Source organism: Chanodichthys erythropterus, chromosome 1, assembly GCF_024489055.1.
Source record: "Chanodichthys erythropterus isolate Z2021 chromosome 1, ASM2448905v1, whole genome shotgun sequence".
Classification (NCBI taxonomy): Eukaryota; Metazoa; Chordata; class Actinopteri; order Cypriniformes; family Xenocyprididae; genus Chanodichthys; species Chanodichthys erythropterus.
The window spans coordinates 6,584,520-6,728,698 of NC_090221.1; the positions used below are offsets into that span (position 1 = coordinate 6,584,520).

Consider the following 144,179-nt stretch of genomic DNA (forward strand, 5'->3'; position numbering starts at 1 on the left):
ATATGGGATTTTTATTTCTGTGCCCCTGGGCGTACGGTACCACATATGGGATTTCGAACGTTCAGCGACGTCACATAACTGCCAGATTCAAACTGTGCTTTCGCGCTCTGGCTGCGAGACGGACGCGCGCAGCTCTTGTCATATATCACAGCTATGCAGCGTTTTCAGCCACATAATGTTTCTTTTAAGGTTTCAGACATTTAAATATCCATAAGCACCATTAAAACAATACATTAAGAGTTTTATAAAATACACACTGATGTCAGACATCAGTGGAAGCAGCAATAACAAATATAATTTGCCGACATTTATTCATATCAGACGCACATAATGGGCCTAAGTAACTATAAAGTTTACTCTATTATTCTTCCAGTTCACCAGCCACTTACTTGCATATATTTCGGGAGAAATTGATGAATTCACCTGCTGTAAATCCGACTGACAGGACTCTGTGAACTGCAGCGCAAACTAAGATGGCGGCGCCCATCTCGCATTATAGATCAAGATAAAGATCATTTATAAAGGTTTTAAAACGACAAAGCACACTCACTTACACATATTTGAGAATCGGAATATCATATAGTTGATGACATGGTAAGCAATTTTGCGAATATTTCAAATATAAAAGGAAAAACTAAATAATAGCGATCCATCTGTCATACAGTGTTATTGTTGCTGCGTTCAGCGCTCGTGACACGCAAGACGCGTCGCCATGGAAACATTAAAGGCGAACGTTCTAAAATAACGGTCGCCTTAAAAAAACTCACTCTGGGGGGACAGTTAGAATATTTTAAACTCACGATCGAAAGGGTTAAAATACAAAGTTCTGTCATGATACTCTAGATGGCACAGGCTGATAATTCGTAACTCAATCTGTTTGCAATCACATAATTTTCTATAGGGCACATCTGATTGGTTCCTGCTGTATCAGCAGCCAATGAGCTCACTGCTCAACATTCAAATACTTGGTCAGCATTTGCTGTAGCAGTTGTAGGTCGCTTTCAGAAACACTCCACCTTTCTTAGCTCCATCTAATTCTAATTCAGGTATGTTATATTGTACAGCCGCCACATGTCTTACTTGCTTACAGCAGCGTTCTGTGTGTTTTGGCACTTTGGCAGTAGCAGCAGCAATAACCAACAGCAGAACAACAACAGTAGTGGTAGCAGATCTATTCTGCCAAGACCAAACATATCAACATTGTCATATCCATTACCATGCCAAACACTGCCAGAGTTGACATGACAGAAATAATGATTATCAAAGTACAGAATTATATACTTGTACCATTTAAATTTTATTTTATGTATTTGAATGTGGGACACAATTTTAGCTTCTTAACTTTAGCATTAGTTGAAGTACACTTACTGTATTTTGTTCAACACAGATTTAAAAAAAATTCACAAACATTGAGCATTGCCAGGCCTCCCTGCAGTACAGCTGTGGGCCTCCTGTTGAAGACCCATACATTTTCTGTTTTTAGAGCATTAGATTTTGGAAAAATATTGAAAACAATGTTGGCAACCACATACAAAGAAAGCAATTCAGAAACAAAGATATAAATTGGTTTAGGCTTTTGCGTGGTTCAGAGCTCTCTGATGTACTTTGTCTTTGAATCAAGCTGAGCTTTCATCACAATAGACTGTGGTTTGAAATGTGTCAAATTTGTGTTGTGAAGATATACCATTACTCACAAAGGAGATAACTTTGAGAGACAGATACCAGTCTTGAATTTCTCTTGAAACTATTGTCCTAATTTTTTTCATCAATGATAAATCAATTTATTTTATTTTTCATAGATATGAGAGAATCATTTTCTTCTTCTTGAGGCAAGTATCTCATGAAATCTTTCTTGGCTCCCTCCAACTGCTCCTGAGGAAATGTGTCATGTAGAATGTACCATTATTTGTGTCTGTATGAAATATAAGAAATAGGGCTGAGATTAGAGATGCCTAGTGACCTGGGAATAATCCACATATGATACACTGACTGTTACAAATGTCTAAACAGATTTTATTCTTCTCAATGCATCTTAGGTTGTATGATGAACCTCATGTTGCAAACCTGAGGTTAGAAAATGTTATGTATATTGAACATGGGTTTGTTTATTTATTTATTTTACATACACTAATGTTCAAAAATTTGGGGTCAGTAAGAAAATGGATGCATTAAATTCATCAAAAGTGACAGTAAAGACTTTACATCTATTTCAAGTAAACGCTGTTCTTTTGAATTTTCTATTCATCAATCCTGATGTATCAGAGTTTCCACAAAAAATATTGTGCAGCACAATTATTTTCAACATTGATAATAATCAGAATCAGAAATGTTTCTTGAGCAGCAAATCATCATATTAGAATGATTTCTGAAGGATCATGTGACACTGTGAGTAATGATGCTGAAAATTCAGCTTTGCATCACAGGGATAAATTACATCTTAAAATATATTCAAATAGAGTTCAACAGTTAGGTTTGTCCATGTTTGAGTGTATTTATGTATGTAATTAATTAAAAAACACTATGTAAATGTACATGTTCCTTTTCAAAAACACTTATATCATGCTGTTTGTTTCTGGTCTCAGTTGCCTCAGTTTTTCACTGTGGAATATCAATAGTTCATTAAATTATCAGCACTTAAATCTTAAGTCTGCTCTAATCTCTCTCTCAATTGTATACCCACACTAAATATCTTTACAGAACAAATGCTCCATCACCTAAATTAATGTTTCCATAAAGCATACTACCTTATATTCACACTAAGGTTATACTTTATTACTCAAACAAGTACTAAGCAATATTAATTAACTACATGTACTTACTATCGAGTTACGGTCAGGGTTTGGTTTAGGGTTAGTTACTTGTAATTATGCATAATTTACTGTTATTACTATGGTAAATACGTGTTGTAATGTGTAATTACATCAACTTAAAAAAAAAAAGTGTTAGCCACACTTAAAATTTGTATAATATTGCACCTCCATTAGTGGCAGGTGGCTATACCAAACCATCATTCTTTCTTAACTGCATTCGAAATATCTTTGCCCGTTGTGATTCATCTCCTTCCAGTATCAATGGAAAGATAAAAGAGCGTTTGAAGGAGAAAGAGTGGTGAAAAGAGGATGACCTGACCTCATGCCCTGGAGGTGACTTGTTCTTTCTACCAAACGAGGGCGGCTTATATCCCAGCCTCCTGCTGTCAGCCTCTGCACTCTGTAAAAGGACAAGAACCCTTCACGCATTTACAATTAGCCAAAGCAAACAACTCTCTAATTGACAAGCTTCCACCATAAGGAGCAATACATGCAGACTTCTCGGATCTAAGTAATCAAGATATTTGACTAATTAGATCATTTGCACCACAGATTGCATCACACTGTTGCAGGCTGGGTAAATCACAGACAGCCATACTGAGAGAGCATCTGAGGTCGGCTGAAATGGCTTTTAAAAGATTTTAGATTACGGATGTTGAGATTAAAAAGCATAAAGATGATTGCATGGGTGACAGTGTAAAAGGTTATTTGTTAAAAGTGTCTGTCTGCCTTCCCCTCTAATCATAATTATGCAAGAGAGTTCTGAAAAGGTTATGAACAATCACTCTCTGGCACATGGAAGATGCTTGCCATCATCACCCTCTGTTTTTCGATAATGGACAATTAAACTTGATGTAATGAACTTTTTTTGCCCTATAGACATTTATTTTACATCTTACAGAGGTAGTTGAAAGCACAGCACATTCTTATAGCAATCTTGGAAAGAAAAGCACGGTTGTGCATCAAATTCCTTCTACAGATCTTCCATTTAGACAAGATTTATCTTCAAAATCTCTGCCGTTTCCACACAACATGGGATTCCCCCAGTGAGAATGCTTCCAAAGCCCTTACAAAACCAATACCACCCACTGAGAAAAACATGGGTTTTCATTCCGCTGTAAAATGAGATGAGAAATGGTCCGTGGAGAAATATGGTTTAGGACTTTAGGAATAACCATTGGAAGGGTGTCAGTTCTGCTTGTCTTTGTCCAATATTAAATATGAAAAGCACTTCAGTGTAAGCTTCAGTTGAAACAAAGCTCTTGTATTCTCATAACTTTTAATCTTATTGATTCATAGTGACTGATCATTGTGAGATCCTCTGGCCTTATTGGATATAAATTCAGTTAGGAGGAGTTAGGAACAGTTTATGATTGAAAGTGTCAATATTTGTACTTTTTCCAACACTGACTTCTTTCACAAGTCAGTGTTGGAAAAAGTACAAATATTGACAGTTCCTTTGGCGATTTTGAAGGCAGCGAAGTTACAACCAAAGTCAACACATAATCAACATCACTGGCTGCCGAGTGCATGTGATCGTGAAGTCCACTAAATTGTAGGGTGTACCATTTGTCATTTTAGATTTCAGAAGGGTGCTTGTGGCTCATAGGTCCTATGAATGAAATCCAGACGTTCTACATCCTCATGTTGTCATTGTCATGTGACCTACAGCATCAGTTGTGTCGCTTCACTGCTATAGAGTGGTGCAGGTATGATAGGGTGACCATACGTCCTCTTTTTCCCAGACATGTCCTGGCCAGGATTTATAAATTGCCTAAAATGTCCCAGTTTTGGCTTTGTTTTCATACTTGCTGAAGGTAATAATTGAAAAGTAATTTTACCAATAGCGTACTGGCATTGTACATAATCGACTTTCATGATTAAAGGGGCAGGGGCTCAAGCCATTTTAGGCAATTTAAAAATTATGGCCAGGACATGTCCAGGAAAAAGAGGAAGTATGGTCACTCTAGGTATGATGTAAATTTGTAGGCTAAAAACTCATTTAGAAGCATTTTAGTACTTAGTACCAGCTCAGTCGTCCCAATGTTTTTTGAATGGGTTTTTGGTTAAATGGCTGAAATAAGGTCTGTGGTTAATACAAGCTCAAGATACTTTCACGCTTTATTCTACGACATAAAATACATCAGTATTACACACTCGTGAGCTGTTACGTGTCTTGAGTAAATGGGACTACGGAGGCTATTGGGACATTAAACATCATCACGCCGAAGTCCGCTTTTACAGCCTTGTTATGCTCATAATTGTGCTCTTATAAACTATTCTAATTCAAGCTTTATGAGAAAATGTTTTAGATAAATACTGAAAGAGTTGCCGGTAGCTTAGTGATGGTGACGTTGAAGTACTAGGACCATGTTGTGACAACTTTTATGAATTTTGAAGCCTAAATGCAGTGTTCATGTGTGAAAATTATCTTGATGGACAAAATATTAAAGTGTCATTAACTTGCTGATCACAGAGCTTGTTTGTTTTTGGTTTTTTTGCGACAATCCAAAAGCCTATTGAAAATCCTATTGGTTTTTGTCATGTTATCTCATGACCAATTCACATTGTATTTTACCAGGTGGCTAAATCAAATGAATTCGTAAGACCTCACTTGTACTTGGAATTCATACAATTTGTTTAAACCCCAGTGACGGGTAGGTTTAGGGGCAGGTCATTCATATGAATTCATACAAATTTGGCAACTCTTAAATACGTACGAATTTGCCACAAAACATGCAATTGTATTCGTACATGTGAGGTCATATGAATTTATATGAATTAGCCACCTTGTAAAATATGTATGAATTGCGGTGAGATCGGGTTGGTATTTTCGAGGGTCTGTGATGCGAATCTGTGATGCTAACTGCCGGTTGGCCTACAAAGGGACGTCATTCCTGCACAACTCTATTCACAACTCCTCTCTCATGTTCATCAGTCATCATATGTGCACTTTAAAAGTAGTAAAATAGTAGGCGGAAGTCATCTGGTCATAATACACATAATACATTTCGCCTGCCATATAGGAGGTAAGTATAGAATATATCTGTCACTTGTTTTGTTCCTGAATGAATCAAAGTCTTTAAACAAATAAATTCAGCAAACTCTGAAGTAATTTGTAATGGTGTTACAAAGTTTTTGTTTTTTTTACAGTCATTGATAAGTCTAATCCCGCACACACAACTGCCATCTGCAGTGGAAAAGTGTTACCATGTTCCTCTATGGGCACAAGCTTCTAAGCTTTCAAATGTCAGACCATCAAATGAGAGCTTCACTTTGAATTATAAGTGAATCAAAAACAAACACCAAGAAAATCCTGAAGTTGAAGAGATGCCTGAGGGATCGCAAAACTGCATTAGGCTTATTACTGTTCCAATGCATCAAACACTCCACTTTTGATAGGTCCAAAATGACCTGCACCCTTTATTGTGAGATATGGATCCAGCTCCTGTGAGATACCTTCACAGGAAGATTATGGAGCAGCTGCCACAATAGCAGAATGTGACCAATACCCTTTAATATAACAATATTGTGCTCAGTGTTACTGGACTTCCAATAAACTGGATTAAAGGATCTGAGGTGGAAAATCGATCTTGTTCCCTGTTGCATCCTGTAATCTGACCTAGGGGGTCTTTAAACACTTTCTCCATGAGACAACTGTCATTGGAAGGACAAAATACTAACACTGAACCTGAGAAAAGTCTGTCCATACAGTACATGACTTAAAATATATTTCAATGACAATATCCACGAAATCCCTCATGTGACAGATTTTAGCACATTGTGGCAGGGGTGGCAGAGCCTGAAATCAATTATATAAAGTTGGAAATTACATTCTGCTTGTTTCAACTTACGTCTGAAAGGCATAAAGACCCTTTTCACCTCTCGTCACTGGATAATCCGCTCAGGAGCATACTACAAACTCCATAAAGTGCACTCTGTTGATACTGATCATTTACAAGGACATCTACAATAGCTCTTATTAAACTGCCCCATCGCAACCCTAAGACTAGGCAGAGATCGAACCGAGACTCATACCTCAAGGTCTCCTTCATGTCAGGTAATAAAGTGAAATTATGTGCCATGACATCGCTTTCTAACATGTAATTGCTTTCGACCTGCTCTCATCATTTGTGATTAACGTGTCATGCAGGGTGAGAGGAAACATGAACACTGTTCTCACTCTTTACTGTAGGCCTACTTAGTAAATTTCCACTTTACATGTTCTCCGTTAATGTGAAACAGGGCACGTTGTTTAATGAGTTGCAGATTTCTATGGAAGCCTGTTTATGAGAAACAATGTCATAATTGTGCGATTTTTAAATCATATTGTGGATATCCAAGTCATGTAATGAGACATGTAATGAGAAACAATGCAATAAAGTCATTGTGGGATATTTTGGATTTTGTGAGTTTTAAAGTCGCAATGGACTATATGCACGGGTTACTTCCTGGTTGTCGTTAAGCCAGCTCGAGCACTTCCGGTGAACTGTTAGCTGTTCATTCTGTAGTCGTTGTACATCGACACAAAACCATCTATGGTTGACTTTTTAATGTTGTATTTATATTTTAATGTAGTTATCACATTTACCAATAAACCAGTTTTATTGATTGCAATAAAGACGAAGCTATTGGGCCTGTTTAAAAATGCAGTGTCTGTAATTAGACACGCACACACATTTTTTCCCAGCACTTCAAATGTTATTTTTAATGTGATGACCACAAACATTATTTGTTCATCCTTCTGAGATTGTCCCCATTGTAAAACCGAACGTTTAAAAATATAGGAAATTTAACATTTGATAGAAAACACTTATCTAAAAATAAAAAAGACAGTAATTAGCATTTTAACCACCAGATGGCGGCAAAGTTGCATTTATTTGCGCACATATCAGCCATTTCCTCTAAACGTTTTTCACTTCGTTTTTGACTAAATATTAAACATTATAAAATAACTAGGTTTAAAATACATTTTGTCAATGTGAAGTATGAAATACTCACAAAATCTTATGAAAAACAATAACTTTTATTGTGAATTACACAGAAAGCGAGCACCGTGCTCCCTTTGTAATCACAGCAGCTGTCAGTCAGTGCAGTGCAAGATCAATGATTTCAGCACACTTGTGAAAACACATATTTATTCACTTAATCTAACTAAAGTGCACAATAAATATTTAATTTTTGAAGCTTTTTTTTCCACATAAAAGTGTGAAAACTAATGGTCGAATTGAATTTAGCCGAGGGGGAACATTGAGGTACGTCTTTATTTATTTATTTATTTTTTATGCTGTCTTGCGTTTGAATAACTAAATTAATGCTATGCCACACTATTTAAGTGATTATATTCTGATTATAAACTAAGTATTACACTACTGATGCTCAACACACCAGAAAATGACATCTCACCGGAAGTTTTCGAGCTGGCTTATATTAATGCGGAAGTTCTAAAGAACGCTCCGTGCATATAGTCCATTGTGATATTTAAAATCGTATTGCAAGATATAAAGTCATTGTGAGATATAAAATCACAAATGTACGTTATAAAATGTGCAATTATGAGGAAAAAGTATCATAACTGCAAGATTTACAGTCACATTGTGAGGTAAAATCACTATTGGGAGATATAAAGTCATATTGTGAGTTATAAATTCTCTATGAGAAACAAAGTCCCATTTGCAAGCTTTAAAGCTTTAAGGTCACATTGTCATATTTCAGCATGTAAAATCACATTATAAAACAGTTATGAGAAACAGCATTGCAACTGCAAGATTCAAAGTCAACTTGCAAGATATAAAGTCACATTGTGTGATCATCGCAAATTACTTTTTCATTTCTTATACTATGAGGTGTAAACAGGCTTCCTTATTTTATAAACAACTCAGTAACATTTAATTGGAACATATGGTTATTCAAAGAAATAACACCTATTAACCTATATTTTAACAGCTGAACTGTAGTATAAATCTGTGGCGTACAGATTCATGGTTAGATTCATGTTGTACAGTCCTGATATAAGCCGTTCAGACAGCCGTTGTCATGGTTATTTTTAAACTACGCGTCAGCTCAAGATGGTGAGATCAGGTAAAGTGCCATCAACCTTTCCCGTATAAGTGGCTTTTACTCTTCCACTGAAACAATTTGCTTTCATACACAGTCGTAGCTGAAGAGTTAGGTGTAATTTTCAGCACTGCTTTTAGTCCCTCTGGTTTTAGGTTAAAATAGGGCGGATTTTCACAAGGAGATGTAGTTTGTGGTCTGTGCCGTCTCTGGAGACGCATCCGGAGCAGGTTAGAGTGCAGGCTACTGTCACCATCTTCCACCTCACTTCTCTAATACTCACTGGTCTCCAGTGAGGCTGTTTCACCGGAAACAATGGCACATCAATATTTTAGAGCTGTGACATAAAACAGTCAGCCTGGAGGTTATTATTGTTTGTAGTATTCCTCTTCTTGGAAGAAGGACAAAACTTTTATGCTGTGAGCTTGTTAATGTTTTTCTTAACTTACTTCCTGAGGTTTTGAATGAATCTAGCCAAGTGAGTTAGAAATTTAAAGTACTGCTGGAACCAATGAATTTTCCATAAAAATATTTTCTGATAAGCAAATAAGGAATTTAAACATCCAGCTTTCAATGGAACACATGTGTGAGGAGCAGTATGGTAATCTATATCTAGCAGAGAAATCTCACACCAATGTCGGCCAGACATGTGCTGTCTATTAAAGGTCAAGGGAAACATGTTTGCCTGAGTTTCCTTCCAGTCTCTCTGCAGCACTTCCTTTCTCTTTGGAATATCATGACTGTTAAATAGGACTTTCCTGAATAAGTCTGGCAAACCAATAAACATGAGGCTGTTTGCCAGACAAAGATTATAACCAGTGTTGGGGAAAGTAATGCATTACAATAGTGTGTTACTCCCTAAAAAAGTATCTAGTTGCGTTACTTAGTTACTTTTTATGAAAAGTAATGTGTTACACTACTTTTGCGTTTCTTTTTCTCACCCACCTGGGCTGGGCTTGTGTCAGAGATCGGCCAGGCTCCATCACCACCCAGTCACAGAGATCACAATCACTACTAATAACCCACACCTGATCGTCATCACCTCATCATCGCTGCAGCATATAAGCACACACTTCACGCTGGCACTTTGTCTGGTCTTGCTTTTGAGTGGGACTCACTTACCTGCACTACTTACCTTCATGCATCGTTGCTCCAGCGTCTTCATCTCCAGGAATGCTTCCCAACTCCATCTTCTTCACTGAAGTGTGTGCCTGGCTGTTCACATCCACATTCTCCTCAAACCACCTACATTACAAAGAACTGTCAGTATTACCATTCTTAATTGTATTCCTGCATTCTCTGCTATACTGACCTGCTTGTTTGCTTGCCTTCCACAATCAATAAATTGTGACTGTTCCGTAACAGCTAGCTTGTTTGTTTTTAATAACAACAAAAAAAATCTTTTTTTTTTGGCAAATGTTAAGGGCTTCACACCAAAAGTGAAATGAATATTAATGCCCATTCAGTAGAGGGCGCAGCTCAAACAAACCTTTCAGCTGTGCTTCCATTCTGGATTAAAGAACAGGATACAGAAGGAAGTTCAACACTCTTATTTCTAAATCTAATTTTGCTTTATGGTTGAATTGGATCATTGAAGGTCAGCAGCAAAGACACTGGTTAATAAAGTGAGATTAAATAAAGTGTATTTGTGTAATTAGTTACGGGTTTGCATAAATGAGCTTGCATTTCACTGTTTTTATACATTGAGGAATACTAAATGTTTCCGTGCAAGTGAGCGGAGTAAGGGTGCGTTTACACTTGTCATGTTTGGTTCGCTTAAAACGAACCCTGGTGCGATTGCTCGGTTAGTGCGGTTCATTTGAACATATGTGAACTCTTCCAAACTAACTCTGGTGCGGTTCGAATGCTATATGAACGCAACACGGACCAAAGACATGTAAGTTAATCGAACCAAAAACAGGAAGACGAGACCCTAAAAAGGACAGAATCCTCACGCATGTCGGTTATTCTTGTCATAATCGCGAGTTTGCCCATCACAGGCATCAGACGAGCGTCTCCATGCAGCAGATCATTTGTGTGTGTGACGGATGGATTCCCGCCGGTGTTTTGACTACTTTACACATTTTATAAGCTCTTCACGAGTTCCCAGCTGGCCAAAATACCATCACATGCAGGCTACGCACACACAACGAGCACATTTACCTCAGAAAACAGCACTGTTTTGGATGTTCGGTAAGTTCCGTCTCAAAATAGGCAGTAGGCTACGTCATAAAATCCGACCAATCACGTTGTGAATGTATCCCTATGCCTTAAGGTTCGGTGTCTTTTGATTCGGTGATAAAATTGCCAATGTGAACGCTAACCGGACCAGGACTAAATCTTCTAAATCTTTGGTCCGGACCAAACGAACCGAACTACAAGTGTCAACACACCCTTATGTTCACATTTAGTCCAGAACTACAATAACATCATGTTCACACAGCACACACACCTCTGACCTTTATTTCTCTCAACATGGGGCCAGGAGAGCTGTTAGTCAATAAATGTGAAAAAGTAACTTGCATTATTTGAAAAAGTGACTTGGCTATTTTGTTGTAAATTTAAAAATGTGTTTCTTTACTAGTTACTTGAAAAGGTAATCTGATTACATTACTTCTATTGAGTTAATCCCAACACTGATTATAATAAATGGCCTGCAAGAAAAAATAGATTTTTGAATATCCGCAGTAATCAAAGCTCATTGATGTAGAACAAAGGTTTTCAATCAGTTTGCATGTTAAAACATCTTGAAAGATTCTTGAATGTATAATATAGTAAAAAAAAATGTTTGGTCATAAACTCTATGGGGCATAGGCTGGTCTTTAAAATACTGTCTGCAAGCAATCACATCATTACTGCATGGCACAAGCTGATCCTGCAGACAATGAGTTTGATTGCTCAACATTTAAATAATCTGGTTCCTCTGAAACCCTCCACCTCCCCAGCTCCACCTGCCTAGATTTGCTAGAGGATTTATGTATGTCTATTTATGCAGCAGCAGATCTTACATGCTCACAGCAGTGTGTCTGTGTATCTATTAGCAGCAGCAATAATCAACAGCAGATCTAGTCTGCCTGCATGTGTTCTCGTAGTTTTGTGTGGACTTTTATTTCCTGTTCTGCGCCATGTTTTGTAGTCCTCTGTAGTTGTTCTTGTTTGTTAGTTATTTGACTGTTCCCAGTTTGCCAGTTACCTCAAAATAGCAGTGTTTCTTGTAGTGATGGGAGCAACAAAGCTTTTCAAAGCTTCGACTAAATTGAACCAATTGCTTCGTAAAATGATTCACTGTTTCGAAGCTTTCAAAATGCCACATGCTGGTGACCCCTGCTGGTCAGAACAGTGTAAATGCAGCAAAAACCCAGGCCAAACATGCATAAAAAAAACCTTGTACAGACCCATTTCAAACGTTTTATTGAAGGTAAAATCTATCAAATGCTGTAACTAATTATCTAGTAAGATTAAATATCAAGTGTCTGTATAATGTGTTATCAATTCTCAGGGCTTCTTTTGTTTGTTCCATAGATGGCTCAGCTAAACGGCCCAATAAGAGACTATTAACTACTAAAATTCCTTTTAATTACACTAATGTCTAATTAGAACGTCTACAAATGTATAAAACTGATCAGAGATCAGGTAAAACCCATAGGTACTTGTTCAATGGTTCACCGCTGGGGGGCGAGCTCAGTGAATCTGCATGATTCATGGTTCGCAGAGATCGCCCCCAGCGGTGAACCATTGACATTTCGAAACGTATCGAATCGTTTACTGAAATCACGTGACTTTGGCGGTTTGATACCGAAGCTTCATGAAGAAATCGCCCATCAGTAGCCCAATTTCTTGTGTTCTTAGTTGAGTCATGTTCCTACATGGATGTAATGTTTGGTTCACTCATTTTGTTCCTGCTTCACTGGTGGTCTTGTTTGATTGGTTTGTTTGTTGATTTTTGCATTTGGATCCAGCTCTTTGTTTTCAAGTTCACACTTCTAAAACCAAATACTGTTACATTGCCATATTCAATAACATGCTAAAACTATTCTGAGAGTTGTCATGATGATTGAAAGCAGGTTGTTCAATTCACCAATTCATGAAATAAAATATAATTAGGACACCACAAGGAAAACAACAATACAAGAGAATAAAGAAATTAAAAAAAAATTTATTATTTTTTTTTTTAGAATTTCATGTCAACACTCCAGCTCAAAAACAAATACTCTTAATTAGGATCCTAGCCTCATTTTTGAATAATATGAAAACAAAACAAAAAAATCAAGAAGAAAGTTGAGCTAAAGGGTGGAGCACTCATGCAGAAATCAATCAATAATGCATCAAACTTTGTACAGACCCCTGAAGTCACAAGTGACAAGCTCTCCCGATAGCTAGTTTTACTATGGATGAAATATTGACAGGTTTTAAAGTGACAAGGCATAGAGGTGGTCGCTACTTAAAGTGGTCTCAGACCTGTCTGCATCTATTCTGGTCTCTCATCCAAATGCATAGGCAGATAAATAACGAAACATGCTACATAATCCATCAGACATATGGAAATTTTTAAAACTCTATCCTGAATGACTCCTCAGTCTGTTTTACTCCTTTTCAGAACATTAAAAATAAATGTTTTATGGGAATGACTTTACATTTTTAATGTTCAGAGTTGTTTTTCTTTACAGTGGATAACTTAAGCTTACCAAAGTGCATTTCTCATACCATGATACACAACAAAAACAGCCCTACCTGGCAGGGACTGATGCAGTTTTTAGTAAAATCAAAATAAAATTAATAAATTTTTAGATATATTAAAACAGACAAATACTACCGATCTCATTTTATACTGGCTAAATGTATAATCGATGCAGCTTTCCTATGCTAATGCTGGCTTGACAACACACTTTCCTCTAGGGGCAAATTGTGAACATTCTTAAATGAAAGGGTCATTCATACAGTTACACATGGCAGTTTCTCTATCACACTGACTAAATCCCTCTTGGAATAATCTGGACATGTTTAAGGGAAAACGCCTTAAGTGGAAAACAACTGCAGCTGTGACCCATAAATTTACAGATTCCGCAAATGTCTTCCTTTTACATTTCAATAGTGGAGTGAAAGCACAGCAGGAAATGATATTCTCCACTGCTTTCACGTTACAGGCATTGTTTAATGGATATGTTGATAGATGATTTTTGTAAATAAAAACGTAGAGAAATGGGTGCCACAGATAAAATGCATTTTTGTATCCACTATATAGGTTATTTAGAAAGGCAGTAGTTTTAAACTTCAGTCACTGTGATGTGACTAATAACACCAAGATGGGAAACTATGATGTGTTCATTTTCTGAATTGGTGTGTAACACCAAACTACACATTTTCTTACTATAGAGTGCCACCTACTGGTTATACTAGGTAACACTTTCAAAACTGAATGCTTAGTTAAAGGTTTCTTAATGTTAAATATCTATATGATCAAACTATTTTATAATCAGTTATAATTCATTACATATATTACAAAATGCTGTATTTAATATACACTGAATGCTTCATATAGTTATAGAATAGTTCATCATTACGTCAGCAGCACTGACTTTTAAAACAAGGAACTTGCTTTCTCTAAATTGGACAGGCATGATTCAGCATGTGGTCTCTTGGTCAAGGTTGAAAATGAGGTAGCAGGTCTCCAGATGGTCTGTTCCGATCATGTGCTGGAACTGTGGCTGCAGGTCTTCTGGCGTGAGGCCATTCAGAAAGTGCTCACTGATTTCCTCATAGACTGAGGCTCCAACATCTTCTATAAATCAAGAAAGCAGAACAGCATTACATATGCAGAGACACTGATTTGTTGGCAGTATTCAGTATTCAGAGCTATACTGATATTTCTATGTATATATATTCAAATGCTATGAAACAATAAATGCTTTCCAAATCATTCATTTAGACCACTGCAACCTTGATTTAAACAAAATCTCATTTGACTGTTAACACTAAATTTGAAGTAGGTTGTTAAAGGGTTAGTTCACCCAAAAATGAAAATGCTGTCATTAATTACTCACCCTCCTAATAAAGTTTTTGTTTTGTTTTTGCACACAAGTATTCTTGTCGCTTCGTAACATTAAGGTTGAACCACTGTAGTCACATGGACTATTTTAACGATGTCTTTAGCACCTTTCTGGACCTTGAGTCAGATACCTCGCAGATTTCATCAAAAATATCTTAATTTGTGTTCTGAAGATGAATGAAGGTTTTATGGGTGTGAAACGACAAGAGGGTGAGTACTTAATGATTTTTTTGGGTGAACTAACCCTTTAAATTAATCACTGAAGCAAAATATAATTAAGACAAACCAAGCAAAGAAACAACAAAAATCAAGTGAGTAAAGAAAAAATAATAAACTTTTTAAAATGTTATGGTTACACTTTATGTCGATGGTCCACTTTAGACATTCTACTAACTATAGGCATTTATTTAGAGCAGCGCCATGACAGATATGAAAGCGAGGTAAAAAAAAGCTGTAAAAAGCTCATAGAACACTTATAAATTTCAAAAGCTCACGTTGTCTGGAGTTTTTTGTCTGTTGAAATTTTTATAGAAAGATATTTTTGCAGTGTTTTGTCAGCAACAATTAAAAAACGCATTAAAAAACAGTACAACCTACTGAAGAGATGTATGTCTATACCTCACAGCTTCGCTTTCATTCGTTAAAAATCAAAGATGGCGCTGCTGTGAATAAGGTCTATATGTAACTTTGCAACTACATGTCAACTAACTCTCATTATTAGAGTATTATTCGACTGAATAGGTTAAGGTTAGGTGTTAGGGTTTGTATAATAAGTTGGCATTTGGTTGCAAAGTTATTTATAGTTAGTGGAATGTCTAAAGTGGACCATCGAAATAAAGTGTTACCAATTTTTTATGTGCATGTTTACCCATGTATTTCTCTTTTAACAGTTTCATTGTGACAGAGAAACCGCCTGCATCTTTGAGCTCCAGTTCCACATCAAATGCATCATTTTCTGAAACACAGTTCATGGCATCTCTGGCATAGCTGACCACCTCAGCCAGGTCATCATCCTCAGCTTCTTCAAAGTCATCTGGATATTCAGAGATGTCCTCATCATCAGACACAACTGTCATAAAAAATACATGCAGAGATTACAGCCCATGCCTGTTGCCTTGGATGCTGCCTCATAATAATAATAATAAAACAATGGAAAAGATTATTAATGATTACATTACACCCTTACCGCTAGATTCCTCAAATGCCTCTTCAACCACATTGGCAAGACTGGAGGAGACATCTTCCCTCGAAACATCCTCGGAGGACGCATAGCTATCATGTTCGTCAAAGTCCTCTGAATAATCAGATTCTGTTCCTTCATGGGCGATTTCCTCCTCAGCACAGGTTGATGTCTCTGTTTGCAGTGTCTTGTCAGAGACAGCCGAAGCACTATCTGTTTTGCTTTCCATAGATGCGTTTTCTACATTAAAGTCTTCTTTTGTTTGAGGTCTGGATTCAGCATTCACCTTTATAAGTTCTTTCTCCTGATGCTCGATGAACTTTCCCAGATGTTCTTGCACGTAGGTCATACTAAGTATGCTGCTCGCACTCGGTCTGTTCTCAGGAACCAAGGACAGCGTTTTCCCAATTAATGCATGGATGTCTTCCGAATACCTCTCGGGGACCTTGATGTACTCTCCTTTTATGATCTTGTAAAACAGACTTAGGAGATTTTTTGCTTCAAAAGCTGGTTTGAGGGCACAAAGCTCATATAGTAGGCAGCCAACAGCCCATATGTCAGATTTGGTGCTGTATGGGACATCCTGACAGAGTTCAGGACTTAGATAACTGGGGGTTCCCACACAGGTGGAGGCCATATCCAGCGTGTGGTTCATAATCTTTGATATCCCAAAATCCCCAAGCTTAATCACACCTCTCTTGGTTAGCAGCACATTGGAAGGCTTGATATCTCTGTGAAGGATCTTTTCAGAGTGGATATAACTGACGGCCATGATAACTTGCACAAACCAGTTCATAATTTTGCATTCTGCAAAGTATTCTCCGCTCTTCTGCTCTTTAATGTGGTCATCCAGCGTTCCACCATCACAATAATCCATAACAATGAAAATATTCTCATTATCTGTGTCAAAAAAAGTTTCAATCCATGTTATAATATGAGGATGCTTCAAGCTCCTGAGAATATCTGCTTCTTGCAACACAACATCTTTGGTCTTTGTTTTTCGGGAACTGTCCACATGTATTCTTTTGACTGCACAAAATTTCTTTGTATCAACATGTTTCATCAACATCACAACACCTGCTCCTCCTCTGCCAAGAGTCAGGACTTTCTCATATTTCTCCATGTTTTGATCCTATTCATTCACCAAACATCTTCTTTATGCCCTTACTGGATGGCAGAAACAATTGTTTTGTCTCGGTGAGAGCTGGATATGATTATATTAACACTTATCTGGCGGATATGAAAATGTCTGATATGTTGTCAAACAGTTATTATATGATCCTCCAATTAATAAACTGGTTGAGTCGGCTAACTAGCCAAAGCGACAGCTGAAACAAACTTTTTTGAAAACAAACATCTTTAAAATCTTTATTACCTTTGCGTCATCATGCCATATTGACAGAAAAACAATTAAATTATTTATTTTTATTTTCTTTTTTAAAGTTAAAGCGTCGTTTCTCGTGTCAGCAGCAGAAGGCGGCTGTGTTGTCTTCCTGTTGTTACCATGGCAGCTCATTCTCAACAAAAGAGAATCTGATTCGTTCCGAGCTATATCTGCCTAAAGCCGAATAACTTGATTAAAATGACGAATGCGTAGGCTAATGTAAAATATAACTGCGCAAAATTAATCACATCGAGCATTTTAATGCTTTTTCTCCAATAAAAATAAGTAAAAGTAGGCTATATTAGTTGGACGTCATCATGTGGCTCTGCGGCGTTCACGAGCATCCTCGCGAGGACACATTTGCGCATAAAAATAATCAAAAATCATACTTTTAGAATCTGTTTAAATATAAAATACAAAATACAGTTGTAGTCAAAACATATTAACCCATATACTGGTCATCACCATGAATAATAATAAAATTTAAATTTCATCGTTAAAGTGAAAACACAAAACTGTTCATGTATCTTAAAATGTATTCAAGCGCATCCTTTCTACTCATGTCTGCGCAAAGCTATATATTTGTACTGTATTATATTTTCATATATTCGGGTTCATTTGCATGTGTTGTTTACTGCACATTACAGACTGAAATAACGTATACTGTAAAACTGTGTGCTGAAAAAACCTGACTTGCAATTTTCAGGCTAACCGCGTGGGAATCAGTGAGTTACTCCCTCTTGTGTGCTGCTAGCAAACACATCCGACACGAGGAGACAGAAAATGCCACCAAAAGGAAAGGGTGGCAAAGGTGCTAAAGGTAAACAACAAATATATGATGCTGCCACAACACAGTTTAACAAACACCATATCCAAATGTATAGCATGTGTTTTGACTGTTGCACTAATATTCGCTGATGTGCTAGCTAGCTAGTGTTTGTGGCTAACAGATTGTAAACATTGTTATACTCTTGTTTTAAACAAGGCCAACTAGTGTTAATGAAACATTTCAGGCTATTGTGTACTGTAATGACCATTGTACTAAATGTGCTATATAAGTGTTTTAAAGTAAACAAGTTTGCAAATAAGTGTGAAATACGTGAAGAATGTGGCCTGAATGTGTGATTCGCTTATTGTGGGTAATTTCAAAACATACATATTATAAATGGATAAATATCATAGTTGCCTAGTTGTACTGTTTAGATGCTAACATAGATTTGTATTTCTGCAGGGGCTGCTGCTTCAGGCAGTGGGGACAGTGATAAGAAGGAGAAGGCTCAGAAAGGAGGGACAGCAGTAAAGGTAAACGTCTGTATATATTGCAGGGTTATTATAGTTCACTAAAATCATAAATCGTAAATGTTAACTGAAATAAAATATTATATATATATATATATATATATAATACACTAAAACTGAAATACAAATGAATACAAACTGTATAGACATAGCATAAAAACTATTAAATATGACAACTTTAAAATTAAAATGAAAGTGGAAAATTTAAAGATGAAAATGAATTCAAAATATTAGTGAAAAAAAAAATCAGGGTTTTGCGGGTCTTAAGAAATGCTTAATTCGCCCTTACACTTAATTCAGAGCAGAAAGTCATAAAGTTATGACATTAAAAGTTGCATGCATTGCACAAAAAAATTATATATAATCATCAGAATTTTTGTCCTGTTTTCCAATACAAATTTATAAACATCATTGGTACTTTCTTGAGATTAAAATGTAAAATGAAGTCTTGAAAAATCGAACAGAATGAAGTGAGTTTATGCTTACAACAAGAATAATTGTCTGTCAGCGAGTTATGAAAATTTAATCTGTTTTTTCTCAAACCATTGGCAGATATTTGTTCTTGTTTTAAGCATAAACTCACTTTATTTTGATACATTTTACAGAAAACAAGACTTCATATTTTATATTATTTTGTATATCCATTGAATACATCTTTACATAAAAAAGTTTAGACTATTTTTGCAGTCTGATCAGAAGGAAGTGGTTGAGAGCAGCATACTTTTTTTTTTTTTTTTTTTTGTTAAATTTATGAAAAAGTAATGGATATCTATTGGAAGTTGTATTTTCAAATTCTGAAGTGTTTATAATACAACACATTACATTTAGAACACATAAAAATACACTGATTCTGTGTTCCTAAAAATATACAGTCAAACCAAAAATTATTCAAATGTTTTTGATATTTTTGGTATATTTTTACTAGTGGGTGCAGGACACTATAGTTCATTTATGTAAGTGAGGATAGCAAAATGAACTGTGCATATTATACCCAAAAATTCTTCATACAGTGGACTACCAGAAAAATTGGGAACCAAAAATTATTCTGACACTTTGACCTGAACATGTTTTGCTTAAGTGTTATCTGACATAATTAAGATTATTTTTTTATGGCACATTTTTAACAGTTTAACTGAGATCTTGTCATGTTTTATTACCATTTTTTTTTTTTTACTATAGTGAATAAACTGAATTAATGAATGAAATGTTCAAGGTGTCTAAATACATTTTGGTTTGACTCTACATTTATATGATAATATGAATATTATGGTTATGATTACATTTATAAAATGTAGTTTACATTACATGTTAATTGTTCATTTATAAATGTTTATTACATGTTATCATTATATGAAATTAAAATAACCTTTTCACTTTTTATTTTACATTTCAGCTGCCTGTATTGGCATTGTCTGTTGTTGCTTTACATTTTTCCATCTTACTGTTTTAATATAGTACATTATGCAAATTTGTTTGCAAATATGGAACGGTGTCCCAGAAGCCCTTTTAATGAATGATGTGAAGTCTCATTGTCACTGTCAAACTGCTATTTAAATAAATTTTATTTTTGTTGGTTATATCTTTTTTGGGTCTATTTTCTAATAGGTTCGGCATATTCTGTGTGAAAAGCATGGCAAGTGTATGGAAGCCATGGAGAAACTCAAATCTGGTGTGCGCTTCAGTGAGGTGGCAGCACAATACAGTGAGGACAAAGCCAGACAAGGAGTAAGACATTTCTCATGTGTAGAACAGTGTATTAGCAGCAGTAATGTGACTTATATGATATGAGAAATAATCATTCCTATAGTTCTTATAGGTACTGTGCTGTTGTTTTATCAGAAAATGCCATTCAATGCTCTCTCCATGAAGATCCCTCAAAGAGAACACTGAACCATTATTATATTCTACAGAATTTCTCATAATAAATCAATTTCTGTCATATACTGTTACAACAGACACAAATACAGCATACAGTGATACTTGTTCACAATGAAATTTGCTATCCTACTTTCTCACTATTCAAAATCTGATGAAAATAAGTTATATAAAAGAGTATGTTCGTACTAATAATACTAAACAAATTATAAAAAGTGTCTAGAAGAAGTCACCTGGAAGAACCTGTTGCCTAGTACCTTCAGAAATGTATATACACTATATTGCCAAAAGCTTTGGGACGCCTGCCTTTACATGCACATGAACTTTAATGACATCCCATTCTTAATCCGAAGGGTTTAATATGGAGTTGACCCACCCTTTGCAGCTATAACAGCTTCAGCTCTTCTGGGAAGGCTTTCCACAAGGTTTAGGAGTGTGTTTATGGGAATTTTTCACCATTCTTCTAGAAGTGCATATGTGAGGTCAGGCACTGATGTTGACGAGAAGGCCTGGCTCACAGTCTCCGCACTAATTCATCCCAAAGGTGTTCTGTCGGGTTGAGGTCAGGACTCAAGCCCAACCCATGAAAAACAATCCCACACCATAATCCCCCCCTCCTCCAAACTTTACACTTGGCATAATTCAGTCAGGTAAGTACCGTTCTCCTGGCAACTGCCAAACCCAGACTTGTCCATGGGATTGCCAGACAGAGAAACGTGATTTGATACTCCAGAGAACACGTCTCCACTGCTCTAGAGTCCAGTGGTGGCGTGCTTTACACCACTGCATCCAATGCTTTGCATTGCACTTGATGAAAGGCTTGGATGCAGCTGCTCGGCCATGGAAACCCATTTCATGAAGCTCTCTACACACTGTTCTTGAGCTAATCTGAAGGCCACACAATGTTTGGAGGTCTGTAACTAATGACTCTACAGAAAGTTGGCGACTTCTGCGCACCTCAGCATGCACTGACCCAGCTCTGTGATTTGACGTGGTCTGCCACTTCATGGCTGAGTTGCTGTTGTTCCCAATTGCTTCCACTTTGTTATGATACCACTAACAGTTGACTGTGGAATATTTAATAGTGAGGAAATTTCAAGAATGGACTTATTGCACAGGTGGCAAACTATCACGTACCACGCTTGAATTCACTGAGCTCCTGAGAGCGACCCATTCCTTCACAAATGTTTGTAGAAGCTGTCTGCATGCCTAGGTGCTTGATTTTATACACCTGTGGCCATGAAAGTGAATGGAACACCTGAATTCAATGATTTGGAGGGGTGTCCCAATACTTTTGGCAATATAGTGTACCTGTTGTTTTACAGTTTTGTTTTTTAACCGCTACTCAGTAATTTGTTATTCAAATTCTGCTAAAGTATCAAAACAGCATAAATATCTTAATGGCAGCTTGTATAGCTTAAAGTTTTGGTTTGCATATGACAGGGTGACCTCGGCTGGATGACAAGAGGATCAATGGTGGGACCATTTCAGGATGCAGCGTTTGCACTACCCATCAGCACTATGGACAAACCTGTATACACGGATCCTCCTGTGAAAACAAAGTTTGGCTACCACATCATCATGGTGGAAGGCAAAAAGTGATCCCGCTTAAATAGACTTGGAGCTTGTGGTACAATCCACTGCATTTACGAACATTTGCAACAATGCAGTCATGATTTTTTTATATCACAATGTAAATATGATCTAATAAAACTGATCTTAATGAGCAAACTGTTGTGTTGTAACATTTGCTTTCACATGCTTTCCATATGCTACTATAGTTTTTATAACTACAAAACAATAATATTTATATAATATTAACAAATAAAAATGAGTAAATATAATATTAATATCCTGAGTTATATTATCCTAAAACACCAACAATACTTACTGTCTAGAAAATGATTTGGATGTTACAATTAACTTTAAAAACAAGATTTTTTTTTGTGTCCAAAATACAGAAATTATCGGACAAAATAATTTGACGCCCTTAAATAAATCTTCCATTTTGAAATCCCCGAAGACCCTACAATTGCCCTTTGAGGGTAGAGCTAAAATATAATTACTAAAAATTACTTTTGCTGCAACCATCAAATGTATTACATGCAGATGTTTAAAACCTGACCCGCTATCATACAATGCCTGGATTCCAAAAATATGGGGGTTGTACGAAATGGAACAAATCACATATTCATTACGACTTAAGAAAACTAATTTCTTAATGAGATGGGCTCCTGTAATGCCTTTGATACTCCAGTGATCTTATGTTATGTGAATACATCCTTCATGTGTTGTTCTCCGCCTTCCCCTATTTTTTTCCCTTTTTTAATTAATTAATTTATTTATTTTTAATCCCTTCCTACCCCTGTACTAGGTGTATTTGTTTTTACATTTAGATGTGTCTGATGTAATTAAAATATAATAATTGTCAAGGCTATTGGAATATGATGGACTGACATGTTAAAAACCAATATTATACTGTATTTTATGCTGTTTTGTGGTTCAAAATAAAAATATAAGTTAATTTTTTTTTTATTAATTTTTTTTTTATTAATACTAATATTATCACTAGAATCATTGTTGCTGTGACCTGAAGTGCACTAACAGCAACAGGAAGTGAATGATGCGCGTTTGCTTTATTGTCTAGACGACTATTGGCTGAAAAATATGGAGTCAGATGACGTAATATTTCCGGGTGCAGCAGCACGCGCTGGAGGTAACTGTCGGTCATTGCGCTTGGCAGGGACACATTCGAGCAGTCGATCCGGCTCTGGAGGTAAGAGACTAAACGCCGGTAAGATTTAACGAGCATCATTCTCTAGCCAGCTACTCTTACATTACTCTATTGTTAATACCTCAGCGCTGCTTAATGAAAAGATAAATTGTTTTCATATTTTTTTTATTGTTTACTGCGACAACTTTATAGATGGTGAAAATGAGATAAAGGGAGCGCTAGCCGGCTAACGACAGGGTGTTTTATCAAATCTGAATATTACACGTCTTTACTGGGTCTGAATGATGATTAAAGTGTGTAAATTGAGTTTTAGTACAGAATTTATTGATATTATGCTAGGTGAGGGAACTGCATGTCTTGGCATCCTGTCATCATGATGATGATGATGATGATGCTGCGTTTGACGTTTCACATCCAACAAAGAGCGTCATCATCACATTCAAATGATCAAACTAGGCGGTATAAAAGAACTTGATTTTATTAATTAAAGAGATCTGGGTGATATTAAACGAGTTTCATTGATTAAACTGAGCCGTTTCCACGGTGATTGACGGAACACGTGTTCGTGTCTCAAAAGCTGCGTCGTGCCTAGACGGCATTTTGAGGATGATGTGATCGCGCCCAAAATCAGTGCAAACATATTGCATATATTAGTGGTAGGTTTTATCATCTCAACTATTAGATAACGTCTTTTAACAATGTTTTATGACGGTTCTTTCTTTATCTGACCTTGAAATAGTTTAAAACTACACGTCAACGCGTTGTGTTTACAAAAAGTTGGACTTTCAAAGGTGTAGTTGACATGATAAACTTATCAATGGATTATGCTAATATTTGTAAAGCAATCACAGCCACTCAATAGTATTGATGTATACTTTGAAAGTGCATTCAGGTCATCTTGCCATAAGGTGTCCTTTTAGTAAACAGAGGTCGGTTTGTAACAGATATGGATGATAACAAGTACTACAAAGATAATGGGATCAGATCCAGGATCCAATCATTCTATTCCAGTCCGCTATGTGTCTGTCCACCTGCTGAAGATCTGGTCAGTGAGTGGGGTGAGCTGGAGGGATTGATATCATTGGCTGTCTCAGCTCACTGACCACTCTCACCAGGATTTAGGTCTTTAAATTTGAATATAACCTTTGGATGGGATTCAACTCATCAGGGCAGATTAAAAAAATTAACCAGTCAGCATCAACGTTTGTTTCTTCATGAGTTAATTTGTTACTGATAAATGTAATTAGCTTTGCATGAGTAAGGGTAGAGCTGTAATTAATTCAGATTGATATTTCCAGGTATGAAGGTATGTCAGTGTTTTAATATTGTATATTTAATTGTAGATCCTCCTAATGTTTTCTTGTTTTACATTTAAATTACATTTTCTGTCATTGAACGCTCACTAAAAAACGATGTTAATCTTTTAAAAAACAGATTTAATGCAAATGAATATCCATTTTACATACTGTAATCGTGATGTCTGAATTCACTTTGGTAGAGCTTTATTTACACAAAGAATTTCAGAATTTAAACATTTATCGCTTTAAATGATTACTTCGCTTCAGAATTAAGATTTCTCGATAATTTACTCACCCCCATGTCATCCAAGATGTTTATGTCTTTCTTCAGTCAAAAAGAAATTCAGGTTTTTGAGGAAAACATTCCAGGATTTTTCTCCATATAGTGGACTTCAACAGTTATCAATGGGTTGAAGGTCCAAATCGCAGAGCTAGTGCAAGATGCGCATTTGTGGTTAAAAAGTATAGATTTTTATTTTTTTAGAAAATGACGGATCATTTCACTAGACCCTTAAACCTCAGCTGGGATCGTGTAGAGCTCTTTGGAGCTGCATTTAAACTGCAGTTTGGACCTTCAACCCATTGGTAACTGTTGAAGTCCACTATATGGAGAAAAATCCTGGAATGTTTTCCTCAAAAACCTTAATTTATTTTCGACTGAAGAAAAACAAACATCTTGGATGACATGGTGGGTGAGTAAATTATCAGGAAATTTTATTTCTGATGTGAACTAATCCTTTAAGTATGTAACATTTAAAAAAAATAATCTCTAGAAATCAGCCACTGAAAAACACTAGCTGACCACTAGTTGGTTGTCTTTTTCTTGCATTGGAATAGAAGAAATTTGTTTAATCCTAGCCATGAACTGCAAATCAGGCTGTGGGTTGTGTCAACATCACATGCCGTTTCACCAGGATTGATCATGACTTCGCCAAAATGTTGTCAGCCTAAACAAACAGAGAGATACTAACTGCCATAGTAAGAGAGAGCTTGGTTATCTGAGTCAGTGGACTATGTCCTACATTAACCTTGTGCCCTTTGCTGATATTTTTACGACAGCCCCTGCAGTTGGTCACACTTGTCTTCATCGTCAGCTAGGACTCAGAGGATCTAATTTCATAGACAATGCACAGCTTGGTAGCACAGCAACAGGAAGATGCAAAACTATGCAAATTTGCCTAGGTCTTTGTTTATAGATTGTAAGAGTAGTGTCAGGTTGAAGTAAATTCTGTTGTATCCTTCTGTGAGCAATTAATTTTTACTTCCTTAATCTGACACCGGTAATGTGATCAAGAGATGACTTTGTCTGTGATGAAGTGATCTTAAGACAGAGTTCACCTACGTGGCTAATGACAGAGATATCTCAAGGAAACTGATTTCGTTTATGGTTCTGTTGGGTAATTTTGGGTGTTTCCTTGAAATCTAACCCATGGCCTTGTCATTCCAGGCATGCTGTACCAGCAACAGGAACACAAGTTTTTACAAACACTAATCTACAAAAGCTAGCTGTGTAGTAACCGTGTGACTTCATTTGGTGGTTTGTTCATCAGAGTCCGCCCTGTCTTTAGGCCATAGGGCAGCCCCTGCAGGATGTGTGTGACTTCATACTAGTGCAATTAAAGGAGAACCAGAGAGACACTATTCACATTCATTGGAATGTGTCTTTTCCGCAGCACATGTGACTGTCCTCTAATACGCCTCAATTATCTCATAAGTATGTGACTGAATACAAACTGTTCCGCTTGAAGACTCAAACTTGTTCTTACTCATGGAAATGTCAAGTCACCTTAGCACTTTATATAATACAGAATATTTATAAAGCAGTTTCACAGTAATAAACAGGAAATTAACTATCGTTAAACTTCATTAAATGAGAATTTCATTACAGAAGACACAAGTGTCATTGTTCTGTTCAGTGTTGATTCAGTTGCGTTAAATTGTGTAAAGTTAATTATTAAATTAAAGGATTGGTTCACTTTAAATAAAATTTTCCTGATAATGTCATCCAAGATGTTTCTTTCTTTCTTCAGTCGAAAAGAAATTAAGGTTTTTGATGGAAACATTCCATGATTATTCTCCGTGTAGTGGACTTCAGTGGCCTCCAAACGGTTGAAGGTCAAAATAACAGTTTCAGTACAGCTTCAAAGAGCTTTAAACGATACCAGACGAGGAATAAGGGTCTTATCTAGCGAAACGATCGGCCATTGTCGAAAAAAATACAACTATATATGCTTTATAAACACACATGATCGCCTTGCATGTGCTTCCGCTTTCTGTATTCTTCAAAAAGCTTACGCTGTAGGCTATGTCCTACTACTTCCCTATTCTACTTATGGAAAAAAAATGGAACTGGTGCTGCATTCGTTCCGTAAGTTGAATAGGGAAGGCGTAGGACATAACGCTTTTTGAAGAATACGGAAAGCGAAGTACGTGAAGTGATGCCCTTAAATACTACTATCAAGGCCCCGCCCACACTACACTACAGCAGAATTGGTTAGTACAGTTTAATGCAGAACAACTCATTATGTTGGTGTGAAATAAACAGTTATGGAAATGTTGAAATTAAAGCTCCAATCGTGAAAAAATTCAGTTGGTGCCTCAGTGAATACTTCGCTCAAAGAAGCTGTCAATCATGTCACACCCCCATTTTTATAGAATCAAATAACTAACTAAAACCGACGGCTTGAACTTACATTAGTGTGATTTAAAAATGACATAAAATGACAGAATCCATTGTTGGGAAAAATTATTTGAAGTGTAATTTGGTTGTTTAGTTTGTCTCACGTCCCATTAGATTACATGGAGAGGGCGGGGTTTATTACCTATACTGCATCCAGCCACCTGGGGGCGATCAAATCGTTTTGGCTTCACTTTTCAGGACTCGTGCGGCACACTTGCTCACAATCCTGAGGGGAAAAAAGAAGAACTTCGAATCGCGATAAATAAAATCAGAATTACGGGATATAAACTTGCAATTAAAAAAAGTTTAGCAATTCTGACTTCTCAATTATAAAGTTGCAGTTGCGAATTTATGAAGTCCAATTTTCAAGATAATCTTTCAGTTGCGAGAGGAAAAAAATTGGAGTTGTAAGATAAAAAGTTGCAATTACCTGTTTTATTTCTTCATTCCATTGCGGAAACACGATTCCATAATGAGCAGCTCCACAGAAGACATTAGTGTTATTATTCAGCTTCAATGTTGATTCAGTTCAGTTCAAAAACAGTGTAGATGTTGTAAAATTCATCAAGTATGAAACAGTCGAATCAGCTGTAAAGCAGATCTGCAGACAACAGTGGCATCATCATTCAGCTCACTTCAGTTCAAGTTTTATTTTCATCTAGTGGTGTCAGTGCAGTCGATTTGATTATAGTACTGAATATTAAGTGTCTTTTAAACCTCAACTAAGCAATATTCAAGTACACTCGAATATAATACATTTCCTCTATTTGTGATTGTCATTCTCATCAGGTTGCACATTGTGGAACCACATATTGGACATCTCCCCAATCTTTCTGAACTTTGATCCCGATCCTTTGATCCTCAGTTGGACACAGGGCAACAAACTGAATATATCTCAGGCTTGGCCTGATCCCTTCATTTTTCAGTCCCCTTCAGCTTCTCAGCATGGACCTGAGCACCGTTCTCCTGTTCCCAGTACACACAATAGTGTGGCTCTACTCAATCTTGAGCTTTCTGCCATGGTACTTCCTGACTGGAGCCCAGGAAAAGAAAGCCCTGGCAAAGAGGCTCAAATCCAAGTCGACCACTGGTCAGGCGGAGGGACCGTATCGTTCGGTGGATCGCTTCGACTCCCTGGTCACTGTGGACCTCCCTGGAAAAGACACCCTTGATAAGCTGTTTGACTTTGCGGTTGAGCGTTTCGGTAAAGGGGACTGTCTGGGAACCCGAGAAGTTCTGAGTGAAGAAAATGAGACTCAACCGAGTGGGAAAGTCTTCAAAAAGGTACATCCTCTGACATATTCTGTGATTACACTGTCAGCTAAAGTGCCTACTTAACATTTTCTACTGACCTAAATTTGCACATGACCTTTTCAATTTGGCTCATATTAGACGCTGGTCTTAACAAGTGACTCTCCTAAACAGGCCTGTTGGCGTAAAGTATGTTCATCATAACATCATAAATACATTTTCTTTTAAATGTACACTACCGTTCAAAAGATTTTTTTAATGTTTTTGAACAAAGTCTCTTATGCTTACCCAGGCTAGATTTATTTGATCAAAAATGCAGTCAAAACAGTAACATTGTGGAATAGTATTTTGATTTATCTATTATCTATTCTATTTGAATACATTTTAACATGTAATGTGATGCAAAGCTCAATTTTAATAAATTTGTGTAAACCGTGATACTCTTTTCAGAATTATTTGATCAGTAGAAAAAAAAACAGCATTTTTTTTTTTAAATAAAATGTATAAAATACTGTTTGAATAAAATTAAACGGTAGTGTATATATTTCTTTGAATGTTAAATTACATATTAATATTGTATTTATGGATATGTATGCATTTATAAATGTTAATGTTGACAGAAATAGAAAATGACAGAATCTGTGTGCTTTTTGCTGTTCTTAGTGTCATTCTACAAAAACATCATTTGGTCCACATTCAAATGCATTGTGAACGTTGCCAAAATCATCTTTTTTTTTTTTTCTTTTTTTTTTTTTTGAGGAAAAATTCCAGGTTGAATAAAATATTTATTATTATAAAGTGTTTGATGGTTTTGTCTTGGCAGTTAATTCTTGGTGATTATAAATGGCTGTCCTATGAGGAGATGGACACTGTGGTCAGTCATTTTGGGAGCGGACTGGCAGCACTGGGCCAACAGCCAAAATGCACTATCGCAATTTTCTGTGAGACACGGGCAGAGTGGATGATCACAGCTCAGACCTGCTTCAGACGCAATTTCCCATGTAAGGAAACAGATTATTTTTACTCTCATTTCCAAGGGAAAAAATGTCATAGGTTTATCTCTTAATTTCTTGTGATGACTCATAGATGTTATGTGACATCACAAAATTGAATGAATGTGTTGTTTTAATCCTCTTTTGTTAATCTGCGTTTCATGTGGTTTTTGCAGTGGTCACCTTTTATGCGACTCTAGGAGAAGAGGCAGTGGCTTTTGGATTGAATGAGTGTGGAGTTACACACCTAGTCACCAGCGTAGAACTGCTGGAAACCAAACTGAAGGTGAGTTTGTTATTCAAAGGCCAAAAAAGACATGTTGCTAACAATCCAGTGTACTACCATCATTACAGAATAATAACAGTCTGAATTTATCTGAATTGAATGGTTTGAAATAACTGGGTGCAATGAATTGATGCCAAAACAAAGCATGTTTTCAATTGCATTGTCTTTGCTAGCTCCACATAACAAACAGTGCAGTGCAAACCACAAACAAACAAATGACTCTTGTGAGCCTGTGCTTTTAAACAGTTGCAAAAATGTGCTTATGAACTCATCAGCTTGAATCAGCGATGAACTCTTAACTGAATGAACACACTGAATCTGTCAGAACAGTTACCAAATTAACACCTGACTCGCATACTGAATCACAAGTCTTTAATTTCAGTCATGTTTGACCCAATAAAAAAACTTCTGTAAGAAACACCACAAGGTTTAATGCTCTGTCAGGTCCTATATATTGTAGTTAAAATCTTCCAAGGGGGCCACCAACATCATACGATTGATGTTTGGTTAAAAACAGGTTCTGGTGTCAGGTGACACATTCAATGTCAATTTGACATTACAGTGACGACAGCTGACATTGACAGTAGAGGTATTAAAGTCCCAAGGTAGTTTGTGACATCAGAAACACCAGCAAAACTGTCTTTCACTGCAGTTTTAAAGAGAATATACTCAGCAATAGTGTTGACTTATGAATTTGCACATGGTTTGTCTTAAAGCATATTAAAAACACCACATAGACACATAAACAACATTAAAAACTTTATTTTCACCACAGGGGGAAGCAAAATACATTGGCTTTACTTACCTCACGACTTGAACTATTTATATTTTTCATTAAATGTTCTGTTTCCTTAATTTGTTTTCTTCACATTTTTATATCCATACAGAGTATTCTTCCTCAAATCCCCAATCTGAAGCACATCATCTATGTAGACAGGAAGGGCATCAGCGCAGCAGGATTTCCACAGGGCATCCAGATCCACAGCATGGACTCTGTGCAAGAGCTGGGAGCCAAGCCAGAAAACCGTAAGCACGCTTTGACATGTTTAGAAATAGCACAGACTTCAGGGTTGACGTTTTATTTATATACTAATTAACCTTTTCAGTTCACCCACCCAACATCGATCAGAATCGAAATTTGTGATCTCTATCAGTAGAGAAGAAAATAATGTGTCTGTGCTTTGTGTTGCAGTGAGCATACCAATAGTGAAGCCCGTCCCATCAGACCTCGCGGTTATTATGTACACCAGCGGCTCCACCGGGAGGCCTAAAGGGGTGATGATCATCCACAGTAACCTGATTGGGGGAATGGCAGGCCAGTGCGAGAGGATACCTGGATTGGGGTGTGTATAATTTATCATTTTTTCAGTGGGCTTGGAAGTATTTTTCCCCTTTATTTTCCCCATAGGAATTTTTTTTTAAGTCTTCGGTAAAGAGTTATAGGCCGTGAACCAAACCAACCTACTATGAGGTGAATTGATTTGATGCAAAAAAAACAATGAAAATCAATGCAAAAAGAGAAAGGTACAAGACTTTGTATGTAACGGTTCAAGTGCAGTGCTTCAAGGTAGTAGGTGGATGCTAAAGTCTTCTTGATTTGATAGTTTCAGTTCTCTGGTGGAAATTTCTTTGCAGACTCATAAGTAATGTAGTTTTTAAACAGAAATTCTGCTGTTAAACATGATTATTTAAAATAATAGATTATGATTAGAGATGCACCTTTTGGCCGATATAACCAATGATTCTTTATATTTGAAAGCCGACAATCGATATATTGCCCGATGAATCTAAATCCAAATTTATATAATTTTTGCCATGTTCCAAGCACACAATTATGTTTTCATTCTAATTTTATGTAGCCTATATGACAGATGTTGCACTTAACTGTAAGTGATTCCAATCATATGTCAAGCAGTTTGAAACCATCATGGTGAACAGTGCACATCTGAAGGAAATAATACATTATTTATCTGCTTTAATATATTGACCAAATTTTCTTATCAGGCCGATAACGATAACATTAAAAATGAAAATGTATCGTATGATGGCGATATGGTGGCTGATATATCGTGCATCCCTATTGATGACTTTGGGGAAAAAAGCATCGATTAACAACCTCATAGCTTACAGTAGGTCTCTTTTTAATTCTTTGTAAGTTGTTATAGTTAAAAATCAGTTCCTCAATGGAGAAAATAAATGGAATTTTTACCTCCGGAGCTCAACTGTTGCAGTGAAACACTACAATGCAAAAGTGCCTGACTCAAATGCATTGGTGGTTTTGCATTAAAATGCCTGTATGCTTTCACAGGCCGAAGGATACATATATTGCATATCTTCCTCTTGCTCATGTCCTGGAAATGACGGCTGAGATCTCGTGTGTGACGTACGGCTGCAGGATCGGCTATTCCACACCACAAACGTTGTCTGATCAGGTACCGCATTTTAATTTGTTACTGGATCAGATAAATATAGTCATACATTTACACAGATTTGTGAGGTTTTTACAAATTAATGAAATGACGTTAATCTCAGATGATTGAATGGCTTGTTTCTGCTCTGTAGTCAACCAAAATTAAGAAGGGAAGTAAAGGTGACTGCAGTGTGCTGAAACCTACTCTAATGGCAGCCGTACCTGTAAGTCGGACTCTTCTAAACATTGTCATCTTGCTTTATTCACTCCAATCATAATAAAATCTCACACTTTCGTTTCTTCTGTCAGGAAATAATGGACCGGATCAATAAGAACGTCATGAGTAAGGTGCAGGAGATGAGCTACGTGCAGAGAACTCTGTTCAAACTGGCTTACGACTACAAGCTCGAGCAGATCAAGAAGGGTTATGATGCGCCCCTGTGCAATATGTAAGATGAGATGAAAATAGGCCTTCAATTAATCACATTAATGAGTCTGTAGTTTTAATCGTCTTTGTTCCTTCATGTGTTCAGTTTGTTTAAGAAAGTCAGATCTCTGCTGGGTGGGAATGTGCGTATGATGTTGTCCGGAGGAGCCCCTCTCTCTCCTGCCACTCAGCGCTTCATGAACATCTGTTTCTGCTGTCCTGTTGGTCAAGGATACGGCCTCACTGAGACCTGTGGAGCAGGCACTATAACTGAAGGTAAGTAGACCTTATGCATCTGAACATATTGTCCAACATTTTATCATGACTTGTAGAGTCATATTTTGAGATATCTTCAGAGCTTTGTCTTAATACTTCAAGCTGTGACTGTGGTAATAATGATGACATCTGTTTCCTTTGTTGCGCAGTTGCAGACTATAGCACAGGACGAGTAGGAGCTCCTCTGATCTGCTGTGAGATCAAACTCAAAGACTGGGCTGAAGGTTAGTCAATGTACCCTTTTCCATTTAACTACTTGTTAAAGTGTTAGTTCACTTAAAAATGAAAATTCTGTCATTAATTACTCACCCTCATGTCGTTCCAAACCCATAAGACCTTCGTTCATCTTCGGAACACAAATTAAGATATTTTTGATGAAATCCGAGAGGTATATGACTCTTCCATAGACAGCGATTTAATCACCACTTTCGAGGTCCAGAAAGGTACTAAAAACGTTGTTAAAATAGTCCATGTGACTGCAGTGATTCAGCCTCAATGTTATGAATCGACGAGAATACTTGGGTGTGGAACGACATGAGGGTGAGTAATTAATGACAGAATTTTTGGATGAACTAACCCTTTAATATCTTAAAGACATAGTCAAGTTATCAAGTCATGCAATAGCATTGTTTGAGGAACACATTGGCTGTGTGCTAATGCTTGCTCCTATTTTAGCATTCCTGTTGCTTAATAGAGCATGGCGAAACAATGGCAAAGTCATAGGTTCAATTCCCTTTGACAGATATGAACCTTGTTTATACTTTCGCCTGGCTAGGCACCGCGAGTCTCCGCTAACTACGCACGCACCTCCCCAAATGTATGAGGTGTTTATACTTGACGTTGCACTATTCTGTCAGGGGGCGACTTGGAGTAATTGTCCTCTAAACCATCAAGAAGCAGCGGTGAGCAGAAAAGAATCATGAGATTATTATTTGTGACAGAACAAAATATATGGATATGAGTAAATTTAACAATCTCTTGAAATATTTTCTAATTTCATTAAACATTTTCATTTAAATGAATAAATATTTTTTACTAATCACCTTTATTTTCAATTAAAAAAAGCTTATTTCTGCTATTGTAGACTCTTTTTGTAAATGTAAGCAATTAATTTAGACAACTGCAAACTGGTTGCCGGTACAGACATACCTGCTTGGCCAGAATCGGCTTTGAAGTTGTGCATCTTTGGACGCGGAGCTGCGTGCATAGTTAAAAAAAAAAAATTGCACACACCACTACCATGCATAATAGGGTCTTGTGCACTCAACCACATGACTGCACACATCGTCATGACATAATTTTTGCTACGCACCTTTACGGTCATGCAGGTGCGGTAAGTATAAACCAGGCTTAAAGGTGCAGTAAGCAATTTTGGAAAAACGCTGTTGAAAAGTGAATCGGACCAAGACGCAAAACACACTTGTAGCCAGTCAGCAGTAAGGGGCGTATATACTCATGATGGGGGAGAGAGGGCTCAGTGCACAAGACAGATATTAGCAGAACTACTCTATAAAGAGAGAGACGGCAGACAAATACAAATTTGCTTGAATATATTCGTGTCATCTTCGCTTGTTTGTTCATTTGCATTATTATTATTATTATAAGCCCGAAATGTCTAAACATCCTCCACCACCAAAGTGTGTCCGAAAAGTGAGAGAACACTTCTAATATATGTTTTTTCTTTTGGTTCCCCTTTTAGTGATCACTATAACCCATTAATTTTGTCACGTTTGTAATATATTATTAGTTACATGACCTATTGTGTTATGTAGGGAGCTGTTCATGAAAACTGTGTTTGTTTTTTGGAATGGAAGGGATGACTTTGCCATCGAAGGTGTAGAGGAGCAAAATGACAATTAGACATTCAACCTGAATTATGTAACACAAATTGCTTCCACTTATTGATGATATCATACCCTCAGGCGGCACGCACAGCAGATTCCGCCACTGGCGTTGCCTGTGTTGAAAAGCATGTACGTGAAAGTGGGAGCAGAGGCATCAAGATAGGGGTGTGGTTCTTTTTTGTTTTGGTGATTTGAAATATCAGCAGTGTTTACCAGAAATTGCTTACTGCACCTTTAAGTTGCTTTGGATAAAAGCATCTGCCAAATGCATGAAAAAAAAATGTATTTTTTAAATTAGAAAACTGAAATAAAAATAACTTAAATTAAAATATAAAAAAACTAAAAGGAGAGAAAGGCAAAAGCACATACCAAAATTACTAAAATTAAAACTGAAAATATAAAAATAAAGGTATAAACTATAATATTATATACATAATGCATAACAAAAATAACACTGCTGATAAGATTATCAGTGAATAATGGCTTAAATTACAATCCGTTTCTCAATGAAGTGTTGTTGCGTGATGAGCTGCGCAAAAATTGTCTGCTTTTGTGTTCTATGGAAAAAAACAAAATAGCATACAGATTTGAAATGACATGAGGGTGAGTAAGAAGTGTCATTTTCAGGTGATCTATTCCTTTATCTTTTACTTATTGTTACAGCTGTCATGTTTCTCATCATATCTTTTCTTTCAGGTGGCTATACAAAGCATGACAAGCCTCATCCACGTGGTGAGATCCTCATCGGAGGTCCTAATGTGACCATGGGCTACTACAGGAGCGAGAGCCGTAATAATGAGGACTTCTATGTGGATCAGAACGGACAGCGGTGGTTCTGCACTGGTGATGTAGGAGAGATGCACCCTGACGGCTGTCTTCAGATTGTTGGTGTGTCTAGTTTCAGCATCACATGGTGCTTGTTTGAGTTAAAATCACACACTTATTTTATCTGTCAGTATTGCTCACATCTATTTTGTAACCCCTAGATCGCAAAAAGGACCTTGTGAAACTTCAAGCTGGGGAGTATGTCTCTTTAGGCAAAGTTGAGTCAGCACTGAAGAACTGCTCTCTCATTGACAACATCTGCGCTTACGCAAACAGGTTCGTACACTCGGCTTTGTGTGATGCATATGGCATGTTACTGACCCTAACAAAGGGTCCTCTCTTTAGAACAGCAGATGTACTGTATACAGATCTTTCTCTCTCTCTCTCTCTCTCTCTCTGCCCACCAGTGACCAGAACTACGTTATCAGCTTTATTGTTCCTAATCAGAAGAAGCTGACATCTCTTGCCAATCAGAAGGGCATTGAAGGCACATGGGAAGAGATTTGCAACCACCCAGTTATGGAAAGGGAAGTTCTGAGAGAAATTAAAGAAGTCGCAACTTCAAGTGAGTGTAACTTCCAGGTTTTGTTAACAGCAAGGTACATGGAGTAAAAGGTCAAAATGTGGACACTGTATTAGCCATTTACTGAAGAAGCTTAATAAAATTAGTTCCTTGAAGGCCTGCTTATCATATTATAATATAATATATTATACTATATTATTGAGAGAACCTAATACAGAGACCATTCAGAAAATGACAAGAATTCAGCATTACTTTTCAATTTTATATTGTCATTTATATGGTTGTTTAGTTCATCAGACTTTGCACATGTGACCTTAACTTTACATTAAAAAAAAAAAACTACCGTTCAACATTTTTGGTTCAGTAACTTTTTTTTAAAGAAATTAATACTTCAGCAAGAATGCATTAAGTAAACAATAAGGAATGTGAGGCTGTGCTGTATCGTGAATAAGTCAGGCTGAAGGGCGTTGTTAGGCACGAAGCGGAATAAGCCGTGACTTCACAATACAGTACTAGCCTTGAGTACCTTATTGCTTTCATAAAACAGTTACCACACAATACTAATATTAAAGTCCGCGTGAACCGGAAGTTGCAAGCGACTTTTCTCCAGTGCTGTGACGTATTTCCAAGTGAAACGGAATATTGAATAGAGGGCAGAGTTTTACTTTAGCGCTCCTCCTCTCCATCTCTTGCTCATAGCAAACTAACGATCAGAGGGGAGTGGTTTAAGCGATTTCAACCCATGCCGTCAAACTGATGTCATCAGAGAAGGGGCACCGTTGCCGAGGGGAGGAGCATTTTTAGATTTTGATTAAATATTACGAAGCCAAACAATTTTTTTGTGCACGGATGAATTGTTCACCACAAAACTAGCAATTTGAGCTAACAAAATAAATAAGGTCAATTTTGATTTCATGTGTACTTTAAAGCCAAAAATATCCATGCAACTTTCATGTAGTAAAGTTTCACTTCCTTCCGTCAGACAAAATAGTCCCTGACCGTGAACAGCAATAGAAGTTACATTATTACACCATTAGATGGTGGCCAAGACTGTCTTTATGAGTGTGTCAGTCAGTGACAAAGACTTTTATATTGAAAAGACTGAATTGTTTGAAAATGGAACAAGACACAACTGACAAATGCTTTGACTAGTGTTGTCAGTCACGGGAAAACCCCTTAACTGTTAAAAGGATAAGATAATACATCGGACATTTAAACAGATTAACATAGGACTGACCTGAAGGAAAATGCTAAATCTGAATGCAGGTAATAAACTTTTAAAGTTTACATTGCTAAGGGTGTTGTGTAGTGATACACAGAACCGTTGGGTGAAGCGGTCTTAGCCGTGTTTTATCGGGATATCAAGAATCAAGGACAGAAACGGTTTTATAAATTGATCAAAAGTAACAGACATTTATAATGTTACAAAATATTTCTAATTCAGATAAATGCTTTTCTTGAACTTTCTGCTCATCAAAGAATCCTGAGAAAAATAAATCAGTTTCCACAAAAATATTAAACGGCACAACTGTTTTCACCATAGATAATAATCAGAAATGTTTCTTGGGCATCAAATCAGCATATTAGAATAATTTCTGAAGTATCATGTGACACTGAAGACTGGAGTAATGATGCTGAAAATTCCGATTTGATCACAGGAATAAATTACATTTACATTAAAAAACAATATTCAAATTGAAAAGTTATTTTAAATATGTAATAGTATTTCACAATTTTACAGTCACGCAGCTTTGGTGAGCATAGGAGACGTCTTTCAAAATCATTACAAAAATGTTAACGACCCCAAACTTTTGAACGGTAGAAAATAAATATAAATATAATATAATATATAATATATAAAGTGGAATTGTAAGAAATATTTTGGTCTCAGAACTTGTCTTCTAATAATCTTTACATATTTCTAGTTAAGCTCCAGCGCTTTGAGATTCCAGTCATGGTCCATCTGAGTCCGGAGCCTTGGACCCCTGAAACGGGCCTGGTGACAGACGCGTTCAAACTGAAGAGGAAGGAACTAAAGAACCACTATCTTAATGACATCGAAAGAATGTATGGCCACAAGTAGGACCTCTATCACAGCCAAAGACCTGTTCATCAATTCCTCGCCATGCAACATTGCTGTATATCAATAAATGTTAAAAACACTTTTTGCCACAACTTTCACCACTGCCCATTGCTTAGTGATGTGCACAAATTTTCGAAGAAGAACAATATTGATAAGCCGTTGGTCAGTGTATTTTTATTCCTGAGCTTTGTGGGCCTTTCGTTCAAAGCTCTGTAGTCTCTCTGCTGTGAAATAGTTTACAATTACAGTTGTAGCTGAGTAGCTCTCGAGACCTTTGTACAAAGGACGATATTCATCTTATCCAGCATAAAGTATCCACTAATTTCTCCTTTTAGTATACAAAAGGAATCTCTTGTAAAGAGGATTTCAACCATACAACAGCGATATACTGCCATCACCTTGTGCTTTTTTTCAATGTGTGAATTTCTTTCTTTGTAAAAAAAAATAATTTGCTTTGTTTGATAAGAGTGTGAAAACTGAAACTGCTAGCTGAGGTGAAGTCATTGCACTGCGAAACTCGGCCTCCTTTTCGAGGCAAGTAATATATAGTGATGTTTTTGTGCCTTCTGATTGGTCACCATTTTAAATGTTGATTCTCTATTGGCTGTAAATTTATGCTTCATACATGCAGTGCATTGTCTTCATAATGGTTATAAACCATGTTCTTTGTTATTTACTTTTGTCGTTGGAGTTATGATTCAGACATTACTAGTAAATATTTGCTTATGGAATGACTCAGGATCAGTTGAGATGGTTTGTTGCTTATTTATGCTGTTAAACTGCAATTAAATGAAGGGAACATTTTTTAGGAATAATACTCCCATTTTACACCACAGTGGTAATGTTTGTATTGCACCTATATCATCATTTTTAAACCATTAATTTTTGTGTTAACAATGTCTGATTGTCTCTTTCAAATTCCACTTCTGCTGACTTTTAATATATTTGGTCATTAAATCAGTTCTCAATAGTTAATGCATAAAGTTGAAGAAGCTGTTGTAAATTCAGACCCAGAATATGAATTTTGCCGTTAACATTGTATTCTGTACTTTAATTTATTTGGTTAAAATTATACATTTCATTTTAACCCTTGTTAATTTATTTTTGTTTATTTTGAGATCTGTACAGATACTGTAATCTGTCACATCTTGACTTGTTTTATGCTAGAAAGTGTGTTTTATTTATAATTTTGTCATTTGCACTATTCTTTTTGTCAGGGATTTTTAGCCATTGTTAAATTAACAGCCATTATTCCAACAAGTTCAGCAGTTAATTCCCCCCCACGGCCCTCAGGGTTTTTATCACCATAAGAAAGACGACACCGCAAAGTGTTTGCATTGAGAAATTGTGAATTTGCTTGTAGAATATTCTATGATGCTTATTTATTATTTTTATTGTGAGTCACTGTATGTAATATGATGAGGACAAGTAAAATCATTTTCTACTCAAATTGTGTGATCTTCCATTTTAGAAACTGTTCAACAGTCTATTTTTTTTATTTACAGTACATCAATTGCAGTGAGTGTACAAAAAGAAAGAAAAAAAAAAAGCTATACAAAACGTTGAAGCTACAATTCAGTTTGCCCAGTCTTGAAAGCGAAAACAATCACTTGCAATCTTCCACACCGGCTGGTCACTGTTAGGAGAGGCTTGGGCAGTTAATAGGAAATTCTGGTTGAAGTATCTCTGTTTGTTCCCTTCAAACTTCACTGAGCCTGCTGTAACCACCAACAAAGTTGTTTGGCCCTGAGTTGCTTGTTCTGTTGATGACAGAATTAAATAGCATCAGATTTTATAATTATACACATTTCAATCATATGTGTACACACACATATATACACTGCATTCCAAAAGTTTGGAAACGCCCTAGAAAAGTGGGGTTTTGGACAATATTGGCATAAATCCTTTTTAATTTGTGATAATTTTGCACTGATAAGGGACAACACAAACTACAAAAACATTATTACATAAACAGTTTATACATAGAAAACTAAATTTTCGATTCATCAAAATATCCAGCATTAGCAGACTTTGGTAAAGTTGGTTTTATATTCGCACATTCGGACATCCGTATTCAATAGGCTTGTTAATCACACTACATTGGACATTCACAAGTAAACATGCCATTATTTTGATCGACTATGAAAAATGTTGTAAGTTGACAATCGTTGGTTGTCAATATGTCGCTGCTTAAAATTCGCAATCATTAATTTATTGCACATTTATTGGAAAGTCTGAATTTATCAGAAGTCCGATTGTGCGAATATAAAACCAACTTTACCCAAGTCGTTAGCAGCTATCTGACCTAAACTTGGTTCTGATTGGTTCATTGTATTCTAAACCTAATTGTCAATCAATTGTTGAAGCTATTAAGGTGTGCTGACCCAAACATCTTTTACAAACCTGGGGCAAGTTTAAACCAGTAACCAGGCATCACAGCTGGCAAAGGGGCATGTCTGATTTTGGCATGTATTGCTATTATTACGTAATCAAAATGAAAATTATTATTGCTGGTCTTGAATGATAATGTCAAGTTACTGTAATGTATTTGCACCAAAAAATGATAAGGGTTTATGCTGAAACTTTTGGAGGGCAGTATAATTTTTATATATATATATATATATATATATATATATATATATATATATATATATAGAGTGCAAATGTACTATTTAGTTTCCATACCATGCACAGGCTGGCAGTCGAGAGTGTGGACCTGAAACTCGCTGGAGGGAAGAGACTCAAAGAACTCGGCGAGAGCATCTTGACCTGTGACTGCATTGCCATTCCACACTAGCGTTGCTTTGTCCAGATAGAGCCTCGTCAGATTCTGAAAGCAATCATTCATTATGACAAAGGCTTTAAATCCACAGCTAATTAACATAATAGATGAGCAAACATGCTATTAGAAGTGAAGTTAAACTTCAAAACGTGAGATGAGCATACCCTTCTTTTCTTATCCATACAGTCATAATAGATATTGACGAATTCCTCCGAGTATCTGCATGACTGATCAACTTGAACCCTGAAGTCCTGATCAATATCAAACAGAAGTTATAAAACGTGATACGATTAACTGATGAATGTTGGTATCAATGAACACACTTACCACCGTTACAGCAGCAGCCATTGTGCTAAACGAACCGATCTCCTGACGATTGTTCAGTCGATTTAGGTGTTTGATATCCAAACTACTAACAAAACATAAAATGGCTAATGCGATTTAAAATGTAGGTATGAAGCAGATGTAAACAAAACTGCACAGTGTGAAATTACGTTATGTAAGAACATAAAGTGAAGTCGTAGTTTATGACCACTTCCAAAGGAATGATATTCGCTTGCAAAATATCAGAATTGTGTTATCTTACTCTTTTAGAAAAACAAATCCAACATCGAGAAAAATGTGCTCAAATATGTGTGTTCATGATTATTGTTCCGCTGGAAAACCACACCGACGTTGTAAGTTCCTACCATAGAAACTCCGCGGGGAGTGAAAATACACAAGACAACCAAAGGGTGAAAAGGATGAAAATGCATAAAGGAAAAAAATAATTTACTTTCTTTTCCTCAGCATGACCATTGGGTTGGATCATGTTAGTACATTTATATAAGCATATGTAACAAAAAGACAAAATAAATGTACAGTTAACGTTAGTTCCAGAGTAATAATTACAAAAACATATATCCTTTAAAAAAAGACATCTGCAAAGTTCCTAAGAATAATAAAAACTTTATTTGCCTGAATATCTTTAACAGAGAGATTGGACAGTAGATATTTTGCATAATAACGTTTTTTATTATTTTGTTATAAAGGCGATTCCTGATGGATTAATATGTCTGATGAAAGCTTCCCTTTCCCATGAGTCATGTCAAAACAACTTTCAGTTATGTTTGGGAGGTGTTTCGCTTTTAAGTAAAGAATTTAATAATGAACTTATTCGTCAACTTTCTCAATCTCGAAACTCAATTTCTACAAAAGGGAATTTTTGGGGGGTTTTAAAATAGAAAACATTCAGTAGAGGAAAATATGGTTATTACCATATAAATACTGTGTACCCAATAAAGTGAAAGAAGTGCATTTTAAAATTTTAAGATTTGAGTTCCTATAGTTTTTCTAAAGTTAATATGATCTGCAATTTACACATTAAAGGATTAGTTCATCCAAAAAATTAAAATTCTGTCATTAATTACTCACCGTTCCACCCGTTACATTGATTACACCCGTAAGACCTTTGTTAATCTTCAGAACACAAATTTAAATATTTTTGTTGAAAACCGATGGCTCCGTGAGTCCTGCAGCCAGGGAGCAATGACATTTCCTCTCTCAAGATCCATTAATGTACTAAAAACATATTTAAATCAGTTCATGTGAGTACAGTGGTTCAATTTTAATATTATAAAGCGACGAGAATATTTTTGGTGCGCAAAAAAAAAAAAAATAATAACGACTGATATAGTGATGGCCGATATCAAAACACTGCTGCAGGAAGCATCGGATCATAATGAATCAGCGTATCAAATCATGGTACACATGCGCAGTGGATCACGTCAAAACGCCAAACTGCTGAAATCACGTGACTTTGGCGCTCCAAACAGAAAATCCGGTACACTGATTCATTATGCTCTGATGCTTCCTATATCACTATATAAGTCTTTTTCATCTAAAATATTCTCGTCGCTTTATAATATTAATATTGAACCACTGTACTCACATGAACTGATTTAAATATGTTTTTAGTACATTAATGGATCTTGAGATAGGAAATGTCATTGCTCCCTATGCAGGCCTCATGGAGCCATCAGATTTCAACAAAAATATCTTAATTTGTGTTCTGAAGATTAACGAAGGTCTTACGGGTGTGGAACGACATGAGGGTGAGTAATAAATGACAGAATTTTCATTTTTGGGTGAACTAACCCTTTAAAGATGTTGTTTGCTTTTTTGAAAACCAAAACAATTCTTTAGAATCTACTGCTAACTTTCTTATCCTTATGGCAAAATTCTATTTTCACAAACAAAGGTTTCTTAAGAAAATACCTACTTTTATAGATTTCATATGTGAAGTAGAACATTTAATCAAATCACTAAGAATAATCTTTTTTTTGAAGGAATATGATGAGATCTTTGATTACTTGTTTTGGTGTTTTTTCTTTCCCTCTTTTATTTTTTTGTTCTGTTCCTTCTCTTCTCTTCTTAAAAAAAGCTATTTAAATGTATCTTTCTCTTTTAACGGTCATTGTCAATTAATTTTTTTCGCTTCCATATGTTCAGATGACTTTGAACGTATTGTTGATACATTCTGTGATACATTCTATTACATTAATGTCATCTATAAATTGTTAAATTAAAAAAAGAATGTAACTATATTGGCTTAAAGGGATAGTTCACCCAAAAATGAAATTCTGTCATCATTTACTCACCCTCAAGTACTTTCTTTGTTCTGCTGAACACAAAGGAAGATATTTGGAAGAATGTTAGTAACCAAACAGATCTCGCTTCCCTTTTACTACCATAGTATTTATTTTTGGTACTACAGTAGCAAATGGGGGCCAGATCTGTTTGTTTACTGACATTCTTCCAAATATCTTCCTTTGTGTTCAGCAGAACAAAGAAATTCATACAGGTTTAGAACAACTCTGATAACAGAATTTTCATTTTTGGGTGAACTATCCCTTTAAGAAAATCATACAGCTATTATATAACCTTAAAACTAGCCAACTGAATGACTCATTTTAGGTGCTTTTGTTAGATATTAAGTGTATATATTTTGATCGGGCGCCATTCTGCGACACCTAAGTAAGCTGTTTTATCCAATGACATTGCAGCTTGTATGTTTTTGGGCGGGACCATTTAGGCTGAATCGTCATACTGGTGCTCCCCAAAGTCTGAGATGGAGGGAAGCGTGTCAAATGTGGAAATCTGTAATTTAGCTTACACTGGGAAGTTAGAAGAACTTAAAAAGTGCGTATTGTCTGACAGCTCACTAGTGACGAAAACAGACCAGGTATGTGGGAAAGTGTTGGTACACATGCGCAGTGGTTAGCATGATGCTATATTGAAGTCTTTGCACTGAGTCAAAGATATCTGTCACCTGTTTGAAGTGCTTTAAATGCTGCTGCTGTTTCACACAGGACAGCAGGACTGCTCTGCACTGGGCTTGTTCAGCTGGACATGTGGATATCGTGCAGTTTCTGTTGAATCTTGGAGTTGAAGTGAATCTTCAGGATGATGTGAGTCAGCATTGTTTCATGGTACAGTCCAGAAGCTAGATAGTGCATCAGTGAATGTTATTGCTTTTCAAAATACCTCCGTGTTATTATTACTGCTCTCCAATGCATTCATGAGTGCAGTTAATGCATGACATCTGTATTATGTGGTTAAATGTATAGATATTAGATGCTTTGTCATTCCCTGCATATCCTCTTGGTGGAGTTCTTTACCATTTTATATCAATCCAGGCATGTTGGACTCCTCTTCATATAGCAGCATCTGCTGGGAGAGAAGAAATTGTCAGATCCTTAATATCCAAAGGAGCTCAGTTGAACTCTGTGAACCAGAATGGTTGTACGCCACTACACTACGCAGCATCTAAAGATCGATATGAGGTTATTATGATTTTTTTTTTTTAATTGTTAAACATTTTATATTAATATTATCTTATATTTTTAAGATATAAAATTATATTAATATAATATTAATCTATTAAGTTTTTAATATACACTTATAAAATTCTATATGAATATATTTCCAGCTCTTTTTTAATCAGTTATATTAAATTATTACATAAAATCTTGCTGAAAATTGTGAAACTTTTTTTATATGAATATTATATTATTTGTTTTATATTAATATATAGACAACTCTTTTTTTTTTATCAAACTTATATTAAATTATTACGTATGTTTTTTCTTAAAATTGCTAAATGTTTTATATTAATATAATCAAACATACATTTTTATATGAATATATTTCCAGCCCTTTTTATCAAAGTTATATTAAATTATTACATAAAATCTTTCTGAAAATTGTGAAACTTTGTCAAAATTATCTTATATTCTTTTTATATTAGTATATTGCAAACTCTTTTTAATCAGTTATATTAAATTACTACATAAGTGAATTTTCTAAATATACATACATTTAAATTAATAAAATAAATTAAAAATAAATTTTCTTAAGTTAATTAAGAGTTTTATATTAATAATTATATCTTATATTAATTTATATATTAATATATTTCCAACTCTTATCAGTTATATTAAATTATTACATAAAATCGTTCTGAAAATTGTGAAACTTTTATATTATCTTAAATTCATTTTATATTATATTGTCAACTCTTTTTTTTTTTAAATTAAAGTTATAATAAATTATTACATAAAATTGTGACTTTTTTATATTATCATTATATTAATTTTATATTAATATATTGCCTACTCCTCTTTTTATCAGTTATATTAAATTATTACATTAAAAAAATGTTGAAATGTTTTATATTATTAATAGTAATTTCTCATATTTATTAACAGATAGCCCAGATTCTTCTGGAAAACGGTGCTGATCCTAATGCAACAGATAAACTGCAATCCACTCCTCTACACAGAGCATCTGCCAAGGGCAACTTCAGACTCATTCAGCTTCTTTTAAAAGAGAGCGCTTCTACTAACATTCAGGACTCCGAAGGAAACACGCCCCTGTAAGTAGTGTAGAACCACAGTGTAGTAGTGTTATTTTTCTTTATTGCTCATGATTTACTGCTCTGCATAAACAATTTTTATTGTTTTTGCCAGTCATCTTGCATGTGATGAGGAGCGAGCAGATGCTGCAAAACTCCTTGTGGAACATGGCGCCAGCATCTACATTGAGAACAAGGAGAAGATGACACCTCTACAAGTGGCTAAAGGTGGCTTGGGATCTATGTTGAGACGGATCGTAGAGGGCTGATGGACCCGAGTGGAAACAGAGCAATGCAGCTTTGAATTAAGCTGCTGTTCGAGTATGATGAATACTTGTTTGGAAGGGTGTTTGAAAGAAACGCAGTAGAAAAACTGTTTTTTGGTGGAAGCTTTTAAGGATGTCTGCTGAAGAGAGCAGCGTTGTGGTTTGCATTCTCTTTATGGCAGTTAAAAAGCTCATGACTTGATATGTTGGTAATTTTCCATGCTTTCTATTGGGTACATGAGTTTTAGGCTGGCTTACACATAATATTCTGATAATTGTTTGTCTAGTTCAGCCATGAATGAATGATTTCAGTTAAACCTGAAGCTGATTTTGTCATTAGTCATTTAAAATGTCATTTCTAGTTTTGTATTCTTGTGCAAAGGTCACATCACCATAGTGTATTCTTCCATCTTGATGCTTGTTTTTTTTTTATAAGGGAAATAAACCGTAATTGAACACATGTGATTATGTTGCAGTCTTATCTGAGTGTTGTATTAAAAGGACACAAAAAATGATTACATAGATGTTCATCTTGATCATTTAAAAGTTTGGGGTCAGCAAGATTTTAAAAAAAGATAATAATGCTTTTATTAATACAACAGTTAAGACATTTATAACATTACAAAATATTTCTATTTCATAGAAAACATTTTAAATTGTGCTAATCTTTCACAATATTACCAATTCAAAATCATACTAAATATGGACATTTGTAGGTTGCTGGATTGCGTAACTGAAACTCGAATTGATACTACAAAACTGAAATGTTGGTGAATGGCGTGACAAAATATGTGGTTTCATGTTACCAACCTCCATGTATTCATTTCTCATCAATATCTGTCAAATAAGTAAATTAACCAATTTTATTCATATGAAGGCTTGCAAAAATGACCCTTGATTAAATTAAACAAATATGTAACATTCTAGTATATAGTATGTACTCCATAACTGATCCTTCTTGGCATTGAGTGCACAGGTTCATGACAAATTTGAACTTATATCCTTGAGAGTCCTTGTGTTTGAGGGGGAGTGTTGCTCAACCTTTCTCAACATCCCACACAGGTTTCCAGTGTTAAGGTTGGGTGAAATGCTTTCACAGAAGGATTTTTATCTTGGGAGTCATTGTCAAAAATGTGTATTACATCAGACACTGGTATGTGAATTTGAGATGCACTGATAAAGAACGACTTCCCCATTCATTCAGAACTCATATATCCCCATATGAGAACTTTAAACCACTGAACTTCACTGGAGGGACCAGGCACTTCCTGCTGTACTCCTCCCCCTTACAGTGCCATACATTTTGGATGCTGTTAGATCAAAAAAATATTCATTTGGTCTCATGAGACCAGAGTATGTATTGCCAGAAGACTATATGTAGTTAATATGGAACTTGGTCTAAAGTCTAAATTAGTTTCTAGAGCTTTGTCTACAGTAGGTAGTTCCTGTGTGGAAAACATTGCATTTCACTTCTGCACATTGTGTCTAATGTGTGACATGACACAGTCACAGTTTTTTCCAGCTTTGAGACACTTGCTTGACATTTCTCCGGTTCTTTTCTTAGCCGAAAAAAATTACTCATCTTGACATAAAGGTTTCAAGCAAAGGCCTGATTGTTTCAGGGACTTTGTCACAAGTCCATTGTTTTTTAGTTTCTGTGTTACTTTTGCTATTTTCACACTTAAAGGGATAATCCACCCAAAAATGAAAATTGTGTCAACATTTACTCAACAGAACTTCATTTTTGGATAAACTAACCCTTTAAATTAAAACACTGGGTCTCATTCACTAAGCATGCATATGCACAAATTTGTGTGTGAAATGTGCATAGGAACGGAATTTTAAGAACAAATCACGATTCACCAAATCTGAATTTGGCTGAGATTTTTCGTGAGAGGTTCTCCTGTGTGTACAAATACGAAATAATCCATGCAATTATTACTGAAAGAGACCCAGTGTTTGGTTACCCATATATCAATATCTTCTTTTTTCTTCAGCAGAAGAAAGTTTTGGAGCAATGGTAGAATTTTCATTTTTGTGTGAACTAACCCTTTAAAACTTTGCTTTGGTAATCCTCTTGTACCATTGTCCTCTTTTGTGCAAAGAAATTGGTCTTCTGTTCTCTCCTATGTGGTTCCATTGTTGTCAGCATCCATCTTCTGGCAATATAAAACTCCAGAAATGTCCAGAAATTACTCTTATTTAAATGTTTTGGTTCAACATATTCACCTGTTGATGACAAATTGCCTTTAACTTGCACCAGAATATTTTTGTTTAGTTTTATTTTGTAACTTTCAGGTGGGTATACTAATTTTTGCTGCACATTTTATCACTTTGATAAGAATATCTTATTTTCTTGATTATTATTGGCACGCTTTAGTAATTGATCAAGAAGACTTGCTGGAACATTGTATCTTCAAGGAACCCTAATATGTTCTTCACATAAAGAGTAATTGCTGAATAATATTTAGGGGGGGGGGGTCCCCATTTATGCTGGAGATATATTAAGACAGACTTCCTCTTACATCAACTGCTGTTAAATATTACAGGTTACTAAAAGGAATTGCTGAATTTTATGAATGCATGTCTGCTGCAAGTGTCAGCGAAAGCTTGACGGGGGTAGATAGGGTAGTGGTGAACTTAACTTCCACAGACATGAACTTTCCCCATGGCAATATCTCAACCAACATAAAAAAAAAAAAAAGAAAATAATAATAATAATAATAATAAAAAATAAAAAAATAAAATCCCTATCCATCCACTGCTCTTCTGACATTTTAGGGGAATCGCTCCACTATTTGGCTAATATTCATTAATATGAAGTTGTTCTATGTCCCAGGGTCCTATGTTTATATAGCACAATGCACAAAAAAAAAATATATATATATATAATAATAATAATAATAATTATATATATATATATATATATATATATATATATATATATATATATATATATATATATAAATAATATTAAGGTTAAATAACTATAAATGCTACAGTAAAAACCTGTTAATTGGTTAACAGCAGGCTCACATAAATTGTGAAAAATTGTAGCCTAATAGATCTAATTGTTACAGAACAGACAGAAACATAGAAATGAAGGAGACACTGGAGACACTGGATGATGATCAGGTGCAGGTGATTGCTGAGTGTGAGCAGGTGAGCAGAAGGAGGAATGCTGGGAAATGGAGTTTGGGGAAGGTGAGAGAGATGGTGACTGTGAATGGGCCATTTTACACAATTTTATGATAATATGCATTTAAATGTACATATTTTGTAAAGTGTAAGTTATCTTAATTGAAAATCGATGTTAAAACGGATCGTAGAGGGCTGATGGACCACGAGTGGAAACAGAGCAATGCAGTTTTGAATTTAGAAAAATTGGTTTTTGGTGGAATCTTTTAAGGGTGTCTGCTGAAGAGAATTGTCTTTATGGCAGTTAAAAAGCTCATGACTTGATATGTTGGTAATTTTTCATGTTTTTTATTGGGTACATGAGTTTTAGGCTGGCTTACACATAATATTCTTATTATTTAACTAGTTCAGCCATGAATGATTTATTTCTGTTAAACCTAAAGCTGATTTTGTCATTGGTTAGTCACTTCAAATGTTTTTTTTTTTTTCTAGTTTTGTATCCTTGTGCAAAGGTCACAACACCATAGTGTATTCTTCCAACTTGATGCTTGTTTTTTTTTATAAGGGAAATAAACTGTAATTGAATACATGTGATTATGTTGCAGTCTTATCTGAGTGTTGTATCAAAAGGACACAAAAAATGATTACATAGATGTTCATCTTGATCATTCAAAAGTTTAGGATCAGTAAGTTTTTATACATGTACATATACAGGCATAAAAATAGGTTTTATTAATTTATATTGAATATTATATCAGTTAATGAAATATACAGTTTTGTACAATTTTTTACTGTAAAGTGTTGGCAACCACAGCTGACTCTGGGAACATATGCTCCCATACCGACAAACACAAGAAGTGGTTGATTACAAATGGTTCAATCTTTAGATTCCATCTGCAATTTACAGTCTATGGTCCCATATATGACTCTCCCTATAGTTTCGTTGATAAAGATTCATTCACATTTCTTCCATATATCTGCTTACTCATAACAGGTTCAGTCAGTTCTGAATGACTCAGAAACATCTTTTAAACATATGAAATCTACGCATCCATTCACCTGTGCGAAGACCCTTCACTGATGTAACCTAGATGCTAAATTATTAAGGATGTTTTTCTAACAATTATAACCTGTTGCACTAATGCTTTGGCTATAATTATACACAAATAATCAAGATAAGTTTTGTTTGTAGAAATATATTAGTTGCTGAGTGCAAATTTCCATTTAGATAACTAAAACAGAACAGATACCACAAAGCTGAAATGTGAATGGCATGACACAAATTGTGGTCTCATGTTACCAACCTACACGCAGCCAGTTCATTCCTGATTTTAGTGAATGGAAATACTGCAAAATAGTACCTTTTGAAGATAATGCAAAAATAATAGTCTATGTAATGCATGTTCATTATTCACCACTCTCATTGTCAATTAGCTCAGCCTACTAATAAATGTCCTTGTTTTCTCCACGGAATGAAAAAAGCTAATTGCGACTTTTTTCTCACTTGCTAGTCACAATTTTTTAAACAGAGGTGTGAGTTTATATCTCAAAATTCTGAATTTATTCTGTTTAGGCTATATCCAAACTCTGAATTGCGAGAAAAACAAGTAGGGATGAATTCAGGGTGACACTTTTCTATGTCCCAATCACCCTGAGTTCGTCCTAAAGATTATGAGATATAAACTCGCAATTACGAGTTATAGGCCTGGTTTCACAGACAGGGCTAAGATTAAGCCAGGATTAGGCCTAAATTCAATTAGGGCATTTTTAACGTGCCCTACTATTAAAAAAAATGGTGTACATCTTGAGACAAAACAAAGCCAGTGCAAGTTGCTTTCAGTTAAAACATCTCAAACATGCATTTTATTCTAGGACTATCTTAAGCCTTGTCTGTGAAACCAGGGGATAGTCTGCGAGATATAAACTCGCAATTGCAAGAAAAAAGTCGCAGTTATTTCTTTCTTTATTTTTTATTCCGTGGCGGAAACAATCTGCATGTAAGGCATAGTTTAGGTGCAAGGGCACAGTGAATTTTTTAATTTAAATTTTTTTAAATGGTTGGTTTTCTCTTAAAACGAAACAAAAGTCCCCAAAAGTATCTGATGTAAGTCCCCAAAAGTTGATATAGAGAGCGAAATCAGCAAAAAAGTCAAATTTCCGACCACGGACTCTACCACACGGTCAGGGACTCTACCTACCGCGTCAAGTCATTTTCAGCCAATCAGTTAAGCGAACGTCACAAATTATTCATGAGCAAGGTCCTCACCATACAGAATCCAGTCTGGTTTGACACCATTGACATTTTAAAGGTTTCCACCCTCTACGTTTTCTAGTACTCATTTGTTCGCTTCGTCCAAGGGTAGAACTGAGTGCTTTTTTTGAAGAACCGAAGTTGATGTCCCCTGAATAACGTGTTTTCCGACCGAAGGTAAGCAGACGTCAATGTTTACGGCACAACAGAATGTTAGCTAATGCTAACGCTAGTGCGTTGTACTTAATCTTAACAACCTCGTTGTCAGTTTAAGGTCAAAGTCCGACTGTGCTGTCTGATCCGTCCTCCTTTTCAATGTTTTGTTTGCCTTGATTGTACTGCTAATAATCGCAAATGGAGAAAAGTGAAAGTTTTTGAGACGAAAGTCACTGGGAATCGCAACCTGTCAAACCGAAACCTTGTAAACAAGCCTCATGGTGTGCCATGAGGTACACATGCATATCTTTACTGTTATTAAGTCTCGTTTTATAGGATGGTTGTGTTAAGGTTTGTTGTGTTTTGCTCCAGTTTTTAGTCTTTAGCTGGTGCAAGTTAGTTTGCAGGCTATCCTGGACCAGCTGCCTTATGGTCATACCGGTTAATGGTGGTCTAGCTGGTTTTTGGAATATGGTACCTGGTCAACCTGTTAGTGACCACTTTATACATATATAATATAACTAATATATATATATATATATATATATATATATATATATATATATATATATATATATATATATATTACACTTAAAAAGCAGTGAAATAGCTAGATTATGACTGGAATAATATATGTATCTAATGAAGAAGATGAGAGCTTTCCATTGTTAAATGGACAAGTTGAGCTTTGTGAAAGCTCTTAATAATTACATTATGGAGATTACATTTATAAGATATTGTTATACTATATTGTATTACAGTGCATAACTTCTCATCTTCTTCATTAGATACATATTATTCCAATCTTAATCCAGCTATTTCACTGCTTTTTAAGTGTAATTTTCTTGCAGTTCAAAAGCAGAACTCTAAAATGACATTAGCAGAAAATAAGTTCCAAGAAACTTGCTGAATTTTTAGGCAGGACATCTTTTGACTGTAGGAGTGGTAAGTTATGATGCATAGAAATGTGTGGGGATGTTGCTAATTGTCATGCACATGTCAAGAGGTGATGAGAAAAGGCACAGTAATTCCACATATTTAAAAAAGTTACATAAGACATTTGAATCATAATGTACAAATATGATGTAATGATGATGATGGTCACATTGTATCCATGTCAGTCAGTGTAGTCTGGCTTGAGGAAGCAGTTGAAGGAGTGAGAAGCAGGGTGGATGTTATATCTGAAGCATTGCAGGAGGCGCATTACGTGACTGACAACGCCTCTGTCTCTTAAAGCGACAGCAGCTCTGCATAACTCCCAGTGATTAGCTATGTTTTGGATATGTTTTAAAAAACATACTTTTTGCATTCCTAGTTCAAAGACTGCTCCAGTCGTATAGGTCAGCCATAGAAATCCATTCAATATCAGTCGGTGGCAGTGAAGTACTAGTGGATATGAATCATTCACAAACAATGTAGATGTTACACATAGGCGGTTTCATAAAAGCTATGGAATGGAATGTTCTGCTTAGCCCATCAAGTTCACACTGTCCCAGTGACTCAAACTGATATCGCACAGTTGTCATGGAAATAACACATGAACTCCTTTGTAACAGATAAGTTTTTCTGAAATGCATATATTGCTCAAACTTGGCTGAGCTTACTGACCTGATCAACCACATATCGATATCCTAGCAAACAGCCTAATACTTTACCACACTGTTTTCTTTTTTACCTGCTCGTGCTCATGATATACACACAACCGGTTTGGAATAATTACTATTTTTAATGTTTTTGGATGAAGTCTTACCAAGCCTGCAATTACTTGATTAAAAATACAGTAAAAGCTGTTATATTGTGGATTTTTATTTGAATATATTTTAAAATGTAATTCTTTCCTGTGAGGATAAATCTGAATTTTCAGTATCAATGTGGATTACTCCAGAATTCAGTGTCACATGATTCTACAGAAATCATTATAATATGCTGATTTGCTGCTCAAAAAACACATTATTTTCAGTTGTGCTGCTTAATATTTTGTGCAAACCTCGCTACACTACAATTCAAAAGTTGCCAAAAAAACTTTATTCAACAAAGACGCATTAAATTGAATTAAATTGTTAATTGTTTTTGGTTTTATATTATTATTATATATACATGCTGTAATTAACTTTTTGCTGTAATATACATTTATATATTTATAATTTAGTTTTTTTTTTCCCCTTTAATTTCCTATTTAGTTTTTTGTTGTTGTTTAGGTGGAGGCTTTAAATAAGCCCTTTGGGTTTTTTGCCTCTCCCTGCACAGTATATGCATTGTATTTTTGTTTTATATATTTTATATTTGTGCAAATAAACTGAAACCAAACCAGATTATTCAAATAAATGCTGTTCATTGAACTATTTACCTTCATATAATATTTCACAATTTTTGATCAAATAAATGCAGCCTTGGTGAGCAGAAGAGACTTAAAAAAAAAAAAAAAACCCTGTTATTCCAAACTGTTGACTGCTAAGTGTATATATTTATATTTAAATTTAACAGACCTCAATTTTTTTTCTGACAGACATTTTGTTACTGCTACTATGGCACACTCAAGTCATGATGACGACATTGAAACTGATAATCCATGGTCATCCATGAGTGGTCGTCTGAGTTCCTTCCAGCACTTCCCTCTTTCTAAAGAAGTTTCAGCGGAGCGATTGGCCCGTGCAGGCTTTTATTTTACAGGCAAGGCCGACGAGGTGCGCTGCTTTAGCTGCCATGCAACTGTGAAGGACTGGAACAAAGAAGATACCCCATTGAAGAGACATCATCAAGCATCTCCCAACTGCCAGTTCCTTAGCTGTGCTCACGGCTTGAGAACCCCCAACATCATCCACAGCTCTGCTTACGACGAAGTGGCCGAAGCCAGGGAGTTCCTCCTCCGCACGGGAGGGGTGGAGGATCAGACCATTTATCCCACTGTGCCACACATGAAGAGTGAAGAAGCTCGGCTGAATACTTTTAGTGACTGGCCTGCAGGTGCTCCAGTTCAGCCCGATGACCTGGCGGCAGCAGGGATGTATTACTCTGGGACAGGTGACCAGGTGCAGTGCTTCTGTTGTGGGGGGATTCTGGCAGGATGGGAGCAAGGTGACGATGCCTGGGATGAACATGAAAAGCACTTCGCAAACTGCTTCTTCATCTTGGGCCATGATGTGGGCAATGTACCACTGACTACACCCAGACCCAGGGTGAATGGTCGTGCAGCCTCTCTGGAGACTTTTGAGGGCCGTCTTCATAGCTTCACAGGCAGACAACATCCCATAGATCCTGAGAGACTGGCCAGAGCTGGTTTCTACAGCACAGGTAACTACTGTTATGTTTCTCTATGTAAAAATGTTAGCAACTGCGTTTAATAAGACAAGTAAAAGCTTTAAAAAAATCACAAGGGGGTTATTACTGATGTATTGTATTTCAAGGAATCAATAAATTGTGAATATATGTTGAGCTTGTGTTAACCACAGACCTTAATTCAGGTGTTTAACCAAAAACCCATACTTCAGGACAATGGAACCGGAAGTGCTAAAATGCTGATTAATTACTGGGTTTTCAAAAAATATGTCTACAAAAAAATACGTCATCCTTGCAGCACTCTGTCGGAACACAGTGAACGAACTGTCCTGATTTTTTGTCATATAGGAAAACAAGACCATGTGATCTGCTTTAGATGTGGAGGTGGAATGAAGGACTGGATGCCCGATGAAGACCCTTGGGAGGAGCATGCCAAACACTATCCAGGGTGAATTACTTTTTCATATTTTGAGCCTTTGAGGCACGTTTGTAAAATGCAAAATGCAAATTTAACTTAATGTTCAGGCTGCTCTTTTGCTTAGAATGAAAGTATGAAACAAAAGCAACAAGAAAAGTAGGAATGCACCAATATTATAATTCTGGCTGAAAGTTGTTAAATAGAATAATTCTATACTTTTTTTTAAAATTGGAAATAAAGTAAATTGATTTTAGGTAAACCATAAAATATGGTTAAATATGGATATTCATTTTGAGATTTGCTAAAGATTTAATTTTAACAGTGTTGTTAAATTAAGTGTTTAAATGAACTTTTAGTGTGCATTATATGATGGCTAAGCCTTAAATGTATTCAATGTCAACCAAAACCGCTAAATTATAATCTATAATATTGTCTGAACATTTTACAATAAGGTTCTATTTGTTAACATTAGTTAACTACATTGGTTAACATGAATTAACAATGAACAGTTGTATTTTTATTACTTTTATTTTTTTTTATCAATAAATAATTTAACAAATGTATTGATTTAATGCATTAACTAGTAGGACCTTAGTGTAAATGTAACCATCTTTTCTGATATTTAAATCTAAAAACACATTTAAAATGTACAATATTTATATGCATATTTTAGATAAAGATCATGTGAGTTAAGCATTGAAAAATGTGTTTTCTAATTGTAAAATCATTATAATCGACCCCCAGCTGCAGTTTCCTTCTGGCAGAAAAAGGAGGAGAATATGTCAACAGCATACAGCTGAGATATCCTAATGGAGCCCATTCAGTGAGTCATTAACTATCTTATACACAACCATTTGTACTTCAGTGAATGTGTTGAATTGATAGAATTTATAATGAACGTCCTCTGAAAATACCCTTTTATTCTGCGATAAATTGTATGCACTGTATAGGTAGTCTTACATATTTATTATTTGGACTTACAGAGGTCAAGTCAGAATGGCTTTTCGAGTCATGAGCAAGGTAAGGGTTTTTAAGTTTAATTTGTTTACAAATCCAATGAATAACCACTATTTTTTTTATATTTTTATCTTCACCAGACATTTATGTGATTTGTACTTTGTCTGCAGCAGCACAGAAAGTCCTACAGTCAGAGATTGCACAGAAGGCTGTAGATATGGGTTTTGACCCCATCAAAGTGGAGGGCACCATTCTGCAGAAGTTACGTCAGAACAATGAGGGCTATACTTCAGTGGAAGCCCTTATTCAAGACATCAGTGCACAGGAAAGCGCTAGTGACGTGCCCAAGAAAGCTGGCAAGTGCTTGTTTTATGTTTTTTCTTTGAAAATTAGATTTTTTTTTACTCTTAACTATGGTGGAATTCACTTTTTTTTCCCAAAAAGATTAAGGCCATGCTTTGTTTCAGGTTTTGTTAAAAAACAACAACAACAACTGTATTTACACTTTAATTACCAATATGAATTACTTATGCAAGTACTTGAAGTGTGTGTGCGTATATATATATATATATATATATATATATATATATATGAAGAATTCAGATGCAAAAGCCTCTAAGTGCCGTCTGAGATTTTCTTCTAAAATAAGCATTTTTATCAAGCTTGTATGTTTAGGTTCAGTAATTCCACTTTAATGGCAATTAATAGGTCCTTTTCATTGTCTTTAAACTGAAATAACTGAACATAAACATACGACATTGATAAAAATAATTTTAGAAGAAAATTTCAGATGGCACTTAGAGGCTTTTGCATCTGAAGTCTTCATACATATATATATATCACACAATGCAACTATTGAAACTTTTTTAATCCTACTCTTATAAATAACATGCTAAACTGTGTGTAGATTCACAACTTGACAACTTTTGAAAATCATATAATAAAAAAAAAATCAATTGTTGTTGTTGCTATTAATACTTATTTTTCATTCCTCCACTCTACTATTTCTGTTGTTTTTAACATTGTATTGGTTTCTTACATCATTTCTGCAGATGACCCCATGAAGAAACTTGAGAAACTCCAGAGGGAGAAACTCTGTAAAGTCTGCATGGACAGTGACATTAACATTGTCTTTATTCCCTGTGGACACCTCGTCACTTGTCAAAAATGTTCAGAACCCCTGAACAAGTGTCCCATCTGCTGTGCCACCATCACGCAGAAGATAAAGACCTACAATGCCTAAAAGACAAAGAAACCAGCACTCCAAATGAAACAGGGATGTGCATTGAAAGTGGCAGAATATAACCATTCCTATAATTCCACATAGATGTGTACAATTTTAATTAAGCTGTGTTTGTATATATCTTTAGATGTACTGAACTCTGATAAAATATTGTTTTATTTTTTCATCAAGATCTGAAAAGAACATGCTGTATGTTTGCTTTTAATGAAGACAGGGACACACTACATAATTTAACTTGTAATATATTGCAGGGGAAGACTTTATTATTATATATACCTCTTATTCCCCCCAATATGGCTGCTTCCATCAAATACACAAAGATTGATATTAACTACCATAGTGCCTTTCATGTAGAAAACTTTTCATTCTGTTTATTAATTTGACAATCATGTTTTACAGTGTACCTTATATTTGCTCTTTTATTTCTTATAAAATAATGATTGCGTGAGACTTTTAATTATGTTATAAAGATTGACTAAACTTTACCAGTCAAAACGTGTTTTCCTTATGATACATTTCTGTTCTCATAATTATTTTAATAATGACTGTATTATAAATGGCAATGCTAATAAAGTGGAATTCACAATGGATCTTTTTTCCTCTGTTTCATCCATCACATTTAAAAGATTTGTTCACTTTCAAATTAAAATTCCCTGATAATTTACTCACCCCCATGTCATCCAAGATGTTCATGTCTTTCTTCAGTCGAAAAGAAATTAAGGTTTTTGATGAAAACATTCAAGGATTCTCCATATAGTGGACTTCAATGGAGTCCAAACGGTTAAAGGTCAAAATTACAGTTTACAGGGATCCCAGATGAGGAATAAGGGTCTTCACTAATTTTCTAAAGAAAATTATACATTTATATACATTTTAACAATAAATGCTCATCTTGAACTAGCTCTCTTCTTCTTTATTAGAATTCCAGAAGTGTAGACACTGCTAAGTGTATTACTGCCCTCCACAGGTTAAACTTTGAACTAAATTGTCATATACAATATGCTAGTGCAAGTATATAACAATTAGTTCAAACTTTGTTCAAGATGAGCATTTATTGTTAAAACGTATATAATTTTTTTATTTTTAAGAAAATGAGTGATGGTTTCTCTAAATAAGACCTTTATTCCTCGTCTGGGATTGTGTAGAATGCATTGAAGCTGCAATGAAACTGTAATTTTGACCTTCAACCGTTTGGGCTCCATTGAAGTCCACTATATGGAGAAAAATCCTGTAATGTTTTCATCAAAAACCTTAATTTCTTTTCGACTGAAGAAAGAAAGACATGAACATCTTGGATGACATGGGGGTGAGTAAATTATCAAGAAATGTTAATTTGAAAGTGAACTAAACCTTTAAAATTGATAAAATGGAAATGTGAGGTTAAAAGCTGTTATGCTTACAATTTACTTGATTAGATATCAAAACATTATTTCCATAGGGCTCATCATTTATGCCTGCTTGACAATTAATAGAATTCATTTTACACATTTAATTATATATTTAGTAAGTGTTTCTGCAAAATTTAGTTACTTGTAGCTTTTTTTTTAAATTATTAAAACATTTATATAAATGTATTTGTGTTATGATACCATGTGCATTACAATACTTTTTTATAATTGACAGCCCTATGTGTTGATTTAAAAAATAAAATATAAATCTACAGATATATGTATGAATACAAAAAAGTGCCCTTATAAAATGCCTATTAAAGACAATAGTGGGTAAATACTGTCCCATAACAATAATATACATCATTTCTGACACTTGCTTGTAACGTATACTGTACTGAGCATTTGCACCCAAGGGCCTCGACCACTAAAGGGCCTCGAGCTCACTGCAATCTCTCCACTGAGCACCAGGTGGCAGCTCTACACCAGCAGTTTCTCTCTGAGTGATCGGAACAACAAACCGAACGGAGCAAGCGGGGTAAGAGCGTGTCCAAAACCGCCTCTGACCGCCACTTTCAAACTACATCCATGAAATAGCCGCGAATACGCACTTTAAAGCCTCTGGATTCCATCTAGCCCTTCAAGAAGTCCTTATAAACAACCCGGAATCGACCCTGACGATCGGGTAAGTGGTAAAATGGCGGAGAGATTTATAGAAATTAGTGGCTTTAGGGTTATTTGGATGATGTGTTAGCCGCGCTAGCCTGATAAGCGAGGGACAGGATCCGAAACGAGCCGCCGTGCTTCCGTTGTCGTATTTAATTAATAAAAACCACCTCGCATGCCTCATTAGGAATTTAAACAAGCCTACTATGCTTCGCGAATGAATATATTGTATGTATTGTATGGTCTTTCATTGGTAAACAGTTAGCTAGCGGGCTAACCTTACCCTGCACAGTCAGGAACACAAATTGAGAGGCAAGATGGAGGACGAGGACGCGATGTTTTCCCCCTCTTTCCGAGATGGAAAAGCTGATGTCGCACATATTATGCTAATTTTACCAAACTGTCAATGTTAAACACACTCGCTGCCTATTTTTACGCGTTTTATGTACGCGTGTGGTAGATGCGCGTGCATAATGACTGGAAACGAGCGGAGCCAAAATGGAGAATCCCGAAAACAGCTGTGCTGGATCGACTTCAAGATGGAGATTTTTCCCCCTTCTGATCGTATTTTCAGTCGTTCTGTCAAATTATCGTGCGATTTCGCGACTGTAGTCTGCATTTGCGCTAATAAGTTCGTCGTTTAACGTTGATAATTGTGCGTTATGCGTAAAACACAGCGAGTAATGAAGTAATATCGTGTTGAGGAGGAGTTTGCGAGCGTCCGCCTGATCTCAGCAGTCAGCACTCAACTTCACATACTAGCTCCATACATTAGTAGATCACATTATTTCTCACTTCTGTGAACCAGTGGGTCGTGCCACAAAACGGGTCTCACTTATGTTGTGATAGGGTGTTAAAATAATGCTAGATTAAAACTGTAATAGTGCTTATGTGCGACAGCAAAATAAATTTGCTGATCAACTTTTAAAAGGGGGGAAAAGACACTTCCCATATCTTTTGTTGTTGACGTCAGAGGCCGTGTGCCCAATCAAACTTTACGGTATTTTGGCGCAAATTCATCTGTCACTTGGTAAAATGGCTAATACACTATATGCGTTAAGATGAATAAGAAAACTGACATCATCATATGCATTATTTGCATTATGTGCACTTTATTGCAATATACATCCCAGTGTTTGATTTTAAGCATGTTTTGTTAGACTGGCTTGGTGTCCAGTGTGAAAACCAGTTGTTTTAGATGCTCGGTATATGATAAAAAGGAAGTCTATACTTCCTTAACCCTCTATGGTATGGTGTTGCCTCCAGGCAACATGGTCTATTTTAGTTTGTTTTTAATAAAATAAGGCACCAATTGATTGATCAAACGTATCTCAGGACAGAATAACTCAAATACTAATCAATAAAAGTGCAAAACATGACCCACAGGGGTCCATTTTGTGTCCTGTTTCAGCACATCACATGGCTCCATATTTTCTCCAATGAAAAGTGCTTTTTTTCACTTGTTTGGATCCGTTTAATCACCCACAAAAATACGAGTCACCTTCACTGGCAAGTAAATAAGTATTTTCAAGAACTTTACATTATATATCATCAAATGTTTTAGAGAAAATAACAAAAAACTGTGTGTTGCCTCAAGGCAACATTGTACCGTAATGGAATCGCATAAGGCCATACAGGCATGATAGGTTTGAATACAAATGCATTATATTTGTAAGGAAAAGAGTTAAAATATTTTGTAATGCACTTATAAGAAAAGTCATTCACATACTATTTATGAATATATTATGATCTGCACATTTTCTGTAGCACTTCAAAAAGGTATAAAACACACGTAGCACTGGCAGTCGGTGAGGGTGAGGATGAGCGGTCATACTGTGATGAGGAAGATGAAATATAGTGACAATCTGTGAGGGATACTTTTTATTAAATATGAAACTTTTAATACATTACAAACTGGATACATTTGTTCAAGTGTCTAGTTAAAGAAATTGATGTTTCAATAAATACAACAAATTCTTTTTTCTACATGAAAATGCCAAATGTTTCAATTTTTCCATTGTGGTACAATGTTGCCTTGAGGCAACAAACTTATCTTATATAACTAAAAATAAATAAATTAAAAATATATGAATATGTTTATTGATATTGTTAAAGTGTCCAATTTTAACCAGGGAAAACAACAAAAATATATTTTTTTTCCTCATTGACCTCATATTGCGTACCATAGAGGGTTAAAGAATATTTACACCGCTGATCCGTCCACATATTGGTGTAGCGCACAGGAACCGGAAAGCATGGGATGAAATAATGGTGCAGTGTTAGTTTTGGGCTGTGCTGTCACTGTCATCCGTGTGTGTGTAAAAGTCACAATGGCTGTGGATGGAAACGTGATTTGGCGCCACTTTTCCTTCGAACGCATTGTTGATGATGATGCTATCGCTTTCGAATTCCCGCCTTCTCCCCGAACATTCTGAAAAAGAACATGGAGGTTTATTGCATATATGCTGCTTATTCTTACTTGCTGGGTATTACATAACTTATCTTACGTTCTCGGCACACGCTTTGCCCTTTATTTGGTTCAGAGAGGAATATCTTTTTGTGATGATGTGCTCGGTTATTTTAAGCTTGTTTTATTCGCACACATTGGAATAGTGAAAGCCACACCTCTTTATAATGCCGAAATCAAAGTGTTGCGGCCATATAATTACCTTATAATACTTGCTCTTTTGAATGTTACAAAACGGAGCATTTATTTAGGATATTAGTAGAACATATATTAAACAAACAAAAATGATCTGTTCGAAATAATGGGCAGTGTCTGAATGCGTCATTTTTACAGCGGTGAGCCGGGTTCCTTCTCTCTCTTCATGTTTACGTCCACAAATGTTACTGGCGAGCTCTGATTGGGTGCGGTAGAAAGGAGGGCGGACGTGTTATTTCCTTATATGGGTACAGAGGTAGACATGAAGCTCCGGCTCTCGGAGATGTTTCCTGGAAACGGTGGAATCTGTAGAGCCAATCAGCAAGCAGCGCGTTATGACAGACTCGTCGAGACACGCCTACTTGTTTTCATACTGAACCGCGGGCATCTTCAGCGCACAGCTCAGATCAGCCTGTATCACTCTCATGGATCTGTAGTTCTTGACACTTTTGGTTTTCTAGTACCTATTTTTCCTGGTTATTTTTCATTTAGTGTTATTCCACATATTATTTCAACAATGTTGCCTGAAGATATTGTTTCTATTGCAAAGGCCAAACCTGCTAAATCTTTTATGAGAATACTTTTGTGACAGCACAGATGCCATCTGCTCTTCACACAAGAGGTGTGTCTCTAAAGAAATACTTTTTTTTTTTTTTTTTGAATGAAATTCGGTTAGGGGGTAAACTTTCATGTTTTTTTTTTTGTTTTTTTGTCCTCTGAGCAAGGAGAAATGAGAGATGTAACTCATACTCCTAACTATATTTTGGGATATCTGCTACCAGATGTTAAAGTAAATTAAATAAATCATCATCTTTGACAACTTCATAAATATTATTAAAGGTTATTAATATTATATTCAGAATATTTGCAGCAAACAAAAAGTAATAGTATAGAGTGCAACAGTCGTGTTCTGGAAGTAAAAACTAAATTAATTTTCTCCATAAATTATTTAAAAACCTTTTTAAAGACAACCTTACTGTGATCTACAAGACTAAGCGATGGTATTTACTTAAGTTGAAGATGTCAGACTGAATTATTTCAACTTAGTTTAAAAAAATCATGTTTAACTTTGGAATTCGTGGTGAAAAACTACATTACCCATGATCCTGTAAAAGAAAATTCCACCGATTAGAATTAGAATTAAGACAAGCAAAACGCTCCTAAAGATCTAGGTAGCTCTGCCCACTCTCGTGAAGCACCGTAAATGACGTAATTGTAATTTTTAAAGGAAAGTATTAATGTCTTCATGCTATGCAATGGATAAGGTAGGCTAGCTGTTCATTTCAAACCTTAACCAAGGGTCTAAAAAAACCCTCCAAAGAAGTGATTTTTTTTACTGAACATAAGAACTACTTGTTTATTCCATGTACTTTTATTGTGGTGTTTTGCACAAGTAATAAGATCCTGGTTAATGAGTGATGATCTTCTAGCACTGTTTCAGCTGTGCGCTCCTATGACGCACAGTAAATCAAGACCTGTCAATCTGAGCACTCAAACGAAACCAAGCATGCTCTAGCTGTAAACAGTGTCCGATTGGTCTCTGCACATTGTCCCTACCCACCATACATGAGATACAGTTTCCATTGGTTGAACTTTCAAATGATGTTGGAAAACACTGCATCATGATTGCAATGCCATGATCAGATCCCGGAAGTCGGTTTTAGCCAAGCTGCATGTCATGTCAGCATGTCACTTTGTGATTTTTGCAGTAGGGTTATCAAAAGTACAGATTCGGCTGTTGAGCGGATTCGTAAACATCTGATTGGCCATTGTGTTCACACGCTCATCAGATATGTCTGTGATAGGCTACAATTATCAACGCTCAATTGTAACATGTTGTAAATAGACATCTTTGATGCTTTTCACATAGCGCTTGCACAGATACACATGGGAGCGTTTGAAAGCAGGCCTGCTTTCAAACACTCCCACTTTCAAAACACTTTCAAATTCAAACACTTCCTTCATTTTTGACAATCACAGACATATATGTTGAGTGTGTGAACACAAAGGCTAATCAGAGGTGTTTACGAATTCAGGAATTCACTCAACAGTGCTCAAAGCGTTTTTAAAATTTCAGTAACGACTTGGTACCGAAGTCAGTACTTTTGACAACAATACTATGCAGTGTTGTAAGTTGTTTGGGCTCATTCGAGAGACCACCTGTCCTAAATAAAGACATGCAATCTGCTGTGGTTTACTAATGTTTAGTGAAGTTACAAGCCAAAAGCATTGTGTATACTGTTTACACATGCGTCGTCTGTGCTTTTTCATACAAATGCTTGGTATAGTTTGCTCTTTAACTGGAACAATTATGCTTTTTGTATTCTGCTAGTTGAGACCTTTCATCCATACTTGACACACGTCTGTTATGTACTATATTTTACAGATCACATTTTCATGCAAAGCAGTTATTTTTTCATGCTATGAAAATAGAGCACTTCTAATATGTCAGCAATTTTAAAAGCACTTGTTAAGTGATGGTCATATTCCCTATATTCACTGTAAAGCTAAGCTTTAAAACATTTTGTGTTAGATAAGCAAGTGGTAAGTAACATGATAACTTGGTAGTGCCCCTGCTTCGGATTTAAGAGGTTAAGGTTAACTATTAAATTATTAATTTAAAAAAACAATCGATTATGGGAATTAATGTAAATTGACATTCCAATTCCGGAACCAGTGCCGCTGAAAAAGTGGAAGGGAACTGTTGCGCTCTATTTAATAGAACTCATATTAGTATTTCCTTCAGTTAGTGGTAAAACTTGTTGTCACTATTAGCTGGCCCTCGAGCATACCCTGAAGCACACAACCCACATCTTGAATTTTGGGAAAAATGCTTAATTCAATAATTCATACCTAGTCTGTAGTGAGAGAATTTGTACGCTTTTTTTTACATGCTTTGTCCATGAAGGAAAATGACTGTTCATTTTATGCTTTCTTTAAGTTTCAGTGTAAAGTTGTGTGTAGGACATCTCCTGCCCCAGCTTAACAAGCAAATATAAGTTGTATGTTGGGTTGATTGCCATGGAAGTTAATAAGGTGCAGTGGCTTTGAAACATCTCAACCCAAGGTGTGAGTTTAGGGCGTGACTGATTGTTTGAGCGGTGATGGATGAACAGGAGTGTACAGGAAATGCTCATTGTGCGCTGATGAATTTTGTTAATTGAAATGATCTCATGACTCTTTCTCTAATACCGTCTGTGTTTGACTAGCAATAGCAAATCTTGTTCTTGACTGTGATGTAAACTAAAGGCTGTCGGTTGGTTATTTACAAGTGTGCCATTCAGTATGTCCTGGCCCAACAGCCTGTTTCAGGAGGAAACAACCATTTCATGAAGACTTTTAAGGATAATTATGGTAGTCATTAATTGCTTATTACAGTGTGGTGTTGTGTACGTGAACAGGTGGTTTTGACTTCAAGCATGTTTCATTACAGAGCTGTGACATTGTCACATTGCTCTGATATCTCTCTCCTCTGCTGTAGAAGTTAAAGGGCTTGTCAAGGGTTTGTTTTATGTAAAGAATAACTGGTTTTAGCAATGTCAAATGTTGTTACAAACCAGTGCGACTTTATGTTGTGGAACAAAAAAGGCGTTTGAAGAGTGTTGGTAACCAACCAATTTTGGAGTCCATTGACTTCTATTGTATGGATAAAAACACTTTAAAGACATTTTGAAGAATGTCTTCTTTTATTTTCCACAGAATAAAGAGTCATACAGGTTTGTTGAAACAACATGGGAGAGTAAACGATGACAGATTTTTCATTTTTCACTGTAACATCATTGTCAGAAAAGGTTTTGTGTGTCATGTGCTGGTCTGAATCCCTCTTGTAGAAAATATGGTCTATATCTTTGTTTTTAGTGAAAGTGTGCTTTTAAAAATCATAAAGAAGATATGAAAATATGAAGATTTTATACTTAAGTTGTGAAATTGAAAAAAGATATATCATTAAAGGTAAAATATCTGCTTTACTATTACTATTGTTATTGTTATTATTTAAATGGTGCTATTTCTTTTTAAAGAGGAGCAGTGGCCTGCCCTGCTGCTTTCACTCAAGGTTTCTTCATGCTGACTGAAAGAGTCTGTCTGAGTGATCAGCTCAGGAGTCACATATGGTGCCATATTGCCCCCTTGTGGCTACAATATAACTGCATTTATTCTGCCTAGCTGCAGTGACAGACTGTTTGAAGTTGTAGACATTAAAACTGTAAGTGTTTTTGGAGCCATTTTAATTTTAGTAGTCCACATGTACTGTTGCACTGAACCATTATGACATAGTTTCTGGATAAAGATGAGCATGAATACTTAGAAGTGACAGCAAGGATTCACTATTATTATTCACTATTATGAAAACACAATGAGCTTCATTCAGGAAACACAAGCAGAACTCATTTTGTTTGTAAAGCCACTCTGATGTTAAATAGTCAGATTCATGAAAGTGGTCGTAATTTGTTAGTTGGTATGAATTTTTTACACCTGCTCCCTACCATGTGTAAATGTTGCATATAATATCTGAACGTTTTGTGTTCTTTTAGGCAAACTGATGACTGCATTTTGATAATACTACGAGTTTGTTTGCCCATTTAGGTAATCTTTAACTATTTAGGTTAAATGTACTTTACATGCTGTTTGTATTAGAGGGGCTTGAAGAAGCGGCTTCAACTCAAGCTCTGAAGAGTTGAACAATGCTCAATGCTCTGTGGGTAAAGCTCACACTTTTTTACTTCACTTTTTAACCAGTCATCCAATCACAGTGAATGAGGGGTGGGACAAATAGCTGATCGACCAAACGTAACATCCTACTTATATGCACATAACTGTATAACAGTGGAGAAGTTAATTTCGTTGCTGATAAAACAAACTATCTGTGAAATCAGGTACTAGTAACACATTACTTCCACAGATATTCTGTTTCATAGCAACCAAAGCATTTCAGCTGGGAAAAAAACGCTGCTCCTCCAAAGCGCTCCCAAGCGCCCCCAGCTGGGCATTTTCAGAAGACTGCCTGGCATTTTCACCTGGCAAAAAAACGCTTTGGTCAACCCCTAATTATATTTTGTTTGGCATATGGCCAATTAGTCTCTTTTGCATTTATACAATATACTGGAGACAAACAGGAGAACGAAGTCCAGAAAATTCAACAGTGTTCCTGGACACATAATTAATGTAGTTGTAACAAATGGCCGGGGTTTATGCTAATTATAAATGGGCGTGCAAGTACGGCCTATTTACAGATTATTGGAATTCATTAACATACATGCGTTTAACTATCAAATCTGATGTTTGTGAATCCGGAGGAGAGTTTTTTGGGAATGTCCATTTTTACATGCAAAAGAGTTTGTCAACACCGTACACACTATGACATTCAGTTTGCATTAATGTAGCAATGTGACTCATATGGTTGAAAAAACGAAAAAAACAAAAACGATAAATTGTCCACTGACGTGCATAAATATAGACCAACAATTAAAGAAATGAATTCAAAAACAGTCGATTTGTTGAGTTTTATAATATTGAGCAAGGATTCATAGATTACAGATGTAGGTGTGCTTGTTTTTAACCTCAACACATAAGGACAAAACGCCTTACTATTGTTTTTCTCCCATTTTGTGTGTTTTAGGTTTATGAGACAAAAGTACCTGCTGTTGCCCTGTGTGTATAAAGACAAAGCCCTTGACAAGTTGAAGTGGACCAGAAGATGTTAAAGAAATGATAGCCGCACCGGAATTACAAACAGAGTTTCATTACCCTCAGTGAGTACAGAAACACACGAGTAATGTATGCATGCGCTCACACATTCTCCCTCACTCTGATGACATTGATCTGTTTGTGTGAATAGGGACACTGACACCCGATTCTCATCAGACACTGATTTCGATGATCCTGATGGGAGGAATGTCTTCACTGGGAAGGGCAAGGTATATGTGCACTCTGACATTTTTGATTATCGAGAGTCTTTGCAAGATTTCACAAGGTTCCTTTAAATGGCCTTTTACCCCTTTTACACTGAAATGGTTCTGGAGCTAATAATTGGCCAGGGATCATGAACTTTTCCTAACTTAAGATTGTGACTTAAACTGAATGATGAGTTAACCATGTTTCGGCCAATAAACAAATTGCTTTATTTTTTACCTTAACTTAAATAATTGAATTAAGCATCTTTACAAGCACCAGCTGTTTGTTATATATCGGTCAGGTCATTTAAAAGGGTAAAATTCATCGCAAACAATTTGCGCATGATATTTGCAACTTAGGAAGTGTATTTGTTGTGGACGTCATCCAGACCTCCAGCCACTGTGAAGAGTTTGATCCAGTTCTTTACTGTTGACCTGTAATGTCACTCTGCTTCAGGCGAAGAAAGGAAAGAAGGGCCCTGGAGAGAAGGGGAAAGGAGCGGGGAAAGGAGCTGGACGCATGAACGGTCACCACCAGGAAAACGGCATGGAAAATGTCATGCTTTTTGAAGTGGTCAGGCTGGGGAAGAGTGCCATGCAGGTCAGTGAGCATATTACCGGATTTTACACTGCCCTCTGTCACGCTCTGGCATTCACATCTTAAATTCCCTCATGTGGGTTTGTGGCTTCTGGAGTGTTGGCAGGAGAATATGCAGACAGATGTACCACTGTGTAGTCGAGCAGATTTTGACCTTTGCAATATTTCTGCTCTCCTGTTTTGCAGTCGGTCGTTGATGACTGGATCGAGTCCTATAAACATGACAGAGACGTCGCACTTCTAGACTTGATCAATTTTTTCATCCAGTGCTCTGGCTGCAAAGGTTTGAATGTCATTCCTCATGTGATCTGGTTTGAGCTCAGAGATGGTAAATGTTGTGTGACAGACAGAATCATGATAGTTACAGGGATAGTTCACCCAAAATGAAGATTCTGTTTTCATTTACTCAACCTCATTTTATTCCGACCTTTATTACTTTTTTCTTGGAACAGAAAAAAGAAGAATGTTCACTGTGCTCTCTTCCATATAATGAAAGTGAATGGGCACAGGAGTTATAAAAGGCTTAGTTCACCCAAAAATGAAAATTGTCATTAATTATTCACACTCATGTCATTCCACACCTGTAAGACCTTCGTTCAGCTTCGGAACACAAATTAAGATATTTTTGATGAAATCCGAGAGGCATATGTCCAGAAAGGTACTAAAGACATTGTTAAAACAGTCGACTTGACTACAGTGGTTCAACCTTAATGTTATAAAGCGACGAGAATACTTTTTGTGCACAAAAATAACGTCTTTATTCAACATTATCTTCTCTTCTTTGTCATTGTCATACATTGTTTATGTCCAGCACTCCAAGGTTCTTCGTCAGAACACAGACAGCTTTGGCCAATACTGAGCCAGCATTCTCACATAAACATGGAAGCCTTCACTGTGCTTACTGCGTCACCTGCATAAGGATAATGACAGGGAAGAGAAGAGATTGTTGAATAAAGATATTTGGGTTTTTGCGCACAAAGTATTCTCGTCACTTCCTAAAATTAAGGTTGAACCACTGCAGTCACCTCGACTGTTTTAACAATGTCTTTAGTACCTTTCTGGACATTGAAAGAGCCGATTAAATTGCTGTCTCTGGAGTTATATACCTCTCAGATTTCATCAAAAATATCTTAATTTGTGTTGTGAAGATGGAACAAAGGTCTTACGGGTGTGGAACCACATGAGGGTGAGAAATTATTGACACAATTTTCATTTTTGGGTGAACAAACCCTTTAAACTCCAAAGTGGACATAAACCATCACAAAAATAGTGTTATATTCCAAACTATCTTGAACCATATGGTGGTTTTGTGTTGAGAAGAGGTCATTAAGACCTTGGTCATTAAAAACCTGAAATTTTGATTGACAGTTATAGGCAGTTTATATAAAGGACAATATCTATAACAATAACTACAACTATTAAGTTTTAATAATCATTCTAGTACTATGAGAATAAGGAAGTCCACACCACAACTATATTAGAACAATTTTTTGATGAACAATAAAGACTGACAGCCTATTGGAATCATTTAAAGCAGCAGACAACAAAATTGCAGCATGCACTTGGAGTGAATGTGAATATAATTAGCATTATGGTTATTTTTATAGTTGCCATTCTTGGTGGGAACAGCCTTAAGTTTCATTAAATGGAAAACAAGAATGGACATTCTGCTAAATATAAAAAAAGTGAATAATGAATTTTACTTTTAGCGATGATCTTTTATAATTGATCTTTTAATTATGTCAGTTTCATTGTTTTGTCTCAAGACACACATTTCATCTAAGGCACATTTAAAATGTCCTAATTGAAATAAGGCCTAATCCTGGCTTAATATAAGCCCAGTCTGTAAAACCAGGCTTTTAAGTCCTGACCGGAGCTAAGTTTAAACTTAAGATCATATCAATTTTGTTTCATAATGTAATTACTTTTTCAAAAATACCAAACATTTCTGCAGGTGTTGTCACTGGTGAGATGTTCCGCAACATGCAAAACTCTGAGATCATCAGGAAGATGACAGAAGAGTTTGATGAGGTAATCTTTACTCTCCAACTCTAAACATGACTCTCCTCACCCACTACATACTGAACTTTTATGAATTATTTTGTGCCCACACTAAGCAGTGAGAGTTGATGTTCTTGCAGGACAGCGGCGATTACCCGCTCACAATGGCCGGGCCGCAGTGGAAGAAGTTCAAGTCTAGTTTCTGTGAGTTTATCGGCGTGTTAGTGCGGCAATGTCAGTACAGCATCATCTATGATGAATACATGATGGACACGGTCATCTCACTGCTCACCGGCCTCTCAGACTCTCAAGTCCGCGCCTTCAGACACACCAGCACACTGGCAGGTCAGTATCTCTGCTACTCTATAAATCAGAATTTTTTTTGTTTTGATTGGTCCAAATAAGTATCAAGATGCTATGTTGTTTTTCCCAAAGCTATGAAGCTGATGACAGCCCTCGTGAATGTAGCACTGAACCTCAGCATCAACATGGACAACACTCAGCGGCAATATGAAGCAGAAAGGAACAAGATGATCGGCAAGAGGGCCAATGACAGACTAGAGCTTCTGCTTCAGAAACGCAAGGAGGTGAGTGTCCTCTGGACCCAGGATGGAGATTTTGCACGCTTCTAAATAAATTGGGCATGTTGTCATCATCTTAGAGCAACCAGAAAAGCTGAAAGTGAAAGGGGCAGAGTGAATAAATGAGGCTTTCAGAGGCACAGAGATTTCTTCACTCTTCCCTGTGGAGACTCACTTCCCTTTGCGTGAGGCTGCCAGGTCACTGCAGTGTTTGCTGCTTTCCTTCCCAACACCTACGCCTCTGTTGGCCAACAGCCACAAAAACACACGACCAACCAAACATTGAGCACATTTCATCTGTACTCTTTCCCTCCACTTTAAAGCTGCGTAAACACGGATAAAGTAATTTAAAAAGGATCTGATTCTAATGAGAACTCTGTGTTATTGTGGGTTGTCAGGTTACCCACAGTGCTCTCGCTCTGTCAGCACCCGTGGGGTTAGAACTCGCCTGAATGGTCATGAGTATGAAAACTGTATTTAACTGGTGCTGTAAATGAACAGGGTTATGTAATAACACACCCTGCTGTTATGCCATCTGCGTTTGTGAGTTTGAGGTTTTATTGATGTCTTGATAGTATTGAGTTAAACCACGTGGACACTCATAACATGAGTTGTAGTTTAGAGGGATATTCTGGGTTAAGCTCTGTTGACAGCATCTGTGGCATGCTCTTGATTTAGATATGTTCAGAAGAACACTTAAAGGTGAAGTCATTAAAGCGCAAGCATATGTCAATCACCTCATAGCTTGTAATTTTTTGTATGAATCAAAATTGATTTCTGTAGTAACAGATAGCAGTGGTTCTCAGCCTTTTTGACTGCTTTTTTTCCTAAACTTTTTTTCATTTTTAATTTACTTTTTTTTTTAACTAATGACTGGATAAGGGCTTTTTTTTCTGCCCAATATCTTTCAGAGAATGGCATGACTAGAAAAAAAAACTTTATAAAAATGTCTAGAAATGACACTTTTAAAAGTGGTCTACCTCATATATCCAGGTTTTTCAAGACTGCTGGTTCTTAAATTTTGAATTAAAATATGAAGTTCACTTTTAGTTGTTTTGTCTTATTTATAAATAATTTAATTCCATATTGAGGCCATGGGCATATATAATAAGCATGGGAAATACTTAATGAATCACATATTGCGGAGCCCATAACCCTGAAAAGAGAGAGAGATGTGAAGTTAATCCAAATCAGATAAAAAAAAAAAAGAAAAGCAAGAGGGAGTCAAGAGAAAGCGCAGTGATTTTAATAGAAGCTCATATATATATGGCACGATTATGACAAAACATAATTGTTGATTATTCCCATGTAATTGCAGTTTATTAATAACGATGATCACAATTTACATTGAATGATTGTTTGAAGCAACCGCACGCCATTATTTATTTATATATATATATATATATATATATATATATAATATATACACATACACACACACACACACACACACACACACACACACACACACACACACACACACATACATACATACATACATACATACATACATACATACATACACACACATTTGACTAGTAATGCATGTTACTGTCATGCCCTGACTGATTGAATAATTCACTTTTTTTTTTCTTTACAGTTACAAGAAAATCAAGATGAAATTGAAAACATGATGAATGCCATTTTCAAGGGTGTCTTTGTTCACCGATATCGGTATGCACACTCATAAGCGTTGATTTTCTACCAGCACATACTGTCATCATCAATTACCACTCTAGTGATTACTCAATAATACTCTGTGTTCCCGTGGGTGTCTGTGGGCTTAAGTGCTTATGTTATTCCTCCTCAGTGATGCAATAGCAGAGATCCGGGCAATCTGCATAGAGGAGATCGGCGTGTGGATGAAAATGTACAGTGATGCATTTCTTAATGACAGCTATCTTAAGTATGTGGGCTGGACCATGCACGACAAGGTGAGAATTCAACCATTTTTCTTTTTTTATTCTTTAATCCCTAAATATAGTGTCAGATGGAGTTAGTCACGACACATATCTGGAATTTGAACAAAATTGTTACTCTCTTCCCCTCTCTCTCTCTCTCTCTCTCTCTCTCTCTCAGCAAGGTGAGGTGCGTCTGAAGTGTCTCACAGCTCTGCAGGGGCTGTACTATAACCGCGAGCTCAACGCCAAACTGGAGCTCTTCACCAGCCGCTTCAAGGTGAGACAACCATCTGGGGAAGCTTCATCCAAGTCCATCCAAAATAGAGCAAGCACAGAAATGAGTCATCAAAAATACTCCCCTGTGAAATTAAGAGTTTAATTAAATGATTTTTATGTATCTTTTCAATATTTTAAAATAAAATGATGTGCTTTTTCACTGTTGAGTGTTTGAAGTCAGTATGACGGGGTTTTCTGTCTGTCTCCATCAGGACCGCATTGTATCTATGACGCTGGACAAGGAGTATGACGTTGCAGTGCAAGCAATAAAACTGCTCACGCTGGTGTTACAGTACGTGTAAAACCCTGGTTATACTTTCTACTATAGCACAGTTTCTTTTGTTATGAGTTGATTTCTATTAGGGTTTGTGGTTTAGTGTTACAAAATATTGTCAATACATCTTTGTTTTTTGAAAGGAATGACAAAGTCACAGTAAAGACATTTATAATGTTACAAAAGATTTGTATTTTAAAGAAGTGCTGTTCTTTTGAACTTTTTGTTCATCAATGAGTCCTGAAAAAAATGTTAGCACAACTGTTTTCAACACTAATTAAAAAGGAAATGTTTCTTGAGCAGTAAATTAGCAAATTAGTATGATTTCTGAAGGATCATGTGGCACTAAAGACTGGAGTAATGATGCTGAAAATTCAGCTTTGCCATCATAGGAATAAATTACGTTTTAAAATTTACAAATTAATTTATTAAAATATATCAAATTAGAAAAGTTATTTTAAATTGTAACAATAATTCACAGTATTACTTTTTTTTAATCAAATAAATGCAGCCTTGGTTAGCATATGAGACTTCTTTCAAAAACGTTTTTTTTTTTTTTTTTTTTTAATAAAATCTTTCCAACCCCAGACTTTTTGATTGGTGGTGTAGTATAATTAACAAACAAATGACACTTATGACCTAGTTCTTTTAATGAATTGCTCAAAATACTCATGAACCCGTGAGTTATCGGCTCGATTCAGTCAAATTATTCACTGAATAAACTCACTGAATCTGAGTTATTGAATCAACACTTGACTGATCTCCTGAAATACTATAGGCAGAACTATCTGTGAGAATCAGTATGACAGGATGTTCATATGCTATTGTTGTTTGGTATTGCAGTAGCAGTGATGAGGTTCTGACTGCAGAAGACTGTGAGAGTGTGTACCACCTAGTGTATTCAGCCCACCGCCCCGTCGCTGTGGCAGCAGGAGAGTTCCTCTTTAAAAAGTGAGTTTTACTCATGGTTCTTATCTACACGAAGCTTCTATAAACCCAGTCTTTGACCTGCTGAAACAAAACTATATCTAGAGAGATAAATGAATAGACGTGGTAATTAAGCAGTTTTACATTTTCATCTTTGTTTGCAGACTGTTCAGTCATCGAGACCCTGAAGATGACAGCATGCCCAAGAGACGAGGCAGACAGAGCGTGAACGCCAACCTCATCAAAACCGCTGTCTTTTTCTTCCTGGAGAGTGAGGTGAGGTAACATCAACAACATGATAGCAAATGATGTGACATTAAATCAAGACAGTTCAGTATGCATGTTAAAAGGTGCAAATTCTGTGCGAATAAAGTCACCAAACAGAATTGCAAAAACTAGTTTCTCAAACACGTCCCATCTATACATGTTGAGTTTGTTTTCTTCCATTCTAGACCGCTTAAGTGAAATACAATTCAGTAATGAAGCATGATAGTCTATTTTATGAGTCTAATGTTTTTTATCCTCAGCTTCACGAGCATGCAGCCTACCTAGTGGACAGTATGTGGGACTGTGCAGCAGAGATCCTGAAGGACTGGGATTGCATGATCAGCCTGCTGCTGGATGAGCCACTGCCTGGAGAGGAAGGTCTGACTCGGTGACACACCACCTGAAATTTACTTGCTCCAAAGGGAGTAAGAGAATAATTACCTTTTGTGTGTTTTCCAGCTCTGACGGACAGACAGGAGACGGCTCTTATAGAGATCATGCTGTGCACCATCCGTCAGGCTGCCGAGTGCCATCCTCCTGTGGGCAGAGGCACGGGCAAGAGGGTAAGACCTGATGCCACACGCATCGACCAGCCCTTGATGACCGATCCATGCTTTCACACGTTACCTGTTACACGCTGTTCTCAATTCTCACTTGATCTGCTTTCAGGTTCTGACAGCGAAGGAGAAGAAGACTCAGCTTGATGACCGGACGAGAATGACGGAGCTCTTCGCTATAGCACTGCCAGCTTTACTTGCAAAGGTTAAAGTCCATTAAAAGTCAAAGTGAAATGTTATTTAAAGAGCGCTGAAACTGATATATACATTTTCTTTCATACAGTACTCTGTAGATGCAGAGAAAGTGACAAATCTGCTGCAGCTGCCCCAGTTTTTTGATTTGGAGATCTACACCACAGGGCGTTTGGAAAAGGTCTGAACCACATGTTGTCTAAACAGAATAAATGCACAATGATTGTTGACAATAAACTGATTGTGTAGCATGGAATGAAAGACGTTATTTCCCCTCGCAGCACCTGGATTCATTGTTAAGACAAATCAGAGAGATTGTGGAGAAGCACACAGACACAGATGTGCTTGAGGCTTGCTCCAAAACCTACCACTCCCTGTGCAACGAGGAGTTCACCATCTTTAACCGGGTGGATATTGCCCGTAGCCAGCTCTTAGATGAGCAAGTGGACAAGTTCAATAAGCTTCTGGAGGACTTCCTGCAGGAGGTGAGGACAGTGGGCGGCTCAGGGTGGAGATTCAGGAGCACTTAGATGTTTTTCTGTGTTTGCATAGGAACAAAAGTTTGGAAAGAGTATTGTATTTGTGCTCTGCTTGTGTTGTCTGTTTTTCTGGAGGCCTCTTTGGGGATGGTCTGGCCTTCATTTCCAATGTAACAAGTTCATTAGTGAAGTGCACTAGTTTATTAAGATTTTTCCCCCCATAATTGTTAATATTTTTTAGCAGTCATGCTCTGGTCCGTAGTATGTGTTGCATCTCAAAATGTCTGAGTAATAGTTAGTAAAATCTAATATAATTGGTCAATTTTACTCACCAGTGGTAGAGTTGGAGGCTAAGAATACTTTTAGCACAGATATATTTACACTGCGTGTAAATGCATGTGTATAATATGTTAAAATATTTCAAATTCAATTTATAACAACATTCACAACTAGATGTTTTTTTTATCACAAGACTGTATCTTTTGTGAGCACTGAGCAGCCCTAAGAAATGCATCTGATCAGGGTTTCGTGCATGTGATGTAAAATAGCCTTCTGGGCTTCCATAAGACAGAGCATTGAACTAGTCTGACTAGTCAGTTATGAAAAAATAATTTTACACATCCTTAGTACTCAGTCCAAACTATTTTCCTCTGAGCTCAGAAGCTCAGAAAGTTGTTGTCTTCTCATTAGCAGCTTGTTTCCTTCACAGGGTGAAGACCCAGATGAAGACGATGCTTACCAAGTTCTGTCCACACTGAAGAGGATCACAGCTTTCCACAAGTAAGGCTTTCCTGTATCGTCATATAGTGTTTGTCTTTAACAGATGATCACTTTATGGGCAAAGGCTGTCATTTATTTACTTTTCTAAACCCCTTTCATCCCTATGTATGTTTTAGTGCTCATGATCTCTCGAAATGGGACCTCTTCACCAGCAACTACAAGTTATTGAACACTGGTATTGAAAATGGAGACATGCCTGAGCAGGTACGTTTTAATGTCGGGTGTATGTTAAAGTAGTGCCTGACTGGGCTAGACTTAACACTTTTTTTGTAATTGCCACTATAACTTTTATATTACTTACAAATTGTAGTCAGTTACTGATTCCAAATTACATGACAAAAGTTGTAGTTAGTAATCTAGATTACTCATTTTGATTACTTTTTAGATTACTTTTAACCTAAATTGTTTATCACATTGATTTGAATAAGGATAATCTTGCACCATATTGATATAAAAATACAAAGAGAAAGAAAATATATTCCATTCTTATTTATTAACATGAAGTGCATTAAATATTTTAATTATGTCAGGGGTTCCCCTGGAACAAAGACGTAGAATCAATGAATTCTTAATAATTAAGTGTGATGTTATTTCTTATGTAAAACTTTATCTCACAATTACCTCTTTTTGCTTATTTATTTGTTTTTTAAATAAATAAATGCATCCCCATAGAAATAACACCTTGAATTCAGTTGAAACTTTGCTTTTGCTTCATGATTGTTTGGTAACGTTACTGTCTCTGGACTTCTCAGATTGTCATTCACGCACTGCAGTGCACACATTACGTCATTCTCTGGAGCTTAGCCAAGGTCTCTGAGGGTACTTCTAAAAAGGTAGCTCCCATTCATATGATTTGTATGCATTCATACTTCTCGCTTGTTTACTGTTGTTTGTTGGATGTCAACAATACATTTGGTCTCTGTAGGAGGACATGTTGACTCTGAGGAAGCAGATGAGGGCGTTTTGTCTAATGTGCCAGCGTTACCTAACCAGCGTCAACACTGCCGTCAAAGAGCAGGTCCATATCAAAGGTCACAAGAAGTCATTATCCCTCATGCCACAACCAGATTGTACCTTGACTGTATGTTCTCCCTCAGGCCTTCACCATCCTCTGTGACCTGCTGCTGATCTTTAGCCATCAGATCATCTCAGGGGGGAGGGAAGCTCTTGAGCCCCTAGTATACACATCTGAGGCGTCCCTGCAGTCCGAGCTTCTCAATTTCATCCTGGACCACGTCTTCATTGACCAGGATGAAGACAGCAACAGCACAGGTCCATCACTGCTAATAGCGTAACGACTTTAACAGGCTTTGCTGAATGGATTTAGCGCCCCTGGCTGTTTAATGTTGAATTCTAACACTAAGACAACACAAAGGAAATTGGCTTTAGGAGCGTTTAATTGATTTAGAGATTAGAGACTCTAGCAACACTTAATCCTGCTGTGCACTGAGCTTTAGCTGAAGTAGACTGACTAGTTTAAAAGGAGAGTTGTTTGGAAAAATCAACTGGAGTCAGGTTTCAAAGTGACCACTAGAGGGCAGCAGTTTTCCTTGTTGTTCAAGCTGCTCATAGTCACATTTATGAGCATCATTTAAAGTCTGTCTTTATTTTCTATCAGATGGACAGCAGGATGATGAAGCTGGAAAAATTGAAGCTTTGCACAAGAGGCGGAATCTGTTGGCTGCATACTGCAAACTCATTATCTACAATGTAGTTGAGATGAACACTGGTGCAGATATTTTTAAGCAATACATGAGGGTGAGTTTTTTTCATTGTTAAATATGCATTTTTAGTTCAATAATTTCCTTTAATGTTCACTAAAACACAGTTTTTTCTGTTTCCTGTCTAGTATTACAATGACTATGGTGATATCATCAAGGAAACTATGAGCAAGACAAGACAGATTGACAAAATCCAATGTGCAAAGACTCTCATTCTGAGTTTACAGCAGGTCAGTGGAAATGTTTTGTATCTTCCATCAAACCGGGTTTTGTTTTGCCGGTTGTTCACATTTTTTCCTTCTGCTTTGTGCAGCTCTTCAACGAGATGCTGTCAGATCTGGGACCCAGCTTTGACCGTTCATCCTCATCTTTCTGCGGCATTAAAGAGCTCGCTCGGCGCTTCTCATTGACTTTTGGTCTAGATCAGCTCAAGACTAGAGAGGCGATCGCCATGTTACACAAGTAAGATTCCATTCTGTTTCTCTTGGGTGAAAAAAAAAAACTTTGTGAGGAGTTACATCACATGTTTACACCCCATGTTGCCTTTTTGTCTAAAGGGACGGCATTGAGTTTGCCTTCAAAGAGCCCAATCCTCAGGGTGAGGGACATCCTCCCCTCAACCTGGCTTTTCTCGACATTCTCAGCGAGTTCTCATCCAAACTCATGCGTCAGGACAAGCGGACTGTGTAAGGAACCGTTTATTGACCTCAGCATATGAGAAGCTGCGTAATGGGACTTGGTGGAGCATTCATTAGCTGTTGAATCTAATGTTGGTCCTCTTTTTCTTTTTCCCAAAGCCACATGTATTTGGAGCGCTTCATGACATTTCAGATGGCCCTGCAGAGAGAAGACTGCTGGCTGCCGCTCATCTCTTACAGAAACTCACTGCAGGCGGGGGGTGATGATGACACGATGTCTGTGGTCAGTGGCATCAGTAGCAGAGGCTCCTCTGTCAGGAGTAAAAAAGCTAAGCCTGCCACCGGCAAGAGGAAATTACCAGAAGGTAAAACTGTGTGAATTCAGGAATTCAGACAAATAATATTATTTAATGTGTAAGGGATAATGTACATCCAGCCGGTTATCGCAGAATAAACAACAACAGGTCTTGCATCAGCCTGAATGTGTTTATTCCGCGATAACAACCCGCTGGATGTACATTACCCCGCTTATAACACAGCCACTTGCCACATAAGTAAATAATTAGACATAAAATATTGATCTTGAGTCAAAATATTTTATTAGCTCTTTAAATGCAGCGCTTCCGCAGAGAAAGCAATTGCAAGCTAGTGGCAAGTAAGGGATAGGGTACAGTCATACCATTTATTACATGATATTTCACCACATAAATAATTATGGGGATAAGAGATTTTTAAAAACATACCCGTTTATCTTATTACAGTGTACAAAACAATCGTCGCAAAATGGCAGCAGTTGCGTTTGTATGAAACAAGAGAGCCGAGTATGTAATACCAGATGACATAATTAAAGGGTTAGTTCACCCAAAAATTAAAATAATGTCATTAATTACTCACCCTCGTGTCATTCCACACCTGTAAGACCTTAGTTAATCTTCAGAACACAAATTAAGATATTTTAGTTGAAATCTGATGGCTCCGTGAGGCCTGTATATCACTTGTTTAGTGATGGCCGATTTCAAAACACTGCTTCAGGAAGCTTCGGAGCATTATGATTCTTCTGTGTCGAATCATGATTCAGATCACGTGTCAAACTGCCAACGGCTGAAATCACGTGACTTTGGCACTCCGATCAGCAGATTCGATACACTGATTCATTTATGATCCGATGCTTCCTGAAGCAGTGTTTTGAAATCGGCCATCACTATATAAGTCGTTATTTTTTTTTTTTTTTTGGCGCTCAAATTATTCTCGTCGTTTTATAATATTAATATTGAAACACTGTACTCACATGAATTTCACATGGTCTTACAGGTGTGGAACGGCATGAGGGTGAATAATAAATGACAGAATTTTCATTTTTAGGTTAACTAACCCTTTAAATGATTGTAAACTAAATATTGATTTGAGTTTTAATATTTTATTAGCTCACTAAACGCAAAACTTCCAAAAGGAAAAACAGTTCCTAGCAAGCGTCAAGCACAGACTTCAGTGACAGTTACCCGGAAGTGCCTGTGTTATCAGTTTTTACCGGTTGTTATCGGGGGATAACATACCGCTGGATGGCCAATCAGAATGAAGTATTCCACAGAGACTTAATAACATGCATTGACGGATCATGCACTATAACACCATCGACATTTTTAAGAAAGTAAATGTCAGTTTTAATTTATGGTGACTGTCCAATTTATGGTCTGCATGGATTGAAAACTAACTCTATGAAAATGTCAGACTTCTGGTGATGTATGCAGGACTTCTTCAACAATTGAGTCCACTTTAACCCATCCCTGCAAGCTCATTTTCATTTCCCTCCTTTTTTTGAGAGGAGTACACATCTCAACATCCAATCAACAACTAATGAACAATAACAAGTCCCCGCCCTAAATAATCCATTACACACTGATTTATGTAACAATGCAGAAGAAAACACCTTTCGCTACTTTAGTTTCATCACAACTTTTATGATTGTCCTGCTGTCTGTGCGCAGAGGAGAGCAGCAGCAGCAGCAGTGAGGTGTGGATGAGCCGTGAGCAGAGCATGCAGACGCCCGTCATGATGCCATCACCTCACCTCACCTCCACCGTCATGAGAGAACCCAAACGCCTGCGTCCTGAGGACAGTTACATGGGGGTGTACACCATGACCCCTGATCAGCAGCAGCAACACACACACCCTCAGACCCCTCAGCCACAGCACCACCAAACACCCATGGACTACAAGTAAGAGCACTGATACTAAAGCATAAGGAGTTTTTCATGTCTGTAGATGTCATGACACTCTCATTACAGCTAATTTCAGCCATGCATGTGTGCTGCTTCGCATCTTAGATTGGGAATGAAGGGATGTAGTGATGATACTGTTTTACAGCACACAAGTCACCTGGATGTTAGCACAGAGACAGCAGCAAGAGGAGGTGGCAAGACAGCAGCAAGAGAGAGCTATGAACTACGCCAAATTAAGGAGCAACCTTCAGCATGCCATGTAAGGAAATCCCTCTCAAAGTAACTTTACATACAAGTCCAGCTGTTGGATGCCATTTAAATACACTCACAAAAAAAAAAAAAAAACATGGTGTCATTGGTTTGCAAATGCTTGCAGTCGTCGAGGAACGGGCCTGATGGAGGATGATGAAGAACCCATTGTGGAAGATGTGATGATGTCATCAGAAGGCCGGATTGAGGATCTCAATGAAGGCATGGACTTTGACACCATGGATATTGATCTGGTAATAAGCTTACGCTAATTATTACATAATGTTTGGGGTCAATAAGAAGTCAAAGCAGTAATATTATTAAACATTATTACTCTTTAAAATTGGGCTGCACTGTATATCGTTTCAGGATCGATATCGCAATGTGTAGTTTTGTCACGGTACCAAAATTCCAGTAGTCTGTACTGATACCATGAAAATTTTACGGTTCCCGGTACCAATTTCGGTACCACAACAAAATCTGTTGGAAGTATTTTACTATTTTATATAGCCTATTTTAAAAACATTACATATGATATGGAATGTGTTTGTGTGTGTGTATATATAGGCTACCTCAATTAAATAAATTTTGAAATATACAAAAAAATAAATAAATGCACAAACATCCATTTTGTACTGTTGAAAAAACCAGCATATGTTGGTAAAGTAGGTTTTGAAGTTGGTATGCTGGTTTGAGCTGGTCCTGGTCCTAAACTGGTCCTGCTGGTCCTAAGGTGGTCCTGGACCAGCATAAACCAACTCAAACCAGCATACCAGCTAGAAAAATTACCTTACCAGCATATGCTGTTTTTTGTTTTTTTTTCAACAGACATGCGTGTTTATTTTAGCTATTCCGTCAGAGAAACAACACACAGCCTGTAAAACTATGAAATAAATATCGGTAAATAATAGTAACCTAAATAATAAGAAAGTTAAGTTATTTTATCATTTTTTTATTTCCAAACAAAGATGCAACATACAGCCAAAGTCCAGTTATTCTTTGATATAGTCTACCGCTCTGCGGTTTGAGAGGGATGTGGGACACAAGCAGGAAAGAGACAATTTCTCTTTAATAATATCTTCGCTTTCTCCTGATGTTACAAGCAACTGACACTTGTTGTAAAAGGTCTGAAGAGCGAGTTTTATCTTCAGACATTCAGGCTATGTTTGATTTAGCGCTGCCAGAGAAAACGAAACTAAATATCAACAGCGTTTGTGAAACACGCTAACGTATACAAATAAACTTGACGCGCCTTGTAAAGTCTAATAACAAGCACAAACTGTGTTAAATAGAAATTGACGGGCAAGCAAAAAGGTTTCTGACCTACATTTTTTTTTCTACTTTACCACAGTAAAGAATGCGAATATAATAGGCCTAAATGCGAATGAAAGAAACGTTATGAGTGAAGATATGGGGAAAAAAACAGATTCCAGTGGAATAACTAATGGAATATTGTGAAATTCTCTGATAATCGGGTGACCAGATCGCGTTTCGCAAAACATGGACACGCGTACCTCTCTTTAATCGGCATGAACCAATATTTCCATGGCTGCGATTTCACATTTAATTGCTAACCTATTATTTCTTTTGTAAACAAAGCTTTGTGCTTCACTCATGTCGTATTCAAGTAAATTCTGTCACAGCCCTATCAGTGGGTACCAAATATACCCGGATTCTCGGTCAGAAATGCTGGTATCGTCACATTTTCAAAATTTCAGTACTGAAGTACCGGTACTTTTAACAACACTAGCAATGTGTGCATCCACAATAGTCACATTGCAGGATGTGTGATGTCAAGTATAGGGATCGTAGACCATTTGTGATCTGTACGGGTCAGCTGCGGCCTGGTTCAGAACGTATGTGATTCGTGGATTAATTGCAAAGTTTAACCATCATAGAGTGTAAGTTTATCACTTGCATGTTTTTAAGTTATGTCAGTTTAAACATCAAGTGCAAGAAGACTGTAACTCGTGCACTGACAGACAGCACGTGAGCACCAAATTCAGTTCTATTTTTTTCTTTCTTTTTTCCTTTTTTTTTTTTTTTTACTGTAAACAAAGTCTGTTATGTGAGAATAAAACGGATGCGTTCATTATATTGGTTTTCATATCACAATATGCAGAAAAACAAAATAAAGCACAATTTTAGGGCTGCATTGTGCAATTTAAATGTAATTTAAAAATAACTGTTGGTTTAATTTAATATAACTGTCATATTGTAATATATTTAAAGATGTAATTTTTTCCTGTGATATCAAAGCTGAATTTTTAGCAGCCATTATTGCAGTCTTCAGTGTCACATGATCCTTCAGAAATCACAGGGTTTCTGCGGATCTTAAGTGTCTTAATTCACCCTTTTGCAAGGCCTTAAATCAGAGCAGAAAATCTTAAATCCATAAAGTGACATTAAATGTTGCATGTGCTGCTCAGTATTTTATTTTCCCAGACAAATATTGAACATTCTAAAATCAGAATACATTTACTTTAGAGTTTTTGCTTAAAACAAGAATAAATATCAATGTGAGTGTCAATGAGGTGTAAAAACTAGTTTTTCCTTTGATTTAAGTGGATTTTTTTAACTCTGCCCTTATCATTCAGTTTATTCTTTCCATTCAGTTTTCTTTACTTGGTCTTAAAAAGGTCTTCAAAAAGAAACTCTGAATCATTCTAATATGCTGATTTGGTGCTCAAGAAACAGTTCTTATTATCAAAAACTGTCTACAACAGTTGTGCTGCTTAAAGGTGCTAAAGAGGATCTTTTCGTTAACTGAGAATCCAAAGACTGTTATTGAGTTTTTGAAATGAGCACATGCGTAAGAATTTCAGGCGCCTCCCAAAACTCGTGCACGAGTATTGGAACACGAGTGTTTACCACCGGCATTCGCTGTATCGTGTTAGTGGATTCATTAAGTCGGACTCACCGCAGGTAACTCATAATCTGCAGTTGTTACTCCTGTCTCCGGACAAAAACATTGCATGCGGCGCCTGTGGAGTGTGGAAAGTTACTGGAGCGTGCAGCCGCGCTCGTCTCTCACAAGGAATGTCATGGCAGTGATTGTCAAGCCAGTGGGCCAATCGTTTATGCGATGATCGCGTAATAGATTGGCTGATGTTTTTAAGGCCCTACCTCGTGCACAGATGATGTATATTAATATTATTCCTTTCAGTGCACCTAATAAATAGTCTTTTATCAGTTAGTAAAGACAGTTTCAAGTAATATTGCAAAAATGTATAAAACAAAACATCCTCTTTAGCACCTTTTAAGGTGTGTGTATATGTGTATGTAATATATATAATTAACTATTAATGTCATAATTTCTAACTAAATAAATCCCACTTGTTTTTGCACATCTTATCCTCATTGTCTGCTCTTTCGTATCTTGCAGCCCCCATCGAAGAATCGACGAGAGCGATCGGAACTGAAGCCCGACTTTTTCGACCCTGCCTCCATCATGGATGAGTCTGTAAGAAGCACTCATTTCCTGGGTTATGATGCTTTTCAGCGGTAATGGGGGACTCGTTCACTCCGACACTAAGGACGTGAAAGAGAGATCACCACTAGATGGCACTAGCAGGAGTGATTTCAGATAGTTTGAATTGCCCTTGTGCAAAAAGACAGAGAGGGGGAGAGCATCTCACTATTATAAATACTAATCAGACCCATCTGGACTGGTGATTGAATGAAACGTTTGTTTGGTAACTCTAAACACTGAACTGAATTTGAACATTTTCTCTTGTAGGTCCTGGGAGTGCCCATGTTTTAAGATTATAATTGGAGGAGTGTGAAGAGAAGAGACATTTTGTGTGAATTCACATTAATTCTCTAAAGAGAATTAAATTCAATGGAGTGATTGGCATCCAAATCAGCTTGTACCATTGACACTTACTAAAACAGAAAGGATTAAGGAGCAATTCAAAGTCTTTGCAATCATTGTGTGGGCTTTCCCTGATCACGTGAAACCGTGACAGTAGATACTGAACGCCATGGAATCTCGGACTGTCCTTAGCCATACATGAGTATATGAGAGATATAAATATATATATATATATATATAAATATATAAATATATATATAAAAATATTTCACAGTTGAACGTCATCATGTTTAAAGAAACATATGTGAGATCTCTTAGAGTTGTGGTATTTCTTGAAGCCAGGGGTGAATGCATCTTTTTTAACTTAAAGACAACTTTGTTATGTATAGCCCTTTTGTAATAGTGAGTAATCTGGTGTAAAGTAGTAATTTATAAGCAGGTTTTTGCTCATCATAGTGAGTATTGATATATTTTATTCTTCTTATCTAATATGTGAAATGGAGAAAAACCTCCAGGTCTTTTTATCTAGAATTTAGTTTCCTTTTATTCCACCCTCAGAAATCATGACATAACACGAAACGCTGATTTACGTCCTTTGGTGCATTTGTGAAGTTTGGGGCAATTTCAGTGACATGATCAGTGATTGGTGTATGTTAAATACCTCAACCATTCAGTGGCCCTGTTGCTCTCTTTGCACCGACAAAACTGTTTTTTATGTGCCAACCGCTCTAGTAAATCAGGCACTTAGAATCCCAGTCAGACTGTGCAGATGCGCAGAAAGAAATGTAATTCTTCCGCAGAGTCACAAGGCTTATCCAAAGATCAGATCCGCTCGCGCATCCCTCTAAAATCTAAGATCAAGCTAAGAAGAGGAAATCTCTCCAGTAGTGCCATTGTGTTGTCTCTAATAAAACAGAACTTAGTGTAGTATGTCTGGTGGAGATTTTCTAATCTCTCCCTGATTAGAGCTATGTAGACATCTACATTTAAATAAAATTATATATAAATATATAAATTGGTGCTGATTTTATAATTGTGCTTTTTTCTTATTTTTAAAACTCCAACTTAGAGTTAAAAGGTTTTGAAATGTATAAGAACATGTCTAAACATGAAAGTGTGTAGCCATGCAGCAAGTCAAGTTTTGAGATGTTTTTATTTTTTTCCTTCTTTTTGTGTGTGTGTGTTTGTTTGTTTTTTGTTTGTTTTTTTCAGTCTTAAGGGTTTTTTTTTTTTTTCTTTTTAGGTTTCACCTTTTTTATAATTGTAAATTAGTTTGGTTGCAATTCATGGACAGAACTATTTTATTCAGCTCCAAGTTTGTTTTTCCCAATATGAAATATTCAAAGTGTAACATAATAACATCCTATGAGATCCTAAATGTTACAGCATTGCATTCGGCAGCTCTACAAAGCTTAACTAATACATGAATACGTGAACTTACAATGCAGACATGTGCATTTTGTCTGGGGTACACTTTTTAACCATTCCATGCCTTGGCCTTAAAAACGTCCTTGTTTTAAAAAGGAAAAGAAGGTGGTTGTCAAACATAAATCTTCCATGTTGAAACTTTTATGTGAGGTACATTGGATTCCTTTCGTATCAGAAAAGGATCAGTGCATTTCTGAAACGGCATGAGTGTAATTATTTAAAAGAAGGTGTGCAGACAGATTTTGAATTTATGAAAGTAAATGCCCTTCGGCTTAAACTGTCTTCTGTTCCTCACCACTACATTCATTGAACTGCTGAATAGATTGTGTAAATATACATGCATTTAAACGTAAAGCTTAATTTTCTAGTGCTTTTTTCTGTTAACATTTAAGACATATTATTATCACTTTTCCCTGTTCAGAGATATAAACTCATACATAACCGTTTCCCTGTCCTCTGTTATCCACTGTAATGTTTCTGATTTGTATCTGTCTGGAGACAGTAAGTTTTTGAATAAAAGTAAACAAATCTTTCTCGTGTGTTTGTGTGATTTTTACAGTATTCAGATGCTTTTATTTGGTCGCTTACAAATGAGGAAAGTCACAGTTTGCAACGATACATACTTCAATTCATTCTCAGTGCACTTTTATGTTAAGAATAAAGGCCAGTGTTCACATGCGACGTTGAGTGCACCCATGAATACTTACCACAGTTACTACAGCTGTTAACCCATTTGTGCCCAATTTTTTCTGAATGGTTTCATGCATATAGTCCTGTTAATAGTGTCCTATGAGAACATGTTCTGCTTTTATTTTCCCCAGGTATTTTTTTTTTTTTTTTTTCTTTTTTCTTAAACTTATTTGAATGTGCAGCAACTATAGTTGCCGGTGGGCAAATATGTTGTATGCACCCCTTCAGTGTAAAATTTGAATAGGAGGATAACATTTATGCATCTAACTCAAAATAACTGCTTTCAACTGATCAATCAAAGTTCAAGAACATTTGATGCGAACACAAAAAAGCTGCATCTAGCTTATAATCTCTTGAATATGAAAAAACAAATCTGTTTGTTTTAAAGTGGTGATACATAGTGCATAACAAAGAGCAGCCATTAAGTTGTTCCAACAGAGCACTGTCAATCAAAATGTTAAATTACATTTTTCATTAGAAAAAATTACTCCTATATGTGACCCTGGACCACAAACCTAGTCATAAGTTGCACAGGTATATTTGTAGCCATAGCCAACAATACATTGTATGGGTCAAAATTATAGTTTTTTTTTTTTTTTCTTTAATGCCAAAAATCATTAGGATATTAAGTAAAGATCATGTTCCATGAAGATATTATGTAAATTTTCTACTGTAATTATATAAAAAAAATATTTTTTGTGAGTGGATATACATTGTTAAGGACTTCAGTTGGTCACCTTTAAGGCAATTTTCTAAATACTTTTTTTGCACCTTCAGATTCCAGATTTGTAAATAGTTGTATCGGCCAAATGTTCTATCCTAACAAACCATACATCAATGGAAAGCTTATATATATTCACCTTTCAGATGATGCATAAATCTCAATTTCAAAAAAATTGACCCTTATGACTGGTTTTGTAGTCCAGGGTCACATATAACAAACAAACAAAAAATACTTAAATTAAAAAATAACAATATAAAATATTATGAAAGCAAAAAAGCACTAAACAAGACCAATAACCTTGATTTATTAACCCATTAAACAGTATACCCCATTTCCCCATGATATATGTACTTACAAGTCATTTGCCCACTGGCAACTATAGTTGCCGCTTGTACTTTTGACTAAGTATACAAAAAACTATAGATCTCTTGTAAGACTTGTTTTGTTTGGATGATTCTAGAGACCCTCATGGTTATGTAGATAGATATATATATATATATATATATATATATATGTCAACAAAAAATTCTTAATATTAACATGAAATTACTTTTCTTTGGGAGGGTTTTCCTTCGCACTCTTCCTGGATGTAGGGATTGGAAGTTGACAGCCTCATGTCACAGGAAGGAAGTGAATACCTTTTTTTTTTGTTCTTAAAATCCTTTATTTGGATGTTTTCTTGCATGTCATTGAGACATAAAACTTGGAAAACATCTAGAAAAAACTTACAAAAGGAAAATGACAACCATGCACTGCGGCAACTATAGTTGCCGGTGGGCTTAAATGGGTTAATGCAATAAAAACAAAGATATGATGAGCCCAGTAAACTCATTGTAGGTCACATATTTTTTCAGCTGTATCAAAGCATCTCTGACTCCACAGTCATGCAGTTTGAATTTCTGGACAACGCTGCGTTACCAGATGTGACGTTAAGCTTCATGTCATTAATGATTGGCTTACATTTCTGTCCGTCACATATCCTTCAATTTCATTGGCTAATGTCGTTTCGTCGGATCAATTGGGCGGGGTTACCATTTCAAAATTTCAGCGGGTGTAAACGAATTGTTGTTGACGCTCGGTCGTATTGAAGTTTTTATCACTGAAGTTTAACCAATTTAACAATTTAAGTAAGTTTTTCAACAGTCTTTGGGCTTTCGACCACTCTTATCGGTCATGTCTTTCTCCAGAGCTCCATTAAAGAGATTTAACGAGCATATCGGTAAGTTTCATGTTGTGAATGAAGTTGAATGCAGCTGTTATGCTTTAAACACAGTAATTATTCTGCCAGTCTATTAAAACAAAGATTATTTATCAAATACACATCAGTAACGTCATATCTGAGCTCAAAAAATAGGAACAAAACAACTGACATTTAAATATATAGAAATGAATGATGAATTTGTCGCCTCAGCTGCTTCCGTGATTGTGAGGAGTTCATATTCATAGTCTTGATTATCTTTGATATTATGTATTATGATTATCAGGTTGTGCTCCTCCGCCTGGCACATATGATGTGAAGTCTGGTGAGCTGAAGGGGGCTGCTTCATTTCATAAAGCAGAGCGTTTCAGGACAGCTACCAAAAGTGAGGGCAGATTTTCTTAAACAAGCATTAACATTTTTCATCTGTACCTAAAGAATGAGAAACATTGCATTTGATTAATATATGAAACTATTTCATTTGAAAATGCTGATCAGCAGAAGTACCCCTGCCATCTCCTTCAAAAGAAGTACCCATGTCTCCAGTTCGGAGGACCATGTCTGTTGATGGTTTGGTAAGACCTGAAGTATTACTTTAATAAAAGATGTGCACACCTTCATGCTGTTCCATGATTTATTATGTACTTATACAGAACAAAAAATGAGATATTTATCCATATAAGAAAAGTCTCGAGTCCGAAACAACATGCACACCCTTGACATTCATTGCATGGACAAATATACTGAGACATTTCTTAAAATGTCATCTTTTATGTTCCACAGAAGAAAAAAAGTCATACAGGTTGTAAACGAATAAACAGACTTTTTTATTATTATTTTTGGCTGAACTATCCTTTTTAAAATGACTATTTCAATGTGACTGTATTTTTCCAGTGTTTTTCTTATTATACTGATTGTTTTGTACATTGGAAATTGCATTTTTATTTTATAGTGGAAACCTTAAGATAACATAGAGGTAAAATTTATGTATTTTTATTATATAATTATATTATTACATGAGTAGTATTGCAGGACAATGTACAGTCAGTTGGTCATTATCACAAAGTTAACCCCTACTCATTTAAAAAAACAAAACATAAGTGTTTAGATTATATAATTGATTTAATTGAAAAGGGATAGTTGACCCAAAAATGAAATTCAGGCATCATTTAATCATCCTCAAGTTGTTTCAAAGTTGTATGAATTTCTTCCTTCAGCTGAACACAAAAGAAGATATTTTGAATATGGGAAACCAAACAGTTGTTGGACCCCATTGACTTCCATAGTATTTTTTTCCATACTCTGTAAGCCAATGGGGACCATCAACTGTTTAGTTACCCATGTTCTTCAAAAACATAGTTGATAATATATTTGGATGAGTTAAGTGTCTAAAAACAGACAATTTGTCAGTAGATTGACAAATATCAGCCAACAATATTTGCTATGCTGTTTAACTATTTGCTTTTCTTGTATTTTCCTTACATAGGCTGATGCATTAAGTTCCAAAAAGGACAAAAATAGTTTCACACTTGAGATGAAACATCAAAGATTACTGGAGAAAGAGGTAGACTTCAAAATGTTTTGAACATTTCCTGGATGGCCATCTGTTGCTTTGAGGTCTGATCGGTTTCTTTGGTCTTTTCTCCTAACCTTGACTGTCACTGCTAATGCTGGAGTATAGATACGTTCTTTGGTGCAGCAGAGAGGAGAGCAGGACCGCAGGCTGCTGACCCTGGAGGAAGAGCTGAAGAAGTTGGAGTCTAAATTGCTCGTGGCTGTCAGAGAGAAGACTGGCCTTGCTGCCAATGTGGCTTCTCTCGAGAGGCAGCTCGCAGAGTTAAAGAAAGCTAATGAGTTCCTGAAAACCAAGGTGACTAGTGTTTTTGTACCAGGGTGTTTTGAAATTTCTGTTTTGTAGACTGCTTCAAGTTTACTGAGGAATGTCTTTGCACTTTCATTTTTGCAGGTCTCTGCAGATATAACCAAGAAGAGGATAAATTCTCTTTCCATGGATCTCATTGAAGCCAAAAATAAACTGGATGCCAAAGACAAGGTAGGTTATCTCAGTCACTTTATGGAGAGGAGTTTGTGTAATTTCACCAGTTTTGCTCAATGTAATTTTGGGCTTGTGCTTTTTCAACAGGAGCTGAGCTTCCTACAGATCAGCTCAGAGGGGAAAGTAAAGGTCCTGGAAACAGATCTGGAGACTGCCAGAACTACTTTTAGAGTTCTTCAGGAAAGAAACAAGGATCTTGGTGAGGAGTAAAATTGTATATTTGATAATGTTTATTTTTAGATCAGTCCCATTTTATGAAATGTATCCAGCAAACGTTCAGTGCGTCTAAACATTATTCAGACCATGTTCTAAACAATACGAACACATTTTCTGAAAACTGCACAGAATATACCGCATCTACTATTTACAGCATGTACTATTATAATAAATCAAGTGAAACAGTGTTTCCAACAGTATTATGCATAGTCACATGACCTCATCACATTGCATTTTTAAATTAGCGAGTGGTGTTTATTTAGTTTGGAATTACCAGTAGTTATTTTGCGTGATTTAATTTCATGTAACATTAAATGGTTGGTATAAGTCATAGTTGATATTTACACTTCATCAATCAAACTGCAGATAAAAGGATGAGTGCATTGCTGTGGGACACATTATTTCATGCAGTAATCTGTTGTATGCTACTCAATTTGCCAAATGTATATCTAGGCGTCTATTAATATAGAGCATTTGCATACTGTGGACTGTATACATGTACACTGCAGCAATAAGAGTAGTATGCTTTTCTGAACTTCAGTTTCATTTGTGTGGCTCAAGAAATGATTCAGTGATTGTGTCGTTCAAAAGTGTTCCCAGAAGACCCTGTGGCATTTGTTTTCTTTTTTTTTTTTGTAGATGTTAGATTGTTCAGACAAGCCAGAAATATTGACTGCCATCTATTTACCAGTTCTCATCAGAAAATATCAGTTTTGTTTGTTACCCAAAAGCAGCAAGTCTTGCCTGCAAATTTTACCAGGGGTTGGCAGAGAAATTTGGGAAATAAATACTTATATCTTTGCTGAATATAATGCTTATAATCAGCAAGGGTGCATTCAGTTAATAAAAAGCGACAGTAAGGGCATTTGTTACAAAACATTTTTGTTTGAAAGGAATTCTGTACTTTTGAACATACTGTTCATCAAAAAAAATCACATGGGGGGAATCATGGTTTCCAGTTTCCACAAAAATATTAAGCAGCACAACTGCGGTGCAGAATTTTTGAAAACATTAAAATCTAAATGACCCCAAACATTTTAACATTAGTGTCATTGTTGTTATTTTGATTAGGAGTAAAATTGTGCAGGCTGCCATGTTGGAACCATAAATTGATATTTAAGAAGTTTCTGACTTTGAATAAAGTGGTTTAGAAACTATTTATTTATTGGTTCAAATGACTGTTAAACAAACTTAGTGGTAACTCGGATATCATAAAGGCCCCGGTATACTTCAAATGAAATCGAAGAACGAACTGATGTGACGTCATTTCGAACAAAATCAGGCCCAAACAAAGTTCGTTTTGTGTTCTTTTTGGAAGTTCGAAACGGCTTGCCAAAGCAAACTTTTCAGTTCGCTTCAGCTGCAAAACACCTTCGTACTACCATTGGTCAGTGACGATAATGTAATTGGAAGTGTGCGCCGAGGCTCCGCCTTCACTCGCGTGGGACGCATCTTTGACTCATTTCGTGTGTTTGAGTTCGAGGTAAGATCTACGCAGGTGAAAACATGAACACACTGGATAGCCACTTAATAGTACAAAAAGTTGTGCTTGTAAAAAAATGAGGCAGTAACACTGTTTTTCATGTTTGATACAGTAAAGCTGCTTGATTTTAAGCAATCTATTGAATAAAGTGCTTTATGAAGACGTGATGTGACTGGAGTGCTGATTTTCAGAGCTGTTATGATCCGATCCGTTGCTTTTCTTATGGCTTCTATAATAAATGCTTGCTGTTTTCTCATTAGGGCCCGAGCACAGATGGTGTGAGGACCCTATTGGAATTGCTCAGTTTATTTTTGTTGTTTATTTTGTTACTGAGAAGAAAGTGCATGGCACATATTTACATATTCATCTAAACGCCGCTCTCAGCAGTGTGGGCGGAGTCAGATGTTCGATTACAGTATATCGCTGGTCACGCATTTCGAACTTCGTTTTACCCCTAAACGAAGAACGAAAAAGAACTTTGTTTGAAGTATACCGGGGCCTTTAGTGATTACATTTTTGCTTATTACTAAACATTGTGTTTTAGAGGATCTTCATCAGGAGACAAGAGCCCAGAATGAGCAGCTTGAGAATGAAATGGATAAATTGCACAGTAAGTTTGCATGCCAAGAACTGTTTGTTTTATGATGACATTGGGTTGGCTACATCTGACTTTTTTTCTATCTTCAAATGAAGACATAATCCAGGAGCTGAGGGAGGAGATCAAAGCCCTGCAGAGTTACTTGGACTCAGCAAATGAAGAGATTCAGGTATTGGTTTTGGTCAACAGAATTTGACTCTCTTAAGCCAGTTGACATTTACTCACCGCTTAGGTTGAATCATCAGTCTTTGAAGTGCTGCTTGGTTTGAGATAAGCTGTCTGTCTCACTCTCCAATGTCAAAGGATTTGCGGATTAAGCTCCAGGACAAATCCACCATGGAGCGCCGTGTCTCTGATGCTCAAGAGAACCTCAGGTTAGAACTCTGTGCATTTTCATATTGTCGCTGTTGTTATGGTATCAGTGTTTACATCCTCATCCGTCTCTACCTGGCCTGTGCAGTGAAGTGGAACAGAAGCTGGAGAAATGTACCGGTGAGCTGCAGGACTGTCAGGAGGGCCTGAAAGAAAAGGAAGAGGAGCTGCGGAGGTCTCGACAGGAGCTGCAGGACTCCCAGAAGGCTCTAGAAGAGAAGGAGAGGGAGCTGGAGCGGCACTTACAGGATCTGCAGGCCTCGCAGACGTCGTTGAAAGAGCTGGAGGAGCAGATGCAGCGGGGAGCTCAGGATCTCGAGGAGTCCCAGAGCATCATTCGGCAGCAGGAGCAGGAGCTGGCCCGTGTGAAAGAGATCTTGAGGAGGACCGAGGAAGAGCTGGATCAGCGTGTGGCGCTTATGGGCGAGAGATGCTTGGTGCTGGAGGATGAAAGAGGTGAATGAGATTTGACTTTAAAACGCAGCATGAAACTAAGTTTGAGTGATAGAGTTGCACATTTATTTGATCATTAATCTCTTAGGATTGTTTGTTTGTGATTGTGTGCAGCCAGGACACAGGAGGAGGGTCTGCGAAGGGTTCAAGAGCTCAAGGCAGAGATCAACTCATTGGAGGAGAGCAGGCAGACTGAGGCAGAGGCATATGAAAAGCTGAAGGAGGAGCACTCTGCACTTACCAAACAACTGGAGGAGGAGAAGGTAATCAAGAGAATGTGTAGGTGGTGTTTACACCGGTATTAGCTTTGTTTTAGGTACCTCTCCTATTAATTTCAATAGCAGTTGCATGATTGGCACAGGAAGTGTGTGAATTGACATCTTTGCTCATGGGTATGAGCCAGTCCACATTTTTGAGCTATAAATGTAAAGTGACTAATCATTCTAAAAAATGAAAGCTTCAAAAAATGAAAATTATTTACTCATTCTCATTTCATTCCAAACCCATAAGACTTTGATCAGTGCACATGCACGAAGCTTATCAAAATCATTTGTTTGAACCGTGAGAGGCATCTAAGCTTAAACTACTCCTACATCCTACGTCATACATCGCATCAGAAGTTACTCTTGTGGCGACTTGTGCAGTATGTGTACGGTCGTCTGCCGGAAGCTAGTTATTATAGTTAATAAAGTTTTAAATATGGGTATTTTTCTTTTTCTACAAAAACCAATCGCTTTGCTTCAGAAGGCCTTTGGAGCCATATGGATTATTTTTATAATGGATGGATGCACTTTTTTTGTGTGTGCTTCAAAAGCCTTCACTACCATTAGAAATATTTTTAAATATATCTATGAAAGAAGGAAGAAAGAAGGTAATCATATATACCTAGAATGGCTTGAGGGTGAGTAAATCATGGGTTAATTAATTTTTGGGTGAACCATTCCTTTAACAAAAATCGTAAACCGAGTGTGAGAACCAATGAGGTTCATTCCCGCGCCTCAAGCATGATAGAGTTGAGCTTCTGTTTACCATTTCTGATGAGCTTTGTGTATGTACACTGATCAGTGTTTATATATGTAAAAGCTTAAATCAAATCTGTTCATCAGTGATTGTTTCTTCAGAAGACTTGGAGAAAACGGCTTGATTTTTAAATGGATTTTTGTACTTGTGTGAAAGCTTTGGTTACATAGACTTGAATGAACAAAAATCATATGCAAATATTTAAATTATCTTCACACGAACAGAAGTCTTATCGATTTTGGAATGACGAGATTGAGTAATTTATTTTTTTTATTTACTATTTAAACTTTTTTTTAAATGTCATGACAACCAAGATTGGCTGATGGTACCATGAAAGTATGCAGTACTAAAACTTTAAGTAGTTACTATCCTGAGTTGTGACACATTCCAATCACAAATTTATTTTGTGTCCATTCACTTTATGCTATTCAACTACTGGAGTTTAACATTTCTGTGAATGCTTTCAATGCATACAAGAAAACTAATTATAATAAGTCTTAGGAAGTCTATTTGGGATTTAGAAACTGGGCTTTTTTCCCCCATCCTATTCCAGTATTTAATTAGCTTGAGTATATGTATCTAGGGCTGTGACTAGGAAAACGGTTTACTAACATGCCATTTTGTGATTTGTTGTAGTACTTTGAGAGAAAAAAATCAATAGTGAATATAATTGTGATGTGATTTATACCAGCATGAGTGGGACAATTAAGTGAAGAGTGCAACTTAATAGATTTAACTAGGTCGTACTGTGTCATCTCTCAATCAGGAAGTCAAAGTCTCCCTGATCGACTTTGTGGATTAGGCTAATGTCTCTTAAGCTCCTCTAATGTGTGTTGCTGCAGACTCACAGCGGCTCCCTGGCTAGCATGCTTGAGCGCCTGAGAGATGAGACCGAGGCAGAGAGGAGACAGCTCGGCGAGGAGCTGGAAGACGCGCTCGAGGAGCTGTCAGAGCTGGAGAAGCAGGAGCAATCCAGTGTGGAGGCCATCCAGCACCTCACACAGAAGACCCAGACACTGGAGCAGGAGCTGAAGAACACTTCTGCTGAGTTAGAAAAGTGAGAACTTCTTCTAATTGAGTTACGATGAATTGCATCACTTGGGTAAAAAATGACCAGTGTCGTTGTCTCCTTTGGCAGGAAGCGTGCTGAGATGCAGGCTTTAGAAGAGGCTCATGTGACTGCAATCAAAAAACTAGAGGAGGATCACAACAGCTGTCTTGCCAAGCTGGGGGATGTTACTACTGATTTTGAGAGGTATTACTTAAAAGGCCTTTTCGTTTATTTATATTTTATATATATATATATATATATATAAAAAACATTTATTTTAAATTCTTGTGCCCTTGTAATCTTTAATCTAATTTCCCCCTCCCTCTTGCAATATTTTTTTCTGATGTTTACTGGTGTGAGGGCAGGACAATCTGTCACTCATCTGAGATCGACCTTTAGCAACCATCCAGTCAATTCCCAATGACACAATCATATCCCGCACTGCTATTTTTCTTTTGCGAGAAGCAGTTTATATGGAAGTTTAAAATGACCCAGAAATGATTCATCACTAATACCCGTTGAACCGTCATCAAGAGTCTCCATCAAATGTTTTCTTTTTAAATTTCATAAGCACAAGACGGTCTCTGGGTGAGCAGAAGGACCAGGCTGAGGCTCAGGCCAATCAGCTGCAGGAAGAGATGAACCAACTGAAGCAACAGTTGCAGCAGGACCAGCAGAAACTCATAAGCTACCAGGAAATGCAGGATAAACAGCGAGAGGAGTATGCTAGGTCAGTGTCACTCCTCACAGATCTGCAGTAATTATCTGCTACACTTCCCATAAACATGCAGCTCCCACATTGTTGACAATGTGGTCCAAGAAATAACGTCATTATTACAAAACAAATAACAAACACAATTTCAGTTTTGGTAAGTATATTGATTAGGGCTGTCAATGCATTTAAACTAAAAATAGCTAATCGCTCGCACAAGTTTGCACAATGCCTGACATTACAATTTGTTTTCATAAATATACTTTGAATATATTTTCACATTATTGTAGAAACGGCATAAAGAGTATTTTTAATATTTTAAATATATGTATCAAAGGTACGCTATGTAACTTGATGCTCTAGTTAATAAACAAAACTGCATGCATCTTACGGAAGAACATTGTAGCCGGTGCTACTTCTCTCTGTTTATACTGTAGTGATTCAGGACAGGACAAAAACTTGATTTGTAAAAAGGATTCATGTTGCACTCGCTCATTACATAAATTGAGTTTTAAATAACTGCATTATTATTACTAGTTAAAGGTGCTAAAGAGGATCTTTTCGTCGACTGAGAAACCAAAGACTGTTAGTGAGTTTTTCGAGGGAACGCCTCCCAAAACTCGTGCACGAGTATTGGAACACAAGTGTTTATCACCGGCATTCGCTGTGTCGTGTTAGTGGATTCATTATGTCAGACTCACCGCAGGTAACTCATAATCTGCAGTTGTTACTCCTGTCTCCTGACAAAAACATTGCATGCGGCGCCTGTAGAGTGTGGATAGTTACTGGAGCGTGCAGCCGCGCTCGTCTCACAAGGAACGTCACGGCAGTGATTGACAAGCCAGAGGGCCAATCCGTGCACGTCTTTCACATGGAACGTCATGGCAGTGATTGACAAGCCAGAGGGTGTAAACGATTGGCTGATGTTTTTAAGGCCCTACCTCGTGCACAGATTATGTATATTAATATTATTCCTTTCAGTGCACCTCATAAATAGTGTTTTATCAGTTAGTAAAGACAGTTTCAAGTAATATTGCAAAAATGTATAAAACACTACATCCTCTTTAGCACCTTTAAACAGAAGATATCTTCTATAACCTAACAAGTTATTTTTCCCATCACTAATAACGGCACTCGATTTAGGCTGCAAACACTCTCGTCACACCATCGGAGGTCTGTAAATATCAGGTCATACTTTAGCACTCATACCTCAGAATACACCATTTTGAATTTAAAAGTTAATGAAAACTACTGTGTAACAAACATTGGTGGCATTGCTGTGTTACAGGATGCTTTTAGAAGTTCAGACAAAGCTGGCTCAGAGAGAGGAAGAGTTGACGCGAGCAGCAGAGACTCAGAGTGAGGAGCTGAGACGCCTGCAGGTGGAGGTGGAGCAGGAAAGAGGGGAGAGAGAGCAGGCTCAGACCCAGCTGGAGAGGGAGCAGAGGAGAAGGCAGTCAGTGGAGGGCCGTTCGGCAGAAGCCAGCAGGCTGCGGGGCCTCGTGGAAGAGCTGGAATGTGAGATTTCGGAGCTGCGCGGGCAGGTGCAGGAGGAAAGAGACTCTTCTCAGCGTCATGCTGTGGAGTGGCAGCAGGAGAGACGACAGCTATGCAGACAGATGGAGGAGGAAAGACAAGACTTTCACAAACAACTTGCAGAGGCTCAGCTGCAGAGGTGAGGAAGTTAGGAAGCACTCGACAGGTCTCTAGGACATCATAGTGTCCTCACGTACTCTGTCTCTGCGTGTATTGCATTGCTGTTGTTTAATCCCCATATTTTCATTTGTTCACCCCAGCATGTGTGACGCTGAGACTCAACACTGGAGAAAATTGTATGAAGAGCTATACGCTAAAGTTAAACCATTTCAGGCAAGCAAAGAACTTCAACTGATCTTTTCTCTTATTATAAATATATATATATATAAAATATACTGTATATTAGATATTGTGAAGGATGTGCAGAGTGACAGGTGCTACAGTTTTTTTTTATTTTTTTTTATAGTGCATCAAGTAGAGACAACTCTTAACTGAGATAAATGAATGTTGGATGGATTGTAAATACTCTTATTCTGGTCATCAGGAACAGCTGGACCGCTTTGCGGCGGAGAGGAACGCTTTGTTGAATGAGAAAGGAGCCACTCAGGCCGAGTTGAACAAGTTAGCTGATGCCTATGCTAATTTGATGGGCCATCAAAACCAGCGGCAGAAAATCAAACACATGGTCAAACTCAAAGAGGAGAACTTGGAGCTCAAACAAGTAAGGCATTAGTCATAAGGCAGTTATTGTTTGATTTGAAGGTTTTGGTGGGTAGCTGAATGTGTCCATGTGTTCTGTAGGAAGTGTCTAAGTTAAGGGCACAAGTGGGGAAACAGAAGCAAGAGCTGGATCGACTCAAGCCCAGCCAGACACCACGGAGGTTCGACCCCACCAAGGCTTTCAAACACGAGCTCAAAGAAAACCAGCAGCCCACCTCCGCTCTTACACAAGGTGAGTTATGAAAGAATCCTGGGTAAAGTTGCACCAGCTATTCATTATTTATTTATTTTTACTTAAATTGTAATGTAAAGTCCACACTAGAGGCTTAGTGTCTGTTACTTTGTGACTAACTCAGCACTTTATTTGATTGCACCATTTCTTCTTAAAGGAACACTCCTAGAAAATCTCAACTTTTCATTTTCCGTCAGTCTTTGTACACGATGTAACTACAGAAGAGTCAAGTTTTAAATGGGAAAAATATCGAAACTCTTTGGTCATTTTTGAGCGAGATCCAAACGGTCTAATCAGATTCAATGAACTTTTTGATATGAATTCATATAAAAAACATTTTAATGCAATAGTTTACATAACTTTGTAGTATTATTTTTATGTAAAAATAATGTACACTCATTCTTCACAACAGTATACGTACGCAGCTCCGCTGAAGTGTGCGAGTGGAATAAGACTGAGGTATGGGTAGATATTTGTATGTTACAGCTTCTGGGTTTGAATCCGTCAAATTTCAACATCAGATCGCCCTTTATTTAACACAAACAAATTAAATTAATACTCTGCCAGTGAACTAGAGATGTTCCGTTTGTTATAAGTATGTCTGTACCACGAAATGTTAAAAAACCCTCACTTTTCAATGACGCAGGAGTCGCATTTACAGGGAAATATCCGATCTGTCTGCTTACACTGCGCAAACGCACATATCCGATTCATATCTTATTTATAACCACATATGGATGAGGCCTGAAACCGATCTGTGAAAATCGGAATCCATGCGCTTTTTTTCCTGCTTACACGGTCGTGACTCCTATCCGATCTGTGCCACATGGGAGGTAAAAAACATATTTGTCACTTGAACCGTGCAGTGTAAATGGGGCCTAAATGCTCTGAATTTCAGTTTATCCTTCATTCTAACTTCTTTCTTTTTGTTTTGCGTTAAAAATAAGTTAAAGGGATAGTTCACCGAAAAATAAGAAAAATTGTCATCATTTACTCACCCAGATGTTCCAGACCTGATTGTTGGTAACCAAACAGCTGACGGTAGCCATTCACCTTTCATAGTGTTGTGTGTGTGTGTGGGTTTTTTTCTTTTTTTTTTTCTTCTTCTTCTTTTTTTTTCTCTGCCATGGAAGTCAATGGCTACCGTCAACTGTTTGATTACTAACATTCTTCAAAATATCTTTTTTTTTTTTTTTTTTTAGTTTAGTTTTAAAAAGAAACTCATACAGGTTTGGAACAACATAGGGGTGTGTAAATTATGACAATTTTCATTTTTGGGTGAACTAACCCTTTCAGTACGATACTACTTAATCTTAAACATAATATGTAACATAAATAACATTCAGAAACTTTATCTGAAATGAATAGGGATAAATAAATAATAAATAAATAATTTAGTTTTTTTTTGTGTATCTATATTTATTTATTCTGATTTTTATTTGACATGTACAACACAGAGCAATGCGCACAGCGGCGTGCTGTTTAGGACAGGTTTGTGTTGATGAGCTGCTAACAAAATGGTAATCTATTCACATAATGTTCTCTCACTTAAAATGTAAGCGAGTGTAAATGTCAGCATTATCACATGTCTAAAGAATTGTAGTCTGTTGGGTAAAACAAGAGCTTATTGATCAGTCTGCTATTTTATTCCAACCGTTACTCCTGATCGGAGACTTCCGTAAATATTTAGTTTATACGTGGAGTTATGCTTCAACTAAGGTTAATGGTGTAATGCAAAAAAATATTAAGTTTGTAACTTGGTGTCCATTTATGTCAAAATTAGGTAACTTGTAAGTTGTAACTCACGCACACAATACTAAATATTTTTATTTTGTTTGTATGCGTGTTCTTTTTATTACACATTTAAAATCTAATTCTTCTGTTTCTAGGTAACAACAAATTGCATTAAACTTATCACTTAATGGACTTTTGTGGAATATCCCTGGTGAACATGAACACTGACAGAAGAAAGGTTCTGAAGAGGCACAGTCTGGAGTTTTGAACTATGACAATGTCGATCTTATTTATGTACGTTTTATTTTTGTTTGTGTGTGAATTTTAATACAGTGTCCTTAACATTGTTATTGTCACTCAATATCTATATATATAATTGACAACCCCCTTTTTTTAGATGTTGGTCTTGATGAATTTGACTACAATGGTGAAAATATGCTTATGGTCTTGGAATCACTTTTTCTGTAATCTGATTTTGTTCAGCACCGGGTGTGCTTTTATCTTAAACTCTTTAAAAAGTTCAAAGTTAGCCCACTCTTTGTTTCAAGTATCCAACGAGCCCCTTATGTTCAGTTTAATTTGTTCATTTTTTTTTTTTTTGAATGATAGTTTAGTTTATTGCAATATTTGCTGCCACTAAGCTTAATGTCTTTAATGTCTTTTAAATTGTTTTTATTTTAAAAAAGTAGAAAGTGTCTTTTTGAAATAAAATACTTTCTTTTCAATATCTTTGCTGTCACTGTGATTTGTATGCCATCGTTTTAAAACTAGAACCCAAAGACATTTTATTACTTCATCATGCACTTCTCATCAGTTTGAGAGCTTAAAATCATGGATGTTCCAGCAGAGGGCGCTAGAACACAAGGAAAACCAAAACATGTTTCTGTCATTTAATGCTGCATGTGAAGGAACCTTCATTTCTTCTACAAGCTTCCATATAAAAGGACAAGCAATCAAGCATGTTGTACTTGCATATAATGTTCATTTATTAACCTCTTTAACCTTCACATGGCATTTATGCTTGTTCAGCTGCAGTAGTCTTCCAGGTGGTAGATGGTGCAGGGCCTGTGGCAGCACTGCTCCACAATTCCTCTCTTCATCTTCATCACCTTCTCTTTTAATGGATCGTCCTCTGCTACCTCATAATCTGCTAAATTTGAGAGGAAGACTGGGGGAGGAAGTGGATGCTATTAATTCTTGAACTAAATCTTTCATTAAAGTGGACCTATTATGCTTTTGTTTAAGTGTAATGTTGCTATTTCAGCATTAAAAATGTCTAAAAAGTAAAGCACAAAATCCACGCCAAAGGGAGTTATTCTCTGTATTAGTAAGCACTGTTTCTGAACTCCCTTGACTGAACTGAGTTTTCTTCAGGGAGCGTACATGTCAAAATATCCCTCAAAAAAAAAGCACCCCTGTGGTGAAAAACAAGTTTTTAATGTTGTTTATGTGTCCAAGTGGTGGTTTAATATGCTTTAAGACAAACCATGTGCAAAATCAAGTCAAACGCCATTGCTGAATATATTCAGTTTAAAACGGCAGTGATCTAAAGACCGTTTTAAAAAAATCGCTGGTGTTTGTGACATCACAAACTACCTTGTAACCAATCATGTCAATGTCCTGGCTGGCTTTAGCATATCATTAACCATAATCGCTCTGAAGCAGGAGAATCTCAAGAAGCCAGCTTATCCAGGCATACTTTTCTGATATAAAAAATCGGGTAGATTTAACAATAATTATATAAATTACGATGTTATGATGAACAATATGCCTTTCTCCTCTGACGTTCAGAGTTCAAAGCGTTTCTAAGGAGACAGATTTTTAGAAGGCAGACTTAGCAGCGGTTTGATCATGAAGTCACACAAACGGCTAATCATATTAATTACCATAACGTGTCCGATCTTGTAAAAAGCGATACCGTTGTGCAGCGTTTACCTCAGTAAGTTGACCGAGTGGATCTTGTGTGAGTGAGTGGAGGCGGGGCTAATTAGCATATTCATAGATCTGAACATAAATGCAAGGCTGAAGATTTTTTAAGCTATTTCTTTCACAGGAAAAATGTTTGTCATTTTGGTGATGAAAGATAAGTTTTAAGGGACAAAATTATTGAAAAAAAACATACAAACGTGAAAACCTATTCTAGTAGACCCCAAAAACAAAATCATAATAGGTCCTCTTTAAAATCAGTTTCATATTGTAGCATTTGTGCATTACAGAGAGTCCTCCTCACCCAGCAAGGTATCCAGATCCCTCCTGCTTCTGTTAGAGTAAAAGAATCCTTTGGGCCCACACACAAGGTAAAGCGCGTCCACCAGGTTGGAGCCACACAGATGCTGTGATGGAGTAGAGAGTGATCCAGGCAGGGAGGCCAACAGCAGGATTATCGCTGCTGTCTGTAGCAGCACCATGATAGGCAGAAGCTGTAGACATGTACTGCCTGGAATGACTATAAATACATATAAATGAAGAGTGCATTTTTTTTAAAAAAAAGGCCTGTGTTATGTAGTTTTATCTTAATAGTTAACACATAAAGACTTAATACAGAAATTGAACAAAAGTATGTTTGGTTCCCTACTTACCTTTCCTGAGTGAGCACAGTCAATCAAGAGTAGCCAGGATTGGGATGGAAATGTGCTGCTTATATAGCTTCCCATTGCCAGGCCCTCGCTCTTGATGGCATCAGCGGAAAAACAAAAGTTCCCATGTAATGACATGACTCCTTATGCATGTCACCTTGCTAAGAAGTATTAGGAACATATCAGATAACTGTAATGGGCTTTATTACGTTCAGATTAAAATGTACAGGTCAGGAGTGTATTTCAGTTAAGTATGCTACCACTTCTTAGTTTCTCTTGCTGAATTGTTAACTAAATGTAACTAACAGGATGCAGGTCCTAAGAGCAGGAAGTAGTTTTCAGAAGTGTTAAATATAAAAGTGTGAATTTTAAAAGCACGTGGAGTCAGAGTCCAGAGGTGTCTGAAGTGGCACAAGACCCACTGAAGAAAAACTCCTGAGGAAGAGTGTGAAGCTTCAGTTGAAGAGCAGCAGCATATTCACCTTTTGTTTCAAATGTTCACACCAAGGGACACAGATCTAATGGGACCCCCTGAGGTAATACAATGATGTCTTTCACTTCTCCCTTCAACTGTGTTATGAGGCCGTTATCAGGGTGGTGAATAGAGCTTTAATCAGACTTTTAATGAATTGCCATATTAACACCAAGCAAGTCACCTTGAAAAGGAATATTCTCACTTTTCTTCAAATGTCTGCAAATGAAAGCCAATTGCTCTGATTATATTATATTATATTATATTATATTATATTATATTATATTATATTATATTATATTATATTATATTATATTATATTATATTATATTATATTATATTATATTATATTATATTATATTATATTATATTATATTATATTATATTATATTATATTATATTATGCTTTTCTAATAATTATATTTATACTATGGTGAATAATACAAAATAAATATTCTAAAACCCCAAATGAAAGGCATCTACTTTTCTAAATAAATATTAATATATGAATATTTAATATATTATTATTATCAATAACAAATATATTTAATAATATCTAATAATATTCATAATATAAAATAATATATAAACATAAATAACAATTTATAATATAAATCTAATCTAAAATAATAATACATAAATATATTATTTTGTTGTTTAATATTATAAAATATATACTGCAAATGAAAGACAACAGCTGTTCAAAATAAACACAAATTTTATTGTCTAGTAATTTATTATTAAATAATAATGTCAAAAAGAAATATATAAAAAATAAAACAATTATATAGATAAAAATTATAATAATAAAGACATAAATAAGTAATTTTATGTAATGACCAATATTATAAAAATATACTGCAAATTAATGTTCCAAATTTGTTATTATTATTATTATTATTATTATTATTTATAATATAATAATGATAATTATTATTATTAAAATCATTTTATGCTATTGCTGATAAGCAATATGAAGGACAATATTCTCTCTTTCTATATATACACACACACATATATATATATATATATATGTGTGTGTGTGTGTGTGTGTGTGTGTGTGTGTGTGTATATACTGATAATCTATATCAGATAAAGATAATAATCATAAATGTTTCTTGAGCATCAAATCATCGTATTAGAATGATTTCTGAAGGAACATGTGACTGAAGACTGAAGTAATGATGCTGAAAATTCAGCTTTGATCACAGGAATAAATTACACTTTACTGTATATTGACATAGAAAACAGCTGTTTTAAATTGGAATAATATTTCACAATATTACTGTTTTTGTTTGTATTTTTAATCAAATAAATGCAGGCTTGGTGAGCAGAAGATACTTCTTTTAAAACATTAAAAAATCTTACTCCAAACTTTTGAACAGTATGTGTATATATATATATATATATATATATATATATATATATATATATATATATATATATATATATATATATATATATATTTAACATTCTTTTTCCATTTACCTCATCAGACCATTTTATTGAATTATTTTGACTATTTCAACTCGAGCATAGAAAATACTGTTCAAATTGGTAGAATGTTATGATAGCCTGAATCGTGTCCTTGTCTCTCAGAAGATGAAGCAGTCTAAATATGCTCTCACTAAACCTGGTATCTATAACAAGTGCATTTTATTTAAAGCTGTCTCGTGTCTTACACACTGACAGGAGGAAAGCCAAAGTCCGATACTGTTTTATAGAAAGAACGTTCGGCTGTCCGGTCTGACTGCGGCTTGTTCTATGTCTGGATAGCGAGTCTGTCAGCCTGAAGCAATGACAGGGTCCCCTGGCATCTGCGCTCCCTGTCCAAGCAGTGACAGTCCGTAATTCAGCACTAACCTCTGCTGTGACCTACCCCTCGCCCTGCCATTCCACTCCCACTCTAAAACATGCGAGACTGGCGTTTGCACTTTCTCGGTCCTTTTTTGCATGCTTTACGGTGGAATACTAAATTCAAGGAGGTGAGAGATCTACTGTGAAGCTGAAATCCACACCAAAATAGCCCATCAAATTGAGTGTTTTTTTTTTCCCCAGGCCGCACACACATACTGTCCTGCTGATATCGGGAGATGATGAATGTTGCCACAGAATGATGGAGCTGAGTGAGAAGATGAGTTGACAGTTGAGAAAATGACTAAATGTCTCAGATATGACAAATCCCCAAAGAATAAAACAACAAGCCCAGGGTACGTCTCTCTTTATCTCTTTGTAAAGAAAGAGGCATTTCTGAAGTGCTAGGTAATTGCCCTTTTAGTCCTCAGCTGCAAGGGAGAAAAATGGAATATGAACTGTTGGAATTGAGTTTTGTCTCATTTTCTTACTGCTGTGTCATCTTCAATGTGATCGATGCTGGTGTTAGTGGGCATATTTTCTCCCTGGAGATTGCTTTCAACATTCCTTCTATGAGCTATTCAACTATGATTCTTTTCTGCCATTAAGGAATATTTTCAGGAGCATTCTCTACCAAACATACCCAGCAGTGAGGTTTATTCTGAGCATGATAACCTATTTGCAGTCTTTTCACCACTGGCCCTCTACGAACCCTTACCAGGAGATGTGTTTTGCAGTGTGAAAGTCTCTGCGGGTCAGAATTGAAAAGTTTTGTCAGGCCTCTGCAGAATGAAGATGCGCTGGAGTCTGCATGGTGAGATATGCAGTGTATCGATCAACCTGTGCTGGAAAGATGGGGTAATTTTCTGGGCTCAGTGTTGTGGAGTGGGGCAGAGAGCAGGATTTTGGTATTATTGCAGTGTAAATGGAGAGTAGAATGAGAGGGGTGTGTTGCATTTGGCAATGCAGGGAAGCAGACTGTAAAATGACCGCAGAGGTTAATCGTCTCCTCCGCATCCACCAAGCGGGTTAATCGATACACGTGCGTCGGCCTCCGGGGGTCTGTTGTATGCTATCTCAGAGATTAAACCCGCTCAAAAACTGCACATTAACAGTTTAACAGGCCGGCAAGTTCGTACACACATGCTAAAAACAGTGCACACTGGGCTGTCAATAAATAAATTACATAAAATGTATTTATTGACATAAACTTTATACATATGTTGCATTCAGCAATTTTGTAAGTCTGTTGTCTATGTAATTTATGCTTGCACTGTTCATTTCTGCGCATTGTGTGTTGTTCCCAAGTACTTTTACGCTGTATCCTGTACATGCACTCTAAGAAGGAAAGGTTCAAAAATGAACCTTTTGAGGTTCCTGGATATTGCAACTGTGGGGGAACCTTAAAGGTTCATTTTTGAACCTTTTTGAAAAGGTTCAAATTGGAACCTTCCCTAAAAGGTGCATTAATGCCCAGCATTGGTTCCATTTTGAACCTTTTTAGACATCATCATCATCATCATCATTATTATTATTATTATTATTAATATTATACATTACTACTTTAATCCCAATTCACAACACAGACACAACCTATTATTCTTCATGAATTATTTATTTCATAAAGGCATATACAAATTTGAGCACAGGACACAAAGTACAAATTAAGGCTTATTGAAACTAATATAGAATTTTCTCTTTCATGAAAAAACTGATTATTCACAATATTTAGGGGGAAAATATTATTAACCCATTTCCCCCCACAATACATTCAGTCAAACAAAAAACTGGCCAACTGTGGGTGGTATTTTGGTTATATATTTATATATATTTAGAATATTTTGGAAAGAAATTAATGTTCACAACAACCCATTCCAGGTATTTACATCATGAATTTATCCCCCCAACGCACCCCCCCCCCACCACCCCCACACACACGTACATTTAATCAAACAAAAAATGGCCATTTTAATCACTGTGGGTGGTATTTTGGTTATATATTTATATATATTTAGAATATTTTGGAAAGAAATTAATGTTCACAACAACCAATTCCAGGTATTTACATCATGAATTTACACCCACCCATACACACACTCAAATATGTACATTTAATCAAACAAAAATTGGCCATTTTAATCACTGTGGGTGGTATTTTGGTTTCTGCGAAATGGCACATTAAAAACCTTTCAACAAATTTCAGGGTGTTTCTCATCTTTGCAGCATATTCTATGTTGAATATGAAGTGTATTGCCATCAGAACAACAAGAGCCATGGTCAGATCATCCACTTCACAGACCTTCTCCCCTTCCATCAATATTTCTAGAAGAGACTCATCATCCAAGGCACTTCCCTTTATGTACAGCACAGGGTTGGGTGTACGGGGTTCCTAAACAAAGAACAGATAATGTAAGGTATAATGATATATAGCAGTTAAAATACCATTCATGATTATTATTTTTTCCAAACATTTAAAAAAAATTATAACTCGCAAAATTTGGCAAATGTTAGGATGTTTTTTTGTCAAAATATAGTCATAAAACTAATAATGAATGTTTTGGTGGCAAGAATCCTATTATAAGTGGATCTCAGTGAGAAAAATATAATTATAAATTTAAATTATAAAGAAATTTGCCATTAAAGGAAAGGTTCCCCCAAAATTCTGCCATCATTTATTCCCTCCATGTTGTTGCTGCTGATATAGAGTGGTGCAGGTATGACATCAGAACCCAGAATAGTAATTTTATAAGGGGGTTTTCAAAATATGTGACCCTGGATCAAACATAAGCCACAGGGGTATGTTTGTAGCAATAGCCAACAATACATTGTATGGGTCAAAATGATCGATTTTTCTTTTATGCCAAAAATCATTAGGATTTTAAGTAAAGATCATGTTCCATGAAGATATTTTGCAAATTTCCTACTGTAAATATATCAAAAAATTATTTTTGTGAGTAGATATACATTGCTAGACTTCATTTGGACAACTTTAAAGATGATTTTCTCAATATTTTAATTTTTTTGCACCCTCAGATTCCAGATTTTCAAATAGTTGTATCCCGGACAAATATTGTCCTATCCTACAAACCATACATCAATGGACAGATTATTTATTCAGCTTTCAGATCTCAATTTCAAAAAATGGACCCTTATGACTGGTATTGTGGTACAGGGTCACATTCACATATGAGTAAAATAAAGCCTGTGGTAAACATGGTGACTCAAACGTGAAGATACTTTGACGTTTTTTCTGCATTGTAAATTACACATGCACACTGTTTCATATAGTAACTTAGAAACATACTTTTCCAAAAATGTTGCTTCAAAATTCACATTTTCGGTATAGGTGACAAAATGTCAATGTCGTCAAGTTATGTTTACCACAGGCTCTATTTTAGTAATAAATAATAATAATAATAATAATAAAAAAAACAATATAAAATCCCATTGGAAAATCTTTTGGGGTTTTGATGTCATACCTGCACCACTCTATAGTGGAACTTGCACACATTTAAAAAGAAGGCGCTAAAAAACAAATTTTATAAGTTTACTATACCTCATTGATAAGATATAGAGATCTCGGATTCTCCTTGAATAAAAGTGGAAGCAGCAGGATAGCAGCAGTCATTGAGAGACCTTAAATGTAAAATTGTGAAAATATCCATGAATATTATACTATATGTTAGTGTTAATTGTGAATTGTATATTTATTATCCATAAAACAGAGATTAATTACATTTTCATTCTATGCATTACCTTTGTGTGCCAAATCAACATAAGTTTTTTTTGCTTCGCCCAACTCAGCACAAATTTCCACTCCAACTTCTCTTCTCTGGCACTCATTAATAACTTTCTGTGCCACCAGGTCCAGATTTTTCAGGATGTTGTTTTCAATGTTTCCATCAAGTATGCTTTCAAACTCATATACAAGCTATTAAAAAATATACATATTAAAAAAAAAAAGTTCAAATATTCATTGCTTTGAAGTCATAATTTGGAATACAATTCTACTCACAACTGAGGGGATTTTAAGGGCTGGATATCGTAACAGTATTTCTTTTGTGGAGTGATTTTTCATGTAGTCTGCTCTCTCATTCCTTGTCCGTTCCATGCAGTCTTGTAAAAGGCGGATATTTGGTGTCTTCTTCAAGCATTCTGTTCTTATTTTCTCCAAGTGGATCCCTATGCTGTATTTATCTTCTCCTGATACACTCTATTCACAAAAACACATGCACTTATTTTATAACAGTATACTTTGACCTATTCTTAAATCCTGAAGATGAATCTACTTACCTCTTCAGACCTTTGTCTCTTTTGGGACATGTCTTGGATTACAGATAGATCCTCGGTCTAAAAACAAAAAAACAATAAAAATAAGAAATAAAGATATCCATTACTGTAAATATCCATTAAGGTGTCATATCATTTGGCTTACTTCTTTATTAGTTGCCTTCTTGGTGTCAGATGCTTGGATGCTTGGAGCATGCTTCTTTACTCTGCTAAATCTGCTTCGAATACTGTTAATCTCCTCAATATCAACCAAGGGTGATCTTTCTTTTGAACTTGTTCTTTAGAACCTCATGCCATGACTCCTTAAATGGAAAAATAACACTATTAATTAAACATGTATCACCTTCAAGATAATATCTGTCACAGTTCCCTCGTCTCCAGGACTCCATTTCCCATGATCCTCGTGTTTCCACCCCTGCACTCACTTCCCTCGTCTTCTCATCACGGATCACCTGCACCTGGACTTCTTCATCAGCACTCCCTTTATAATGGACTCACTCCCTTCATTCCTTGTCTGTCCTTATTGTTAATCTAATGTGTGATGGTGTTATGTTTGCTCCTTTGTTCAGTAAAAGAACTGTTATTGTGGCTATCCATGTATTGCCTCATCTCTACTACACTACACCGTAACAGAAGGACAGACCTAACTGCCGGAAATCCACAATGAAAATGGATTTGCCTTTCCTCCTCGCTGAGGCTCCTGCTCCTCCCGTGCCTCCCACACCAATGTCAGCAGCGGATTGTCTCATTGGGCTCTGCTCCAGCCGCCGCCGAGCCTGCATCTTCAGCCTCCGCCGAATCTGCAGCCCCAGCCTGTCAAGAGCCCACTGAAGGCCCTCCTAAAACTCCCCAAGTATTTTTTGGGGGGGGGCCCCAGTACCTGTGGGTGGGGATCTCCTGGGCGGGGTTTCGGGGTCAGCAGGGCCGCCCACAGCCTCTGACCCTCCATGGCTGTCCACAGCCTCTGATCCGCCCTGGAAACCTCAGTGTCCAGGGCGCCCACCCCCCTCCCGGTTGTTCTATCTACGGCGCGAGGACGCGCGCCTACCAGGCGGGGAGGTACTGTCACAGTTCCCTCGTCTCCAGGACTCCATTTTCCATGATCCTCGTGTTTCCACACCTGCACTCACTTCCCTCGTCTTCTCCTCATCATCACGGATCACCTGCACCTGGACTTCTTCATCAGCACTCCCTTTATAATGGACTCACTCCCTTCACTCCTTGTCTGTCCTTATTGTTAATCTAATGTGTGACGGTGTTATGTTTGCTCCTTTTGTTCAGTAAAAGAACCGTTGTTGTGGATATCCGTGTAATGCATCATCTCTACTACACTACACCGTAACAATATCAAGGAAGTATTTAAGGGTTTATAAAATTGAAAAATCTTGTCATGTTCTTACATATCCCCTTCCTGTCCTGTCTCTCAAGAATTGGTACTTTGCAACCAGGGCTGAACACACCTTGTTGTACTGTTCACTTGTTGGATACCTGGGGAAAAAAAGAGAGAAAAAATGGGCCTCAATCATGCTCTAAAGTTAAGCTATTAAAATTATGCTATTAATTATGCTATACAATTACCATGTATATGTGCACATCTGATCAAACAGAGTTTGAATTACTTTCGATCTCCATTTGTTCCGTCCTGTTGAAGAAAAAATCTCTGCTCTCCTCATCAAGTTTTTTTTGTATTGCCAATGGAAATTTGGGCAGCTGATAATTTGCTGGCCACACTGTTTGGGCAATGTTGTGTTTTAATATTGGGCCATGTGAAATATCAACTGAAGTCCTACAGAAAAAAGATTTCAGAGAAGTGTTTATCACAACACAGGAGAGGAGACACAAAGGTAAAAGTAACAGTTCTTTATTAAAGCGTTGGTATGCAAAAGGTCATGTTTAAGCTGATTTATTACATTATAATAGTTGTATAGCATTCTGTTCAAGTGTTGCGTCTACCGAGCAGGCATGGTTCAATCTCTGAAATCTGCTTGGGGAAACTAACACACGATTTGATATGGCAATGTAAAGAAGAAGGTAGAAATGTGGTGTGCATTTTTGTAAATAATTGAGTCAAAGTGGGTTACTGTCAACCAACTGTATCTTCGGCATATTGCTCAGATTGAGACTGTATGGTTGGACAATGTTGTGTGATTGGAGCATGTTGAGATTGTATGGTGAATTCCACTCAGGTGCATCATTGCACACTGTAAGTGTTTAATTATTCAGTCTAACCAGCATTATCTGGTACAATATTAAATGTACAAATAAGATATTTCTTCAGTTGTAAAATTTTATGTGTTCGCAATGTTTCACAACAGTGTGCTTATAGGTGGTGCTTCATGAGGGTGTAACAGGTGTGGCAGTTCAGTTCTCAGTGATTGGGAATGAGTGGGAAGAGCTGAAGGACCTGGTGCTGAGGGTGTGTTGGTTGAATCTGTGACAATGTTACAGCGAGGTGCATGTTACATACACCAAAATAGGTTTTTTTTTTTTTTTTTTTGATATTGTAAAGATTTGATTTGGTAGTAATGCATATATATACTGGGATTAAACCTCATTGGTTGTGTCTGAAAATCTTGTACTGAGAAATTAGTAGGGCTTGTCTACATACTTTGTACTTAAAATATAGATGTAACATACTTACTCATGATTGGTGTGTGTGGTCTTAGAGGGCATCTCCGTCTTTAGGCTTTGTTGTAATCTTATAAATCTAACTTGATCCTTCATTTTCGGAAATATTTTTGATATCATATTTTCAGTTAGGTTCACAAAAGTGTCCCCATCAATTTCATTCTCTGTAAAAACAAGAAGAGTCAATAGGAGTACAACATTTTCCACCAAACTGCATTAGGAATTGTGTATAAATGCACATACACATTCTAATATTTAGTAATCCAATGTCGCAAGGGGATCAAAAGAGTTCCTTCCAGGTTTTTATAAGTGTCCAGTCCATGGAAAGCTAACTCTTTCCCTACTTCAAGGGCACACCAAGATGTTTCGGTAACTTTGTATGCATGGAGATGACTGTCAAATTTGAATGGAATGAGTATTTTTCCAAACATGTACCATGAACCACTGTGTCCATATATTGCTTTGATCTTGAGAAATAATGGAATCTCTTCAGTGTGTACAGTGTCAATCACTTTGCATTCTCCAGTTTTATAAGCTGTATTGTTAACTGTGATGGAATTTGTTTTTTGTAGGACTTCATTTGACAGAGGTCTTCCAATCTGTGATTCCAGTGTGGCCAATACTAAAGAAGGCAGGGTGTTTGATGGTACATCACAAGCTCCTGAGGCATGGCACACTTCATATCCAATGCTTTTCTTCTGAGCTTGCTCCCAGCACTGTCTCAGCTGATGCCTTCTAGCAAGTGATTTGGTGATGTTCTTGAAGTTGCAAACAACAGTAGACACTTTCTTGAAATACTGATGTTTTGCCTCAAACCGCATACAAGACAAATGAATTAATGGCCCATATTTCAGCATAAGTGAAGGATAGTGCACTAAAAAATGCATTTTTGGAATGACACCATCAGGGAAGAGTTCATGAAATGTTGCCAAAAACTCTGTGATTTTCTCCTCAAGATAGGGTATCCAAGATCTTCTAACCACTGGGGCCATGATCAAATCTACCACTTCGCGCAGTAAAATGTAGCAGTTCCAATACTTGTTTGGAGGTACATAAGATCCGACCATTAGTGGTAGTAGTCGAAACAATGTCCAGGTTTCTGAAGCTTTACCAGAGAGTTGACCTTTTCTTCGTAACATTCTTTCCGTCAAGATTTGTGGCTTAGATGTTTTGTCATTTACAGAATATGATAAATTTTCAATTTCAAAGTTTAGTTGATCTAGGGTGAAGTGTTTATCCTGGATTAACTGATGAAGAATCCATCTGAGAGCATTAGGAATAACTCCCTGCAAAATATCGTGCATCACATCAGGTGGAAACAAGTGAGTTATCACTGTAGGAGCATGGTTAAGAGATGAGAAACAGCACTCTCTCTGCACACCATAAACAGACCCATTATCAGGATTTTCACAGACAGCCTGTAGGTGATATCTGTAGTTAACACTGTCTCTTAGAGTGAAGTCCTCTTCTTTGAATTTGGTAGTGATGTCTTCTTTTGTGGCCATGCAAAAACGACATATTCTCCCATGTGAAAAATTTCTTTTCAGCCCAATCAAAGAATGAGCTGAAAGATTGTCAGCTGAGATGGTGACTACTGTGCCATAGAATCTTCTGCTTTCCCCATTACATGACAGAGTCACTCCCTCGGTCTCAAGACATATCACTTCTTCAATCAAAGGCTGAAACAGATTGTTATAGTTGGTAAGATCTTCTTCAATATACCGATGTCTGATTAATGATGAAAGGTAAATATTCTCAAGTTTTGATGTATATTTCTTATCAATGTTTCCAAGTTTAAAATACACAGCTGTCAGTTTATGTTTTCCTTTTTAGAGCCTAAAGGGTTAACAATCTCAAATTCATCGATGTAGAAATGTAGACGTACATTCGGAAAGGAAGAAAGCACACAACTTTTGAACTGGTCTCCATCAGTGTAGTCCTCCATAACATCCTGATGTTTGGGTGTTTTCTCTTGGTTAAGCATTGCCCACACATCCTCATTCTGAGCAACCTTTCTTAGCAGAGCCTTGAGAGGTATGTACTGGAAATGTGCACCATGTTCTGTTTGATCCAGCAGAATTTGTACAGGTGCAATGTATTCAAGTTCATCTTCACAATAGTGCTCAAGCATCCATTCACTACTGATCTGTCGAAGGCATTCATCAAACACATTTTGCTTATTAAGTAGTTCAGATAAATCGTCATCAGCATCAGTATCAATTTGATGTTGTTGTTGAAGATGAAATCTTATAATCTCAGCATAATGAGTGGTGAACTCCTGAAAGATGACTCGCAGGTTCTCCACAATACTGAACTGAACTGTGGCAGCAATACAGTGCTTCTCTCTCTTAATTTCAAAATGAAAAGACAAAGATTGCGCTTGAGGTTTGCAAGTAAATCTTCTGTTCTAAACTCTCTGCAGTTAGCAATGTCCTCCACATTAGTGTTAGGCAACTCCTCGTCAAGACCATGAAAGTCCTCCGTATGTTCCTCTGAGTTACAGCGCTCATCATCACAAACTTCCCCTTCTTCACTGACCAATGAAAGAAGGTCTCTATGTTTGCGATAAGTATGTGATCTATAGGAACTAAAGGTTTTGTTGACTTTGCCACAACCGTTCAATCCACATGTGAATTCAAATTTTGGTTCATTTTGATGATAAAGGCCAATATGTCGAATCTGTTTAATTAGGGAGAATGTTTGTTTGCTGCATAGTGGACAGTTAAAGAGAGTGGGCATTTCTGTAAGATTAACCTTGAAATGTAGGGATAAATTCCTGGAAACTGTTTGCAGTCAACCAATTAGCCACATCTTGGATTGTCCACTGAATCACCTCTGTGCCCATCTTTGTTTCAGTCTGTATACAGAAAAGTGTTAAAATTTAGAGAACAATGTGTTGATATCATATAAGATTTCTTTGATATGGGGATAAACAATTAATCGTGATCAAAATCTATGGATAGAGGAAATGTTATATAGCAGTGAAACATTATATGGAGTTATATAGCAGTGGTTCTCAACCTTTAGTTAGGGGTCCAAGCACTTGTAGGTGCTGGAAGCCTATATGTTTGTACTGATTTTTGTGACGAGACTGCAAATTCTCAAAGCTGTGTACTCTTTTGAGCTTATAGTATTTACATTTTCTTTTTTAAAAGGGACAGTGAACTCGAAAATAAAAATTCTGTCATCATTTACTCGACCTCGAGTTGTTCCAAACCTGTATGAATTTCTTTATTCTGCTGAACACAAAGAAAGATATTTTGAAGAATGTTAATAAGAGATCTGGGGCACCATTAACCACCATAGTATTATTTTATTCCTATACGGAAGTCAATGGTGCCCCAGATCTGCTTGGTTTTATATATATATATAATATATAGGCTATGGTGTTAAGTCATAGGATTTTACTTTTATCATTAACCAATTTTTTATATTTTCAGTTACTTTGACGTTCATAAAAACAACAGCTGCATATATTAACATGTTTACCTTTGTAAACATAAAAAATATAATGTTCAGTCTCTGAAGTCGTCAGTAAACTTGCCACGATAAATGTCAATGCGCTCAAGTTTCCTGCGTTCAAAGCGGTTATACTGGTATACACTGCTTGGACGTTAGATGGCGCTATGGGGTAGTTTTCCCTGCACAATTGCGCAAAAATAACCCTAGGGAGTTTTAAATCTTTTTGGTTTTATACATTTCTTTATTTTAACTAAAACTTAAAAGGAAACTGAATAAAGTAAATTAGCAAGAATTAGTAATGAATTTTAGTTGAGAACCACTGATGTTGATAATTAAAAAGATTGTATCTAAAGGCCTGCAGACAGTTATATCCATATAGCCAACGAATCATAAACACTCTTAGAGATAAAAGAGAATAAAGAAAGAGATAAAAACAAACAAATATAAAAAATAACACAAGTTATAACAAATAACAAATTTGCTTAGGCCTACCTTTTTTAAAAGTTCTGAATCCAATCAAATTTGCGATCTTACTGCCAATAAAAAGAGTCGCAATGAGCTCCAACCTTATGGCACTACACTCATTATATTATCACAGATATCAAGAAGGTTTATAACTATTTTGACATTTTATTTTGTCTTACCTAAAATATTCCCGTCGATCCTCTAGTCTAGTCCATCTGCTGACGTCTTGCGCAACAAAGTAACGGTTTAAACGGTTTTTGCGCGAGACAGACCATTGAAGATTCCGTGATTTACGTGTCTTACGAAGACAGAGTAAAATTATTTAATTCACAAAATGAAAATAGCATGAATTTAATATGGATTATTTACACATTTACACCACTTAAGTGAAATAAAATTGCTAATGAATTGTTAATAGACAGCAGGCCTGTTAGCCTAAATAAATGTTATTGAGTACTATGTGATCTGATTATTTATGGAAACAAAAATACATTGTTAATAATAATAATAATAGATATAGGCTACACATTACTATTACTATGAAAAAAAATGAAAAAATTTAACTGTATTTTTGTTTCTGCAAGTAATCAGAACAGTAGGCCTACTGTTGTTATGAATAATAAAATAATAATAATTGATATAATTATTATTATTATTATTATTAATACTATTTCTTGGATGGCATTTTTACTATAAGAATCCAAGAGGAATTAATTAATGGCCTGATTGTTATAACCCAAGAGTGTTATGAGGGGAAAGACATAACACTGATGTTTCAATAGACTAGACCTTCATAAAACAAAAGAAAGAAATGAAATGAATAATATATAATTAAAACAAACTAATTAGAGAAAAGGTTTGTAGTTCACTTTACAATTTACAGTTAAATTCTTTTTTTTTTGAAGATTTACTGATTTATAATTTATTGACTTCTCTATAAAAAATGATGTATTTATCAACCTGAAAGCAGGAGGTATTTCAGGGCTGTAGTTTTGCTTATAATTGTATGTCTTTTTAAACTAACAGGTGAACAATTATGGAATGTCTTTAATTATTCAAGTGCTTCAAGGCAATTTTTTGAATCTGTAAAAATGAAAAAGTTCAATTCTTGTGCATGTTCAGTATGTTCAGGGGCTAAAAGCAAAGCAAGGGCCCCAGCTAATAACAAAAAGTTAAATTTTTACAGTCCATCTTATAAGGTTCATAAAGGAACCTTGACAACAGACCAGGTCCTTATCTGAACCCTTCTGCCACAACAAAGGTTCTAAAATGAACTGCACAACATGTGCCAAATAATCAATGGATCATTATAGAACCTATAGGTTCAACTTTGAACCTTTATTATAGGTAGAAGTTCATATTTGTACTTTAAAGTTCTGTTTTGAACTGCAAAGGTTCAATCTCTTCTAAGAGTGTGTGACAATAAAAAAAACCCAACTTTGACTTGTTCACTTTGACTTAATAAATAAAATATATGTTTTGTTATTTTAGTTAATGATTCGTGCATGGCAGAAACCTGACTTGTCCTTTTTCCTACATGCAGTTTGACTTTATCAAAATGTAACTATAAGATAAGATTATTATTTTTTAAATTGTTATTAAATATAACATGCCTTGGAGAACATTAAATACTAATGAAATAGGTTTTCTCAATCAGCTCCTTTGTTCAGTAGTCAAGGCCCTGATCAGGGAGTCGGCCATTTTAAGGGCTGTCTCAATCGCAAAAATCCTAGTTCACTGAAATGTTCTCTCCCTAAGGTCTCATAATGCACCGGGAAAACCAGGGAGCATCGATGCTCACTATGAGTGCGTTCCACTTCGCTTTTAGACATACACTCACAAACTTCCCTAAGCACTTCCCCTCAGGGGAATCTCTGCCACCATTTTGAAGTGAGCTCCCCTTTGTCAAGGTACAACACAGTGGCTCAGTGTTGCACTGTTTCCTCGCAGCAGGAAGATCACCGGTTTAAGTCCCATATGAGCCAGAAGGATTTTTTGTGTGGAGATGGCGGCCATCCGTCCAGGGTGTTTGTGGCCTGCCTGTGGCCTGAGATGCTGGGAATGGATCCAGCATTCATGCGACCCTTTAGAGCAGCGGTTCCCAAACTGGGGTGCGCAGACTGACCACCGGGGGTGCGCATGTTTGTAATGGCGGAAAAATGGTCTCTTTGTTATTTTTACATATTTAACTTAGGTAAACTGCACATGTCAAAGTTTTATTGATAAATAAAAATGTCATATTACAAGCTGTAAATTAAATTTTTTAATTAAATTTTTTTTTTTAATTTTAAATTACACATATATTTGCATTTCACTACATGAAACATTTATTTTTACTACACTATTTTTTACTATCTTTCATCAAAATGGACACCTGGCACTTTAAATCAAGGGACAGTGAGCCATCTACATCGGCATCATCTATGGAGAAACCTGATCGAACAGACTCAGAGGATAATGAACGGCGTGAAGAGGCGGGAACAGAGAAACATAACAGAGATGTACCTGTCAAGAGAAATAGGCCTACATTAGAGAGTAAGAAAAAGTAAAGTAAGAAGTGCAAATACTGTGACAGTTACATTGGTTTCGTGTTTACATGGATTGGTGATGCAGAAAGTCTGAACTCGCAATGTGTGGTCTGTGGAGAAGTTTTAGCTAAGCAGTCTCATTCTAAAATGCTTAACGTGAAAAACGCTTAACGTGGCTTAAGACAGTGATTTTAACTGACCAAACTCACTAAATGTCATACTAATAAAGTATACTATGTGCAAAAAATTAAACATGTTAAGATCATATTGTGGGTTCATCTGATTTTTTTGCACAGAAATTCTGTCAGCTTTATTTGAATTTGTTTTGTTCATACAACTAAATCGTTATTTGTACAAATTACTCAATATAGTTGCATGGAACCACTTGACACTTCTTTTTTAAGTAAATCCAACAATTCATTTTTTTGAGTGAAGCAATAGTATTTTTTTTATTTAAATGTTGATGTTTTCGAATATACAGTGAATATTTCTATTTAGTTATTGCTATTAAAAATGTGATGTTTAACTGAAGTAAGGTGTTGGGGGTGCTTGACAGGTTTCATACACTATAAGGGGTTCGTGTTGCAAAAAGTTTGGGAACCACTAGAGGATAAAGCGGTTTGGAGAATGGATGGATGGACATTTCAAGAATAGTCAATAACTCTTATGGTTCACCAATATCACAAACTTTCAAACAAACTAAGAACTGCATATCTGTTTGTAAATGAGTAGAGAACTATAATCCCATGATATAATTCCATTGGAGAAATATAAAACTTTTAATTTAAAGGTTTTTTTTTATTTTATTTTTTTATATGTACAGATATGGTAGCAGGAGAACATGCAAATCTACTCTGATTGGTGGAATTTTCTGTACAACATAATGCAGTTTTCTAATGTAGTAATGTAGTTTTTTTCACCACGAATTTATAATTAATTATAAAAGTAAGTTGAAAAAAAAAAACATAAAACATAAGGAACATAAAACATAAGGGAAAAAAAAAAAAAAATAAAAAAAATAATAATAAGAAGGTATGCATTGACGTCACTTTCCCGCCGAAACACACGCTCCCTCAGCCAGTCTGAGTGGCAAAAGAGCTGCTGCATGACTGAAACGCGAGTAAATCACGAGTAAAACAAACGATTAAACTAAAAGTTGGACTCGACAGAGTTTCTGTTACAACTTAAAAAAGATTCACTGATCCATGGATATTGACATGCAGCGAGGAATCGTGTTTCCAGATCTTTATATGTGTCTGATCTCGACGCCGGGGAAACACATAAAGCAAATTTGCCTGTGAACGCTTTAAATACAATATAGGTAGGTCTATATACTGGTTATCTTTGATATCAATGTTATATATCACCCAGTCCTAAAACTTGTATAGTTTATGTCAGTGTTCAACACCCAATTGTGCAGAATATCAGATGGTAAATGTTTAATTGATGAGCTGTCAATACAGTATAACAATACAATATATAGGGTATGATATTAACTTATACCCAAAATTCAACATATTGACAAAACGATAACTGCAAATTCACGTTTAAAGGATTAGTTCACTTTCAAATTAAAATTCCCTGATAATTTACTCACCCCCATGTCATCCAAGATGTTCATGTCTTTCTTTCTTCAGTCGTAAAGAAATTAAGGTTTTTGATGAAAACATTCCAGGATTATTCTTCATATAGTGGACTTCAATGGAGCCCAAACAGTTGAAGGTCAAAATTACAGTTTACAGTGATCCCAGACGAGGAATAAGTCTTATCTAGAGAAACCATCGCTCATTTTCTACACATTTTTTTAAAATTATATACTTTTTAACAATAAATGCTCATCTTGAACTAGCTCTCTTCTTCTTCTCTATTTGAATTCCAGAAGTGTAGACACTGCTAAGTGTATTACTGCCCTCCACACGTTAAACTTTGAACTAAATTGTCATATACAATATGCTAGTGCAAGTATATAACAATTAGTTCAAACTTTGAACTGTGGAGGGCAGTAATACACTTAGCAGCGTCTACACTACCGGAATTCAAATAGAGAAGAAGAGAGCTAGTTCAAGGTGAACATTTATTGTTAAAACGTATATAATTTTTTAAACATTTTTTTGAAAATGAGTGATGGTTTCTCTAAATAAGACCTTTATTCCTCGTCTGGGATCGTGTAGAATGCTTTGAAGCTGCAATGAAACTGTAATTTTGACCTTCAACCGTTTGGGCTCCATTGAAGTCCACTATATGGAGAAAAATCTTGGAATGTTTTCATCAAAAACCTTAATTTCTTTTCAACTGAAGAAAGAAAGACGTGAACATCTTGGATGACATGGCTGGGGGTGAGTAAATTATCAGGAAATTTTAATTTGAAAGTGAACTAAACTTTTAACTGTGAATTTCAGTCATCCATTTGCGGCGATTCTCTTTTCGTTAGCTTTTTTCGCTGTAGCCTCTGTAAAAATATATAGCCAATTACAGATAGCTGATGAGCGCGTGAACACAATGGCCAATCGGGTGTTTACGAATCCGCAAAGTCTACACTTTTGACAACACTAATCCCAATGTGTAGTGAGCCAGGCCAGGGTCCATACTGGCCTTACGAGTGTCCAAATTCATGATTCATGACCTAAGGATTTGATTGAGATGCATCCCTTGATTAGCTGGTTCATGCACATCTATTGGGGTTGAAGCTAAATTTTGCAGGACAGTGGTTCTCCACGTGCAGGATTGGACACCCCTGATATAAGTCATTAAAAAAAATTAAAATTGACAGTTCTTATTTTTTTATTTTATATTGTAGGGTTGTGCCAATAGACAACAGTATTGTGTATTGACGATAGTCAGATATATCGGCGATAGCTGACGCCTTATGATTTCAAGAAGATAATTGGCTTGTTTTCCCATTAATGTATTATTATTATTAATAATAATAATAATAATAAGAAGAAGAATAAGAATAATACTAAAATTAAATAGAAATTTTGATTTCATGGTAACTTTAAGAGTATGGTTTGTATATATTTTCTATTAGATTGTGTTTCTTTACAGGCCCACAGTTGTGCAAATCAGGATGACTTGCACCAAACAGATAAAAAATGAAAAAATTCTGCTGTGTTCCCTCGAGAACCTTCTTTCCCCGTTTCTGCTCTGGTATATCTCACTGTTTACTGTAGTCGAGGGTCAGTTGTGCCATAGTACTGTTGTACAAATAAAACATAAGGCTGTAGAATCCTACACTGGCACCTGTTTCTAGTCTCATTAGGAGGCAGAAGCTGTGGCTCGATTTATTTAAAGTCATTAAAATAGATACATGGCGGAATCGATTTGACCAGTGTAGGAACTGAGACTCAATAATGCTAACCTGCCATCCTTATTTTACATGCACAGGCTTCAGTGAGAATATTGAGATGGGTGCACAGAGCCAAGACAGCACATGCCTGAAACATCACACAAGATTTTTCTGCATGGATCAATCCGAGAAACTCAAAAGTGAGCTTCAACGTCGTGTTACATGTGGTCAGGTAGTTGTTTTTTTGTACATTTCAACACAACTGGAATGTGGAACTGCTTGTTGTGTGGCAAATACAAAAATCTTAATGTTTAGGTTGAAGCGTGTTTAAAAGAGTGCTTGTTCTACAAATATGTGATTACAATTAGTTTAAAACCCCAAATGCAATTTTCAGGTTGTCAAGAGAATGCCCCATATGTTATTTTCCTAACAGGTGTTTAGTTTTTTCTTGTAGGTGAAATGAGTAATTTCTGTTCCACTGTCAGCACCAAATGAATTGGCAGTTATCATAATAATTTCTCTAAACAGGCTTTTCAAACAAGGATGGCTTACTTACAGTTGTCTCTCCACATTTAGCTGAGATAGGAGTTTGTTAAAAAATTAGTGATGCACCGATCATGATTTTTCAGACAATTCTGATTGCTATTTTTCTCTTTGTATAAGCACATCTATTTGTTGTTTTTTTGCTCTATTACAGGCCAAACTGGTCTTCAAAAAATCTGAAATTACAGGCAAGATCTGCATTTTAATCACGATCCAAACAAAGATGCTGTGTAGCCTGAGCAGTTTGATTTATATTAGATTTGTTTTGTATAATTTAAAAATTGAATGGTGTGACGAAAACAGCAATAGGACTGAATGAAAATGCAAATTCACTCTCTGACAGTAGGTGGTGCTTATGGAACAGCGAACTTGTGTTTCCTTGGATAACGCTGTACACAAACAAGCATTGTGCTTATAAGCTCTACTTAAAGGATTACTTCACTTTGAAATGAAAACTACCCCAATCTTTACTCACCCTCAAGCCATCCTAGATGTATATGACTTTCTTCTTTCTGATGAACAGTATTGCAGAAATATTAATAAATATCCTGACACATCCAAGCTGTATAATGGCAGTGATAGGGATGAGTGTGAGCTGAAGAAAGTGCTTCCATCCACATCCATCCATCATAAATATGTGCTCCACACAGCTCCAGGGAATAATAAAGGCCTTCTTAAGCAAAGCGATGCATTTGTTTAAAATCCATAAACAAGTTATGAAGTAAAATATGTAGCCATACCGCCTTCCGTATTGAAGTTACGAAGAAAGTGTAAACTGGCGTCACGTCAGTTAACACCTTTTCCGTAAGTTGAATTGGGAAGGTGTAGGACGTAGCGTAAGCTTTGTGAACTGCAAAAGTTTTACACTTTCTCCATACGTTGAATACAGAAGGCAGCTCGTGCAGAAGCTACATATTTTACTTCATAACTTGTTTAAATATGGATATTTTTTTACACAAACACATCGCTTCGATTCAGAAGGCCTTTATTAACCCCCTGGAGCTGTGTGGACACATATTTGTGATGGATGGATGTGGATGGAAGCACTTTCTTCAGCTCATACTCGTTGATCCCTATCACAGCCATTATAGAGCTTGGATGCGTCAGGATATTTATTAATATTTCTGCGATTATGTTCATCAGAAAGAAGAAAGTAATTTTTGTCAAACTCAGGCTTTTATCCTGAGGTGTGTATCAGTAGCGAAACAGCCAGTCACATGCTGTGAAACAGTGAAACTGCGATTCACTTCTTGCAAGAGAAGCAACGCGATTCACTTCTCTCTTCTGCAGAATATTACGGGATTGAAAAATATTAAGAATTTAAACAAATTCACACAGCAAGAAGGAAAGAGCTATGTATGAAAGAGGACAACTAAAGGAAAAAATCTTGCTATATCAGTGCAAGTAAAAGTTGTGACATTATAGATGATATAGGTATAGAGAGAATTGAACATTTAAAGGTGCCCTAGAACCCTATTATACAAGATGTAATATAAGTCTAAGGTGTCCCCAGAATGTGTCTATGAAGTTTCAGCTCAAAATACCCCATAGATTTTTTTATTATACAATGTTTTAACTGCCTATTTTGGGGAATAATTAAAACTGCACATATTCCGTGTTTGTCCCCTTTAAATGCTCGTAATTCCCACCCCCAAGATCACAACTCTATAATACATTGCATAAACCAAGTTCACACAGCTAATATAACCCTCAAAATGGATCTTGTAGTCTTTATAGCTTGATTCTAAAGCTTATTTAGATTACTTTTATATATTTATATACATTTAAACTATGCTGAATAATAATTGATAATTTAAAATTGTACATGCATAATGGATTAAGGGTATAATAATGACATAAATAATATCTAAATCATACAAGATTATAATAAAAAAGCATTGCTAAAAGCCAGAATATTTTGTCTTTAAAAATCATTTGCTATGTAGTGACCTTTAATTTGGAGCAGAAACCGGAGGAGTGACTTTATTGCTTCAGACTTGTCACTTTGCTCACAGCTGATTGGTTCAATTTTGGTTTGAGATCTCGTACCTAAAACATAAACTGCCCAGCAGGTTAGCCATGGAGCGTAAGTTAATACAGCGATGAACACTACTAAAAGCCAAGCCACTTTCATGGTGCCTAAAACCCAGGGTTGGGGCAATCTAAACTGAAACATACCTGGCTAGCCATCTAAACTGGCTTTATGGCAGGGATGGGCAATTCCAGTCCTGGAGGGCCAGTGTCCTGCAGAGTTTATCTCCATCCCTGATAAAAACTCACTTGCCTATAACTTTCTACTAATCCTAAAGTCCTTGATTAGCTGGTTCAGGTGTGTTTGATTAGGGTTGGAGCTAAACTCTGCTGGGCAGTGGCCCTCCAGGACCGGAGTTGCCCATCCCTGCTTTATGGTATAGACCCCTAATTAGCGCAAAACAAATTCAATGTGCATGTGCGACCTGCACATACAAAGTATGATTGCAATGCAGTTTGTGTGCAAAACCGGAACAACATCAGCCAACATAAAACATAAATGCCCAGTTGCCGATCGTGTTTTTGGAGCAAAAAACGGCCGATTGATTGATTGATTGATTGGAAGGTTGACCGGAGCATCTCTAGCAAAAATGACACTTCCTCTTGAATTACTTTTAAATTAAATGTCAGCCACCAATACATGATGGAAAGATTATTCTTTGAGGTGTTATAGAGTGAAATAGATCCTTTGGATTCGTCATCAGTAAGCCTGAGATTCGGCCTAATTGCTAGATTTATATCAGAACATCCAGAGTTTTATGAACTATTGGCTGGAGGCTTTTCGGCACGGTTTCATGTGTTTGGCTGTCTAGCTGGGGCCATTAACTTGCAATCATTTGTTTGTGTTCGTGTAGTGTAGCAGAAGCTAGAGCTCACTTCAGTTGAATGCTAATGCATTAAGGAGTCTTTGATGTGCTGATGAGGGCCGATCCTTGTGTGAAATAAGACTCCGATTTTTTGCAAAGGCACATCGTGGTGTCCTTCCATTCGAAACCCCTCCACAGGAGGCCAAATAGAATGGTGAACCAAATCCCATTGTAGGCGAAGTGCAAGACTGAATTATCCCTCCAAGCCTCACACCCTCTTTGTCTAACGTCTATGTTTTAAATTGGCAAGGGAGAGATTCAGTCTGCGATACCTGTGGGGCTCCTGAGTCCTGCTGTTTTGTAATTTCTCAAATTAAATCCTTTTGCAACTCATCTTGCGCCTGACTGAGGGAATGTCAAGGGTAAAGGAGGGCCGGAATGTCTTTCACTTTTAATGTCCTTTGCTTTTTTATGTTAATTATTTTAACAGGCTTAATCTGTCTCCCTCTCATCAGCAGTGACCACATGCCTCAAAGACATTACTAGTCCATGGCAAATTGTGACGCATTGCAAAATTGAGCCCCCAGTGTTAATCATATATGTTACATCAAAAGAACAGTTGCACTCATCAAGAGTTGCCGTTTATCCTGACCTGAGAGGATGATCAAAGTCAGGACGTCTTTTCTTTGGATAACTCAACTTCTTTCTTTGGATAACTCAACAGAGTTTCAGTGTTTTTTTTTGTTTGTTTTTTATCATAGGAAAATATGAATGCTGGAAACATATGTAAGATATTTAGATTAAAATATCCAAAAACCACTAGAACAGTGTTATATATTTTGTTGACTTGTGTACTTACAATATCCCAAATGTTTCCAACAATCTAGAGAAATCAGCTATTTTACCCAGTGTAACGTCCTGTCTCATTGCGTCGCCTGTCAGTGTCGTCATATCTATGTTACCCTCGATTTCCAGTTTAAACCATGGAAAAACCAAAGACATTGATGTATTATGTGTTTTATTAGATAGTACTGAGTAATATTAATTAACTACAGGTACTTACTAGGGGTTAAATGACTTCACATTTTTTAAAAGTCAACATTTATGTGATTAAAGTCAAGTTGACGTCGATTAGTCAATGATAATGTCAAAAATGAACAAACAAGACTGAACCTCGAGCTGAGAGTTGAACGCTGGTTGCCTTTTACACAGCTATGGCATATGACAGTGTGCTCTTACATAACAGCTTGTTTTTATCAGTTCTTTTGTCTTTAGTCATTATATTTCTCAAAGATATCTGCTCATTCTAAATCAGATACAGATAAAGTATCATAATAATGATTACATTTATATGAATGCATTAGTGAGAAAGTGATTGTGTGTGTGAATTAATTCTACATGGCAGTGTCTCTCTACTAATAGCGAAGATGTGGGTTTTATTTATAGTATAATCAAACATTTCTTATGGAGCGCTCTCGGAGTATGCATTTATTTGTCATTAACTATTGGATACGGAGCGTAAATGTGGATTTCTTATCCTGTTGCCCTATCCATTGGCCATGATCAGCGACTAGTCAACGTTTAAGCGGCATGGCAGAGCATTAAAGTCAACTAGTCTTTGCAACCCCTAGTACTTAATATAGAGTTAGGATTAGAGATTGGTTTAGGGTTAGTTGCATGTAATTATTCATGATTTATAGTTATTATTATTGTAACACGGACACTGTAAAATAAAGTGTTATCTAAATTTGTACTAAACTATTATAGTAAAGTTTCATTGGATGCTCAGCATTTGACATTCAGAACAATCGATATAGATAAAGTCCTTCATTTATGCACGATTATATACTTAGTAGCAGTTTATTTTTTGTATTTTGCATTGTTTTTGTCCATGCTCCTTTTAGAACAGGTGACAAGCCACCGGTTGAGAAGCTCCGCTCTGATCCACTGTCCCAGAGGGTTCTGTTAGCAGGTGGGTGGGTGAGGCGTGTGGCAGGTGTGCTCTGCCTCTAGTCTATCATGGCTGGGTAATGAGATCTTGAGCACTGCTCTTGATGGCAAAGAGGCTTTGATATTAAAATTAAAATCAGCACCAGCTAATGTGCCTGGAACTGGATGCAATGCAAAGTGATTTAATTCCTCTGCTGATCCCCTGTGAAATTTTAAAAAGTACTTACTCCTTGTTGAATATAGATATTAGAGTGGTAGGTAGTACAGTTTGAATATGCATGATATTGTAATTGATTGCTGTAACTGATGTTTGTTGATGGCCAGTTGAGTTGGCTCACATGTATGCGGTGTGTATAGAGTATAAAAGCATAGTGTTAAAGGGTTAGTTCACCCAAAAATTCAATTTCTGTCATTAATTACTCACCCTCATGTTGTTCCACACCCATGAGACCTTCGTTTGTCTATGGAACACAAATTAAGGGATGATGATGCAGGAGCTTACCAATACTGAGCCCGTGTTCAGAACTAAACACTGAAGCTCTGCAACAAAAAATAGCGTAGCAGTATGACAGGGGACAGACAAATTTGTTGAGTAGTTATTTTTGTTTTGTTTTTGCGCACAAAAAGTATTCTCGTATAACTTCATAGGTTAAGGTCGCCGGTTTTAACAATGTCTTTAGTACCTTTCTGGACCTCAAAAGATGCAATGTCGTTGCTGCCTATGAGTGGATCAGATATCCTCAGATTTGATACCCGTCAATTCGTGATGTGCGCATCCGTATAGGGATTGTATTTGGTCTGTGATCCGTACAGTCCAAGCATCACGGGTTGAAATGCTTGTGATTCTCTGATTAATTCAAAGTTTAACCATTGTAGAGTGAAAGTTTATTATTTGCATGTGTTTTAGGTCCTGTCAGTTTAAACAATTTAAGTTTTTCGAGCACAAGAAGACATGAAAGACAAGTCATTTTGGAACTTGCATGCTGTTTTCTGTGTCCTGGAGACTTCGGATTCCATTCTCTTCCATCTATTTGTGCTTGAACGGACACATACATGCAAAGTAATGTTAAAATCCCCTTCTTGGATATCATCATATTGGATCCGTGCATTAGTTCTTAAAATTATAGCAGCCTAATATACCCGCTGCAGTCCGAGTCATTAATGTTAATCAGCCAACAAAAGACAAAGAGAACCACTTTTGTAGCTTTAAAAAGGATTAATTATATTTAAGTGTTATTTTACATTTTATTCAATTCTGTACCTGAATTCTTTTACCTGAAAAACAAAGCTCTGTTTTTCATTTCATTGTATTTATTTAAAACTCCAATATCATGCAGCCCTATATTATATAAGTTTTTCTAATGAATGTGGGTTGCCTGTGTTAGAAATATTGCTGACACTGTATTGCTCCATTCCCATAACCGGACTCCCCTGGCCCTGACCCCTGTTAAAATCCCCTCCCTTTGACCCTGCTCAGATCTGTTTGATAAACGTTTTGTTTTTTCACTCAAGCTCTGTTTAAATCTGAAGAATATTTCACTGATTAAGTGTGGGTGCATGATTTTTATGGTTGTTAAATATTCTGTAAATACTTTGGATTTGTCTTAAAAAACAATCTCTGTACTGTCACTGAAAAGATCGAGTTTATGAATGCATGGTGTGATGATAGTTTGATTATGTCTTTGCCCAGTGCTTTGGACCTTAGGACAAATTATGACAATGTGTCAGGCAGACTCTGATCAAAGGGATTAGTCTTTTCAGTCTGCTGCTGATTTCAAAGGCCTTAGACCCAGGGCAGTGAGCACCATAACTCCTGATCTCAGCACTTGCCAGGTTTTGCAGATCATAAAGTGTATTTTAAAACATGCATATGTCAGGTTTCAGTTCTCTCGCGTTATTATAAATCAGATCACATTATTATGCACACAGCAAGGACTTAAAGATATATCAACCTAATTCACCGGGTTAGGTTGACATCATGTTTAATTAGGTTATAGTTTTTATGCATATTTTCTTAAATGGGTATATGTGTGTCGGTGTGTAACATTTTTATGTGCGTCAAGTTCAGACACGTCTATTTTCAATTTTTTTTGATTAATGCGAACTTATAATTGAATTGAAGAAATTCAGTATGCTGGGTTGTTGTTTGCTGCCTTTCATTCACAGTTCAGTCCAACCCAGTACAACTAAAATAAAATTTTTGTAAACCAGTTTGTACACAGGTAAATTTATATTGACACACATACATTTTAAACATTTAAACTTAATCCATTAGATTAAAAGATTTCTGATAATGAGAAACATGTCACTCAAGTGTCTCCAAACTTTTGACTGGTAGCGAATGTGTATGTCTCCAACAAGGTTTGTCTTGATAAAACATGATAGAAACATGTTTTTTTTTTTGCCTATTTTTCAGTCATAAGTGAGAAGGCTTCTGTCACTCAAGAAGCAATTCCTTTTATTTTTAAAAAAACATTTAATATCCTCTAATTTAATCTTTGTGTGCAAACGCACAAAAACCCTCTTAACATCAAATAAATAAGGTAACCAGTGGCCATCCAGTTATGTGCGGCCGTTTCCTTGAAAAGCGCTCTCTGATTTATTAGAAGATCCTGTACAATAGGAGCTTTAATGCATTTTATTAATATGTTTTATTTTATGAAATTGGATGAAAGGGGTCATGGTAGTCATTAAGCAGATTAATGGTGTATGTTGGGTAAAGAAGATGCAATAAAGCTAAAAGTTAATGCTGTCATGGCTGCAGAAAGAGGCTGATGGCAAAGCAAGCTGGGAAGCAACTAATAGACATAATTCAGTAAGGTAATGTCTGATAACCAGAGACAAGATGGATATTGCTTGGCAATATTATGGAGTGTGTCGAAGGGTGCAGGCACATTTATGCACATTATTTATACACGGTAATGAACACCATAATGAAAAGTGGACACAACTATAAATATGAAGCAGGAATAGATCTTGCCTGATAGTCATTGGTGCAATTAATGTGTCTCACCAAATTGCCAAATTGTCCCAGGAGTTTGCTTTTTATCCCACAGCGTAAATATCATGCAAAAACTTGTTTTAATCATAGATGTGTGTCTTTGTGGAAAATGGTCACCGGATACAAAATACAGCCTTTTTATGAGATTGTCTAAAGTACTTTACGCACTGCTTAAGAGTGAGACATGTTGAAAGGTCTTATTTTCAATAGCTACGCGACCTGTTACAATTGTATTTCTTTTAATGATAATGCCTGGTCTATGCAAACTATTAAAATTACTTTCCTATATATTGTTTAATCACCAATCCTGTGGATAGTTCCACACTTAGTTTTAAAATATGCTGCAATGATGTATTATAACTTATGAAAACGCTAAACATCAAACATAAAGATCTGTAGCAGTTTTATTACCAACTATTATTGCCCTACATCTCTTGCAAGGGTGTGTTATGCTGTGTTGGACATTCAGATGTAAGAGATCTCGGCATGCTCCTGTAAGGTTGACTGCTATGCAGTGTTTATTTGTCCATGCAGCTTGAGGCATTGAAACATGGTTTTATTTAAAGATTTGTGCTTGTGTGAAAGCTGCAGCCTCTCAATGAGTGATTTGTCATCACTGGGGATCATGACAAGTCTGAGGTGATGGATCAGAGCCGGATCATGCCTCTGTACCCAGCATTCACAATTCTGGATGTCTGTTTGCACAGACTTATTTTGTCTTTGTTCTCTCTTTGTGTGAGCTTCTCTAAAGGGCTATATGGGTTTTAACAGCAGATAACTCAAATCAGGTTTACACTGTATACAGAAGCCATCTTTGTCTACAGTAATGGATGTTATTTCAAGGGTTTGGAGTTAAAGAGACAAAATTCTAGGGCTGAGCATTGACACAAATTTCGATTTCACAATTCGATTTCAATTCACAAGCTTGCATTTGGATTAGATTTCAATTTGGTTCAAAATTTCATCAAGGAAAAAATATGTCTCAACCAATGCTGACTATACAGTTGGTACATCACTCTAATATTAAAATACATCGTGATATTATTAAAATTGGTCCCACTTTATATTAGGTGGCCTTAACTACTATGTACTTACATCAAAAAATAAGTACAATGCACTTCATATACAATACAATTCATATTGAATTGCAAAACATTTTTGCTGCTATTGAGGTGGGATACGGGTAAGGTTCGGGAAAGCTTTGGTGGTATGGGTAGGTTTAAGGGTAGGGGTAGGGGTAGGGGTAAGGTGTAAGGGATGGGTCACCAGTGTAATTATAAATGTAATTACAGAAATTAATTACAGATGTAATTACATGCAGGTGTTTTTAAAATATAAGTACAATGTAAAAACATGTAAGTACACAATAAGTGCATTGTATCAAATGATTAATTTAAATGTAAGTACATAGTACAAGCCACTTAATATAAAGTGGGACCTTCAAATTTATTATTAAATTATAGTGATGTTAAAATTAACTGATTTGTAGGCTTCTTACATTTACACAAGGAAGTTTCTATAATAATAACTTTGTAATAAATGTATGTTTAATTTTTAATAATGTTTCTACTTTTTTAAGTATTTAAATGGTGGCTGTAATAAAAACATGACAAATTTATTTAAACATCAAATTGTAAAAATACAATGAATATGCAATATAGCGCATATAGCTAAATGCTCCTCTCTAATTACTTGATACAGATTTCGATAAGTTGGACTGTGTCTTTGAACATACCTTCTGATGTTCATTCTTGTTTATTTCATGCTGTAACTAGTAGTAAAGCGGAAAAGAAGATTGCTTCCGCTTCACTTGAGCTGAGGCGATACAGCGATCTGTCCTGCCACATTAAAGAGCACCAATACGGTATTTATTGTTTGAATTTTGTAATAAAATTGACAGTTTGAAACCTGGGACTTTTCATTATAAGTAGTAACAAAGCACAAAGTTTACTGTAATTTATTGGATGGGAGGTGCGAGACAAAGCTTTATTTATTCATCAGCTGACAACAGCATAGATGTAAGAATCAATATCGGTTCTTCAAAATAAGAATCGATTAAAATCGAGAAATGGACATTTTTAACCCAGCCCTAAATGCAATGAGAAGTGAATTACACTTTGCATTATGGGTTGAATTTTATGACTCGCTATTTTCCCTAATTTCTCATGCACTATCACTTAAAAGTTTGGACGTGTTTGACTGAAATTATTTTTATACAAGTAGTTGCTATTTCATGAAGTTGAGAAAATGTAATTGTTTAATGATTTTGCTGTTATTCAGAGATGTAACAACGACTGAGTTGGTTATGTCCAAATTTTTGTACATCGACCTTCTAGTCTGTTCTCTGCCTCTGGTCACGTGGGGTCAGATGTTTATTAGTCTGGAGGTTATAACTCCACCGGGGGAGATCCTGGGAGATATCAATCAGACCGTGGCATTTTTAGTGTCAAAACCTCTATAAGAAGAAGACAGCAATTTAGACAGGTCTGGAGATAATATAGCACCATGGCCTTGACATAAAATGATTTTATTTGAAAAACCATCAACATTGTCAATGTCTGGGCTATGAAAGCAATAGAGCAAATGAAACAAACTTGTCACTGGTAATAGAATTTCCCTTTACTGCAGCCAAAATGACTTTGGTGGTCGGGGGATGGCGAGTGCTGAATCGATTTGCTATCCCTGATCCTCCTCTACCCCCGAGTTTAGGTGCGACGTCACCAGACGCACTGCTCTCGGGCTGCTCCCTGGCATTTCTGTGTGTCACAGGCTATTATACGTATATGAATTCCCCACGTCCGGCTTTGCGCCTCCAAACACCCATAAACACCGTCTAGCAGCCCACTGTCTGATTCATTATCTCTGAGAAAAGAGCAGGACTGACTGTCTGGCTGCTCCCAGAGTCAATCTCCGCTCCAAACCACTGCTTCCACCTGACCCGCCGGGAAAAGGCTCAATCACCATTTACACAGAACACATTCCCCAGCAGGAGAGAATCTGAGAATGGTAAATAAATGTGCAGTTTTAAATCGGTAATAGTCCACCTTCCTGTTATTTCATGTAAGTGTTAAGTAAAATATCTGAATGAATATGACCAGAATATCACCAAGAGTAAATAATTAAATGAAATGTATCACATTTGTTATTGGTTCCGTTTACACGACTCTCATTACTTAAGGCCTGGACCTAATGAGGAGTTTTAGAAAGGAAATACATTTAAGATTAGCTTTATTATCCCTTAAAATGTCAAAGCACACATTATATAAACGTATATGTTTATATGTGATAAAGAAACACAATAATATCCATAATGATCTTTTAAAAGCCTGTTGAAGGAAGCCGAAAGATGATCACCCCAAAGTATCATTAAACAATTATATCTAATTGAATAGTTTAACCTCATTGGCACATCCTCCTTTTCATTTAATATCTAAACACTCTATCATCACTTGGGAGGCAAAGCAACTAAGCTTTGATCTCGAGTGGCAATGATGCATGGTCAGTGTTTTCAGCAGTAGGTGGCAGTATGACACTGCAGCAGCACTTGATGCCCATCCGACTTGCTTAATCTGTACACTGATGTATTTGTTTATATGTTGAATGGACTTTAGTGTATTGGCTGCAGTCTGCTCAGCCTTGCAAACAGTCCCACACAAATAGATATATGGACCTGTGATGACTACTCCAATGAGATATAGCAAGAAGATCAATATTTATACTGCTGCATTGGTCTCTGAATTGAGATTGGGGTTTCTCTTTCAATATGCGCCGTGGCGCCCGTGTAGGATGGCTTTAGAGAGCCATCTCAATGCTATCTTTTTTTGGGGACAGTACCAACTGGCTGATTACATTTTGCTATGCTGCTTCTTGTGTACATGATGATATGGATGCTGAATTAGATTGGACAGATAAACAAACAGATGGATAGACAGATATTTCAAATATTAAGAGTCTCTTGCCATTCTCAGTCTTTTCAACCACTGAAGCCAGCTATAATTATTGTGAGTTGTTAAATAGATTAGTTTTTGAAAGAGAAATTATTCTTCACTCAATTAAATGTTGTAAGGTTAGTGAACTCTCAGCGTTAGGGAGCTAGTCCAGCTTGATAATTGAATAGCTCTTGATTGTCTCTTTCAGAAGGACCCTGTTTATAGGCCAGCAGTAGAATAGGAAATTATTTAACACCTTTGGGGAAAAGATAAGAGGCAATGTCCCCTTTTTAATGAACCAATTGTGTTGGGGAAAAGGAATTAATTATTCTCCTAAATATTGCATATTGCAACTGCCAGAATTATTAAGTGGCCTAGTCATAAGGAGACAATAAGTTGTTTAAATGGTCATTTTAACAGATTTTCAAAGGAAAGCTGCATTATTCATGCACTGTGACAGAACACAAGTTAATTGGCTAAATTTAAATTAGTGATGTCAAAATCAAGTTAATGAAAGACATTTGATGTCTGACAGCCCTGAATGAATCAGTAAAGCAGTCTACTTCCTTTGTTGAGCATCCTCAGATCATTAGAACTTACATTAGTGTTGCCTTTATGACTTTTAAGCGCATCTTGAAAGTCGATTATTTTATTATGGTTGTTAAGACTGTAGTTGTGGTAAAAGTATTGGGTTGGTAAGAATTCTTTGTCTCTTATTTTCACCAAGGCTTGATTTATTTGATCAACAGTAAAAATAGGAATATTGTGAAATATTACAATTTAAAATTACTGTCTTCTATTTTAATCTTTTAAAAAGTAATTTATTTCTGTGATGGCAAAGCTGAATTTTCAGCATCATTACTCCGGTCTTCATTGTCACATGATACGTCAGAAATATATATACTTCAGAATATATATATATATATATATATATATATATATATGTGTACGAGAGGCTGTGCTCTGTCGTGAATAAGTCACGGCTTGTTTGACGCAAAGCGGAGTGCCTGCAACCCCTTCAGCCACGACTTATTCACGAAACAGCACAAGCCTCAAGTACCTTACTGCTTTTATAAAATGGTTACCACGCAATATAAATATTAAAGCCAAAAATATGTATCAATGCAACTTTCATGAAGTAAAGTTTCACTAAAAGCCTTTCTTCCACCAGAAAAAAATAGTCCCTGACCGTGAACAGCAACAGAAGTTACATTATTATGCCATTAGATGGCGGCAAAGACTGTCTTTATGAGTGTGTCAGGAAAATGCTAAATCTGAATGCAGGTAATAAACTCGCTCACTCGATCTCTTTCTCACAATATTCTTCTAGTTCTACATAATATGGTAAGTTTATATATATATATATATATATATATATATATATATATATATATATATATATATATATATATATATATATATATATATACATACATACACACACAAGATTCTTTGAACAATGTTTAAAATAACAGCATTTATTTGAAATAGAAATCTTTTGTAACATTACAAATGTCTTTATTTCTTTTGATAAAATGAAAGCGTCCTTAATAGCAGACTGTTAATTTATTCAAAAAAATCGCGCTGACCCGAACTTTTAAACAGCAATATATATATATATATATAATTTTTTTTTTTTTTTATACATCTAATACAATCTCCAAAAAAGAAACATTGCTCTGTTTATCAGTACACCATAAAAATATGGCAATGTTTTAAATATCGTTTCTGAGGATATTTCATCAAGTCTGTTATCTTTGGATGTTGTATGAATATGCAAGTAGGGACAAAAGCAATATGCCACAATATTTTTATATTACAGTACTGTGTGAATTACATAAGTTGTATGATTGATTTTTATACCACACAATTGAATACAGAATGCAAACAGACATGAAACAACAAGCACAAAGATAATGTGTCAAATCCATGCGACAGAATTCATATAAAATGTGACGATGTAAATTTACACTCTCCTGAAAAATCCAGCCAAACAACATGAAGACATCAAAAGATAACAGAGGCTTTGTGACATTCCCAGAAACAATGACTATGGATAACCAAGGCTACACAAAATCAACAGAAAATCAGAATAATGTTGTGGAGGTACAAAGATAAATGTTTGTAGAGTAATATTTTTTTGCAAGATTGTTCATTTACTAATTGCATTATAATCATTTTTAAGAGAACTGACAAAACTGGGTTTCTGAAGAAAGCAATCCCTTATTTTATTATTGCACTCATGACAAAAGAGAAGAGGTGAATAAAGAAGAGTGAAGGCATGCTGAGCTATGCAGAGCAGACATTGGGGGATTCTTCACTGTTTTTCATCTGCCATTCCATCCAACTGTCTCATCAGCAGTTCTTCTTGAACATTTAATGGGAATAGTTCTGCAATCATGTGGAGTGAATTAGTGAGCTTGTCACCAGCGGACCATCGAAGACACATTATACAGTAAAGCTCGTGCTGGGCCCTGGAACGGGACCAAACTCATTACTGGGAGGAGAGGACAGTCTTAGCTCCAGAATGAAGAGCAGTCTCGTCCTCAGAAGCTGTCCTCGTGAACGGTTGGCTTGTGTCTGGAGCAGTTCATTAATGTCAGCTGTGGAGGATTTGGATGCATAACACACAAAGCTGTAGTAAAAGTTCAAATCAGCTGCTATGATTTGAATGGCTGCATGATAAGACTTTTGTCAGCTATTGTAAGTTAGTCTCTTCTTCTATGCCAATGTGCCTTTTAGGTGCAGTAGAGAGAGAGAGAGAAGGCGAGAGTAGATGGCATAATTTTGTGTGGAGGGCATGTACTGTCTTACAGCTGTTCCTGGTGTCCAAGGGCACTCAGTTTCTCGATGTCATCACCCCAGGACCCCCGCCAGCTGTTTACACTCCGGTTGTCATTCCAAATCATTCTAAATCATTAGGCAGCTCTAAGCCAATCCTGAAGGTCTCTCAGGAAGTCAAATGTGTGCTATGACCTCCTGTTCACTGAAACATCCCTAAAAGATAAAGAGGGGATGTTTGTTAATGTAGCATAGTTTTGTAGTCAACTTTTTGCAACTATCATTGAGTTATGAATCATTTAATGAATCAATTATTATTATTCCTTAAAAATATTAAGCAGCACAACTGCTTTAACATTGATTATAAGAAATGTGAGCACCAAATCTGCATATTTGAATGATTTCTGAAGGATCACGTGACACTGAAGCCTGGAATAATGACTGCAAAAAATATAATATAATTAATATTATATATTAAATTACAATATTTCACAAAAATATTTTTTGCTGTATTTTGGATCAGACTTGGTTAGCGTAAGAGACTTGTATAAAGAGACCCTGAACATTTGATTGGTAGTGTATGAATATGTAAAGTCAACATTTAATCATTAGTGAATCATATTTACTTTCTAAACACACTTTCCTGGTCTTATAGTTGCAAAGGAAAAAAAAAAGTTTGGCTTCCTACCATCAAAAGGCATCACACTGACTGCATGGATGGGAATATTGTGTTAAACAATTATTTAGACATTGTTTTAGGTCACCTATACTCTTATTTAACTGTTGTAGTTAATGCAGCCTTTGTAAAATCTTTAAGTTACCAGTAGTTAATTCAATCATTTAATGTAATAAAGGTTACATAAATAATGCAAAATAATGCTTCATAACATTTTATTGTAAAAAAGCATTGAGATGCTCTTGTGGGTGAATTCGGTCTTTAGCTTTCATATCTTGGGACTAGACCTGTCATGATACCTACTTTTTGTTGGATGATATATTGTCCCATAAATAATTGCAATAAACAATATTATTGTCATTTTAAGACCATTTTATGCCACTGAAAATATAATCATAATATAACAGCATAATAATGCAAACAGGCCTACAAACTTTCAAATGACAAGGAACTTTTAATTTTTAAGAAATTTTAGATACTGGAATTGAAGTGTTAAAAAAAATGAAAAACACTATAACACTTTTGCCTCAGACACGGAGAGCAGATAATATGATAGAGGCAGTATGATTGGCGAAATGTTGGTGACGTTAATTTTTAATGATCTGTACTGGTGCTGCACGATTCTGGATAAATTGAGAATCACATATTTTTTTTGTTTCAAGTGGCATAACAATGTAATTGATATAATTGTTATTCAAAAGGTGATTTGCTCTAATTTGATCGCAGCCCGTAGACATCAGTGTTTATATCCAAACTATAAACTTTTATCTCAGTACTTCTGTGATAATTTTAATATTTGTAACACAGTAATAATGATACCGTGTGTGGTTGAAACACATGACAACTGCTTTCTCTGGCTCAGCAGCAGTGCCAATCCAGATTTGAAAGTTCAGGTGTGATTTTGTCAAACATTTAATAGACAGACGAATTGTCATTTAGGAATAAGATCACACAAGTGTTTGTATCGAGACGATAAATCGTGCATCTCGAATGTTTGCTAAATTTATTATTAAAAGTTAAGTGTTACTTAACTTTCTAGTAGATCTTACGAAATGTCAACCCTTTTATAAGATGCCAGTGCTAAATTTGTAACAGGACTATGGTTCGTGAGGCATTTTCTTAGTTGTATCATTATTTTGGAACAGTAAATGTTACGTCCTTAGAGTCGTGGTAAAGTGGAGCTTGTTTGCTGATTCACATAGGGAATGGAGAGCATGCATGTGGCACAAAAGAGTTTGACTTTGAGGAGAAGGTCAGAGCTGAATCAACGGCAGCCACTCACTCAAGCAGCAGAAAAAAGTGTGTCATGGAAGACCAGCTATATCCGCTTAACATTAATGCGCTTCCTGCATGGAAATGCTTATTGCTATTCACTTTGAGAGTCTGAAAATGGTGATTAAATTTTTATTGTCCAAATTAGAATTTTAATTTAAAACGTAAGATCAAAAGACTCAATTTCTATGGCCCGCCAGCAGAAGTAATCCATCGCCTGGCACTGTGGCACCAGGGACTTGCCCTTACTTTGAGCTCAATCGAGACGTGACTGTCCTCTTCACAACTCTTTCTTTCATTCGTTTCATTCTTTTGTTTCTCGCACTCTTTCTCAGACAGTCTTTCATGCATAGTTGCTACAGTCGATCTTGTGTGACTGTAATTTTAGGTTAAAATCTCAAATCCCACTATCTGTTCATTGACCATCTGACGCATGATTAATTTTTTCACGCTTGAAAATACTTTCTCAAGTTGGCAATCTAATCAGTTTGGCTGACTTTACACAACTATTGGGAGTAAAAGCACACCGATTTGTATGAGTCTCCCTGTTTACAAGGTACCAGTGCTTTTGAGAATGAACCGATTATTGGATGTGCACATTTTGCAGGTTAGTGTTCTCAGATAATCAGAGGTACTTGTTTGAGGCACATAGTAGAAAGTTACTTAGCGGAACTCCATCCATCCATCCATCCATCCATCCATCCATCCATCCATCCATCCATCCATCCATCCATCCATCCATCCATCCATCCACCCATCCACCCATCCATCCACCCATCCATCCACCCATCCATCCACCCACCCATCCATCCATCCATCCATCCATCCATCCATCCATCCATCCATCCATCCATCCATCCATCCATCCATCCATCCATCCATCCATCCATCCATCCATCCATCCATCCATTCCCTTCTGGTCTGCTCTCATATGCTTTGATAAACCTGCCCTTAACACAAAAAACTACAGTGATCTTTGGTTGGAAGCTGTTTAAATGGGAGGATCATTAGCTGAAATGTGGACCTTGGCTATGTGAGACTAATGTAGCTGAAGGTATTAATCCGTTTGGATAAAATGGAGGGGTCATGTGAGAGGGGTCATGATGAAACCTGTAATCAAGCACATTATCTGCCTAATTACCCTCATAGTCTACAAGACGAGAGACCAGAGAAGTGTACGCTGACCTTCACACCTACATAAACACACACTCATCTGCTTATGTTCATACAATTACATTTAATTCAATGTGTTGAATTGTACCTGCACCGTAAAATATAGACATCTGCTTCTCTGTAATAGAACAATGGTGCAATTTACTGAGGTTTTTATGATATAATCTTCATTGTTTTGTTGGCTGTGCAGCTGTAATTGTGGAATATTTCATCTGGTTAATTGGAGTGTGAGGAACACAAGCAGTCTGTGGATGGTGCATTGTAAGGGCACATCTGAGCTGGGCTTTGCAGTGCTGGATGTTGGGGATTGTGTGGACACCGCCTGTGGGAGTAGCAGCAGATTAGTGCAGGAAGTGCAGCCAGCAGCGGCCCGGGTTAATGAGAGGAGATAAATTAACAGGCCAGGCGTAAATCAGCTTTATTGAACGAACTCCCACTATTACAAAGGATTTGTTTTGCAATAACTTCCCCAAGACGAGTCAAATGAGCAAGTCTGTGATGCTGGTGATTGAGTCAAAGCAAATGTTTTCGATTCCTTGTTAAAGGTGCAATGTGTAAAATTTTGGAGGATCTATTGTCAGACATGCAATATAATATGCATAACTATATTTTCAGTGGTGTATAAAGACCTTACATAATGAACTGTTATCTTTTCATTACCTTAGAATGAGCCATTTCTATCCTATACACCGCAGGTCCCCCTTATATGTCAAATCGCCATTATGCGCCAGCATGTCATCTGGTTTATTAGAAGAAGAGACCGTTCTTTGTTAGAAGTAAGAAGAAACTTAACTGCTTGACCGGCTAACATACTCTCTGCTGTCTCAGACGACGACATCTTTGCTTTGTGTCGGCCAGACGCCACTGTAGCTTCTCTGTTTTGCTTTGAAAGGGAGGGGTGAGCGCTGTTGTTTGCAGTTTGCAACCTCATCACTAGATACCTCTAAAATATACACACTGCACCTTTAAAGGTGTTGTATGTACATTTTTGACTGTACTAAAACATAAAAATACCATAATATGTTGAGTTCACATACTCGTTTCTCTGAAAACCAATGCTACAGCCAGTTATTTTACTTTGAAATGTGCGTTCTGTGTCGGAATGTCTTTTTTGGTTTGGTCTGTGCAAGACCGCACTTGCCAATTTACCCAATAGTATTTCGCCCCCCCCCGGGTTGCCAGTTGGTGGAAAACACATGCAGCAAATTGCAGCCATGGAACAAACTGGGTCAGATTCTACCCAGATTCTACCCAACCTAAAAAGCCTCTGCATCCATCTAAAAATCTCTATGAACAGAAGCATAGTAAAATGCGATATCAACTCATCATAAATCATTAAATCAACTAATCAACTTACAGTGTGTAAATGCCCTGATATACTTCAAAGGAAGTTCTTTTCCGTTCTTTGTTTAGGAGTAAAACAAAGTTCTAAATACGTGAGCAGCGATATACTGTTATCGAACATCTGACTCCCCCCACACTGCTTAGCACGATAGTTAGATAGTTAGATAAATATGTAAATATATGCTGCACGCTTTCCTCTCAGTAACAAAGTAAACACAAAAAACAGCATTTTTTTATAGAAAGCATAAGAAATCATCTGATTGTAATAACATGGGGGTGTTAGCATGAGCTCTGATAATTAGCACTCCAGTAAAGTCATGTCACCTTTATTTATATGACATTTTATTCAATGGATTGCTTAAAAGCAAGCAGCTTTACAGTATAAAACATGAAAAACAGTGTCAGTGCTTCATTTCATCAGAAGCACAACTTCATTTTGTACTATAAAGTGGCTATCCAGTGTGTTCATGTTTTCACCCGCGGAGCTCTTGACTCAACAAACTTAACAGATGAAATGATTCAGAGAAGAGTTCCATGTGAAAGAAGGTGGAGCCTGAGCACACACTTCCCATTATTGTCACGGACCAATGGTAGATAACCGAAGGTGATAACCAGCTGAAGCAAACTTTTCCTGAGAGTTCACTTTGGCAAGCCATTTGACCTGATTTTGTTCGAAATGACGTCACATCAGTTTGTTCTTCGATTTCGTTTGAAGTATATCGGGGCTTTAACTCTCCTTTCCTTCCAATGTCAATTGAGCTGACTCCTGTCGGATGTCCTCAAACTGGCAACCCGCGTAAGTGTCAAGTCTGAGGAGGATGGGGCGGGGCAAACAATATTTTGAATTTGGACTGCAGTACCCATTTCAATCACTAGCTGTCATTCTTACATAACACACCTTAAAGATAACTCGATGATGGTGTTGGATCGAAATCAAAATTTTGTTTTCGTTATGATACAAGTCCTCTGGTACATCAGCTTTAGTTTACAGAATAGATGTCTGTGCATCAAATAAAAAGCCTCTCTGGCTAAAAAAAAGCCTTTTGTTCTTATGGAAAACAAATGAATGAGGATTACTGTTAATCTGTACACTGATTGAATAATATAACTTTCCCTTTGCTTATGTAAACCTAATAGAAATTTGTAA

The 144,179-nt window shown here is 36.4% G+C and overlaps 10 protein-coding genes and 1 long non-coding RNA gene across 21 annotated transcripts; 6 read left to right on the plus strand and 5 right to left on the minus strand.

Moving 5' to 3' along the window:
- Positions 1-14,488: 14,488 nt before the first annotated feature.
- Positions 14,489-17,548, minus strand: nek12 (NIMA-related kinase 12). Its single transcript, XM_067393123.1, has 3 exons — positions 16,100-17,548; positions 15,782-15,982; positions 14,489-14,646 (listed from the first exon to the last, which is right to left on the minus strand). Exons 1-3 carry the CDS (start codon positions 17,214-17,216, stop codon positions 14,489-14,491), a joined length of 1,476 nt encoding a protein of 491 aa, XP_067249224.1. The 5' UTR covers positions 17,217-17,548.
- A 634-nt stretch (positions 17,549-18,182) lies between these two features.
- On the plus strand, positions 18,183-23,037 carry pin4 (protein (peptidylprolyl cis/trans isomerase) NIMA-interacting, 4 (parvulin)). The gene is made up of 4 exons (XM_067369705.1): positions 18,183-18,297; positions 18,709-18,779; positions 20,382-20,501; positions 22,095-23,037. Exons 1-4 carry the CDS (start codon positions 18,261-18,263, stop codon positions 22,251-22,253), a joined length of 387 nt encoding a protein of 128 aa, XP_067225806.1. The 5' UTR covers positions 18,183-18,260; the 3' UTR covers positions 22,254-23,037.
- Positions 23,038-23,275: 238 nt separating this feature from the next.
- On the plus strand, positions 23,276-39,730 carry acsl4a (acyl-CoA synthetase long chain family member 4a). 3 transcript variants are annotated; one of them, XM_067385742.1, is made up of 16 exons: positions 23,276-23,427; positions 28,153-28,647; positions 28,756-28,803; positions 29,438-29,615; positions 29,783-29,892; positions 30,780-30,918; positions 31,085-31,235; positions 32,201-32,324; positions 32,455-32,526; positions 32,612-32,751; positions 32,836-33,005; positions 33,155-33,229; positions 35,546-35,737; positions 35,836-35,950; positions 36,082-36,239; positions 38,123-39,730. In XM_067385742.1, the coding sequence occupies exons 2-16, from the start codon at positions 28,309-28,311 to the stop codon at positions 38,278-38,280; spliced, it is 2,169 nt and encodes a 722-aa protein (XP_067241843.1). In that variant the 5' UTR covers positions 23,276-23,427; positions 28,153-28,308; the 3' UTR covers positions 38,281-39,730. The 3 variants fall into 3 exon arrangements, with proteins under 3 accessions (XP_067241843.1, XP_067241834.1, XP_067241852.1); XM_067385733.1 differs by having other exon boundaries at positions 23,336-23,445; XM_067385751.1 differs by lacking the exon at positions 28,756-28,803 and having other exon boundaries at positions 23,336-23,445.
- A 94-nt stretch (positions 39,731-39,824) lies between these two features.
- nxt2 (nuclear transport factor 2-like export factor 2) lies at positions 39,825-41,735 on the minus strand. 4 transcript variants are annotated; one of them, XM_067385792.1, is made up of 5 exons: positions 41,649-41,726; positions 41,393-41,474; positions 41,227-41,313; positions 40,966-41,110; positions 39,825-40,040 (listed from the first exon to the last, which is right to left on the minus strand). In XM_067385792.1, exons 2-5 carry the CDS (start codon positions 41,408-41,410, stop codon positions 39,856-39,858), a joined length of 435 nt encoding a protein of 144 aa, XP_067241893.1. In that variant the 5' UTR covers positions 41,411-41,474; positions 41,649-41,726; the 3' UTR covers positions 39,825-39,855. The 4 variants fall into 4 exon arrangements, with proteins under 4 accessions (XP_067241893.1, XP_067241873.1, XP_067241883.1 ...); XM_067385772.1 differs by having other exon boundaries at positions 41,390-41,474; positions 41,649-41,725; XM_067385782.1 differs by having other exon boundaries at positions 41,393-41,735.
- A 2,400-nt stretch (positions 41,736-44,135) lies between these two features.
- Positions 44,136-46,713, plus strand: psmd10 (proteasome 26S subunit, non-ATPase 10). The gene is made up of 5 exons (XM_067369823.1): positions 44,136-44,285; positions 44,413-44,511; positions 44,740-44,886; positions 45,811-45,977; positions 46,072-46,713. The coding sequence occupies exons 1-5, from the start codon at positions 44,172-44,174 to the stop codon at positions 46,223-46,225; spliced, it is 681 nt and encodes a 226-aa protein (XP_067225924.1). The 5' UTR covers positions 44,136-44,171; the 3' UTR covers positions 46,226-46,713.
- A 4,902-nt stretch (positions 46,714-51,615) lies between these two features.
- On the plus strand, positions 51,616-58,249 carry xiap (X-linked inhibitor of apoptosis). 2 transcript variants are annotated; one of them, XM_067385815.1, is made up of 7 exons: positions 51,616-51,788; positions 54,274-55,058; positions 55,392-55,491; positions 56,206-56,284; positions 56,445-56,481; positions 56,592-56,774; positions 57,471-58,249. In XM_067385815.1, exons 2-7 carry the CDS (start codon positions 54,293-54,295, stop codon positions 57,659-57,661), a joined length of 1,356 nt encoding a protein of 451 aa, XP_067241916.1. In that variant the 5' UTR covers positions 51,616-51,788; positions 54,274-54,292; the 3' UTR covers positions 57,662-58,249. The 2 variants fall into 2 exon arrangements, with proteins under 2 accessions (XP_067241916.1, XP_067241906.1); XM_067385805.1 differs by having other exon boundaries at positions 51,617-51,788; positions 56,589-56,774.
- A 1,297-nt stretch (positions 58,250-59,546) lies between these two features.
- stag2b (STAG2 cohesin complex component b) lies at positions 59,547-87,683 on the plus strand. Of its 4 annotated transcripts, XM_067385853.1 has the most exons (34): positions 59,547-59,734; positions 67,995-68,127; positions 68,214-68,292; positions 68,726-68,869; positions 69,053-69,149; positions 70,821-70,897; positions 71,008-71,212; positions 71,303-71,454; positions 73,049-73,122; positions 73,259-73,382; positions 73,528-73,626; positions 73,838-73,917; positions 74,743-74,850; positions 74,991-75,102; positions 75,354-75,471; positions 75,553-75,656; positions 75,763-75,855; positions 75,934-76,023; positions 76,124-76,327; positions 77,031-77,101; positions 77,218-77,305; positions 77,854-77,934; positions 78,027-78,119; positions 78,199-78,373; positions 78,720-78,859; positions 78,951-79,052; positions 79,136-79,284; positions 79,380-79,508; positions 79,620-79,825; positions 81,445-81,676; positions 81,825-81,938; positions 82,056-82,182; positions 85,314-85,391; positions 85,668-87,683. In XM_067385853.1, the coding sequence occupies exons 2-34, from the start codon at positions 68,084-68,086 to the stop codon at positions 85,689-85,691; spliced, it is 3,813 nt and encodes a 1,270-aa protein (XP_067241954.1). In that variant the 5' UTR covers positions 59,547-59,734; positions 67,995-68,083; the 3' UTR covers positions 85,692-87,683. The 4 variants fall into 4 exon arrangements, with proteins under 4 accessions (XP_067241954.1, XP_067241929.1, XP_067241937.1 ...); XM_067385828.1 differs by having other exon boundaries at positions 85,314-87,683; XM_067385836.1 differs by lacking the exon at positions 59,547-59,734 and adding an exon at positions 62,865-62,999 and having other exon boundaries at positions 85,314-87,683.
- A 1,954-nt stretch (positions 87,684-89,637) lies between these two features.
- On the plus strand, positions 89,638-102,522 carry hmmr (hyaluronan-mediated motility receptor (RHAMM)). Of its 2 annotated transcripts, none has more exons than XM_067369945.1 (20): positions 89,638-89,803; positions 90,069-90,167; positions 90,281-90,357; positions 91,269-91,346; positions 91,464-91,652; positions 91,749-91,835; positions 91,926-92,037; positions 94,082-94,147; positions 94,231-94,304; positions 94,439-94,509; positions 94,596-94,963; positions 95,075-95,223; positions 96,823-97,037; positions 97,119-97,235; positions 97,603-97,761; positions 99,032-99,418; positions 99,540-99,612; positions 99,824-100,000; positions 100,081-100,231; positions 102,121-102,522. In XM_067369945.1, the coding sequence occupies exons 1-20, from the start codon at positions 89,758-89,760 to the stop codon at positions 102,138-102,140; spliced, it is 2,715 nt and encodes a 904-aa protein (XP_067226046.1). In that variant the 5' UTR covers positions 89,638-89,757; the 3' UTR covers positions 102,141-102,522. The 2 variants fall into 2 exon arrangements, with proteins under 2 accessions (XP_067226046.1, XP_067226120.1); XM_067370019.1 differs by having other exon boundaries at positions 90,284-90,357.
- Positions 102,523-102,990: 468 nt separating this feature from the next.
- insb (preproinsulin b) lies at positions 102,991-104,693 on the minus strand. Its single transcript, XM_067370140.1, is given in 4 exon segments — positions 102,991-103,133; positions 104,196-104,411; positions 104,541-104,630; positions 104,633-104,693. Coding segments are annotated over 4 exon segments (510 nt in total).
- A 2,578-nt stretch (positions 104,694-107,271) lies between these two features.
- Positions 107,272-111,415, minus strand: LOC137025139 (sterile alpha motif domain-containing protein 3-like). Its single transcript, XM_067393200.1, has 7 exons — positions 111,303-111,415; positions 111,161-111,217; positions 110,883-111,080; positions 110,624-110,798; positions 110,424-110,503; positions 109,011-109,256; positions 107,272-107,298 (listed from the first exon to the last, which is right to left on the minus strand). Exons 2-7 carry the CDS (start codon positions 111,188-111,190, stop codon positions 107,272-107,274), a joined length of 756 nt encoding a protein of 251 aa, XP_067249301.1. The 5' UTR covers positions 111,191-111,217; positions 111,303-111,415.
- Positions 111,416-112,815: 1,400 nt separating this feature from the next.
- Positions 112,816-115,229, minus strand: LOC137008259 (uncharacterized). Its single transcript, XR_010892789.1, has 3 exons — positions 114,029-115,229; positions 113,799-113,949; positions 112,816-112,943 (listed from the first exon to the last, which is right to left on the minus strand). It is a non-coding gene; the product is annotated as an uncharacterized lncRNA (long non-coding RNA).
- Between the last annotated feature and the right edge of the window lie 28,950 nt (positions 115,230-144,179).

Coding starts and splice junctions, on each gene's coding strand:
- pin4 (XM_067369705.1), top strand. CDS start 18,261: ATGCCACCAAAAGGAAAGGGTGGCAAAGGTGCTAAAG. Junction 18,780..20,381: donor AAGGAGGGACAGCAGTAAAG/GTAAACGTCTGT, acceptor ATTTTCTAATAG/GTTCGGCATATTCTGTGTGA. Junction 20,502..22,094: donor AGGACAAAGCCAGACAAGGA/GTAAGACATTTC, acceptor TGCATATGACAG/GGTGACCTCGGCTGGATGAC.
- stag2b (XM_067385828.1), top strand. CDS start 68,084: ATGATAGCCGCACCGGAATTACAAACAGAGTTTCATTACCCTCA. Junction 68,870..69,052: donor TGGGGAAGAGTGCCATGCAG/GTCAGTGAGCAT, acceptor CCTGTTTTGCAG/TCGGTCGTTGATGACTGGAT. Junction 81,677..81,824: donor CAAACACCCATGGACTACAA/GTAAGAGCACTG, acceptor ACTGTTTTACAG/CACACAAGTCACCTGGATGT.
- nek12 (XM_067393123.1), bottom strand. CDS start 17,216: ATGGAGAAATATGAGAAAGTCCTGACTCTTGGCAGAGGAGGAGCAGGT. Junction 15,983..16,099: donor GGCATTTGAGGAATCTAGCG/GTAAGGGTGTAA, acceptor TTTTTATGACAG/TTGTGTCTGATGATGAGGAC. Junction 14,647..15,781: donor GTTAAAAGAGAAATACATGG/GTAAACATGCAC, acceptor CTTGATTTATAG/AAGATGTTGGAGCCTCAGTC.
- LOC137025139 (XM_067393200.1), bottom strand. CDS start 111,190: ATGTCCCAAAAGAGACAAAGGTCTGAAGAG. Junction 110,504..110,623: donor TGTTGATTTGGCACACAAAG/GTAATGCATAGA, acceptor TTTACATTTAAG/GTCTCTCAATGACTGCTGCT. Junction 109,257..110,423: donor CTCTATATCTTATCAATGAG/GTATAGTAAACT, acceptor TTCTTTGTTTAG/GAACCCCGTACACCCAACCC.
- nxt2 (XM_067385763.1), bottom strand. CDS start 41,410: ATGGCTGCTGCTGTAACGGTG. Junction 41,314..41,389: donor TGGCTGCTGCTGTAACGGTG/GTAAGTGTGTTC, acceptor GATATTGATCAG/GACTTCAGGGTTCAAGTTGA. Junction 40,041..40,965: donor CGACTGCCAGCCTGTGCATG/GTATGGAAACTA, acceptor TGTCATCAACAG/AACAAGCAACTCAGGGCCAA.
- xiap (XM_067385805.1), top strand. CDS start 54,293: ATGGCACACTCAAGTCATGATGACGACATTGAAACTGATAATCCATGG. Junction 55,492..56,205: donor CATGCCAAACACTATCCAGG/GTGAATTACTTT, acceptor ATCGACCCCCAG/CTGCAGTTTCCTTCTGGCAG. Junction 56,285..56,444: donor ATCCTAATGGAGCCCATTCA/GTGAGTCATTAA, acceptor TTGGACTTACAG/AGGTCAAGTCAGAATGGCTT.
- acsl4a (XM_067385742.1), top strand. CDS start 28,309: ATGGACCTGAGCACCGTTCTCCTGTTCCCAGTACACACAATAGTGTGG. Junction 35,738..35,835: donor CGGCTGTCTTCAGATTGTTG/GTGTGTCTAGTT, acceptor TGTAACCCCTAG/ATCGCAAAAAGGACCTTGTG. Junction 36,240..38,122: donor TAAAGAAGTCGCAACTTCAA/GTGAGTGTAACT, acceptor ACATATTTCTAG/TTAAGCTCCAGCGCTTTGAG.
- psmd10 (XM_067369823.1), top strand. CDS start 44,172: ATGGAGGGAAGCGTGTCAAATGTGGAAATCTGTAATTTAGCTTACACT. Junction 44,887..45,810: donor CATCTAAAGATCGATATGAG/GTTATTATGATT, acceptor ATTTATTAACAG/ATAGCCCAGATTCTTCTGGA. Junction 45,978..46,071: donor TCCGAAGGAAACACGCCCCT/GTAAGTAGTGTA, acceptor TGTTTTTGCCAG/TCATCTTGCATGTGATGAGG.
- hmmr (XM_067369945.1), top strand. CDS start 89,758: ATGTCTTTCTCCAGAGCTCCATTAAAGAGATTTAACGAGCATATCG. Junction 94,964..95,074: donor GGTGCTGGAGGATGAAAGAG/GTGAATGAGATT, acceptor GATTGTGTGCAG/CCAGGACACAGGAGGAGGGT. Junction 95,224..96,822: donor AACAACTGGAGGAGGAGAAG/GTAATCAAGAGA, acceptor GTGTTGCTGCAG/ACTCACAGCGGCTCCCTGGC.